This window comes from Mus musculus, chromosome 10, assembly GCF_000001635.26.
Source record: "Mus musculus strain C57BL/6J chromosome 10, GRCm38.p6 C57BL/6J".
NCBI classification, from domain to species: domain Eukaryota; kingdom Metazoa; phylum Chordata; class Mammalia; order Rodentia; family Muridae; genus Mus; species Mus musculus.
The window spans coordinates 90981694-91125141 of record NC_000076.6 but is presented as its reverse complement, the minus strand read 5'-3'; the positions used below and the strand labels follow the sequence as shown (position 1 = coordinate 91125141).

The 143448-nt window shown below is 42.4% G+C and overlaps 3 protein-coding genes, 1 non-coding gene and 1 pseudogene across 11 annotated transcripts; 3 read left to right on the top strand and 2 right to left on the bottom strand.

The window, feature by feature from the left end:
- The first annotated feature begins 1095 nt into the window (after positions 1 to 1095).
- Slc25a3 (solute carrier family 25 (mitochondrial carrier, phosphate carrier), member 3) lies at positions 1096 to 8568 on the top strand. 2 transcript variants are annotated; one of them, XM_006513371.4, is made up of 8 exons: positions 1096 to 1226; positions 1436 to 1584; positions 2811 to 2935; positions 5436 to 5615; positions 6262 to 6443; positions 6926 to 7098; positions 7819 to 7929; positions 8018 to 8351. In XM_006513371.4, exons 2-8 carry the CDS (start codon positions 1440 to 1442, stop codon positions 8176 to 8178), a joined length of 1077 nt encoding a protein of 358 aa, XP_006513434.1. In that variant the 5' UTR covers positions 1096 to 1226; positions 1436 to 1439; the 3' UTR covers positions 8179 to 8351. The 2 variants fall into 2 exon arrangements, with proteins under 2 accessions (XP_006513434.1, NP_598429.1); NM_133668.4 differs by lacking the exon at positions 2811 to 2935 and adding an exon at positions 3099 to 3220 and having other exon boundaries at positions 1175 to 1226; positions 8018 to 8568.
- On the top strand, positions 6606 to 6851 carry Gm24119. Its single transcript, XR_003949126.1, has one exon. It is a non-coding gene; the product is annotated as a small nucleolar RNA SNORA53 (small nucleolar RNA).
- Positions 8569 to 22528: 13960 nt separating the features above from the next.
- On the bottom strand, positions 22529 to 42405 carry Ikbip (IKBKB interacting protein). 5 transcript variants are annotated; one of them, XR_001779582.2, is made up of 5 exons: positions 41846 to 42405; positions 31886 to 32003; positions 27464 to 29358; positions 24800 to 24866; positions 22529 to 23387 (listed from the first exon to the last, which is right to left on the bottom strand). XR_001779582.2 is itself a non-coding variant. In NM_027078.2 (3 exons), exons 1-3 carry the CDS (start codon positions 42013 to 42015, stop codon positions 22638 to 22640), a joined length of 1038 nt encoding a protein of 345 aa, NP_081354.1. In that variant the 5' UTR covers positions 42016 to 42103; the 3' UTR covers positions 22529 to 22637. The 5 variants fall into 5 exon arrangements, 4 of the variants coding, with proteins under 4 accessions (NP_081354.1, XP_011241838.1, XP_017169557.1 ...); NM_027078.2 differs by lacking the exons at positions 24800 to 24866; positions 27464 to 29358 and having other exon boundaries at positions 41846 to 42103; XM_017314068.2 differs by lacking the exons at positions 22529 to 23387; positions 24800 to 24866 and having other exon boundaries at positions 26484 to 29289.
- On the top strand, positions 42399 to 135831 carry Apaf1 (apoptotic peptidase activating factor 1). Of its 3 annotated transcripts, none has more exons than NM_001282947.1 (27): positions 42399 to 42959; positions 45054 to 45255; positions 45506 to 45662; positions 47411 to 47608; positions 57878 to 58061; positions 62926 to 63038; positions 63313 to 63444; positions 64856 to 65094; positions 65402 to 65569; positions 66700 to 66831; positions 69114 to 69227; positions 70578 to 70762; positions 75658 to 75784; positions 76931 to 77056; positions 85226 to 85357; positions 88107 to 88232; positions 93432 to 93593; positions 101294 to 101422; positions 104361 to 104486; positions 106057 to 106176; positions 110966 to 111082; positions 115893 to 116018; positions 124013 to 124132; positions 125365 to 125490; positions 127805 to 127930; positions 129348 to 129494; positions 133546 to 135831. In NM_001282947.1, exons 2-27 carry the CDS (start codon positions 45118 to 45120, stop codon positions 133690 to 133692), a joined length of 3717 nt encoding a protein of 1238 aa, NP_001269876.1. In that variant the 5' UTR covers positions 42399 to 42959; positions 45054 to 45117; the 3' UTR covers positions 133693 to 135831. The 3 variants fall into 3 exon arrangements, with proteins under 3 accessions (NP_001269876.1, NP_033814.2, NP_001036023.1); NM_009684.2 differs by having other exon boundaries at positions 45506 to 45695; NM_001042558.1 differs by having other exon boundaries at positions 45011 to 45255; positions 45506 to 45695.
- Gm25390 lies at positions 119299 to 119399 on the bottom strand (annotated as a pseudogene).
- Positions 135832 to 143448: the final 7617 nt, after the last annotated feature.

The following is a 143448-nucleotide window of genomic DNA, read 5'->3' as shown; positions in this document are numbered from 1 at the left end:
GGTGTCAGATCCCCTGGAGCTAGAATCAAGGTGGGTACTAGGAATCAAGTACCAGACCTCTGAAAGATGTTTTGTAAACATTTTTTTTTTTTTTACATCTTCTTGATGTTTCATAAACTCTAAAAGTATTTCTTCTATCCAGGACCAATTACATAATTTGAAGGACCTAGGGCAAAATGAATGAAAATGTCTTTTGTTTGTAAATGTTAAGAATTTTTAAAGGACACAGCAGAGCACTGACTGCAGAGGTAGACTTAGTATAACTACAATAGTCAATACAGGAGCCAGCTCTAGTGGTGTCTTGGGTTAGATAAAAAGGCTTAATAAAGATGAGATAAACGTCCCAGGAAAATGTTAAACGCAAGAATTACAACAGGTTTGATTGCTTCTAAACTCTCCCTCGTGGAACTTGGCCCCCGCTTGTTGACATCAGAGTGATGATGATCTTGTAAATGTCTGAAGTACACACAGTCCTGTCTTACACGCACACAGTTCATCGGTTACTTTCATGTCAGCGCATGCCTGTGCCTCCAGGAACGAAGCCTTGACTGACTGTTCTCAGGGGCCATGGACATTCTGTGAGGCAGAAGCAGTTTTATGTATTGTATGAGTTCTTCCTGTATATCCTTTCCACCAGAACTTGGTGGAAAATTTAGACATGCCTATGTCAAAAGTCAGTGTGATGGAATTTTTTTCTGAAAAGTCCGATGATGGCAGGAATTCCGATCAAAGATCTTGTAGTGATATCCTAGCTTCCATACCTGAATAACGTATCACTTAAGCATTCATGTCTTTAAAAGTTTATGCCCGCAATCACTTAAAGACATGTAAAAATTCCTGGCGCCAAGGAGAAAACACCGGAAGGTGAAGGGACAGAGTGAGTAGGTCACCTGCCCGTCCAAGGCCAAGACTACACTTTAAAAAAAAAAGGGGAGTGGGGGAGGAGGGCGCTTTGGATCTGCGCCTGCGCAGTAGGAATCCTCCTGCGCACTAGCAGGGCCGGAAGGGCTGGGGTTGGACGTGGGCGGGGATAGGGTTGCTAGGAGGACGCGATGACGTCCAGGTTCTGCGCTCCTCTCCGCAAATGAGAGGCGCGTGGCGCAGTGACGCTCTGCGTGCGTCACGGTGACGCCGCGCGAAGGGCACGGATCTTCGGGCCGGGAGGACATTCGGCCTCTGTGAGCCGCAACCTTGCCCAGCGAGCGGTTGGGTGTTCGCCATCTTAGGCAAGTGAGCGCGACCGGGCCTCGCCGCGGCGCGGAGCCTTGAGTCCCTTGTGGCCGCCGCCTTGGCCGTGGGCCCGGCCGGGCTTGGCGTCCCTGGGGAAGAAGCTGTGACCTCCTCAAGGGCGCAGAGCCGGGCATGTCTCGCGGGGCTCCGGTGACATTGCCCGGCGCCGGGTCTCTCTCACCTCCGCCCTCTGTCTCCCCCGCAGGAGGATGTTCTCGTCCGTAGCGCACCTGGCGCGGGCGAACCCCTTCAACGCGCCACACCTGCAGCTGGTGCACGATGGCCTGTCGGGTCCCCGCAGTCCCCCAGCTCCGCCCCGGCGTTCCCGCCACCTGGCCGCCGCCGCCGTGGAAGGTGAGGTCGCACCCTGCCCTGTGGGAGCGCTGGTTACATGCTGCCCCCCTGCTCTGCCTCCCGAGTCCTGGGCAGGAACTGGAGGTCGGGGAAGGACGCTTCAGCCCTGGACCCGAGGACCGGTCTCTCGCTGACCCTGGGATGGCAACTCTGACACCCTAGGCCGCTGTCGGATCCTTGGCCCTCCCTCAAGGGCGTGGAAGGGCCCAGGCCCAGCGCCACTCAGTGACCTCCGTGTCCCGAAGGGAGTAGAGGCAGAGAGGTGGTAACCAACTTCTTTATCTTCCCCCGTGAGCCCGCTTGGTCAGCCAAGTATACTGGGTAAAATCTCTTTTTAACCACTAGCCAGACACAGTTGCAACTCCATAACGTTTATTTGACTTGCCTTTTTAAAAATTACCTGGAAAACTCTCCTTTGATCTCCTTTCCCAAGTTTTATCTTTTCATTTAATTGTATATGAGGTAATGGGGTTGGGAATCTCTTCCTTTTGTGCTACTGGTTGGTGAAGGAGGTGACTTGCAGATTATATGAGGTGTGCATTCCTTTGAGTTTATGTTTTTGGGATTTGAGCTGGGTGACTCAATAACTGTATGTTTTAAATCCTAGTGGAACATAAGTACAAGAGAAACCCGAAAGCTGAATTATAGGCCTCAAGAGAAACGTTACCTACATTGTGTGTGTAAAACAGAAGTCCCCACCCACACCCCAGTCATTCATGTGCTTCATGCGTCTTAAACGTGATTAGAAAACTCCTTTTCACTATCTCCTATCGTTTTCCTCTGATTTCAAAAGCTAAAGCAAATCTTTGTATGTTTTTGACTGCAGGAACTAGGTATGACTTACTTAGTTCATAAGTGAGTAGTTGGTTAATAGCTGGAGCAAACGTTAAAGTTAGCAAGCTTTGCACATGTTAAGTGCTCTTTTTGATTTTGGGCTGTCCTTGGAGGGTGCTCTTAGTAACTGCCTTTAGTTGAAATTACCAATGCAGGAAGTTTTAGAAAATAGTATCTCACAGATACTAATAATTTTAGTGATCTGATTTGACAGTGACTTTCATGTCATTTACATTATATGAGAACTCATCTTTCTACCTAGTTGTGGCTGGTGGCTAAAGCTGCATACTAGTGATAGTACTATACCAAAAGGAAATAGTTTTTTTTTTTCCTTCCCCTCGACTTCCTTAGTCTCTGAAGAAATAATTGATCTTTTTTCTTCAATCAAACAGAGCAGTATAGCTGTGAATATGGATCTGGCAGATTCTTTCTCCTCTGTGGCCTCGGAGGAATTATTAGCTGTGGCACAACACATACAGCATTGGTTCCTCTAGATCTCATTAAATGCAGAATGCAGGTTTGTGTTGCATGCTGGACTAAAACGTTCTGTTGAAACGTGAGTTGTAAGATATAGACTGCTACTAACAAGCTGTGTGGAAACCTAATTGCCCAGGAGGTAAGTTGATGCACACTAATACGAGTCCATATTAAAATGCACGGTGTGTCTTGTCTTATTACAGAGTACAGTTGTGAATTTGGCTCCATGAAGTATTATGCACTGTGTGGCTTTGGTGGGGTCTTAAGTTGTGGGCTGACACACACTGCTGTTGTTCCCCTGGACTTAGTAAAGTGCCGCATGCAGGTTTGTATTGTTGGCATGAGTGGTTTTATTTATATTTTATTATTTGCTATGATAACATTTTGATTATGTAAGTTATATATGTTATGTGGGTGGGTAGGTGTGGAAATAAATAGACCACTTTTGGGAGTTCTTTACTTAAACCATAGGGAACCCAAGCATAGCACTCAGGTTGACAGGTTTGACAGGCAAGTGTCTGATACTGACCCGCTGTGTCTTGTGTATGTGATTTACCTTACTAATGCAAAGTTGTTTTAAACTAAAGTACAATTATATTACTTCTTATCCCTTTGCTCCCAACAACCCCTCCCATACCTCCACCTCCCACTCTCTCAAATCGATGGTCTCATTTCTTATTATTGTTACATAGGAATTATGCTGGAATCAAGGTCTTAGTATGTGTGCTAGGAGTGCCCTCTACCACTGAGCTACATTTCTAGCTTTGTTTAGTTTTCAAAAGATTTCTACTTCATGTGTAAGGGTGCTTTGCCTGCATGTATGTTTGTGCATCACATGCCTAGTGTCCAAAGAAGAGGGCATCTGCTTCACTAGAAACCGAGTTATAGATGATTGTGAGCCATTATGTGGGTGCTGGGAATCGAACCCAGAACCTCTAGAAGAGCAGCTACTGCTTTTAACTGCTGAGCCATCCCTTCTGCTCCAATTCTGAGCTTTTTGTTTTGTTTTTTCGAGACAGGGTTTCTCTGTATAGCCCTGGCTGTCCTGGAACTCTGTAGACCAGGCCGGCCTTGAACTCAGAAATCCGCCTGCCTCTGCCTCCTGAGTGCTGGGATTAAAGGCGTTCGCCACCACGCTCAGGTTAATTGTTCTGCTCTTACTATAAGTGGATCTTAACTGCTGGCATTCAGTTCTGGCCAGAGGTCTTTTTCAAAGCCTACTAATTCAAGACCCCCAAGTAGTCACTGTATAAGTATTTTTTGTATCAAAGTGGTCAGTCAGTCTTGTGTTATCTCATGTGAACTAACTTCCTGTCCCTAAATATTGAGGCAAAGAACATGTTTATTTCTCAGAAAAGTTCTTGTTGTCTTTATAGGGAAAGTGAGCACTGCCTCTTTTGTGTTTTTATAATTTGAATATCATAATAATTGAAAAAAAGTAATGAAACATTAAAAATTTATTTGTCCCAAACAGGATTAGAAGTCTCCTTACCTAAAAGAGAAAGGAAGTTGAAATATTAGGAGGGAGAGAGGAAGGTGATGTATACCAGCCCTTCTAGTACCGGCAGAGAGTGAGATAAGCTCCCTTACCCACAGTGTTGTTAAACAAATAGATACCAAGTGTAAGTCCTGAAACATGCGTGTCTTTTGGAGTAAATTTAATTTCTGAAGTAAAAGTGATTCTGTACCTCAGAGGAGATGCTGTACCTCTTACAATTGTGTCTAGTTGGGTTATCTGATGTTCACAGTGGTTCGTAGTGCAGTATCATCTACGTAAAGGACTCCGGGATCAGGAATACATACTTATATCTTAAGAGCAATTTTCTTTTTGGAATTACATAGTTTTTTACTGTCCAAGAATTATTATAATTTAAAGGAAGTTAGACCTTGATATAGAAACAGTCCTAAATAGAGCCTGGGAGTGATGGCTCATGCCTGCAGTCTAGCCTCTGGGAGGCAGAGGCAGGAAGATCACTGTGAGTTGGAGACTAGCCTGGACTCCTCCCAGTTTGCCTGGGAAGATTGTTCAGTCTGTAGAGTGTTTGTTATGTAAGCCTGAAGAACTTAGGTGAGACCCTCAGGCACCTGTGTGAAAAGTCGGGCATGGTCATGCACCTGTAACCTGTATAATCCTAGCACTGCCAAGGCGGATAGAGAGGGTCCCCGGAGGTCGCTGGCCAGCTAGGCTGGTAGAGACAGGAACAGTGGTAGAAGAGATTCCAAAGTAAAGGGCAGTTCCCAACATTGACCTCTGGCCTCCACATACATGCTCACAGAAGCATATACACAGGAATATACCACACAAAAAATTTAAAAACATAGGTGTTTAGCTTATATTAAGCTAAGAACTTTCATATACCTTTTGTAGTTAAATTTTAAAACAAAAAAGCACAGTAGTAGAATAAAGTTTTTGTGAAAGGTGTTAGATATTCTTAAATCTTAATTTATAAAACTCATTATAAATAACTTGGCAAATAAAAAAAAACACAACTAAATTAACATAGCTAATTCTTTTATATTGACATTTTCCCATTTTAAAGGTGGACCCTCAGAAGTACAAAGGCATATTTAATGGATTCTCCATTACACTGAAAGAAGATGGCGTTCGTGGTTTGGCTAAAGGATGGGCCCCAACTTTGATTGGCTATTCCATGCAAGGGCTCTGCAAATTCGGCTTTTATGAAGTCTTCAAAGCCTTATATAGCAACATACTTGGTGAGGTATGTGATTTTACTTTGACATTTAGTGTCCCAAGTGTTTGAGAAAGATGTTATGCTTTTTGTTGGGCTTACCTTGTTTTATGGCTGAAGAAATGGCCCTAGAAAGAGTGCAGCATGTCTCAATTCATAAGGCATATTTAGCAATAGCAAAGACAGGATGAAAAGCAAAGTGTATTTCATAAGATTCTAGCTTCTCAATGTACTATGTTATTTCTAAGTAAGTATGGGTGGTGTGTGTGTTAGTGTAAGAGAAGAGTCTGGGGTTTCTCTTATGTAGTATAGGATTACTGTATGTGTCCCATCTATATTCAGAGTATATACCTTGTATTAGTTATGAGGTTGAGAGACAATATAAACTTAATTCTGACACAGTGTTATTCATGGACTGTGTAATAAGAGTAGTTCAGACAAGTCAGGCAGGGTATAATGTGCATCTGTTTCCTAGCATTTGGGTATATTGTGATTTTTGTAGCCAGATTGTCCCATATAACAAGGCTAGACTAGGATAGACTGATGAAGTTAGATCTTAAACCAGAAAGGGGGAGAGGAGTAATTTTAGAGTCTCTGAAATCACATTGTCATAGAAAGTTAGATTGAGATGGCCACGTGACAGCGGTTTATATCTGTTCTGTATATTGTCTTTTAGGAAAACACCTACCTGTGGCGCACATCACTGTATTTAGCTTCTTCTGCCAGTGCTGAATTCTTCGCTGACATTGCCCTGGCTCCTATGGAAGCTGCTAAAGTTCGAATTCAAACCCAGCCTGGTTATGCCAACACCTTGAGGGAAGCTGTTCCCAAAATGTATAAAGAGGAAGGCTTAAATGCGTAAGTGCGTATTCTCCTAAAACGAGTCACTGGGGAGAACCTAAAATCAAGTCCTGTCTGTCTGTCTGTCTGAAAATGATACTTGTCTAAGTATCTATTGACTCAGGAGGATGGGCTTGTTAGGACATTTCTGCTATACACAGTTTGCATGTTTCAGATGCCAACATGCTTCCTTAGATCCACCTTTGTGGATGGGTCTTGGACTGAGTTCTACCTGTAAACTTCTTGTTTCTTGTGGTTCCAGTCCAAGAAACGTCCAGCAACTTTGTTGGTTGTATAGTCGAAGGTGCTTGAGTCATTGGCATGTGAGACTAATATACCTGCATGCTAGTCTTCAGGTTCTGATGGAAGTGACATGCGTGATGCTGTCATGTGTTACTGTCAGGACTCGACTGGTGTGCGGACACGTCTGTGGATGGTGAAAGAAAATCTCTGCTAAATCAGTTTAGGCACCTGTTTAAGTTAGTGTGCTAATTTCCTAGGTTCTACAAGGGCGTTGCTCCTCTGTGGATGAGACAGATCCCGTACACCATGATGAAGTTCGCCTGCTTTGAACGTACTGTTGAAGCTTTGTACAAATTTGTGGTTCCTAAGCCCCGAAGTGAATGTACAAAGGCAGAGCAGCTGGTTGTGACATTTGTGGCAGGTTACATAGGTATGACCTGTCTGTCCATGTATATATCTACCTTCAGGGTCTCACTTTATAACCCTGGCTGTCTTAGAACTTACTATGTAGGCCAGGATCCACTTGCCTCTGTCTCCCAAGTTAGGGGATTGGAGGTATGTATCACTACACCCTGGCTGGTATGAATTATTATTTTTTTAATATTTTTTATTATTACGTATTTTCCTCAATTACATTTAGAATGCTATCCCAAAAGTACCCCATACCCTCCCCCCCTGGTATGAATTATTTAGAACACATCATGAAATTATATGCAAATTATATCACTTCCATTGTTGGCCCCTTTGTGAAGGAAAATTTCCAAAGATTTGGGAGCACTTTTATCTGCCTGTTTTTATGTTCTGCCAGATTCTACATACTCTTAATTATTTCCAAAAAATCTTTTTCTATAGTTACCATTATTATTATTCATGTTACTGTCATGCTTGAAAATGCATCTGTAACTCCACTTCCAGGAGATATGGCTCCCTTTTCTGATCTTTGGGCATACAAGGCATGCATGTGGTGCACATACATGCATGCAGGGAAGACACTCATGCATATAGAGTGAGTGAATCTAAATGTAAATGTTTTGGATAATAAGCTAAAGCCAGTGTGGTGGTACATGCTCGTAATCCTAGCACTGGGAGGCTGAGGAAGGAGTTCTACTTGGAGGTATCTTGATTTTTTTTTCCCTTCCCTTTCCCCCAGCTGGAGTCTTCTGTGCGATCGTCTCCCACCCTGCTGACTCTGTGGTCTCTGTGCTGAATAAAGAGAAAGGCAGCACCGCGTCTCAGGTCCTGCAGAGGCTGGGCTTCAGAGGTGAGTCAGGCTCCCCTGAGACAGCAGCTCACTGTGCGCGTGGGGAGGTAGGTGGCGCTCGGGCACTCATGTCTCCTCTCTGAACCAGGTGTGTGGAAGGGGCTCTTCGCCCGAATCATCATGATTGGCACTCTGACTGCACTACAGTGGTTCATCTACGACTCTGTGAAGGTCTACTTCAGGCTCCCTCGCCCTCCTCCCCCTGAGATGCCAGAGTCTCTGAAGAAGAAGCTTGGGTTAACTGAGTAGATACATCAAAGTAACATGGACTGAATCTGCTTGTTGATCAGTGTTGAAAGTGCAAAGGAACTTTTATATATTTGACAGTGTAGGAAATGTCTGTTCCTGATATAATTACTGTAGTACCCTTGCTTAAAGCAAGAGTTTCAAACTTAATGCTAAATAAACCCATCTATTCCTGATGTCTATGAGTTTGTTATTTTAAAAACTAGTATTGAAAAAAGATTTAGTCCTAAAACAAAAAGAATAATTAAGGTATTCACCCCAGGAAAAAAGTGTAAACTAAGTAAACCATTGGTGCTATTCCTAAATTGTCCCCTCACTTAAGAAACTCCTGTGTTTAGGAAATAGTCTTGGGTTTTCAAAAACATGGTTTATTAAATATGGATAAACACTGAATTGTAGTTTTATTTTTTTGACAAGCTAATTTTAGTATAGCAAATTTTTGTCTCATGTTCACTTTTTAATGCTAGTGGGCCTATTGGTCTGTGTTTGTAAAAGGGCACCCAGATTAGGCTCATTCTTAAAATGATAGTTAAGGACCAAAGCAGGATTGCTAAAAAGACTAAGGTGACCTACTTTTCACACAACCAGACTGGATGGAATGTCAGCAGTTTGCAGTTTTGTTTTTATTTATTTAGTTTTTTATGGGAAAGGCTGCTAGACAACTGAGCGAAGCTGGAGATGCAGCCTCAGGCATACTCCTGAGGTTTAGCCCAGCTTTTAAAGCTGCACAGATGTTCAGGTTCCTGCTTGTTTATTCAGAAATACAAAGGCCCAGTTTATGTTTCCTGATTTTTGCCTTCAAGTTCTTGCTATTTGGAGAGAGCTAACAATCTCTACATAAGATACACATATAATGTGTGTGTGTGTGTGCGCGCGCGCGCGCGTGTGTGTGTATAAGGGGAGGGTGTCGGGTAATCCAAGAATTCAGGTGATCCTCCTGCCTCAGCTTCCTGGGATTATAGATAAGAGCCACTACAGCTTGTTTCTGCAAGAATTCCAATAGAAATGCTTTCTTTCATTACCAATCTGTTTTCTAAGAACATTGAACCAAGTTTCGTGTTGTACATTTAGTTAGCTGCATGTTAAATGTACACCTGTACTGAAGTTCTAGGGAGGGTTATTAGGTTTGAAATTGTTAGGTGAAACTTTTTGAAGTATCCGTTGAGCTATCTGGGTCTTACATCTTTTCATTTGCCTGGGCTAGAAAGGTTCCCTTCCAGCATATTAAGCATATTATTCTGCATGGTGGTTCCAGGGCAGCTGGGTCTTGAGTAGCTTTTAAGGCTTCCAGTAAAAGCAAGGCTGAAGTTCATTTAGGACTTGACTTTCAGTGGTGGCGCATGCCTTTAATCCCAGCACTTGGGAGGCAGAGGCCAGCCTGGTCTACAGAGTGAGTTCCAGGACAGCCAGGACTGCACTTTGTCTTGACAAAACAAACAAAAAAAAACCAAAAAAACAAAAAAAGAGAGAAAACATCTACTACAAATACCAAATACAAGAAAAAAGAAATTAAACTTTTTGAGGAAGGTTCTCATATACTCTTGGCTGGTCTCTAACTCAGTCTCCTTCCTGAGAGTTATTGCAAGTGTGCATCACCACACCTTGCCTAAGACTGAATTTCTTGTGAGGATGGTAGTTGGACCAAAATGTAAGAACAAGCAGCAGGACTGGAAATAGATTGGTGCAGCCAACCCAAAATAGGTCAGAGACCTAAATCTATTCAGGGTACACAGTTAGCTATCTGTTGCCAAGGCATGGCTATTGCCTATGTAGGATTCAAGTTTTGTTTGTAGGTGTTGGTACAAAGTCTGTTGTTGACAATGACCCACTCCATGTTAAAAAAAAAAATCCAACATGTAGACTTAAATACTTATTAGTGCATTTCGTTATTTAGTTATGGGTACATCTGAAACCAGAAGTTCTCAAACTAGCAGTCCTCCTACCCCTATCTCTTAAGTGCTGGGGTTACAGGCATATACCCACTGAATTTTGGGGGGTGGGTTTTCGCAGAGGCAGGGGTTCAATTTGTCACTTTGGCTTCCCTGGAACTTGCTCTGCAGACCAGGGTGGCCTCAGACTCAGACCCACCTGCCTCTACCTCCTGAGTGCTGGGATTGAAGGTGTACAAAGCCATTTCTAACTGCTGCATAAACGTTTGTTCCTCAATCCAAGCAGAATGTCCACTTCAAATGTATGACTGCAGCTGTGCAATGGTGGCGCAGCACTTAAGACATAGGGGTAGGAGGACTGCTAGTTTGAGAACTGGTTTCAGATGTACCCATAACTAAATAACTAAATGTACTAATAAGTATTCACGTCAACATGTTGGATTTTTTTTTTTAACATTTTCTTTACTAACATGTCTAATGTAGACGTGAATAGGACATCCATGAGAGGAGTGCATGAGATTGGCAGTTGAGTTGGGTTCTGTTGGAATTGAAAGACAAATGACTATTTTCCAGACACTTCACATATAGTCATGTCTAAGAGTGATTAAATGTCAAAGGCAGATTTCTATAGGTTGTCTGCTCTGTGACTGGTGCACCCGAATCAAACATAAATAAGTGGCTTTGTGAGTAAATTAAAATTTCAAGAAATGTTTTGGTCATTTTTAATTTTTTTGGTTTTTCAAGACAGGGTTTCTCTGGCTGTCCTGAACTCACTCTGTAGACCAGGCTGTCCTTGAACTCAGAAATCTGCCTGCCTCTGCCTCCCATGTGCTGGGATTAAAGGCGTGCGCCGCCACCGCCACCCAGCTTTGGTCATATTTTAACTGGGCTTATTAACATTTCTGTGGTACTACAGGAGGGTCCAAAATGTGCTGATTTAAGTCAAAGTCTTGCTGTTAACTTGGGAGTTACACAATACTTCCTTACCGTATCACTATGGGTACAAATACCATATCAAGATGTATCACAGTAATGTTTTCTCTGTGACACAGAATCAGTAATTCAAAAATCAAGACAGTCAGACTAAACTTTTTCAGAAAGTTTGTGTTGCTGATAGCATTTAGGTATCAGTCTGTAGAGAAAAAGGAAAGGCTGGAGTGATGGCTCAGAGGTTAAGAGCACTGGGGAACCTGGGTTCAGTTCCCAGCTCTCTTATGTTCAGGCAGAACACCTATATACATAAAATTAAAAATAACGCCTTGGTGGTTAAGAGCACTTGTCTTTGCAGAGGCCTCTGATTTGATTCCTAGCACCCACACGGCAGCTCAAAACCATTCATAATTTTAGTTTCAGGAAATTCAGCTCCCTTTTTTGACTGCTGGGGACACCACACATGCATAAAATCAAAACACTCATACATATAAAATCTTTTTAACCCATTTTTTCTTTTTATTGAAAATAGATTCCTTGTTTTTTGTTTTGTTTTGGTTTTTTGAGACAGAGTTTCTCTGTAGCCCTGGCTGTCCTGGAACTCTGTAGACCAGGCTGGCCTCGAACTCAGAAATCCGCCTGCCTCTGCCTCCCAAGTGCTGGGATTAAAGGTGTGTGCCACCACTGCCCGGCAAAAATAGATTGTTATGCAGTATATCCTGATTACAGTTTCCCCCTCCCTACCCCCAGTTCACTGGACTTCCCCTCCAATCCTGATCCACTTCCGTCCTGTCTTTCATTAGAAAAGAACAGTCTAAGAGATTACAACTATCTTAGTGTTCTGTTGCTGTGAAGAGACACCATGACCACAGGAACTCTTATAAAGAAAAACATTTGGGGCTGCTTAGATGACTCAGTGGGTAAGAGCTTTTCCGAAGGTCCTGAGTTCAAATCTCAGCAACCACATGGCGACTCACAACCAACTGTAATGATTTCTGATGCCCTCTTCTGGTGTGCTTATGTATAATAAATCTTTGGACGGGAGCGAGCAGGGACTGAATGAGCGGAGTTGACTGGAGCAAGCAGGGTCGACCAGAGTGAGCTGAGGTCCTAAAATTCCCAACTACATGAAGGCTCACAACCATCTGTACAGCTACAGTGTACTCACATTAAGTAAATAAATCTTTTTTTATTAGATGTTTTCTTCATTTTCATTTCAAATGCTATCCCCTTTCCTAGTTTCCTCTCTGAAAACCCCCTATACCCTCCTTCCTCCTGCTCCCCAACCCACCCATTCCCACTTCCTGGGCCTGGCATTCCCCTGTACTGGGGCATAGAATTTTCGCAAGACCAAGGGCCTCTCCTGTTGATGGCCAACTAGGCCATCCTCTGCTACATATGCAGCTAGAGACATGAGATCTGGGGGTACTGGTTAGTTCATATTGTTGTACCTCCTATAGAACTGCAGTCCCCTTCAGCTCCTTGGGTACTTTCTCTAGCTCCTTCACGGGGGACCCTGTATTCTATCCAATAGATGACTGTGAGCATCCACTAGCCTCACAGGAGACTGCTATATCAGGGTCCTGTCAGCAAAATCATAGTACTACTGAACCCAGCAATATCCTGGGCATATACCCAGAAGATGTTCCAACTTGTAATAAAGACACATGCTCCACTATGTTCATAGTGTAATATCCAAAATAAGTTCAAGACCACCTAGCCCCTTCCCCTCTGAAGGGACTTTCAGAAACAATGACTGAGTCTACAGCTGCCAAAACAAGATGAGCTGTTCTCAGAAAAATAACCATAACAACAAGATAGCAGTTCCCAGAGAAATCCCCCTATCCCACCCCACACTGAATTCTGAAAAACAAAACAAAACAAAAAAACCCACAAACTGCCCTGACCTCGTTGATAGCTGTGGTGTGACGTTAATAGATGACCCATAAGTTCAAATGTACTATTACTTTGCTGACCAAATCATAATAACCCACCACAAGGGCAGGCAAAGTGAGTCACTAGGCCAAAGGTAGTCTCTATGCAAACCAACCAATGCCTGAAAAGGTTACTTGCTACACCAATGAGAATAAGCCAGCTACCCTATTGCCATATCTGCCCCTTACAAAGATAAAATGTGTGTTCTTTCTTTGTTCTGGGTCTCTCCTCTGGCCTGCATGCTGAGAGGAGGGTCCCCAACATGTTGAATCAATAAAAACCCTCATGCGTTTGCAGTGATGGCGGTCTCTGTGGTCTTTGTGAGTGAGGGTCTTTTGACGAACTCCAACAACAGCAGACTTATTTATAATAGCCAGAAGCTGGAAAGAACCCAGATGTCCCTCAACAGAGGAATGCATACAGAAAATGTCGTATATTTATACAATGGAGTACTACTCCGCTATTAAAAACAATGAATTTATGAAATTTTTAAGCAAATGGATGGATCTGGAGGGCATCATCCTGAGTGAGGTAACCCAATCACAAAAGAACACACATGATATGCACTCACTGATAAGTGGCTATTAGCCCAGAAACTTAGAATACCCAAGATACAATTTACAAAATTCATGAAACTCAAGAAGAAGGAAGACCAAAGTGTGGATACTTAGTTCCTTCTTAGAAGGAGGAACAAAATACCCATGGAAGGAGTTACAGAGACAAAGTTCGGAGCTGAGACTGAAGGAAGGACCATCCAGAGACTGCCCCACCTGGGGATACATTCCATAAACAACCACCAAACCCAGACACTATTGCATATACCAATAAATAAATCTTAAAAAAAAAACAACATTTAATTGGGGCTGGTTTACAGTTCAGAGGCTTAGTGCATTATTGTCATGTTGGGAATCATGGTATTGTGCAGGCAGACATGGTGCTGGAGAAGGAGCTGAGAGTTCTACATCAGGATCTGCAGGCAACAGGAAGACAGGCACTGGACCAACTTGAGCATCTGAGACCTCAAAGTCCACTCCCAGTGACACACTTCCTCCAAGGCCACACCTACTCCAACAAGGCCACACCTCTTAATAGTGCCACTCCCTATGGACCTATTTGGGCCATTTCACTTACCATGACCACCAAACATGTTAAAGTAAAATATAAGATAATGCAAAACCCATCATATGGAAGTAAGACAAGGCAAACCAAAAGAAGGAAAAGAGCCCAAGAGCATGCACAAGAATCAAAGACCCACTTGTTCTCATACTCAGGAGTCCTATAGAAAAACTGAGAGCTATAATAGATATGTAGAGGACCATGCAGGCTCTGCTTGTTGCTTCAGTCTTTGAGTTCATAGAACCTTGCTTAGTTGATTGAGAGGGCCTTGTTCTCCAGTTGTCTTTCATCCCCTCTTGCTCTTTCTGCCTCCTCTTCTGAGGGGTTCCCTGAGCTCCGAGAGAAGGGATTTGATGGAGACATTCCATGTAGACTCGCCAAGTAATGTCTGGCTATGCATCTCTGTATTTGTTCCCATCTGCTGAAGCTTCTATGGTGATGACTAAATAAAAGACACTGGTGTATAAATATAGCAGAGTATCAGTATTATCCTAGGTCTCTGGGCTCTCTAGTCTCTGGGTCTTGGTCACCCAAGCAGTGTGAGTATGGGTTTTGTCTCATAGTGTGAACCTTAAATCATCAATTGGACATTGGTTGGCCACTCGCTCAAGTTCTGTGCCACCATTGCCCTAGCATATTTTGCAATCAGGACAGACTATATGTCAGAGGTTATGTGGCTGGGTTGATGTTTATGTTTCTTTTTTGGTAGCCTGTAGAGTCACCTTCAATGACCAAAGACATTAGAATGTAGGTAGGGGTGAAGGCTCCATGGAGGTACTAGATGGAGTTCTCCATGTTCAGTGAATGGTGTGGGTGTTGTCCTCGACAGTGATGCACCCACCTTTCATTTTGCAGAGAGCAACCCGTTGTCATAGCAACAGCCTGGGTTGTTTGGAGGTTGAGATTCCATATCCCCCATTATCAGGAGATCTCATTAGGATCACCTTCATATATTTTAGGAAGTTTCCATTGCACTAGGTCTCGACCTCCTCTCCCCCCACTCCCCCCAAATGCCTCTCGATTCCAGCTGTCTCTCTCCACATTCTTTCCCTCTACTGTATCGTCTTTCCCTCCTAGCCCTGGTATGACAGCTGGGCTGTAGTGGAGACATAGTGCCCAGGCTGTTGAGTGTTTTTACCCCAACATATTTTTACTAATTATTTGGGAGTTTCATACAAGGCACCCTGATCACTCACACTTCCTGTTCTTCCCAGGGTCACCCTCCCACCTTTGCACACCACCCTCAAAAAAAAAAAAAAAAAAAAAAAAAGCAAAGCAAAAAAAACAAAAAAACAAAACAAAACCTCCACAAGTCCAGTTCGTATTACCCATATACTAGTTGGCGCATGGTCAAACTCCCAGTGGCCAGCCCCTTTAAGAAAACTTAAGTTGTTCCCTGCCACCCCCCCCAGAAGCCATCAACTGTGAAGAGCTACACTCTAGAATCTCTATCATTATTTTTAAGGATTCTTTTCAATAGCTTCCTGCCTGGACTTTTCTTCCTTCCTTCCTTTCTTCCTTCCTTCCTTCCTTCCTTCCTTCCTTCCTTCCTTCCTTCCTTCCTTCCTTCCTTCCCTCCCTCCCTCTTTTTTATAGGGGGGCATCACAGAAGCTTTTGATATCTCTCACTCTCAGTTATGTGTCTGCAGTCATTGATACCACTGCAAAAGAAGCTTCCTTGCCCATAGTAGCTGTCTATAGCACAGATCACTGGACATCAGTTCCACCATTGTGCTGGCTGGTTTTGTGTGTTCACACAAGCTGGAGTTATCACAAGTTGGAGCCTCTCTTGAGGAAATGCCTCCATGAGATCCAGCATTTTCTCAATTAGTGATCAAGGGTGGGAGGGCCCATTGTGGATGATGTCCCTGGGCTGGTAGTCCTGGGATCTATAAGAAAGCAAGCTAGGCAAGAAAGAGGAAGCAAGCCGGTAAGTAAAATCCCTCTATGGCCTCTGCATCAGCTCCTGCTTCCTGCCCTGTGTAAGTTCTTGTCCTGACTTCCTTTGGTGATGAAGAGCAATATGGAGATGTAAGTTGAATAAATCCTTTCCTTCCCAACTTGCTTCTTGGTCATGATGTTTGTGCAAGACTAAGACACCCATGGATATCATCTTGGCCTGTGGCCGCAGCATGACCACAAAAGTCTTTGGAGGGGATATAATCCAGAAAGTAATGGTTCTTCATCTCCTGTATCTTGTTGCTCAGAACTAGGGTGATCAGTGTGTCCTGGGGCAGAACCTGTGTGAGCTCCATCCTGCCCACTGCCCTGCTGGCATCCTGGGATGACATCATGATTGCAGCCTGCAGGCATGGTGAGAACCTCGGGTCCTCTTCTCTCCTAAGCAGGATGAGCAGCGTGAGTGACGGCTGCATTCCCTGGGCCAGCTGCAGGCTAAGCAGTGGCCTGGCCTAGTTGGCGGTGACAGGGCAAGGTGGGGCTAGTTGAGGCCCAAGCCTTTGTCCTCCCATGCTCCATACCTGTCACCTCAGTGGTGTCTCCAGTTCCATTTCCCTCCACCGTGTGCCATCTTTTTTTCCAATTCCATGAAACCATTCTTTAAAGCACCTTCCAATGAGACCTGCCTTTTTCAGTTGTTTGGGAGATCTCCACGAGTCTCACCATGAAGCCTCCGTGGGTCTCTCAGGCTCCTCTGAGTGAACCTCTGGTACTGGTTCTGGAAGCTACCACCATGTTGAATTTATTAATTATAATTTTAAGCTGGTGTTTAGGCACCTGGGTTTGGCATGATTTTTGTCTGGGTTCTGATTTCTGGATTTGTCTTTGTTGGATGGGTGTTTTGTTCCTTGTTTTCTGTTTTCCTTTTTGAATTTTGGAGGATGTGATGGCTTTGTGCTGCCTGTTTTCCTGCCCTGCTGAGTTGGTGTGTCCTAGGGGAGTGCCTGCTGCTGTTGAAGGTTGTGGTACTGGGATGAGTTTGGGAAAAGAAGGATGGAGTTCTGGAGAAGGTCTTTGTGATCCTGGCAGGCCACAGCAGATTTTCTGTTACAGAGCTAGAGATGAGACTGGGGGGATTGGAACTGGGGGAGCAAAAAGGAGAGGTGGTGGATCTATCTTTTGCCCTGGGAGGGGTGGCCCCTGAGCGAGCAGCGGGGTGCCTGCTGGGGTTGGGGGCTGGGACAGGACTGAGTGTGGGGAAGACCTGCAGGATTCCCAGGATATGGGAGCAGGGGGTGGGAAAGGCTGCTACAGGTGTTCTAGCGCAAGTCTGGGATGAGACTGGGGGATTGGATCTGGGGGAACCAAGGGAGAAGAGACGTTGTTGTTGTTGTTATTGTTGTTGTTATTATTATTATTATTATTATTATTATTATTATTATTATTATTATTATTAGAGACAGAGTTTCTCTGTGTAGCCCTGACTGTCCTGGAACTCAATCTGTAGACCAGACTGTCCTTGAACTCAGAAATTCACCTGCCTCTGCCTCCCAAGTGTTGGGATTAAAGGTGTGCGCCACCATGCCCAGAGCTCTAACAACTCTTAACCTTTTTTTAAAAAAAAATTTGTTCCCTTTTGACAACTTCATATATGAATACATTTTTATCCTATTCATCTCCCTCTCTTATCCTTTTTCCCACACCAACCCTTCTTTTCCTACCAAGTGCTGGGATTAAAGGCGTGCGCCACCACACCTGGCCCCAATACTCATTTTCATTTCATCCTTTTTTACCTTAACTTTTGGAATGTTTTTCATATTTACTTCACAAAAATAATGTTAAGAATTTTAACAAAAGGCAGGTTTAGTGGCACATGGCCATTAATAAAATAAATAATTTACATTAATTAATTAATTAATTAATTATATGTAAGTACACTGTAGCTGTCTTCAGATGCACCAGAAGAGGGCATCCGGTCTCATTACAGTTGGTTGTGAGCCACCATGGGGTTGCTGGGATTTGAACTCAGGACTTTCAGAAGAGCAGTCGGTGCTCTTAACCACTGAGCCATCTCACCAGCCCTTACTTTTATTTTTTGTTCATTGATGGTTGCCTGTATATTCTCTTTAATTAATTAAAAAAAAATTTTTACATCCCATTTGCTGGCCTCTCTCCTGGTTCCCCCTCACAGAGTCCCTCCCCACCCCCATGTCCCCTTCTCCTCTGAGAGGGTGGGCCTCCCCTGGGTATCTCCTCCCCTTTCCCCCCCACCCCCCAGTCATAGTTAGGGTTTACTGCTGTGAGCAGATACCATGACCAAGGCAACTTTTTTTTGAAGATTTATTTATTTATTTTATGCATATGAGTACACCACCATTACTTTCTTTAGACACACTAGAAGAAGGCATCAGACCACATTACAGATGGTTGCGAGCCACCATGCGGATTCTGGGAATTGAACTCAGGACCTCTGGAAGAACAGTCGGTGCTCTTAACTGCTGAGCCATCTCTCCATCCCCAAGGAAAGTCGTTTTTTGTTTGTTTGGGTTATTGTGTTTGTTTGTTTTTTGTTTTGTTTTGTTTTTGAGACAGGGTTTCTCTGTATAGCCCTGGCTGTCCTGGAACTCACTTTGTAGACCAGGCTGGCCTCGAACTCAGAAATCTGCCTGCCTCTGCCTCCCAAGTGCTGGGATTAAAGGCTTGCGCCACCACCTCCTGGCCCCAAGGCAACTCTTATAAGGACATTTAATTGGGGCTGGCTTACAGGTTCAGAGGTTCAGTCCATAAGCATCAAGGAACATGACAGCATCCAGGCAGTCATAGTCCAGGAGGAGCTGAGAGTTCTACATCTTCATCTGAAGGCTGCTAGCAGAATACTGGTTTCTAAGCAGCTAGGATTGAGGTTCTTAAAGCTCACGCCCACAGTGATGCACCTACTCCAACAGGCCCACACCTTCTAATAGTGCCACTCCTTGGGCTGAGCATATGCAAACCATCATACCCTCACCCTGGTACATCAAGTCTCTGCAGGGCTAGGCACACCCTCTCCCACTGAAGCCAGACAAGGCAGCCATGTTGGGGAACAGATCCCACAGACATTGCTTGCATATTTTGATATGTGTCTGTGTGAACGTGTCAGATCTCCTGGAACTGGAGTTACAGATGGTTGTGAGCTGCAACGTGGGTGCTGGGAATTGAACCCAGGTCTTTCAGATCTACTAGTTCTCTTAATCACTGAGCTATCTCTCCACATCCCTGGCACAAGCCTTTTAGCCTGGCACGCAGGAGGCAGAGACAGGTGGATCTCTGACTTCAAGGCCATCCTAGTCTACAGAGTACTTCTAGGACAGCCAGAGCTGTCAAGGAGAAGCCCTGTCTCACAGCCCCCCAAAAGCCAAAACCTAAAGGAATCAAACAAACAAACAGAAACAATAGTTACAGCAAAAGAAGATAGCTTTGGTTTGGGTTTGTCTTTTTATTTATAATTTTAATTTAATTTTTAAATTATATTTTTGTCTTTGTCTTTTTGAGACATGATTTCTCCCATATAGCCCTTGCTGTCCTGGAATTCACTCTAGACCAGGCTGGCCTTGAACTCACAGAGATCTGCCTGCATCTGTCTCTGCCTCCTAAGTACTGGAATTAAAGGTTTGTGCCATAACTACCTGGCATTTTTTTTAAATGAATCTCAAATGTCTATTTGTTATTAGTTTTTGTTTTCTTTTTTTGCTGGGAATTGAACCTAGGGCCTTATGCATACTGTGTTGTGTTCTCAGATCTTTAAATAGCTGACTTATTTACTAACTCATTAAAAATTGTTACATTTTATTAATTTACATTTTATGTATATGAGCATGTGTCTGAATGCATGTGGACTTGTGTCTGCCTCAGTACATGTGTGGAGGTCAGAGGAAAATTTGTGAGAGTGGGCTCTTCTCCCAGGTGAATACTGGGGATTGAACTCGGGTCACTGGCAGGTAGGGACCTTTACCTACTAAGCCACTGGACCTGATTATCTTTTTATGAGACAGGTCTTCTATAATTCTGACTACCCTGATACCATGTCTGGTGGGTTTGTTTCTGTTGTTTTTTGCTTTGCTTTGAGACAGGCTCTCATTATGTATCCCAGGCTGGCCTTGAACTTGAAAGGATTCTCCAACCTCAGCCTACCACAGGCTGGGACTACAAGTATGGTCCACCATGTTTGAATTCATAAACGTTTTTGAACAAATGAAGGAAGCAGGTAGGGATACGGGTAAAATTACAGGAATGGGAAGTTGTTACAACCAGTCGAGTCAGAGAAAGGCAGACTACTGTTCAGCTGCTCACACTGTAGCTGAAACCTAACACTCGGCTGAGGAAAGACAGAGACAGGTTAAACACTAATTAACTGCTATCTGATGGACTCTATTCCTTAGCCTTTTAAAAGTCAGATGGGGGGCTGGAGAGATGGCTCAGCGGTTAAGAGCACTGACAGCTCTTCCAAAGGTCCTGAGTTCAAATCCCAGCAACCACATGGTGGCTTACAACCATCCTTAATAACATCTGACACCCTCTCTTGGTGTGTCTGAAGACAGCTACAAGAGTGCTTACATATAAAAATAAATAATAAATCTAAAAAAAATAAAAGCCAGGTAGGTTAGGCTGAGAGATGCTAAGCAGATAAGAACACTAATGCATTGATGTCCTTTTTACCACTATAGACTTACTTCAAAGTTTCTGTAACTAGAATTGCTAAGTTGCTAATGTGTGTGTGTGTGTGTGTGTGTGTGTGTGTGTGTGTGTGTGTGTGTGTTGGCATGTATGTAGATGTCAGAGGACGACTTGTGGGAGTCACTTCTCCCATGTGGATTCCAGGATTGAATTCAGGTTTCCAGGTTTTGATGGCAAATGCCTGTGAGCCATTCACCACCAGCTAAGGCCATTTTCAATGCAGTCTCTCCTTTTCAAGTTGTTCTGGCTGTGTCTGTTCGCATCACTGAGAGAGTCACTGTAGCTTGGCAAGGCCCCTGCACCACATTGGTCTATACATTTCTCTCTGTGCCCAACACTGGTCTAGATGCTCCTTTCTTACTCCAGTTTAGGTGACCACTTTGTTGTGACTATTTATCTCTCCAAAATCCTTATCTAGCAACCATTGTGAGGCCTTTGGGAGAAGACTGGTTCGTCAAGGAGTAGGCCTCAGGATTACAATTGACGCCTTCAGGAAAGAAGCCCAAAGAGGTGTGTCATGTGAGGACATAGTGAGAAGACACTCTACAGACCAGAAAGCCCTCACCTAACATGCGCCTGCCCATGCCTTGATCCTGGACTCCTCAGCCTCTAGAACAGTGAGGAACAGATTGCTGTTATTTGTAAGTGATTTTAAAAAAAAAAGATTTTGTTTTTTTTATGGGTATGGTTGGTTTTGCCTGCCTCTATGTCTGTGTACTATGTGCATACCTGGTAGCTGCAGAAGCTGGAAGAGAAATTCAGAGGCCCTGGAACTGGACTTACAGACAGCTGTGAGCTGCCATGTACAAACTGGGAATCAAACGTGGAGTCCTCTGGAAGGGCAGCCAGTGCTCTTAACCACTGAACTATCTATCCAGCCCCTTGGTATTTCTTATCTAGCAGCTCACAGTAAGACACTATTGCTCCTTTTCCCATTCCCTAAAACCAGGAAGGACCCACTAGTACTAGAATGTTTTCCCTGGCAGTAATCTTTCTACTGTCTTTCCCTCTGATTGGGTAATATAATACATGCCACAGCTGTGACTCCCCAAGGGGCCATTCTTCAGCAAGGGTACAGCCACACAAATGCTTCTTGGCTGCTGGATGGGCAAGCAGAGAGACAGAGCTTGCCCTGTGTAGGCTCGCCTTGCTGGCTGGCAGTGAGTGTTGCTTTTTTTTTTTTTTTTTTTTCGAGACAGGGTGTCTCTGTGTAGCCCTGGCTGTCCTGGAACTCACTCTGTAGCCCAGGCTGGCCTCGAACTCAGAAATCTGCCTGCCTCTGCCTCCCAAGTGCTGGGATTAAAGGCATGCGCCACCACTGCCAGGCTGAGTTACTTTTGGATTGCTGTGACAGAATACCTGAGGAGAATGGAGGACAGGTTTACATTTGGTTCACTCGTGGAGGGTGCAGTCTGTCCTGGTAGGAAAGGCGTAGCTGGCGAAGTGTGAGGTCCAGAGCAGAGAGCTGAGTGCCGCTGCTCCACCCACTTCTGTCCTGCCTTTCTCCTCAGTGCCGGATCCCAGCCCACGGGGTGGCTCGTCTTCACGGTGGACATTCCCACCTCATTTATGGATCTCTGGAAATGCCCTCATAGAAATCTGCCAGGGGGACGTGACAACTTTTTCCGTAAATACTTGGTAAATTCAAATGTTCAGTCTGCTTCAATTTATTACTGGAGGCTGGAGAGATTGCTCAACAATTAAGAGTGCTTGCTACTCGGCCAGAGGACCCAAGTTCGATTCCCAGCACCCACGTTAGACAGCTTACAACTGTAACTCCAGCTCCAGGGGATCCAATACACACTCTGGCCTGCACAGGCACCCACCTACATGTACATATGAATAAGTTAAAAAAATATTATGGAGCAAAATAGTATCAAACACAAAATAGCATTTATTCCAAAATATCAGTATTTCCTATCAGTCTATTCACAACAGCAATCTTATTTTTAAATTACCTCTAATTTACATAATATCAAACTAATCTGAAATATGCGTTATTTCATCTTTAATGTCCTTAATCGCAGCTTGGACTACTGTTAAATTAGATATCTTTTCCTTTAAGAAAGCAATTTCTTTCTCTCTTTGCATTAAGTCAGAACCTAGTCTCCCAATGCGAAGTGTTAGGTCATCTACCAGTGGTTCCAAACGCGAGAAGTCCTTCTTCAGATTAGAGACCTTTGGCTTCAGATCGTTTGCAAAGCTCACTGCCTTCAGAACTTTCGCCCTGTCACTTTCCAAGCTTAAAAACCTATCTGTGTGCTCATCGAAATCGCCCTGGAGCTCAGCCAGCCTCTGTGCGACCGAGTCAATTCTTTTCGCATTTTCGCTTGCCGTCTTTCGGAGTGCCGATGTTCGGTCGATGCTGCTCGAGAGGAGATCACCTATATTTTCCACCGTAGCCGTCTCTACTTTTTTGACTTTATTCCCCAGGGCTTGCACGGCATCTGTTAGTGATTCGACTTCAGTTACTAAACCGGAAATCCGCCGTACGTCTGTTTTCACGCTTGTAATCTTGAGGCCCATGTCTTTGGCCATGGATGCTGTACCTTGGTCTACTTTTATAATGTCCTCAGAAAGTCTTGTTAGTGTGTTATTCAGTGTGCCCTGTCTCTCAGTTATCCTGTTAGACCATGTTTTCATCTCATGAATTTCTTCCTGCAGGAGCTTTAGATGAGCCGCTATTTGGAAAGCCTTCAGTTGTTCCACGAGAGCTTCACATTCCTGGTACTATAAGGAAATACAATACCACAGTGATTAAACTGGTCAAAACTTAACATTTAGAATTCAGATTGCATGTGTTTTCCTCCCTTATGAGTTTACAGCTCTTTATGGGAAGCATAAGGTAATGTATAGTGTTGAAAGAGCAAACCTTGGGCTGGGGAGCTCTGGGATTTGAATCCCAGGACCGAAGGGGGGGGGGGGGGAACACACAGAATGAATTAGAAAAGAAGATTAAAATCATTTAAGTATATTGCTAATGAATAAGAAACCTGCTCAGGACATTTCATAAAACATTACTGGAAATGACTTTTCTTGATGGTTCTTACGTCATTGGTCCCTTATATAGCAACAGAATGAGCTAAAGAAGACCGTGTTTTCTTCATAGTCAGAGAAAAGAAATCTCCAGATGCTTTTTGGCATTTTTTTTGTTTTTTGGTTTTTGTTTTTTTTTGAATTCTTGAGTTTTGTTACACAGTCCAGACTTGTGTGAAACACCTGATTCCTCAGTTAAAAAAAAAAAAAAAAGTTTTATTAAGATAGCATAGGCTTTTAAGTTAAAAAAAAAAAAAAAAAGCTTTCTTAAGATATTAACTGTGACGCTGGAGAGAGGCCTCACCAGTTAAGAGTGCTTGCTGCTCTTCCAGAGGTCCTGAGTTCAGTACCCAGCACCCATGTTAGGCAGCTCATAACCCTTGTTCCAGCTTCCGAGGATCCTATACCATCTCCCAGCCTCCGTGGGTACCAGCACGGACATAGCAGACAGGTAAACACATATACACATACATTTAAGACAATCTTCGTAAAAGGTAAAGTTCCTCTAAGGAAAAATAGTCTTCTGTGTGTGGGGTATGTGTGTGAGTGGTTCAACTGTCTGTGTGGACATCAATGTGTGTCTCACGTGTCTTCTTCTTTTTATTTTAACAATGTGAATACACTGTAGCTCACCCTGTGGTTGCTGGGAATTGAACTCAGGACTTCTAGAAGAGCAGTCAGTGCTCTTAACCATCTCTCTAACACTTGTCTACTACTATTGTTCACTTCCTCCCCCCCCCCCCTCCACCACCTCCCTCCCTCCTTTCCTCCCTCCCTCCCTCCTTCCCTCCTTCTTTTAGAAACAGGGTCTCACCATCTACTCCTGACCTGAAAGGTCTTATATAGACCAGACTGGCCATGAACTTGCAGAGATCCATCTGCCTTTGTCTCTTGAGAGTTGGGAATCAAAGGCTTGGGCCACCACACATGGTACCACCTTATTCTCTGAGTCAAAGTCTCTCTATAAACATGGGACTCACCAACTGGCTGATTAGCTGGCCAGTGGGCTGGGGGTTCATCCTGTCTCCATCAAGAGCTGGAATTACAGGTATGCACTCTATATCAAGTTTTGAAAAACATTAAAAAATGTTAACACATGTATATACCTGTGTGAGTCTGTGTGTAGTATACAGATCAGGAGCCCATGTGGACTGGGGGAGGGCCTCAGATACCCTGGAAGTAGAATTACAGGCAGTCATGAGCCTCCATGTGGGTGCTGGGAACCAAACCTGAGTCTTTTGCAAGAACAATAAGGACTCTTAAGCACTGAGCCATCTCCACCCCTTTACCCTCCACCCCGACTCTCTTTTCTTCCTTGCTTTTCAGTGCTGGAGGTCAAGTTCAGGACCTTGCACATGACAGGCAGGCACTCTCCCGAGCTACATCCCTAGCTATTCCTTTAATTATTGAATTAATTGTATGTATGTATGTATGTATGTATGTATGTATGTATGCATGCATGTATGTATATGTAGAGACAGTCTCATGTAGCCTGTATGTATGTATGTATGTCTATATGTATAGACAGTCTCATGCAGCCTATATGTATATGTATGTGAATGTTGAGACAGTTTTTGCAGCCTGTATGTATGCATGCATGCATATGTATGTGTATATGTATATGTAGAGACAGAGTTTCATGCAGCCCAGGCTGACCTTGAGCGCTCTATGTAGTTGATGATGACCCTGAATTTATGATCTTCTAGCTTTTATTTCCTGCGTGTTAGATTACAGGCTTGTGCCAAAAGGCCTGGTTTTATGCGGTACTGGAGATAGAACCCAGTGCTTCAGAAATGCTGGGCAGACACTCTACTGCCAAGTATCTAAGCTGTATCTCCAGCCCCTCCTGTAATTTTTAAAAAACTTCTTTTAGGGCTGGAGGGATGGCTCAGTGGTTAAGAGCACTGACTGCTCTTCCAAAGGTCCTGAGTTCAAATCCCAGCAACCACATGGAGGTTCACAACCATCTGTAATGGGATCTGATGCCCTCTTCTGGTGTGTCTGAAGTCAGCTACAGTGTACTTACATATAATAATAAATAAATCTAAAAACAAACACACACACAAACAAACAAACAAACGTATTTTAGTATTTTATGTGTATGGGTGCTTTGCCCACATGTATGTAAGTGTAGCATGTGTGTGCCTAGATGCCTGTGGAGGAAACTGCGGTTATGGATGATTGTGAGCCACCACATGGGTGCTGGGGACCAAGCTCAGGTTCTCTTCAAAAACAGTAAGTGCTCGTAACTGCAGGGCGACTCTCCAGCTCCTGATGTAACTATTGCTATAAATACATTTCAAAACTTCACACCCAAAAGATTACAAATAATTAGGTGCTTATTTTGTGAAACTTACTTTATTGAATGTGTAGATACACACACACACACACATAATATATATAATAATATTATATATATATATAAAACGGGTATGCATCTGTATCTGTGTGGGGGTTTGTGCATGTGAGTCCGGTTGCATGTGGAGACCAAGAGGCCACTGAATCCCCGAGAGCTGGGGTTCCAGGTGATTGTGAGCAGCCTTGAGTGGATGCTGAGAACTGAGCCTGGATCTCTGCAGCAGCTGCATGCACTCTTAGCCTGAGCTATCTCTTCAGCCCCTCACTTAGCAAAATTTTTGTTGTTAGTGTCCTGCCAGGTGGCCCAGCTTGACCATCAACTTGGACTCTTCCTGCTACAACCAGGAGTTATAGACACCTACCACCATGCCTGGGTATAAACTGTTTTGTGTGTGCTGAAATTTTTTAAATAAATGGACAGTACTCTCTATATGCTAACTGCTATATAAAATTTATTATCAATTACAGAGATACGAAAGTGTGGATTATAATACTGGGAATTTGCCATAAAGCACAACAATATGAAGTCCTGTGCCATGATTTAGACCTATGGTCCCTGTTACTTGAAACGCAGGAGCAGGAAGATGGTGACTTAAGACTAACCTGGGCTACATCTTGAGATTCTGTCTCAAAATCAAAACAAAACAAAACAAAAAAACCCTTCGAAACAAAGAAAGAAAGAAACAAAGGAAAATTCGTTAAACGTTAATCTACAATGACGATTTTGTTAAACAGGAAGTTAAAATACATTTATTTTATGCATATGAGTGGCCTGCCTGTATGTGTCTGTGCACCGCGTGCACGCCATGCATGGTACTTGCAGGAGTCATAAGGCTGTGCTGGGTCTCCTGGGAGCTGAGTTACAGATGGTTGTGAGCCATCACGTGGGCACTGGGAATCAAACCCAAGTCCTCTGCAAGAACAACCAGTGCTCTTAACCCCTGAGACATCAAATTTCTTAGCAAAGGAATACACAGACACACATGTTCAATAGTTTTCTCATGTCTCTGTTTTCCAGGGCTGGTATTATAGGCAGGGGATGCTAGACCCAGCTTTTTTTTTTTATTATTTTTTATTTTTTATTTTTTGAGACAGGGTTTCTCTGTGTAGCCCTGGCTGTCCTGGAACTCACTTTGTAGACCAGGCTGGCCCCGAACTCAGAAATACGCCTGCCTCTGCCTCCCAAGTGCTGGGATTAAAGGCGTGCACCACCACGCCCGGCAAGACACAGCTTTTTATGTCAGTGTCGGGTATTAAACCCTGATCCTGGTCCTTGTGCTTACACAGCAAGCCTCTCATTTATTGAACTATCTCCTTGTCCTAATTTTTGTTTTTCTTTTGTTTTGTTTTGAGACACAGTCTTACTATGTAGACCAGGGTGATCTTGAACTTAGAGAGCCGACTGCCTTTACCTCTGGAGTGCTGGTATCAAAGCTGTGCGCCACCGTACTTAGCTCCAGCCCTACTTTTTAAAAAATTAATATGTGAAACAAATTTAGTTTCATACATTGGAGAATCTTTAAAATAATGATGTAAATATGTCATTATCACAATTTATTGCTATGTTATTTTATCTTTAAAATAGGCACAGGCCCAACATGTTCTTATTTTAAGCATCTATTAATTGTATTCAGTAAACTCTAGTGTCACACAGTTCAAACTTTAGAAATAAAAGTCCAGGTTCACAAAGAGACTTCATAAACTCATACTTCAAAACATCACCAGTTCATAGAAAAGGCTATAAATGAGAACACAATAGGGACACGTTCACTCACATCTTAAACCTCTTGTAAGTATCTGTAACACAGCTTAGAACCTTTGCAAAAGGGAGGATACTTTTCAGTTTTCATAGTTTTCATAACGTGGCACTACCTCACAGGAGAGCCCCTTGGTTCTCCTGCAGGAAGGTTACCTTCTATTTTACATACACTTCCAATGAACTTGGTTGTCTGAATTTAAAAAAAAAAAAAAAAAGAGCCCCAAAAACCTGGGAGAGGAAGGTATGTTACCAACTGGCTGCAAGAGCAGGAGACAGAAAAGTTGTGAGAAACAGACATAGCTTAGAAAACAGATAATGAGGGTCACAGTGAAATGGTAAGAGGTTTTAATATTTGCTACAGATTATCTGTCTGTCTATCTCCAGAATAGATAGATAGATAGATAGATAGATAGATAGATAGATAGAATAATGCAACTCATAATGTCTATTAATCATTGGAAAGACATGTAAATATTAAATATACTGCCTAAAAAAGTGGAGCAATATATATTTTAGAAGAATTGCTATGAACATAGTTAAAGTAAGTTTTAAGATTAAAAAGACAAAAAAGTTTGATTAGATGCATACTCCATATGGCGCACACTCCACTTATTCTCGAGTAACATGAGGCAGATCAAAAAAAAAAACCTAAAAAATGTAGGAGTGAATGATTCCCACTTGGTAGTGCAGCCCATCAGAAGGTGTGCAGTATATTTAATACTCATCAGTTCCCTTATTTCCTAGGCTATACTCTCCCAAAGTCCCCTTTTCCCGTGCACTTGAATATGCTATGAAGTCATGAACTTTTCCTTTTAGAACGACCAGCTCGTTCTGCATCTTTAGTAAGCTGTTGTCATACTGGATCCCCTCCAGGGTTTTCTGCATCTCCATGATCTCAGACACAGCCCTCAGCATGTCGTCCTCCATGTTGAACATCTGCATCGTCAGCTCCTCCATCTTCCTTTCTGTCCCTATCAGATCCTGAGAGACTCTGAGAACCGAGTGGACAGCATTTTCTATGGTTGGCAAGTGTGCCTTGCACTCTTCTACTTTGGGTTCGTAGCTGGAGAGTTTGTTGGTCAGATCTTCGTCTCTGGCTAGGAGCGTGTGCTGTTCTTCTTCTAGCTTCTTAACTGCTTTGGTATCAGAGCTAAGCTGGGCCTCGACTCGTAGAAGATCTTCCTCTTCTTGCCTGCTCACTGTTCTGATGTTTCGCAGTGTGCTGTCTTCTAAATCTTTTAGACGTTCAGTGAGCGATTTTATTTCTTGATCCGCGGAGTTAATCTTCAGGGTAACTTCAGAATGTGTATCCTTCACTTCTGATTTGAAGACGGCTGTGTCATCGATCATTTCTGCCAGTGTTCTCTTCCAGAAGTCTGTAATGTTCTGGAATTTCTCATTAAGGTTTTGCATCTTTTGTGTGAGCATCTCTTCGCTAGTCTCAATATCACGTATGGATCTTTGGAGGCCAGATACTTCCTGTTCAAATTGGGTCATCAAAGATATGGATGATGTAGCTTCCTGCAGGGTATTTTCAGTAGACTCAAGCTGTATTTATAACACAAAACAATCCCTGAGCTACTGAATCATTTTTATATTAGAGAAACATACTTTAGCAATCAGGAGCATAACATATACAAGGTTCAAATTCTGAAGATGCCTAAACTATCTAAGCATATCTGAATCACATTGACAGAAATATTTATTATTAATAGTTTAGACAAATTTAGTAGAGTAGCCTTATGTTAGAAGAATGTATACCTGAACTCATAATCCTAGTTATTTAACATAACTTTTTTTATGAGGGCATAGTCAAAAGAAATGATGTTAATTTTTTGAAGTATATTGTAGTTCTGTTTTTTTCAAACATTGGAAGTAACTAGATGTCATTTTTATGGCCATTTGGCTTTTAGGAAACTATAACAATGTAGAGTTTGCTACCTCCCCTAAATCCTATGACTTTGGAGTTTCTGGCTGAATTGTTGTCATTTCTTGTGCTAACCTCTTAGAGAGAAAGAACTAGAAATGGATCATAAAAAGGCAAAATGAATTTTATAAAATAGTTGAAACATGTGACATCAAGTGGCAAAATGTTTATCTGTAAATCAGGATAAGCCTCTGGAACCTCTCTAAATAGGCCTGAGGTATTTGGAAGGCCATGCCATGCCACAGGCTTAGCTGCTTTCTCTCCTCACAGGCATGAAAGCTTTAGAGAAAACCTAGAAATGATCGATAAGCTATGACGTGTTTGCAGCACTGTCCTGTGACAGGACGCTGAACATGACACAGTTCTGCTCTTCAGTGGTTTATGTAGTGAGCAAAACAATTTTCAGGCAACAAGACGTGTGCCTAACAGGGGAGACACATGGGAGGAGCACTTAGTGGACTCCTGACCCAGACTTCAGTGACTAAACGCCTCCAGAAGCACTACCTGATAATCTTGTCCTCTCTAAATCACCTTACCCACTACCTTGCAGATTAACGCTTTGAAAACTGCTAAGCATGTCATGCGACACCATTAAAAAACCTCAGATGTTTTCTGACACTTGTGAGACAAGTCCACGGCCTTAGCCTCAACTGTCAGGACATCCTGCAGTACCTGTTATATTGTTAGTTGCCACATGTAGTTCCTTTTTTTTTTTTTTTTTTTGAGACAGGGTTTCTCTGTGTAGCCCTGGCTGTCCTGGAACTCACTTTGTAGACCAGGCTGGTCTTCAACTCAGAAATCTGCCTGCCTCTGCCTCCCAACTGTTGGGATTAAAGGCGTGCACCACCACCACCCGGCTCCACATGTAGTTCTTTGAATGTTCGTTTTTTTTTTTTTTTTTGCCAGACCTTGTGCATGACGCTGGTTATAAAATATCAATTTGGGGCTGGAGAGATGAGTCAGCGGTTAGGAGCACTGACTCAACACAGGGCACAAAGAGTTCAGAGGAGAGAAAAGACAGGAGATTAAAGTGGGAAAGCCTAAGGTGACTGAAATCTGCCTCAACAGATGGATTAACTGGCCCGGTGAAGAGCTGAAGGGTTCAAATTCCTAAATTCCTTCTCATTTTGTCGTGGTGGGTTTTGTCCTAAAATATCAAGAGCTTCAGGAACTCCTTCCTTCCTTCCTTCCTCCCTCAAGCATTTTAAACTTTAAAATGTTCTGTGTATGAGTGTATGCGTACAACAAGTCTATAGTGCTACAGACATCAGAACGAGGCTTGGGGTCCCCCAGAACTGGAGTGACAGAGGGTAGTGAACCACCACGTGGGTCCTAGGAACTGAACCTGCATCTTCTGATAGGCAGCCAGTGCTCCTAAACTGAGCCACCTTTCCAGCTCCCGGAACACACTTCTTGATGAACTTGGACAGTATCTGACATAAGGGAGATTCAGAAAACCACGGAGGGAATTCAGCATGACAACAGCTTTCTGGGACTATCTGAACGAAGGATCTATGTAATAGGTGAAACAGTGTGCTATCGAGGCGTTAGATGACATGTGTATAACAGAACTAGTTAATAAAAGCAGAGCACTTGAAAATGTCTAAAAGCCAATTTAATACACACATGTAGCCACACCACAGCTAGAAGTTCATTTAAACACAAGTTCTGAGAAACACTTGTAACTAGTCACAGTGTCAGGCTTCGTTGACTGGATGGAGCTGAGCACTGGATGGAGTCTTGCAACAAGGGCTTTTACCCACTAAGCATCTGGCTGGTCCCACTGGTTTTAACTTTATGTCTAAAGATCAAACGTACCTTTGTTTGTTTGTTTTGCTTAGCCCTGGCTGGTCTGGAACTTGCTGTGTAGACTAGGCCAGTGTTGAACTCACAGAGATTTGCCTGCCTCAGTCTACAGAGTGCTGGGATTAAAGGTGTGTACTATCATGACCAGCTGGAGCAACAACCACACTTTCAACACTTCCTAGGAACTAACTTGGATCACAGGGAGACTGCCAAGAAGGAGAAAGTCTGCTCAGGAGTTAAACTAGTGATAGTTTGAAGGCAGAAGAAGAACACTTTGAGCTGACATAGGAGGATGGTAGTAGCGGAGAGGGGAGAATCTCCCCTAGATAAGTTATACATTACCTTGCTGGAAATTAAACTGATTTTACTCTGGAGGCCCTGAAACTCGCTGCTCTCTGTTTGCAGTAACCGGTATTGTTTTTCTACCTTCGCAAACTTTTCTGATTGTTGAAATACAAGCCTGAAAAAGAAAAAAACAAAAAACAAAAACTAATGACCATCACTCACTCCTGGTGAGAACAATGTGTGTCCTCAGATAGCTGCTGCAGTATTAGTCAGATGGCTCCATCACCAAGGCGGCCTGCTGTGTGGAAGGTGACTGCATTAGCTCAGTGCAGAGATGAGTCAACACTGCCTCTCTTCAGACCTCACGGCTCAGGGAGTGAGGCAGAGGAGCATCTTTAACAGATGCAAGAAAAAGAAATGTTTTGAAAGAATCCAGGGTTGAACTCTTTGGAATAAAAACTTTGATCTCTTCTGAGGATAGAGGCCAGTAGTTCAATACCCAGCACTACCAAGCTATCATCCCCCAAACTATCATCCAGACTATGGTATGAATGCCTGTAATTGTATTATTCAGGGAGGCAGAGGCAGGAGGACCATAGGTTCTAGATCACGCCACCCTCCATTATTACACAGTGAGTCGAAGGCTTAAAGGCCAACTTCATGAGACTTTGTCTCAAAAAGAAGTTAGGAAGAGAGTAGAGATACAGAAGAGAGCCATCGTCGAAGTAATAGAATACATATGCAAAGCAGGGTGTGACAAATCCATTTGACTATACTCAACAGTACACTCGTAGGTACAGTGTAGATGCCATTCTGAAATGAGGGCTTGGGGCGAAGGGGGATGACTCAGTGGATAACGTCATGCTCACAAGGACCTGAGCATGCTCCCCAGCACCCACATAAAAAGCTAGGCTGGGTGCTGCACGTGTAATCCCAGAGCTGGGGAAGCAGAGACACGAGGATTCCTAGGCTAGTTGGTCAGCCAGCCTGATCTAATGAGACCAACCCAGGTCTTAGTGGGAGACCCTGTCTCAAAACACAAGGCCGCTGGCTCCTGAGGAGTGATGACAGAGGTTGACCTCTGGCTTCTATACACACGCACCCACATGCACACTCACACAGCCACACAAGAAAGGAAGATTAGTGCTGACAGTACAGCTCAGTGGTAGGAAGGGCGCTTACCTGGCATGTCAATGACCCCAGGTTTGATCTAGCATAAAAGCAAACAAAATTGGAGTGCTTTCTTCATCTGGTAAATAGTAAAAGGTAGAAGAAAAAGAAGGGAAAAAACCCCACCAAAAACCAATTTTCCTTGGGCTGGAGAGATGATGGCTTAGTGGTTAGGAGCACAAGGCTGCTCTTTATTATTATTATTAAGTATTTTTTTTTAAAGATTTATTTATTATTATACGTAAGTACACTGTAGCTGACTTCAGATGCACCAGAAGAGGGCAACAACTCTCATTACGGGTGGTTGTGAGCCACCATGTGGTTGCTGGGATTTGAACTCAGGACCTTTGGTAGAACAGTTAGTGTTCTTACCCATTGAGCCATCTCACCAGCCCCAAGTATTTTTTTAGTTAGGTATTTTCTTCATTTACATTTCAAATGCTATCCCAAAAGTCCCCCAGACCCTCCCCCCATCTCCCCTATCCACCCACTTCCATTTCTTGGCCCTGGCGTTCCCCGTACTGAGGCATATAAAGTTTGCAAGACCAAGGGGCTTCTCTTCCCAATGATGGCCGATTAGGCCATCTTCTGATACGTATGCAGCTAGAGACACGAGCTCCGGGGGTACTGGTTAGTTCATATTGTAGTTAACAGTCAGCTATTGGATGGAACACAGGGCCCCAGTGGAGGAGCTAGAGAAAGTACCCAAGGAGCTAAAGGCTGCTCTGCTAAAGACACAAGTTTTATCCCAAGCATCCAGCTGGCAGCTCACAACGGTCTGTAACTACAGTTCCAGGGAAGCCAATGCCCTCTTCTCACCTTCACTGGTACCATGCACATGTGATGCTTAGATATGCAAGGTAAGACACTCATACACATTATGGAAAAAAAAAGGTTATCCCAATCTTTAAGAATCTGATGCTTTATTGAACGAGTTAGCTAGACCCCTTATCCTAATCTTTGAAACAATAAATGAACATGTTTTTGGAGATTTGAAATGAGTAGGCACAAAAGAAATGACTTAGGCTTGATATCATATTGGTTATCTACTGTAAATCAGTTTTCCAAGCTCCATATGTTTTGTGCACTGAGTGATCAAAAATGCAACTGAGCAGATCATGAGAAGTGCCTAAATCACAGGATCTAGATTAGTGACTGCAAATCTTCCCTACATATTGGAATCAATCAGCAGACAGCTTTAACACATCTATGCCTGGGATCCCATTTACAGAGATTCTTATTTAATTAGTCATGGATATGCTTGGATAGTGGATATTTTAACAGCTTTCCAGGTAATCTGACTATGCAGCCGAGCTGAGGTTCATTTGTTTTCTTTTTTTTTTCTTTTTCTTTCTTTCTTTCTTTTTTCTTTTCTTTTCTTTTTTTTTTTTTTTTTCCAGACAGGGTTTCTCTGTATAGTCCTGGCTGTCCTGGAACTCACTTTGTAGACCTGGCTGGCCTCGAACTCAGAAATCTGCCTGTCTCTGCCTCCCAAGTACTGGGATTAAAGGCGTGTGCCACCACTGCCTGGTTGAGGTTCCTTTGTTGATCATTTCTGGATGCAATACATTTCCTTTGATGATGCATACTAACATCTATCATATGAAACACTTATAGTCACATCTTTTTTTTTTTAATATTTATTTATTTACTATATATAATTACACTGTAGCTGTCTTCAGACACTCCAGAAGAGGGCATCAGATTTCGTTACGGATGGTTATGAGCCACCATGTGGTTGCTGGGATTTGAACTCAGGACCTTTGGAAGAGCAGTCGGCGCTCTTAACCGCTGAGCCATCTCACCAGCCCTTATAGTCACATCTTATAAAATTAGTTGAGATAAACTTGTTCTGTGTATTAATATGAACATTTAAACAAAACCCAGTTTAAAAATCATTATTTTCTTAACTCTAAAAGATGGATGATGGTTAAACATCTTGTCTTCCCCTCCACCTTCTTAAAACCCTTGTCTTGCTGCTGGGAACAAACCTAGAACTTGGGTCATTCTGGGGGGAGGGGTATTCCACTGTTGGGCTACATCCCCACAATTTGTAGTATTATGAATTTTAAGCTTTTTCCCTCTTTCATAGTATAGGCTTACTACTCATAAAAATGAGTTAATTTCAATGAATAGTTTTATCATCTGTTGATGCATGTGTTACTTCATGAATTTATTCTCATAAACTTATCCCACAGAGGGGTGAAGTTACTCAGAGTGAAAACATTACTATAGGAGACTTTGAGTAAAAGTTGATCCATTATAAAAATGCCTTACTGAGCCTGGAGAGGTGGCACAAAGATTAAAAGTCCTTGCTGCTCTTCCAGAAGACCCAAGTTCAGTTCCCAGCAATGTTGTCCAGAGGCAGATGTGCATGTGCATGGGCACGGGTGCACACACACACACACACACACACACACACACACACACACACACACACGGAGACATACAGACACAGACAGACACACAGCAGACACACAGAAACAGACAGACAGACAGAAATACAGCAGAACAGACACACAGAAACAGACAGACAGACACACACACGGATACACACACAGATGCAGACAGACAGACACAAACACATGCAGGCACACAGACACACACAGATGCATGTCAGGGCACTCTGGTGGAGTCAGCTTGTGAGGCAGAAATGCCAAAAAGCTGCTCATGAGAAATGAATTTCTAGGACTCTCCTCCTGGATATTCTGGCGAAAGCCAACGCTCCAGTTTGGATCGGTTTGTCAGGCGAAAAGCCTGGAAGCTGTTTCACGAGGATAAGAGTTCCATGGAAATTTTCCTCCCAGAGTTATGGCATCTCTTTCCCTAACCCATTATATTCAAATTTCCACCACATTAATCTAGTGTATAGATTCACGTGCACTCTATTAAGCATTACCTTATAGTAAATGCCTTTTAAGATTGTATTCTAACATAGCTAAAGCCTTTTTCCAGTGTTCTTAGATTCCAGATAGCAGCAAGGAGCTTAACCTATTCAGTAACTTATTAAGCTCTATCATAAAACAATAAAGCACCTGCCATTTACTCAGCTGTCTGTAGATAGAGACTAAAAGTCTCACTGAGATAGAAATCTTTTACTACAGGCTACATTCCATGTCAAGTATAAGTTGATATACTACCCTGATAAGCGGGAACTCTCCAGACAGGATAAGTTTTACTAGACCTAAGAATTTAGAGCTCCTGATGACACACTACTCTTAAGGCCTATCAAGAGTTAACAACCCCCTGATGCTTTTAGGCTGATCCTAGGCAGGGCTTGTTATCCCTAATGTAAACATTTAATTAGTCCCTGCAAATTCCTTTCTGCTGTAACTGGTGAATTTCAGTGTATCTTGTCTTTTTGTGATTTGTATCCTCTGATAATTCGTTGTAATATAAGTCTGAAGCTCAACCAGAACATTACATTCAGATCCAACACCATTCTCGCGTGTTTGGCTGTCTGTCACATCCGACTCTTTTGCCCATCTGCCTAAGAAATCCTGTTCCTCGCAGACCAGGGACCCAGAGGGTCTGCGGCAGATGCACACACAGAGATGCACACAGACACAGACAGACAGACACATACATACACACAGACACAGACAGACACACATTTCTGGTACAGGAGATGCAGACAGTTGTGAGCTGCCATATGGGTGCTAGAAATTGAACCGAGGTCCTCTGTAGGAGTAGCTAGTGCTCTTAACCACTGAGCCATCTCTCCAGCTCCCTTATTTATTTTTTTAATGTTTGAGTTTTTATCTATATGTATGTATGTATATGTACCACACATGTGCCTGGTGCATGAGGAAGCCAGAACTGGGGATCAGAAGTTATAGATGCTGTGAGCCATTAAGTGGGCCCTTGGAACAGAACCTGTGTCCTCTGTCAGAGTAGCAAGTAGTCATAACCACTGAGCATCTATCTCCAACTCTCTATTCCCAGGTTTTTGTTTGTTTGTTTGTTCTTTCAAGATACGGTCTCATATGTAGCCCTGGCTGTTCTACAACTCACTATGTAGTCTAGATTGGCCTTGAACTCCCAGAGATCTGCCAGCCTCTGTTTCCTCAGTGCTGGGATGAAAGGCATGGGCCACTACCTTGTGCTTCAGAAACTTGATCTTAATTTGGATTAACACTGAGGGGAGGCAACATATTACACAGGTTAAACATCTAGACTCCTTTGGCTCTGCATTTACTATAACCAACCACTTTTGACAAATTAAGTTTATCTTTACTCCTGTTTCCTATCTAGAAAGTAGGAATGATAATATCTCCTGGGGTTTTGAGAAATAAAATAGTCTCATGTTTATAAAAGCACATAGAATAATGACTTTTTTCCCTTTTCTGTCCTTGCTTCCTTCCTCTGTGGTCCTGAAGGTACTCAGGGTCTTGTGAATGTTAGGCAAGTTAGTACTCCTTAGCCCTCTCTTTTGGACCCCTTTGTGCACTTTCCCATCTCTCTTACATGCCTGCAGTTGTCTGTTCAAAGGAGTATGACTCCCTTCTGCTTGCACTTGGTCATAGTCGTAGTCCTACCACTAAACACTAAGCTGAACTAGGGAGCCCATTTGGTAACAAACCAAGTAGGGGATAGATGTATCGATCACTTGTAAGTCTCTATGGGAGCAGGACTTTGTTTGGGCCTTCTTCACTATCACACAGGTGAAGTCTTAAACGTGTTAGATGCAGGAAAAAGGGACCCAGGAGGGGTCAGCTTTCAGTGTGGACCTTCCAAAAGCATCTTCCCTCCCTCACAGCTGCTGCCGTCTATCTAGGCCTCAAGCAAGTTTAGGATTCTGTGTTAGTGAATGGCGCATAGCACCACCTCTGAGGGAGTCTAACATGGTGGCAGGCAGATGACTGAGGACTTAGATTTCTCTGCCTCTCTTTCAACTTGGTACTGAGAAAGAGCAAATAATAACAGGAAGCAGTTATGGTCCATTACAGGGTTACTATTAGGGTCAATGCCCATTTAACATCAGTTCATACCATCTACAGCTACCTAATGTTGAAGGGAACACTGACTGTATTCTATTATTTAAAACCAGGGCAAGGTTGGGTATGGTGCCCATGTCTGCAATCCCAGTACTTGGAAGAAGTACAGGAATTGCCATAAGTTTGAGACTAAACCCCAGTCTCAAAAAACCAAAACAAAACCAAAAAGGCCAGCCATGGTACACACCTTTAGTCCCAGCACTTGGGAGGCATACATGTGAGTTCCAGGCCAGCCAGGGCTATCTAGTGAATCCCCATCTCTACAAAACCCAAAACTCAAATCACCCAACAAAAACCAGTAAGTGTTTAAAGTATAATGCCATATTTTATATGAAACTCTTCTAACACTAGTAACAACAACAACAAAACCCCTAGAAATAGAGTTAGCTAAGATATTAAAAGATTTATAGAGGGGGCTGGAGAGATGGATCAGTGGGTAAGAGCGAGTTAGAGAGAAAGTTATACTGGATGAGAGAGAAAGCTCTGAATCCTATTCCTTGTTAAAAGAGCTTTTGAGGAGCTGGGAGGATGGCCCAATGGGAAAGTGCTTGCCCTCTGTATCTGTGACCCTAGCACATGAGGAGAGAGGGTGAGAGGAAACAGGACCACTAAAATTCTCTGGCCAGCCAGTCTAGCCAACTGGTGAGTCCTAGGTTCAGTGAGACTCTCTCTCAAAGACATTAGGTGGAGAGTGAGAGGCACAGATGTTGCTGTGAGGCTTCCACCATACACCTGCACATATCACACCCTTACCACTGAGCTACACTCTTGCTTTTTTTTTTTGATTTAAGTTTTATTGCATTATGATGAGAAAAGATACATAATTTCAATTTATCTGAATTTGTTAACATTTAAAAACATATTTTGAAGCCGGGCGTGGTGACGCACACCTTTAATCCCAGCACTGGGGAGGCAGAGGCAGGAGGATTTCTGAGTTCGAGGCCAGCCTGGTCTACAAAGTGAGTTCCAGGAAAGCCAGGACTACACAGAGAAACCCTGTCTCAAAAAAAAAAAAAAACAAACATATTTTGAGTAAATAAGACTTACATCACATTCTTCTTTCCCTTTGTACCCCAACTCCTCCCAAAGAGCCTCCCTTCTAAACCTGCAATACTTTTCGATTTTTATCATATTCTTTAAAATTCATAAAATATTGTAACAATAAAAATGATTATTATAAAAGTTGTTTGATTATAAGACAACAATGGAACAGTCTTATGTAGATGTTTGTCTACAGCAATACTGAAAATACATACATTTCTCAATATAAATTTTAAATAACTCCAAATATATTAACTGTATGTTATTTTAAAATAATATATCACTATTAGGTTTTGTTTCTGTTTTTTTGTTTGTTTGCTTTTTTCGAGACAGGGTTTCTCTGTATAGCCTTGGCTGTCCTGGAACTCACTCTGTAGAACAGGCTGGCCTCGAACTCAGAAATCTGCCTGCCTCTGCCTCCCGAGTGCTGGGATTAAAAGCGTTCGCCGCTGCCGCCACCACCCGGCACTATTAGTTTTTCTTAATGAACGTAAATAGATAAAGTTTTGGATACAGATTTACACTCTTGCTTTATAATTTTGATTTGACATTTAAAAAATCACTTTGGAGAGACAAAGCTCAGCTTATAAATAACCTTTCTAATCAGTGTAACTAACATGTTTTGTCTTTAATTTAACCCTTAATGTTAAATCCCTAAGATGAAGCACAACTTTTTAAGGTGTGTGTATGTGTTGTGGTGTGTGTGTTGTGGTGTGTGTGTGTGTGTGTGTGTAAGTCAGAGACTGAAGCTGGTTGTCTTTCTCAATTGCCCTCCACCTCATTACTATTTTTATTTGTCTCTCTGTGTGTGGTCACAGGTGTTCCACTGTGCATGTATGGAGGTCAGAGGACAACTCTGGGGATTCAGTTCTCTTTTTCCATTGTGTGAATGCTGGGGATAGAATTCAGGCTGTCCTTTGGCTTTGCAGAGCAAATGCTTTTATCAAATGTACCATCTTGCTGACTCAACGGAATCATTTTTTGAACTTGAATTATCAAAAAAGCTGAACATTCTATGACATAGTTTCTTAGTGGATTATGAGGCTTTGTCTAATTAACGGGAACTAGAGGAATAAATTTAGCAACTAAAACCACTTGTATTAAGCCCTGGTGCAGTGGTTCTCAGCCTTCCTAAAGTTGTGGCCCTTTAATACAGTTCCTCATGTTGTGGTGAGCCTCAACCATAAAATTATTTTCATTGCTATTTCAAAGCTGTAATTTTGCTACCATTATGCATCACAATATAAATATCTGATATGTTACCCCTGTGGGGGTCTCAACCCACAGGGTGAGAAACACTGCCCTACAGAGAACTAACAATAACTCAGTAATATTCTTTCCCAATACAAAATGTACCATGTCCCCATTTACCTAAAAAGGCATGCATTTTAAGGTATGCATAGTTTATTTAAAACAGCAAATCCAACACATTTAGATCAGAATTAATATATTCTTCAAATACTAACACTATCATTAAATAAAGTTCTTTTTAAAGAGGACAATGATCTGTATTTCAGTTGAACACGTTTTTATTAACTTATAACAAAACCCAGTACTCAAGCATTACCCAGTACAAATGCCTAGTATAATCCTAGCACTTGGGAGGTGAAGGCAGGAAGATCAGGGGTTCAATGTCACCTTCGGCTATATAGTGAGTTCTAATCTAACCTAGGCTACCTAAGAGCCTTTCTCAAAAAACCAAACCAACCACTCAACCATAGACCCCCCCCCCCAAAAAAAAAAAAAAACAAAAAACTCAAGGACTCAGGGTGTCACCAATAAACTAAGCTGGAAATAAACCTGCATCAAAACTACTCTACCCTGGAGGATATCCAGAGTCTTTTCTGAATTCTATTAGCTCTCTTATTCCACATTTACACTAATATATCACTAATATATGCTTGGTTTCAAAGCTACAAATGTTGAGCGGGATGGCGGTGCCCCCACTACTGCAAATAAAGTGTAAAAATACATGTATATAGCTGGGTTGTATGTGTCATACAGCCAGGTTGTGGTAGTACATGCCTTTAACACCAGTACTAGGGAGGTGGAGGCAGGCAGATCTCTGAGTTCCAGGCCAGCCTGGCCTACAAAGTGAGTTCAAGGACAGCCAGGGCTACACAGAGAAACCCTGTATCAAAAAACTAAAACAACAACAATAAGAAAACACGAATGTTTAGTCTTAAGGGAAAACATATTCTTTACAATGTTACATACAGTTCAACTTGTAATTTAGGAGTAAGACTATATAGTCTTTTATAGCTGTTAAGAACATGCATGTCTGGTGTCTTACAACCATTGGTAACTCCAGCTTCTTGGATTTGACACTCTCTTGCGGGATCCTCGCGCACCTGCACACACGTGCACAAATACACTGACACTCATACACATAAACAAGAATAAATCTTTAAAAAAGGACTATAGTTTTAATGTAGGCACACAGCTCTAAATAGGAGAAAGTCTCATTAGCATTTATCGCTCAGCAACAACGAACTTTTTTTTATTAGGCTGCAGACATTTTAAGAGTGCGATTTTTGGTGGAGGGTGGAGCAAACTCATCCGCAAAGCTACAGAGTGGACGGGAAGTAGTGGTTTTTAGGTATGTGCAAACTTGTGACGTGCAGTAGTAGATGCTTAATAAAGTGTGGGCCGAGTCCTGGGTGACATGTTCCCAGACTTTAGAGGGCAGCGACAGGAGCATGCTACCAGAACATTGTTAAAAGAGCGTATTCAAGCGAGAGTGGGTTGGCTCGAGGTGCTAGGCGCCCACGCGAGGCCCGACCCACGGCCTGCAGCATCGCACACTTACCAGGCCAGGCCCAGGGTCATCGCCAGAGACAGCAGGCTGAGCCCAGTGCGGGGGTCCGCCCAGCCCGCGTCCCCCCGCGCCTCGGGGTTTTTCCTGCCATCACTCCGCTTCTCGGGCTCAGGAGCAGCCACTTTGGGCCCCGGCTTCTTTCGGCTCTTCACTTCGGACATGTCTGGATCCCTGAAGATCTTGAAGCCAGGATGGCTTTGGAGGGGGGCCGTGGGACGTGGCTGCAGAGCAGCTTCGGAAGGCCACGCCCACCAAGGCTGTGCCCCGCCCTCAAGCGGCTGGCCCCGCCTCTGGATTCCGCTACCCGACTGAGTCTGCGGGAGACCCAAGCTCGCGGGTGCGCGCAGGTTGCGGAGAGGCGCGTAGAGGGGGCGGGGCCGAGAGTGCCACGTCTAGCTGGGCGCGAGCCCGCGGCTTAGCCCCACCCCACCGCGCATGCGAGAACGCTCAACCAGGGCTTGCGGTCACGCGCCGGGCGGGGCGCGCGCGCGCGGCCGCGGCGGCGGGCCCTGGGCGAGTGAATTTGCGTGCCCGGGCGCGCGCTGTGTGGACTGGGCGGGCCCAGCGGTGTTTGAGTGCTCCGCGGTCCTGAGGCAGAGACCAGGAGGCAGCTAGAGGAGCAGACGTCTCACTCCGCTCGCGGAAGGGTGTGAGAGGGGTGTGTGGGGGTCGGCAGCGAGGGGTGTGTGCCATCAGCCACCGGCGACGATCTGAGACAGTCGCAGCGGCTTTCCGAGCGGCGTCCGCTTCCCGCCCGGGCAGCTCCCGCCAGAGGGGTGAAGCGGCGACTGGAGTGGCCGTGCTTTTGTGCCCTGGGTCCCGGTACCCTCCCCTGGTGCGGCCCGAGGCAAGCCCACCGAGGTGACCACCCCTCGACGCCGCTTGGAGATCCCGGGCATCCACCCTGCGCCCCGAGCAGCTGATACCCAGGGAGGTGTCAGGACCTGCCCGGGGCGCGGGGTCGCCGGAAGCCAGGCGGGAGCCCCGGCTGCTTTCTGGCAATCTAGTCTCATAAGTGACCCTCCCTGGGCTGCTTTCTTTCGATTATCATCAGTGACCCTCCCCCGGCTGCTCTTCCCAGCACAACTCCGGTGCAAAGGCTTGGGTAAGTTTACTGCCTCGGTCTCACCTCCCCAAGCTCCTCTGGGCAGGCTCTTTGCAAGTTCTGTTGTAGCTCCCAGGGACTGAAAGATCAGGGGACGCGGGATGTTTGGTAATCATCCTCCTGCTCTTGTACCAGGAAGAGAAATTATCTAAGGAGGAAGTAGACCACTATTACTGTTTTCCTGGATAGACTTAGCCTTTATATTGTGGTCTGTATCTCGGACCAGTTTTGGCTTTCTGTTTTGTTGTGGCCACAAAGAGGTTGTGGCCCTGGGAATTTGCCCATAGTATTCCAGTTTGTGTAAAGTTTGAAAAAAGTTGTTTAAAATTTATATAATTTATGGCTGGGCATGGTGGTGCACGCCTTTAATCCTAGCACTCGGGAGGCAGAGGCAGGTGGATTTCTGAGTTCGAGGCCAGTCTGGTCTACAAAGTGAGTTCCAGGACAGCCAGGGCTATACAGAGAAACCCTGTCTCGAAAAACCAAAAAAAAAAAAAAAAAAAAAAAAAAAAAAAAACCAAAACAAAAAAAATATTATATATATATATATAATTTATGTATATGAGTTCAGTAAGGCTAGAGAAAATTGGAACTTAGTTGTCAAAGTGTTTTTTGTTTTTGTTTTTTTTTTTTTTTTTGGAGACAGGGTTTCTCTGTGTAGCCCTGGCTGTTCTGGAACTCACTCTGTAGACCAGGCTGGCCTTGAACTCAGAAATCCACCTGCCTCTGACTCCCAAGTGCTGGGATTAAAGGTGTGCTCCACCACTGCCCGGTAGAGTATTTGGTTTTTGCTTAATTATTGGACATAACCAAAAATCTTTTCATAACGGGGTTTCTCTGCATAGCCCTGGCTGTCCTGGAACTCACTTTGTAGACCAGGCTGGCCTCGAACTCAGAGATCCACCTGTCTCTGCCTCCGGAGTGCTGGGATTAAAGGCGTGGGCCACGATGCCCGGCTGAGAAACTTTTAGGAAACTAAAAATGTTAGTCTTGTTTCTGGTCATTTCTTTTTCTTTGATTTTCCTTTTTTCTTCAGTTAGTTTCATTCCAGTTGTGGGCGCACAAACGAATGACTTCTTTATTTTTGCAAGTGCAACATTTGATGTCTTAAAAAAATTTTTTTTTGAAGTTGAATGATTCTTGCCCTTCTTCGGCGCTCTGTATATTACTCTGTGCCTATTTCAGTTTTTGCACGTAGGACAGTCATCTTCTGATTATCTCTTTTTGTTGTGTATACACACACACACACACACACACACTCCTAATGAAGGAATGATTATGCATATTTAAGACATTCACACTTTACTACATTGGAGGGAGTTTTTGTCAGTGCTTTTACAACTTGCAAACATTCAAAACTGAACTTTATACCCGTGGAATAATTTTTGTTGTAATGTAGGGAAGTTGTTAGGAAATGAAAGTCACTTTCTGTAAAGCATGATACTCTTTGTTCGTTACCTTGGTCCAAGAAGTGACATCAGAGGGAATTTCCTGTGGTTCTGTGAATATGTGCTTACTAGTGAAGATCTGCGGCTGATGTCCATGTTGAGAAGCTGGTATCAGCAACGCTACTTGGTTTATAGGTTGGATAAAGGAAACACGCTTTAAAGCACCAGGACTTGAGTATTACAGTAAAACTTTTACAGAACCTCAACCTAAGAGAAGGGAGAATTTTTACTGTAAAAAATTTTACTATAAAAAAACCCAAAGTGTTTATTGGAAAAGTGGCAACACTTTATAAAATTATGAAGGAAGAAAGCCAGAATCTTGCTATCAGTCTCCCAAACACTTTGATGAACGACTCTTGAGCATCTTCTTAATACAGTTATGTGACACAACACATTTTGTGTTATTTGAGGCTTTATTTCTAATTTTCTAAATTAGCAGTGACTTAGACCTATCTTTCCTTGTCAGCATATATTCTGCATTGAGATATATACCATAGGATTTAAAATGGCTGTGTGTAATGTTCCATTTTATCTATAAATCCTAATTAACGAATAATAATAAAAAAATCCTGTTTTCCTTACATTTCTCGATTACCGTTGAAGTTACACATCCGGCGCTCACACATCCTGTTGCTCGTCATGACAGGCATCCTGGTGCTTTGCCTCTAGCCCATGCTCCACAGCGAGGAGAGAGAAAACCCTGAGGCACAATGGATGCAAAGGCCCGCAATTGTTTGCTTCAACATAGAGAAGCTTTGGAAAAGGACATCAAAACATCCTACATCATGGATCACATGATCAGTAATGGCGTCTTGTCAGTGATAGAGGAGGAGAAGGTCAAAAGTCAGGTAAAAGCCCCGAGGTAGTCTACGCTTCAACATTAAAAAATATTTATTTATTCATTTACTTACTTATTTTATGTATACGAGCACACTGTAGCTGTGTTCAACCACACCAGAAGAGGGCATCAGATCCCATTACAGATGGTTGTGAGCCACCATGTGGTTGCTGGGAATTGAATTGACATCATTCTCAGCTAATTTGTGCTGCAGACATATTCGCCTGTTCGTTCTTACATTATTCAAATTTTTTTTTCAGGCCACTCAATATCAACGAGCAGCCGCTTTAATTAAAATGATACTTAATAAAGACAACTGTGCCTACATTTCATTCTACAACGCTCTGCTACACGAGGGCTATAAGGACCTTGCTGCGCTTCTGCAGAGTGGCCTTCCTCTTGTGTCGTCTTCCAGTGGCAAGGACACAGATGGTGGAATAACTTCATTTGGTTTGTATCCCTGAAACACTTGTGTCATATTGCCACGCTATTGACTACCGTGCTTGTAGCTCTGACTGTAGTTAAATTGCTGGAGAGTGTATTTCACTTCTGGACCAATGTATGTGCCAAAATATTTTAAGTTCAAATGTAAATATTTATTTGTGTTCATCTTAATCCATTTTTTTTTCTTGCCCAGTGAACTACTTACTGCCAAGGTAGTAGCATGTGTACCCTAAATTTTAGAGCTATTAGGAGCTTTTATAGAGCCTTAATTATTATTGTTATTATTATTATTATTATTATTATTATTATTATTTGTTTTTTTTCAAGATAGGGTTTCTCTGTGTACAAACTCACTCTGTAGATCAGGCTGGCCTCAAACTCAGAAATCTGCCTGCCACTGCCTCCCCAAGTGCTGGGATTAAAGGCGTGCACCACCACTGCCTGGCGGCCTTAATTATTTTTATTTGTGTTTATATAGCATTTATAGAACAGGTAAATAATTTTTAGAAATTTGTATTCTTTAAAAAAGAAAACTTTCATTTTATGTGTCTGCACGTTTTACCTGCATGTATGCCTGTGCACATATATATGCATAGTGTCCTCAGAGGCCAGAAGAGGGCATTGGATCTTTTTTGTAAAAAAATTTTTTTAAATATTCTTTTTTTTTTCAATTTTTTATTAGACATTTTCTTTATTTACATTTCAAATGCTATCCCGAAAGTCCCCTATACCCCCTCCCCTCCCCCCCGCCGTAAAAATGTTTTTATTTAATGTATGAGTACTCTGCTTCATATACATCCACAGTACAGCAAAAGGGATCAGATCTTCTTATCGATGGTTGTGAGCGACCATGTGGGTGGTGGAAATGGAACTCAGGACCTCTAGAAGAGCAGTTAGTGCTCTTAACCACTGAGCCATCTCTCCATCCCAGAAGTTTATATTTTTAAAAGGAATTTCATAAACATTATTCCCTTTACATCCTTCCCAGTCTTATAAAGTCTCTTTCTTTCTTTCTTTTTTTTTTTTTTTTAAGATTTTATATATTTTATGTACACATTATGTAGCTGTCCTCAGACACACCAGAAGAGGGCATTGGATTTCATTACAGATGGTTGTGAGCCACCTTGTGGGTGCTGGGAATTGAACTTAGGACGCCTGGAAGAGCAGTCAGTGCTCTTAACCGCTGAGCCATCTCTCCAGCCCGAAGTTTCTTTTTTAAAACACATTTATTTATAGTGTGTGCTCTGGTGCACATGTGGGGAGTCAAAGGACAGCTGGATTAGAACTTGGCTCCTCACACTTACAGCAAGTGCCTTTACCTGCTGAGACGCTTTATTGTCCTTTCCCTTCCCTCGTTTCTTGTTGTGGTTCTTGGGATCAAACCTATGACCTTGCACATGTTAAGCAAACTCAGGCACTGAACTGTATACCCTTAGTCCTTCCCAGTATTCAACAAAGACAAGAGAGGCCAGAGGGCCAGGCACTGATAGTGTATGTAAGGCAGGGATAGATGGAGACTTCTGTTGTGTGTGGTAATCTTGAAGAATATGTGCTTCTTGTTCTTTGTGTTCTGAGACGGTGGAAGGGTAACGTTCATATTCTAGTCGTACTTTGAGTTTTGTCTTAGAAAAATTTGAGGCTAAGCCTGGGATTCATGGGAAGATTACTCGAAAAGTAGTCACTGTCAAGTTTTGTTCACTCCTGCTTGGTTTGGGTTTCAGTAAGGACAGTGCTGTGTGAAGGTGGAGTACCCCAGAGGCCGGTTATTTTCGTTACTAGAAAGAAGCTGGTTCATGCGATTCAGCAGAAGCTCTGGAAACTGAATGGAGAACCAGGGTGGGTCACCATCTATGGGATGGCAGGCTGCGGCAAGTCTGTGTTAGCTGCGGAAGCCGTTCGAGATCACTCCCTCTTAGAAGGTAAGCGCCATCACTGTGCTTGGACTCTGCTTTTCAAGATGTTGTTGTTATTTGAACACTGTAGTTTTTTTTAGTTATTGTTGCTTTTAGAGGTTTACTGTTGCTGCTGGTAATAAAGTACTACAAATTTAGTGACTTTGAACAATGCACAGCTCTTGTCTTGTTTTTCTTTTAAGATTTAGTTATTTATTATGTATACAATTCTGCCTGCGTGTATGCCTGCACACCATGAGAAGGCACCAGATCCGTCGGGCTGGCGAGACGGCTTAGTGGGTGAGATCACTGACTGCTCTGAGCCACCACATGGTTGCTGGGAATTGAACTCAGGACCTCTGGAAGAGCAGCCAGTGCTCTTAACCTCTGAGCCATCTCAAGAAGCCCAGGTTTTGTTTTTGTTTTTATGACTAGGATGGACTCAAAGCATTAGAACTGAATTCCTTTGGAGGTTCTTGAGGGGAATCTCTGTCCTTGAATTTTCTACCTCAGGAGGAGCCTACATTTCCTTACCTCACAGTTCCTTCTTCAAAACTAGCAGTGCAGAGCATCTCATTTTGCCTGTTTCTCAGTGGTACTGTTTTGCTTCTGTCCTCTGCTTCTTTGTCTGTGGTTTTTGAGGGTGAGTCATAGGTGCTAGGGATCAAACCCAGGGCCTCTTGCCTGCGAACAGATGCTCCACCACTGAGTTGCATTTTTACATCTTGTTCCTGTTGCACACAGTTCCCCTGAGACAAGGTTTCCCTGTGTAGCCCTGGCTGTCCTGGGTTCCACTCCATAGACTAGGCTGGCCTTGAACTCAGAGATCCACCTGTCTCTGCTTCCCAAGTGCTGGGATTAAAGGCGTGTGCAACCACCATCCAACCTTTTGTTTGTTTGTTTGTTTTTGACACAGGGTCTCTCTACAGAGGCCCAGCAATCCTAGAATTTGCTATGTAGTTCAGGCTGGCCTTGAACTCACAGAGATCTGTGTACATCTGCTTCCTGAATGCTGTAATTAAAGGCATTCACCACCGCCCTGGGCCACATTTTGTTTTCTGACTTGGACTTGTTTTCCTCTTTATAAGGGCCCTGTGATTACATCGGGCTTATTTTATAATCCAGGATAATATCATTCCCAAATCCTTAATTACCAAGCCTATAAAGTCCCCTTTACCATGTACAGTAAATTATTTACTCAAATGTGGATGGGGTGTGGACAGTTTTTGGAGACTATGATTTTGCCCAACATGGGCATATGAAATTAGGACTTGTCTTCTGCCTTACCTGTCACAGTGTAGCGTGCGTGTCTCCCGGCAGTGTCCGGTGGCGCCGTGTCACTGGAGAGAGGCGAGTTCTCCAGCACTGTAACAGTTTGGAGGTGGTAGGATTGAAAAAGGCAGGACTATTCTTACACCTTTTATTCTGGCAGACGATGCTGCAGGGAAAGAGTGTCTCAGAAACTCATTTCTATCAGTGGCTCTCCTGGGGAATGGTTTTTACATGTATTTGGTAGCTGATATTAATTTAAACAATTCCACTTTATTTTTTAAAAAATTAAAAATTGTATTACTTATTTGTGTGTGTGCGCAAACATATAGGTGTGCTACAGGACTTGTGGGCCACAGCGTGCGTATGGAGGCCTGAGGGCGCGTTGTGGGAATTGGTCCTCTCCTTGCACAGTATGGGTTCGCAGGATAAATCTCAAGTACTTAGGTTTGGCAGCAAGCACCTTACCCTCTGATCTCAGTTCTTCCATTTCTATAAATATTTCTTTTTTTTTTTTTCTTTTTCTTTTCATACTTCGCCTTGGTTAGGGTTGCTGTTGCTGTGATGAAATACTACGACCAAAAGCCACTTGGGGAAGAAAGGGTTTATTTGGCTTATATTTAGTGTTCATCACTGAAGGAAGCCAGGACAGGAATGCAAACGGGAGGAACCTGGAGGCCGGGGAGCTCATGTAGAAGCCGTGGACAAATGCTACTTAGTGGCTTGCTCATCATGGCTTGCTCAGCCTGCTTTCTTATAGAACCCAGGATCAGCAGCCTAAGGGCGGCATGAACTATGCTACCCAGGCTGGCCCTCCCCCATCAATCCTTAAAAAAATGCCCTATAGGCTTATGTCTTATGAAGTCATGTTTTAAATTGAGGTTCCCTCTTCTCAAATGACTTTAGCTTGTGTCAAGTTGACATAAAACTATCTAGCATATGCATATATTTGTGTGACATGCATATGTATGTGTGTATAAATATATGTGTATATATATATATACACACACACATATATTATATATATATATATATATATATATATGTTTGCATGTGTGTGGATACACATATGTGAGTGTGTATGTGTGTGTGAAAGCTAGAGGCCGACATTGGTTCTCTTTAGTCCTTATCCACTTCATATGCTGAGGCAGGGTTGCTCACTTGAATCCAGAGCTCACTGGGTGAGTATCTCTGCCTCTTGGGTACTGGGATTATAAATGAGCCACTTGAGCCACTTGGTATGTACACGAGTGCCGGGGATCTGAGTCAGGCCCTCATGCTTGTAGCAAGTGCTTTTACCTGCTGGGCCTTCTCCTCAGCTCCCTTTTTCCATTGGTCATCTGGGAACTGACTATCTTAGCTAGGGTTTTCATTCCTGTGAAGAGGTACCATGTGAAGACAACTCTTATAAAGGATAATAAATTAGGACTGGCTTAGGTTCAGTTTATTGTCATGGCGGGAAGCATGTCAAAGTCCAGGCAGGCATGGTGCTGGAGGAGCTGAGAATGCTACATTGAAAGCAAACAGAAGACTGGCTTCTAGGCAGGTAGGATGAGTGTCTCAAAGCCCACCCCAAGAGTTTCACACTTCCTCCAACAAGGCCACACCTCCTAATCATGCTATTCCCTGGGCCAAGCATATTCAAACCACCACAATGACTTTCCTTTCTTCGAATACTCATGTATGCAGTCAATATTTGAGAGCCTTGTGTAAGTGACAGTTTTGGGCATGGGAGATCAAAAAAGAAGTCTGTGCATTTGAGGGATTCATTCCTAGTCTAGTAGAGGAACAGATATGTGATGAAATTACTGTATATATGAAAAACTGAAAGGTAGAAAATATACGGTATCTTTTAAAAAGATTTACTTATTTAATATGTACGAGAGCTCTGTCTTCAGACACACCAGAAGAGGGAATCAGATTCTATTACAGATGGTTGAGAGCTACCATGTGGTTGCTGGGAATTGAACTCAGGACCTCTGGAAGAGCAGCCAGTGGTACAAAGTTAGAAGGAAGGAATTTTACTTTCTAGAGGAAGAGGTGGGTTTCCCGAATGAAATGGCATTTAGCTAGATTTTAGAGAAAGAATCAAAGTTTGCTAGGCAGACTAGGAATGGAGGAGCTGGGAAGTAGGAAGGGTGGGGTGAGGTCGGTGGAGAGGTATAAGACATGGTGGGCAGAAGAAGGGTCGGATTGGCTTGGCAGGGTTCTGATGATATTCACCAGCAATAAATGTACAACCACCCCAATGTTTACCTTCCTTCATTCTTTTATGGTTTCTAACAATATTCATCTTTATGTGTGTGTAGCTGCGTATGTGTGTAGTCACACGTGAGTGTGCATGTGTGGAGGCCGGAGGACGGTTGGTGAGATTTGTCTCTCTCTTTCCACTGTGTAGGTTCTGGGGATCCAAACTCAGGCTATCAGGTTTGCTGTTAATGTCTGTATGTCTCACCAGCTCCTTCATTTTTTAGTGAGTCTTATTTAACACTTGCAGGGAATTCAAAGACAGTTTCTGACTTGTGGTGATCATTTTAAAAGTACAAGTCTTAACCAGTGATCATGGTGGCTTACATGACACGTTAAATGGATGAAGTAATACGCCTGTAAGAGATTAGCAAGATAGAGTCTAGGGAACATCTTTGTGCACACATGGGTTTAGTTTACAACTTGTTAGGCTTTCTTGGCAGTGTTGATGGCAATTTTGACAGGATGCCCAGACCTTAGCTCTTAGCTTTTCTTTTCTTTATAAGAGACTTTTCTTGGGACTTATCAGCTCCTTGAAAGTCTTCAGAGTCTTGGAATGTTTTTTAAAACCTCTTCGGCTGCCTGGACATGGTGGCTCATGCCATTAATTCCAGCACATGAGAGGCAATGGTAGAGCTGGACAGTGGTGGCATATGTCTGTAATCACAGTACTTGGGAGGCAGAGGCAGGTGGATTTGTGAGTTTGAGGCCAGCCTGGTCTACAGAGTGAGTTTCAGGACTGCCAGGGCAACACAGAGAAACCCTGTCTCAAAAAACCAAAAAACCCAAAAAACCAAAAAACAATCAATCAAGCAAGCAAACAAACAAACAATAAAGGCAATGGTAGGTAGATCTCTGAGTTCAAGGCCAGCCTCATCTAATATCGAGTTCTTGGATAGCCAAGGCTATACAGTGAGATCCTGTCTAAAACAGAACAAAACCCTAATAAACTACTGCAGAATTGAATACTAAAGATATTTTAGGATAAAATGGTCTTAAGTTCCTTTATTGTAAGGAATTATGTTTTCATTTCAATTTTGTGATGAACTTGTAAAAAGTATATATTTAAAGAATACCTCATTTAAGTTGCTCTATCTGATGATGAGCTTTCAATTTTAGAGGTTAAAAGTGAGTAACTTATAGGATTAGTAGCTTAGGAAATATCATATAATAAACCAGTGTGTGTGTGTACATGTGTGTGTGTATGTGCAAACATGTGTAAACACGTGTATCTGTGTGTTTGTGGACAAGTGTGTGTGTGAGTGTTTGAGCATGTGTGTACACATGTACTTGTGGAGGCCAGAGGTCAACATTAGGTATCATCTTCAATGCTCTCCACTTTATATTTTGAGACTGGGTATCTCACTGAACCCAGAGCTCAATGATTGAGCTAGGCTAGCTAGTTAGCCATTCAGAGAGCTATGCCTTTCTCCTCAGATTTCAGGCATGCCCTTCCACCCTGTCATTCCTGGCTTTTTGCATTGGTGTTAGGAATTAAATTTAGGTGCTCTTGCTTGATGTTTGTGCAAGCACTTTACCAATAGGGCCATCTCTCCTGTCTCTAGCACTTTGCTTTGGGAAAATCCCAGATACACTATAACTCTTTGGTACATCTGAGCTTATATCCTTCATATACTTTTGTGAGATCCAAGTGCTGGGATTCATTTTTAAGTAGACTAATTTTCTTTTGAAAGTTTAACAATTTGTTTCATATGTGTGTACATGGATATATATAATCAGCATATGTTTAAACTAATTACAGTAGTGTGTGTATGCCATGATGCCTCTCCTGCCGTGTGGATTTCAGGGCTTGAACTGAGGTTGTCAGCTTGGGCCTTACTCACTGAGCTTTATTGCCTTTTGTTTTGATAACTTGAAAGCCTTTTCTATAGGCTGCTTATTTATTTAATTCTGTCTTTTCCAAGATTTCCTTGATGCTGTTAGATTATTAATTGCTAGCAGAAAAACATCATGTCAAAATAGAACGAGACCTCTTCCCCCCCCCCCCTCTGGGCAGTATTTCTTTGAATAAATTTCTCTGAATGCATATATATATGTGCAAGCCTCATTCAAGGCTAAATTGCTCCCTCTTGTGCCCATAGTTAAGATGTTTAGATTCTTCCTAAAATGTAGAAATAACAATTCACTGTTTAACTAAATGCTGTGCTGTCATGGTAGATTTGTAGATCAGTAGAGCATTTATGGCATTTGGGTTTTTTCCCCATATGCTTATAATGCCCTAGTAGTCTTCAATTTAGGATAGGAAGGGCTTTCACCTAAGAAAATGATCCTAAACTGAGGAAGAGTTTACTGAGTAGCTCCATTAAGATACTTTGAGTTTTTTAAAATTCTGGGACAATTTAAAAATAATAATAAAGTAGAAAACCCATTTTTTTTTAGAATTACAAATTGAAGTATTATAAAGGTAGAAATTTTTATTTAAAAAGAAGTAAAAGTAAGCCAAGTGTGCAGGTTTATTCAGGAGTCTGAGGCAAGAGAATTGGGAGGTTGAGGCTAGCATAGGCTGCAGGGTGAGATGCTGTCTCAGAAACACCCAGCAAGACAGCTGGGCCAGCTGGGTGGGTAGAGGGCTTGGCTGGCATACCTGATGTCTCCTGGGTTCAGTCACCAAACAGAGAGGCAGCAAAAGAAGTAACGGCTGTCTTCATTCGCCAGTCTCCTGATTCTAAATCTCACCTCGAAGGTTATCGTGGTGAACAGCTTGGAGTGGATTGTTAGAAATACTTTGAGTGTGTTTCAAATGTACACATACAGACCACAGCTATAGGACCCACTGCTTCATCCTAGGGAAGAACTTCTGGAAGTTTCTGCAAGTAAAATGGTAGCATTTCTTCTCTGCCTTCTTCTAAAAGACATTAACCAAACCAGCCTTGTCCTTTTTTTTTGTTTTTTCGAGACAGGGTTTCTCTGTGTAGCCCAGGCTGTCCTGGAACTCACTTTGTAGACCAGGCTGGCCTCGAACTTAGAAATCCGCCTGCCTCTGCCTCCGGAGTGCTGGGATTTTAGTTAGCATACAAAATAGTGAACTTCTTTTAAAAAATATTTTTAGTGAATTATTTATTTTGAGGTGGAGACTCACTGTATAGAGCAGGCTAACCTGAACTCATAGAGATCTGCCCACCTCTTCCTCCTGAGTGCTGGGATTAAGGGTACATTCCATCATGCCTAGAAGGTTTTTTTAAAAAATCAAATTATTTATTAGTGTGTGTGTCATGCGTGCGCGCCTGTGGGTGTGCATAGTGCGCATGTGCAGATCTGAAGACAACTTAGTGAAGTCCATCCTCTCCTTCCACCCTTCTGTGGATTTCAGGGATCACACTCAGGTTGTTAGGCTTGTGTGCCAGTCATTTGGACCTGCTGCACAGTCTCGCCAGCTCACATAATGAGCTGCATTGGGTGTTGTTCTATGTACACATCCTCATATTCCATTTTGTTCTTAACACCCTTTGCTCTTGCCCTCCCTCGCCCTTTGCTTGGCCTCTGTTCTACTCAATAGTCCCCTTCTCTTCTCTCACTTCAGATGTATTCCATTCCTCTTGTTCTCCCTTCCCTCCTCTAGAGCTCTTCCCCTCTCCTTTCTATTCTCTTTCCTTTCCTTTCCTTTCCTTTCCTTTCCTTTCCTTTCCTTTCCTTTCCTTTCCTTTCCTTTCCTTTCCTTTCCTTTCCTTTCCTTTCCTTTCCTTTCCTTTCCTTTCCTTTCCCTTCTTCCCCTTCCATTTCTTCCCCTTTTTCCCCTCCCCTCCCTTTCTTTTCCTTTTGCCTTTCCTTTTTTTTTTCCCTCTTGGCTTTTCAAGACAGGGTTTCTCTTTGTAGCCTTGGCTGACTTGTAACTCACTCTGTAGACCAGGCTGGTCTTGAACTGGGAGATCCACTTGCCTCTGCCTCCCAAGTGCTGGGATTAAAGCTTGTGCCGCCCAGCTGCCCTTCACACACACACACACAAACACACACACACACACACACACACACACACACACACACACACACACACAGAGATACATACACACAGATACACACACACAGATACACACACACACACAAATTGAAGAAATTGAGAAAATTATTTCATTTATGATATGTGTGTGTGTGTGTGTGTGTGCGCGTATGTGAGAGAGAGAGAGGGAGAGGGAGAGAGAGAGAGAGAGCATGCATGTGGAGATCAGAGGACAACTTCCTTGTGGTGCCTGGGAATTAAACTCAGGTCATCAGATTTGTGGTATGTGCCTTTACCCACTGAGGCATCTCATCATCTATAAATTTAAATCTGCTTTTTGTAAGTGAGAGAGAAATATAGTATTTGTCTTTCTCAGTTGAGTTCATTTTGCTTTAAATCTTGATCTCCAGTTTTATATATTTTCTTGTAATAATGTAATAATCCCATTGGCATATATACCACATTTTATTTACCAGTTTGCGTGTTAATGGATCTCTGGGCTGGTTGCATATCTTGATTGTTGTGAAAGATGCAACAGCAAACATGGATGTACAAGTGTCTGAGGTATGGTGACTTAGAATCCTTTAGGTATTTATCCAGATGTGTTACAGCTGCACCAAGTGGTATAGAACTCCATAGTGATTTCCACACGGGCAGCACCGGTTTGCCTTCCTGACTCTCCTACATCTTCCTCTGCGTGTGCTGTTTCCTAAGGAACTGGAATCATGTAATAGCTGGGAGCCATCACTTCAACTAGGTTTTTAAAATTCCTTTATTTATTTATTTGGGATGGAATCTTGCAATGTAGTCTGTGCTGGCCTTGAGCTTGTAATTCTCCTGCCTCTTTTATTTAAGTTTTTAAAAATGTATGTAGTCTGGGGCTGGAGAGATGGCTCAGCAGTTTAGAGCACTGACTGCTCTTGCAGAGGTCCTGAGTTCAATTCCCAGCAACCACATGGTGGCTCACAACCATCTGTAATGGGATCCGATGCCCTCTTCTGGTGTGCATGAAGACAGCTACAGTGTACTTATATACATAAAATAAACAAATCCTTAAAAGAAATTAGTCATTTAAGTATACTCTATAAAGATTTAAGATGTTTTTGTTCTGGATATATAGAAATAAAATACATATATTAAGATATGTTGTTTAATTAGCAATAATTCTAACAGTAATAATAATAATAGACATTTTTGTAAATGCTTACTAATTTAGAGCTTGATATTTATAAGGAACTTTTAGAAGTGTAAAACTAATAATTCTTCCTGCTATCCAGTTTGTTTGTTTGTTTTGTTTTGTTTTTTTTTTTTTTGGTTTTTCGAGACAGGGTTTCTCTGTATAGCCCTGGCTGTCCTGGAACTCACTTTGTAGACCAGGCTGGCCTTGAACTCAGAAATCCACCTGCCTCTGCCTCCTGAGTGCTGGGATTAAAGGCATGCGCCACCATGCCTGGCTGCTATTCAGTTATTTATGTGTTTATTTATATAGGGTTTTTTGTTTGTTTGTTTTTTGAGATCAGCTCTCTCTCTGTAGCCCTGGCTGTCCTGGAACTTCCTTTGTAGATAAGGCTGGCATCAAACTCACAGACATTTGCCTGGCTTTGCCTTCTGAGTGCTGGATTAAAGGTGTGTGCCACCATGCCTATCACATTTTATATCACATTTCATATTTTATTTATACTACTGCAAGGCAACTCTGCAGTAAGTAGAGTAGTGTCATTGCAGTGTAACAGATTTGAGGACTGGGGAGTGGTGTGTTAGAAGTGTGTAGCTGGTGAGTACTGGGGTCAAACAGAGCTCTCAGAGAACCATAGTGATGTGTGATCTGTTTGTGGATGTTGTTTGTTCTCTTTGTTCTTACTTTATGTGTGTGTGTGTGTTTATGTGTGTGTGTGTGTGTGTGTGTGTGTGTGTGTGTGTGTGTGTGTATCACATGTCTACCCCTCAGATGCCAGAGAGGGAGTCAGGTCCCCTGGAAGTGAAGTTAAGGAAGGGAATGAGCTGCCACTTGGGTCTGGAAACCATCCCTGGTCCTCTGTAAGAACAGCTAGCCAGCTCTTCAGCCTTGGTGTTATTTGTTTTTTGTTGTTGTTGTTTTTTTTTTAAAGATTTATATATATATATATATATATATATATATATTTATTATATGTAAGTACACTGTAGCTATCTTCAGGTGCACCAAAAGAGGGTATCAGATCTCATTACGGGTGGTTGTGAGCCACCATGTGGTTGCTGGGATTTGAACTTGGGACCTTCGGAAGCTCAGTCGGGTGCTCTTACCCACTGAGCCATCTCACCAGCCCCAGTGTTATTTGTTCTTAACTGGATGATTCTTTTTCTCTCTACAGGGGTATTACATAGTGTTTGAGGATACTTTTGGTTGTCAGTACTGATAAGGAGAATCCTACTAGCACCATGGTAGTCACCGTGCCTACCATGGTGACCATAGGGACCAGGAGCCTGTTAATCATCCTAGTTTACATGGGAAAATCCCTCTCAACAAATACAGAAAGAAGCCTCATATGTCAAGGGCACTGACTCTGAGAATGGTCACTGGGAACAAAGACTAGGAGAATTTGCTTGGTAAAGAGAAAAGTACTTCCCTGAAAGCCTCAGATGCAGTCCTAACTTAAAATCATTAGTTTTAGTTTTAGATTTGTTTTTTTTTTTTTAGATATTTTAGATTTAGGTTTGTAGCTCAGTAATAAACTCTTACCAGAATTCAAGAGAAGGTAAAGCTAAGATAGGAGACAGAAGACTGGCGTTTATTCAGGGGGGCTCTTGTTCGGAGGCCTTACATTTCTTTGTCTTTCCCTCCTTAGGTTGCTTTTCAGGGGGTGTACACTGGGTTTCCATTGGAAAACAAGACAAATCTGGGCTTCTCATGAAACTGCAGAATCTGTGCATGCGCTTGGACCAAGAAGAGAGTTTCTCTCAGAGGCTTCCACTTAATATTGAGGAGGCCAAAGACCGCCTCCGTGTTCTGATGCTGCGCAAACACCCAAGGTACAGATGGTCAGGTGGAGTTAGTGTACAAGACTTTACTGACATCCCGAGAACACCGTGTTCCTAGAGCCACTTCTTTCCAGTTGTTCTCTCTAAAGTGGCTACCACCTGGTCTAAATTGTGCATTTTTGCATCTTATTGATAACATTGTTTCTTATGTGTCATTATACGGTTTTGAGAATTTCAATTTATAGTTGGTGAGTGGTCTCTGCTAGAAAATACAAACTACCTGCTTTGAATATATTGTTTCTATTGGACAAATATAGAACAAGGGGAAAAAAATCTAAGCAACTAGATAAAGACTGAGAAAGGAAAGAAGGAAGGATTTCTTATTTTTGTGGGGCTGGGAATTAAACATAAGACTTCATATGTGTTAGGTACATGTTCTACCACTGGGGCCATATCCCTTGCAAAAGATTTATTTTATTTTAAAATCCATCATTATTATCTGTATTTGTGTGTGTGTTTAGGCTTGCGTATAGGTTAGAAGACAACTTTCAGGAGTTGATTCTTTCTCCTATGGATTCTGGGATTTGAACTCAGGTCTGAGTCATCCCATCGGCCTGAGAACTGTGTGGTATATGCATTTGTGTGCGTATGTACCCATGTGTGCCCCTGAGGAGGTCAAAGGCACGTGTTGGGTGTCTTCCTCTCTAGCTCTCCGGCTTAGTACCATGATGCAGGGTCTCTTACAGAACCTACAGCTTGTGGTTTGTTTGACCAAACTAGTGTCTAGCAGATCCCAGTGATTGTATCCCTTCTGTGGCATCTCGACTGCTGGAACAATCCTACAACCCCCCTGGTCTAGTTAATTTTCTGTTGCTGTGATAAGACTCCATGAGCAAGGAGATTTGTAGAAGAGAATTTCTTTATGGGCTGAGAGTTTACCAAAAACAGGAGACACAGGCACACTGGGATTTACAATCTGATACCTCACAGGTGGCCTCAAACACCTCCTCCACAAGGCCACACCTCCTAATCCTTCACAAGTAGTTCCACTAACTAGGGGCTAAATATTCAAATTCATGAGCCTGTGGGGACCATTCTCATTTGAACCACCGTACCCTATAACTTTTGTTATGGAGATCCCCACAAGTTTCCAGAGTTTGATTATAGCTGAAGAAATTTATACACACACTGTATTTTTTTTTTTTTTTTTGGTTTTTCGAGACAGTTTCTCTGTGTAGCTCTGACTATCCTGGAACTCACTCTGTAGACCAGGCTGGCCTCGAACTCAGAAATTTGCCTGCCTCTGCCTCCCAAGTGCTGGGATTAAAGGCGTGCACCACCACCACCCGGCTCACACAATGTATTATTAATGCACGTGGAACAGAGTCAAGGTAGCCTACCTGGCTAGCCCTGGAAGTCACAGGAGGAAATCTTTTATTGTAAAAGTTGCTAGAGGCAGCTGGTCTACCAGAGGCAGAAATACCAATTTAGGGATGCAAAAGCCATGAAAGAAACATGGTAACATGATGCCTCCTAAGGTATAAAACAGCCTTTTAGCAACAGACATAGGAGAAAATGAAACTGATAAATTCCTGGAAATGAATTAAAGATAATGATTTTAAGGAAACTCAATGAGATAGGAGAGAATATAGAGTAAAGTTAAGAATTTAAATAAGTACATGATCTGAATAAGAAACTTAGCAGATAGAAGATGATAGTGTTGAATTCACTGAAGTCAGCAAAAATGATTAAAAATAAAATTGATGGAGAGATGGCTTAGTTAAAGAGCACTCGCTGCCCTTCCAGATGACCTGGGTTCAATTCCCAGCACCCACGAGGCAGCTCACACCTGTCTGTAACTCCAGTTCCAGAGGATCCAACACTCTCACACAGACATACATGCAGGCAAAACACCAACACGCATGAAATAAAATAAATTTTAAAAAATCTTTAAGAAAATACAATTGAGAATCTGAGACTATGTCAGAAAGAAGGATTTCTGAGCTTCAAGTTCAGTGTTTTGGAATAAGTCAGCCAGGTCTGTGTATATGATGCACAAATGGAATCCCGGGGGCAGAGGATGCGGGAATGGGAGTTTGAGGATAGCCTGGACCATAGAGTGAGACTCTCTTAATGACAAAGACAAATATAAGACAGTCATGGCAGTTGGCCCAGTGGGTAAGGGAGCTTGGTGCCCAGTTGACAACTTGAATTGGATCCCTCAGTCTCACATGGTGGAAGGAGAGAACTGACCCCTGTAAATGTCCTTTTACTTTTATGTGCATAATCTGGCACAAATACCAACTTAGGCACACACAAACCACGAAAATACTTGGTATAGCATCATGTTACCGTGTCTTTTAGCAACAGACATAGAAGAAAACAAAACTGACAAATTTCTGAAGATGAATTAAAGATAATGATTTTAAGGAAACATACACATAAGTAAGTAGATAAATAAAAAGTGTTCTAAGTGAGACTAAATAAATAAATAAATAAATAAATAAAAAAAGACAAAACTGATCTCAAAAAGCAACAAGAAGCCGGGCACGGTGGTGCACGCCTTTAATCCCAGGACTTGGGAAGCAGAGTGCAGGTGGATCTCAATGAGTTGGAGGCCAGCCTGGTGTACAGAGCAAGTTCCAGGACAGCCAAGGGTACATAGAGAGACCCTGTCTTAAAAACAAAAAGAAAAAAAAAAGAACGTTCCTGGAACCGCTGTTCTTCAGAAATGAAAGGCAAGTAAATTCTTTCCAAGCGAACTGACTTAATTAGCACTACCAGGCTGGATTCTTAAGGCAGTCCTGCACAGATGGGAAAGGATAACTGTCTCAGGGAAGCACTCGAAAGCACACCGCTCACTGGCAGAGCATCCATGGAAAGAAAATCAGCACACCACAAAGGAGAGCAACCCAGCTACAAACCCTTTGGTCTACAGTGGTGACCTGCTTGCAGGATACTGGTGGCACGAAGCCTGTGGTAGCAATCACTGTCTCACCCCCAAGGTTTCAAAAGCCTATGCCAGGGCAAGTGTATGGTTCTCTGCCAGCGGCCTGTGGACCAGGATGTAAAGCTCCCAGCTACTCTCCCAATGCCACGCCTGCTTGCTTCCTGCCATGATGACAATGACAAGCTGTCTGAAACTGTAACCAAGTTTCTATTAGGAGCTCTTTTAGGCAACTTTTATAAAAGAAAGCATGGGACCCATTCCTGACATTGTTTAGGTGGCCAAGAACCCGAGATAGGGACCTAGGGGAAAATCAAATACCATTGTTCTGCCAAAAGAGCATAGCAGAAAAGTGACTCCTAATGACCTTCTGTGACACTCACAGATCAGTGTCTTGCTCAGCCATGATCAGAGAAACTTCCTCCTGTAGGTGCTGGGAACAAAATCAGAGACTCATAGTGCAGAGACACCGTGCAGAGAGAGACCTTGGACCACTCAGTCCTAAATGGGATGTGTCCATCAAATCTTTCCCCTCAGGATTCGGGGACCTCTGTGGAAGAGGAAGCAGAGAGATTGTAAGAGCCAGAGGACTAATGAAGGACACCACAAACACAGGCCTTCTGGGTACAGCAGGGTCGCTGCACATAAGCACACACGTTACTGGGAGCGAGAGGATGAGTTTCTTCAGTGCTAGGCTGCCTCGGAGTGTCGCTGCTACACCAAGTCCCCGTGCCCGTGTTCAGGCTGCCCTTGAGGCTTGAGATTGCCAGTCTTGTCCAGAGGCTTACTGTCTGGCTTACTGTGTGACTTATTTCCTCTCCTGCCCAGGAAGCTGTGTTGGATGGGGACTGTTTCCTATTATTTCCCTCTGTGTTAGCCTTCTGTGTTTTTTTTATTTTTCATTTATTTATTTATTTTTGGCTTTTTTTGAAAAATTATTTGTTTTGTGTGTATTAGTATTTTGCCTGTATATGCAATATGTGTGTGCTTAATGCCCATGGAAGCTAGAAGAGGGCCTTGATTTTCCTGGAACTAGAATTACAGTTAGCTATTGTTAGCTTCCCTATGAGTTCCGGGGCCAAACTTGATCCTCTGTGAGAGTGGCCAGTTCTTTTAATTGCTGAGCCATCTTTCCAGTCCTGTTTTATTTATTTATTTATTTATTTATTTATTTATTTATTTATTTATTGAGACAGGGTTTCTCTGTATAGCCCTGGCTGTCCTGGAACTCACTTTGAAGATCAGGCTGGCCTCGAACTCAGAAATCTTCCTGCCTCTGCCTCCCGAGAGCTGGGATTAAAGGCATGTGCCACCACTGCCTGGATTATTTTTATTTTTTAAGTTAAATTTATTTTGTGTATGTATGTGCATACATACCTTTATTTATTTTTTGTATAGTTGCCAACCTTGACTTCTGTCTTCGTTACTCTTCTACTGCTGTGAAGAGACACCGTGGCTAAGCAGCTCTTATAGAAGGAAGCATCTCATTGGATTCTTGGTTACAGTTTCAGTTTGTCCATTATCATCCTGGCAGAAAGCAAGCAGGCGTGGCACTGAGAGAATAGCTGAGAGCTTTACATCCTGACCCACAGGCAGCTGGCAGGGAACCATACACTTGCCCTGGCACGGGCTTTTGAAACTTCAAAGTCCACTCGTGACACACCTTCTCCAACAAGGCCATACTTCCTGGTTCTTTCCGGACAGTTCATCAACTGGGGACAAAGCATGTAAATGCATGAACCTATGGGAGCCATTGTTATTCAAACCACCACAGTTCTTCATTTTTTCCTTTGTTTTTCTCTTGAAACTATAATCTCGCCTTTGCTACCCTGACTCTTGTTCATGGCCATACATGGAAGGAACTTCTGGTCTGCCAGTTTACTCTTGTCTCAGGATGGTTTTTAAAGGAAGTGCAAAATAAGTGTCATTAGTCCTATTTATTTATTTATTTATTTATTTTTACCTTAGGTCTCTGTTGATCTTGGATGATGTTTGGGATCCTTGGGTGTTAAAAGCTTTTGACAATCAGTGTCAGATTCTTCTTACAACCAGAGATAAGAGTGTTACAGATTCAGTAATGGGTAAGGAGTTTCTGTCTTTTTTTTTTAACTTGGTTTTTCGAGACAGGGTTTCTCTGTGTATCCCAGGCTGGCCTCGAACTCAGAAATCTGCCTGCCTCTGCCTCCCAAGTGCTGGGATTAAAGTCATGCGCCACCACTGCCTGGCGGGTAAAGAGTTTCAATTTACTTTTTAACACTATGGGGAAGTTATTAAACTAGAAGGCGTTGTTTCATCCAGTACATGTACATACGTGACGTGACAAATTGCTTACTTTGTGCCACGATTTTGCTTCAGGTCCTAAGCATGTTGTCCCTGTGGAGAGTGGTCTAGGGAGAGAGAAAGGACTTGAGATCTTGTCACTTTTTGTTAACATGAAGAAAGAAGATCTGCCAGCGGAGGCTCACAGTATTATAAAGGAATGCAAAGGTAGTGCTGCCTGGGTCTGGGGTGTTGTGGGAATGCTGACGCTCTGGTGTAAAGCAGGCTGATGACTACGATAACTTAGCACATCAACACTGGAACCTGCTTTGTGGTATTTAATGGTTAGGTACTTTTGATACCTTAAGTGACTACACTTGGTATTTATTAATTCTTCAAACACCGTTGCATGTACCCACCATATGTTAAAGACTATGTTAATGAGAAAGGTGAAATAAGGTTAAGACCTGTGCTGCCAAACAGTGGAAAATATCCTGAACATCATATAAAATTACTTGGTTTGGACTCTTATACAATTAAAATTTCAGTGTGGTAAGTAGATACTGTTACCCTCTAACACTTTGATGTGAAATCAAAGTTTTACTTGTTCTGAGGATGAGGGAAACAAGAAAACACAATCTCAGCCTTAGTGTCTCTTACTAGACTTTGACAGCACAGATCGCTCGGACACCACCTGTGTAGATATATTTACCAGACAGCATGTGAGTAATCAACTCTGCATGTTTACCAACTGCACGTCCCCTTAATTCTTAAATGGTTTACATGGAAAACGTGACCATCCTACAGGTTGAAAGATCAGCTCCCATGACGACCTCTCTCTGCTTCCAACTTGTCAGTTAACAGGTTGTTTATAACCCATGCTTCTGACTCAGCTTGTTTAATTTGTTTGAGCAGTTTACAGGAATCAGGGAAACACATTTACTGCCCTCTAGAGGATAATACAGACATACAGACAGGAGGTATAGCGATGAGCTCAGGACAGAGGGGAGAGCTTCTGTGCTGCCTTCTGTGTGCCAGCCTGCAGAAGCTCTCCCGTGTGTTCAGCCTCTGCAGTTCCCTCTGGACGCCACTGCATAGGCAGGACTGGCAGCCATGTAGCAAGGGTATTGGACAAGAAGAATAATGCAAAAAAACTGAGCCAATGGTATTGTAATGAGTATCTGCGAGTGAAAGCTGCCTTATTTCTCACGATATTCTTAAAAGACAGACCTTGAAATCTTGAAGTAAGGTAAATCAGGGGCTATAAATACCCATAGGTCTTGGGTAACTTGCATTGAAAATCGTTTCCTGTGCTGGTGAGATGGCTTAGTTGGGTAAAGATGCTTGCTGCCAAGCCTGACAGCCTGAGTTTCATCCAGGCTTGCATGAAATGACAGAGCTGACAAATTGTCCTCTGACCTTCATACACTCATACCCCCATACCCCACCCACCCACACCTCCATCCACCTCCCCACACACTCATGTCCTCCACATACCCACATTAACCGCCCTCCATACACACACACTTGGAGCACGTAGGGAGAGAGAGAGATTTAAAACGATGAAATAAAATTGTTTAGTGGTGATTTTTAACTAAGATGGTATTAATGTAATCACCTCCCCACCTCCCCCCCCCAGGTTCTCCTCTTGTAGTGTCTTTAATTGGTGCGCTTTTACGTGATTTTCCCAATCGCTGGGCATACTACCTCAGACAGCTTCAGAATAAGCAGTTTAAGAGAATAAGGAAGTCTTCATCTTATGATTATGAGGCTCTAGATGAAGCCATGTCGATAAGTGTTGAAATGCTCAGAGAAGACATCAAAGACTATTACACAGACCTTTCCATCCTTCAGAAGGACGTCAAGGTACCTACAAAGGTAATGGACAACCCGCCCTCCTTATCACTGGGTCCTTATGGCATGTGCACTTTGGTAGTTGGACTGACATGAGAGGTGAGGGTACCAAAGTCCCTGCTGTTAGTCTCCATCAAAGGCTCTGTGCTGAGCCTGTTTCTTACTTCTCAGTGGTTCTAGGGAAGGTAGAGAAGCACCCGGTTTTTCATTTTATCTTGGAAACTAATTGAGTCTCTTAAGCCAGAGATATCAAGGAAATAGTGTATTGATCAAAATACTCTGTTTCCCATACTTACTGCTCATTGTCCTTTTATGGTCTGCTAAATGCTAGGTGTTGTGCGTTCTCTGGGACTTGGAAACGGAAGAAGTTGAAGACATCCTGCAGGAGTTCGTTAATAAGTCTCTCTTATTCTGTAATCGGAATGGAAAGTCATTTTGTTATTATTTACATGATCTTCAAGTAGATTTTCTTACAGAGAAGAATCGCAGTCAGCTTCAGGTACTGAAATGCCACTTGTGCTTGAACTTTTGGTTTTGAAACAGTTTTAGACTTGCTATATAAAGACATTCCGGCTGGGCGTGGTGGTGCACGCCTTTAATCCTAGCACTTGGGAGGCAGAGGCAGGCGGATTTCTGAGTTCGAGGCCAGCCTGCCTGGTCTACAGAGTGAGTTCCAGGACAACCAGGGCCACACAGAGAAACCCTGTCTCAAAAAAACCAAAAAAAAAAAAAAAAAAAAAAAAACCCAAAAAACAAACCAAACCAAAAAAAGACATACAAACGATATTGCAGATTGTGTAAACTGTTCCCTTGTTTCCCTTATTGCTAACATCTTACATAACTATAATACAGTTGTCAAAATTAGAAAATTACCATTGATGTACTATTATTAGCTAATAATTCACAAGTTTATTTGGATTTTACCAACGTCTCTACCAATGTTCCTTCAACGGTCCAGATCCAATTCAGGATCCCATCTGATAATGGCAGCATCTGATGTCCCTAATTGTCATCTCCCTAATCAGTGCTTGTCTTTAATGCGAATGAAACCTAAGGCCTGGTGCATAGCAGGCAAGTGCTTTACTCTGGGCTCCGTCTCCAGCCCAGCTGCGGTGGTTTGGAAGAGCGCTAACCAGTTAGTTTAAACTCAGTTCCCTAACTTGACTTTGTCTGCTGTCTTCTGAGTGGCCTGAGGTTGTGCCTCTTTGGCAGGGGCTGGAGAGATGGCACTGAGAGCACCCATGTTAGGTAGCTCACAACTGCCTGTATTTCCAGTTTCAGAGGATCTGACAGTCTCTTCTGGCCCCTTTGGATACTACATTCTATGTACACTAACACACACACACACACACACACACACACACACACACACACACACACACACACGTTTTAAAGAACTATTCAGAAGTGATGCTGTGCCTTTATGCCCTCCTCATCAGGGAGTGAGGTTGGGTAATGTAGATGTTGATTATTTGATTAAAGGGGTGCTTACATGATTCTCCACTCTCTCTCCCTTTTGTAAGCAGCTTGTGGGCGAGATTTTCGTCATAGCTGTGGAAGTGGGAGATCCTCTACTGCTCAGGTTATCGTATTGTTTGCGTCCTCTGATGTGCTTGATGTGGGTTTCAGGATCTGCACAGGAAGATGGTCACTCAGTTTCAGAGGTATTACCAGCCCCACACGCTGTCTCCAGACCAGGAGGACTGCATGTATTGGTACAACTTCCTAGCCTATCACATGGCTAGTGCCAATATGCACAAAGTAAGATGGCACGTTTGAAAATTCTTTTATTTCAATTTCCTGTTTCTATCTATTGTAAATATTTACCCCCTTTGGGTTTATTTATTTATTTTTCTTACAGATTTTATTTATTTCTTTTTTATGTGTATGAATGTTGTGGCTGCGTGTATTTGTATGCTGTACCCAGGGAGGCCAGAAGAGGCTCCAGGCCCCTGGAACTGGGCTTACAAATGGTTGTAAGCTGCCTGATGTGGATACTGGGAAGAGAACCTGGGTCCTGTGCAAGAACAGCAAGTGCTACCAACCATTAAGCTATCAATAAAATTCTTAAATTTTATTTTCTACTTTACTAGATATTTAAATTTTCACATCGTTAAATGCTATGTAAAATTTTTCTTTGGTGTCATGCTTTATCCTATTAGAATCTGAAGATTTTCATGTATGACGTGTGCTTATTTATTTGGTGTGTTTATGTGTGGGTGTATGCGTGTGGAAGTCGGAGGGTAACTTGCTCCCTCCTTCCACTGTATGTGTTCTAAGGACTGAATCTAGGATGACAGGCTTGGTGGCAGCACCTTTACCCTCTGTCTCTCACCAGCCATTGAAATCTTTCTTTTATTTCTTTGTTTAGTTTTTTGAGTCAGGGTTTCTCTGTGTAGCCCTACCTGTCCTGGAACTTGTTCTGTAGACCAGGCTGGTCTTAAGCTCAGAGATCCACTGGTCTCTTTCTCCCAAGTGTTGGGATCGAAGGTGTGTGCCACCACTACCTAGCTAGACTTTTATTGAAAATATATCTTCTGTAAGATTTTTTTATCCCATTTTTACATTTTTTCTTGTGATTAAAAAAAAGAGGTGGGGGTGGGGGGGAATCTTAGTGACCATAGAAAATGAATCCTTTTTTCCTCTTAGCTGTAACCCTCTTTTATCTGCAGTGTGGATTTGTTTCTAAGTTTTATGTGGCAATGGAAGGTGGGAAAGGATATTCACTAATTCATTTACTGAGTACTTGTTAGGGCAAAGTTTCTCAACCTTCCTAATGCTATGGCACTTCAGTACATTTCCTCGTGTTGTGGCTACCCTCAACTGTACAATTATTTCATTGCTACTTTATAACTGTAATTTTGCTACTGTTATGATTTATAATGTAAATATCTGATACACAGGATATATATATATATATATATATATATATATATATATATATATATATATGACTATATATATATGGTCACTACCACTAGTGGATGAGGGTGTTTGTTCTTTGTTGTTGTTTGTTTTTTGAGCAGGGTTTCTCTGTATAGTCCTGGCTGTCCTAGAACTCACTCTATAGACCAAGCTGACCTTGAACTCAGCATCTCTAGAGTGCCGGGATTAAAGGCACGTGCTTCTGCTGCCCAGCTATAGCTAGTATTCTTATCATTCCTTTATTCTTAGCAAGCCAACAGAAGAGTGGTAAACCTTGCACTTTGATTACCTGTAAGATTTTGATTATTGGCTGTATATACATTTGTTTTGTGAATTGCTCCTATTCTTTTCTTGCTTTGAGTTTGTGGTCCTTCTGCCTCAGCCTCTGAGTGCTAAGGATTCAGGTGAATGCCACACAGCTGAGGCCTCTCGGCTCTTAGCTTATCTTTTTCCTTGATGACATTTCTCTTCTTTATTGCTTCAGTCCTGTTATGATTTCCTATAAAGGATCACATTAAACCCTACTCTATTATGTGTTTCAGTAATGTTAATTCATGTCTTTTAAAAAGTTTTGGATATGTTGCTTTGTAATGTATAGAATATATGGATTTTTATCTAGTTAAATGTGTATGTGTTTGTATGTTTGTGTATGTGTGTGTGATTGCACATGTGAGCACATGTACATGTGCTTGTTTTGTGCACATGTGTGAATACACATGTAAGCACATGCACATGTATTTGTATGTTTATGTATGTTTGCACATGTGAGCACATGCACATGTATTTGTATGTTTGTGTATGTTTGCACATGTGGGCACAAGCACATATGCTTGTTTTGTGTCATGGTTGCAAAGATTTCCTTTCCTAATCTTTTATATTTCTAAAAAAATTTCTGTTTCATATTTAAATTCTTTATATAACTGTGAGTTAAGCTGTTGTGGCCCCATTTACATTTATTTTGAGTTAGGTGTTTATTTTGCTACCTTTCCTCTGGTCTTACATTTTAGATCCACAAAGTGATTCCCAGTAGGGCTAGGAAAATGGCATTCTAGTTGTAATTTTTGATTTTTGTTTTTTTACACAGTACTCCTATCTTACAATTTTTCTGTATTTTTAAGGAACTTTGTGCTTTAATGTTTTCCCTGGACTGGATTAAAGCAAAAACAGAACTTGTCGGCCCTGCCCATCTGATTCACGAGTTCGTGGCATATAGGCATATATTGGATGAAAAGGTATCTATCAGTGTGAAAGTTTAGTAGCTAAGGCATGTCTCATTTTGACATTGACTTCTAAGTTTAGTGGTGGGAGTGAGCAGAATAGAGATCATCTTCTTGCTGTGCCCTTTGATTTTGGTTAATTGCTTCCTGGCCCACTGAGAACACACATAAGATTGAAGTTTGAAAACTGGGGAAGAGTGGGTCTCAGTGTTTTTTTTTTTTTCTGTAAGTGCTGAGAAATGCGGTTGATAATGGGATATTTTTCTTTATTTGTATTTTGGTTTTTGAGACAGGGCCTAACTATGTATCTCTTGCTGTCCTGGAACTTAACTATGTAGACCAGGCTGGCCTCAGGCTCACAGAGATCTGCCTGCCTCTGCCTTGCAAGTGCTGGGATTAAAGGTTTAAGCCACCATGCCTGGTGATAATGAGATGAGTCTAAGGGGATTACTGTCTCTTCCCCATCTGTCTGTCTGTCTATCTATCATCTATCTATGGACCCAGTATTTCTTTTTATTCTGCTTTCTCTTGAAGTCTCCTCTGTTAATGAAATCAATCTAAACTCTTCAATTTAGCCTTAGGCAGTTTCATAGGACATGGCCACAGAAACAGCTACATTCTTTGCCAAAATAACCCAGTTGCTTATATTGTTCTACTCTGGAACCTCTTGAGTTGGGCCTCTGTAGTCCTCGCTGCTCTCTGCACTGGGTCTTCCAAGGTCCTTCTAGGATGGCCTGTTAAGACCGACTTACACACTGAAATGCTTTCCTAGTCTGAAGTCCCAGTGTCTTTCATATTTCTCCAAAACAACAACAAAACAAACAACACCCCTCCCCCAACACACACACACACACACACACACACACACACACACACACACACAGAGTATGGGCAGGTATATTCAGCAGTACCTCAGTCCTGGTACCAATTTCTGTCTTAGGTACTTTTCTGTTGTTGAGACACCAAGGCAACTTGTAAAATAAAGCATTTAACTGGGGGCTTGCCAGTTAAACATGCAAGCAGGCTTGGCACTGAAGCAGTAGCTATGAACTTGCATTTTGAGACAACAGCCAGGGGGCAGAGAGAGAAGGAGAGGGAGAGGGAGAGGGAGAGGGAGAGGGAGAGGGAGAGGGAGAGGGAGAGGGAGAGGGAGAGGGAGAGGGAGAGGGAGAGGGAGAGGGAGAGGGAGAGGGAGAGGGAGAGGGAGAGGGAGAACACTGTATTTATTGCCTAGTGGCTGCTGTTATATTTTAGTTCATGTAGGCAATGTTCCATTTAAGTTTTAAAATGTTAAGATCACAGAAACAAAGAGATGTCAGGTTTTTGCTCTGGCTCTGTGTCTAACAGATTTCAGTTTATTCTTAGGATTGTGCAGTCTGTGAGAATTTTCAAGAGTTTTTATCTTTAAATGGACACCTCCTTGGACGACAGCCATTTCCTAATATTGTACAGCTGGGCCTCTGTGAACCAGAAACTTCCGAAGTTTATCGACAAGCAAAGCTGCAGGCCAAGCAGGAGGGGGATACTGGGCGCCTTTACCTGGAATGGATGTGAGTTGCCACAGAGACCAGAAGGACTCCGTTATTAACTGTTCTTTTCCAGGTGGTCAATAAACTCACTTTGTGAGATTTAACTACTTTAGAAACTTAGTAAGTGTTCCTACTGTCTTAGTCAGGGTTTTACTGCTGTGAACAGATACCATGACCAAGGCAACTTTTATAAAGGAAAACATTTAGTTGGGGCTGACTTACAGGTTCTGAGGTTTGGTTCATTATCATCAAAGTGAGAAGCATGACAGTGTTAATGCAGGCAGGCAGGGCGCTGGAGGAGCTGAGAGTTCTATATCTTCATCTGAAGGCCAACAGGAGAAGACTGGTTTCCAGGCAGCTAGGAGGAGGGTCTCTCAAAGCCCACCCCTACAGTGCCACGCTTCCTCCAACAGGGCCACACCTCCTAAGAGTGCCACTCCTTGGGTCAAACCACCACAACTACTCAGTAGAAAGTTCCAGAGAAGTAAGCACAGGAGAAAATAATTATATCATCCATAGAAACAAACAGGTCATCCTTGACATTAATGTAAAACGCTGCTATAATCTAGTGTGGTCGTGATGACCATAGACTTTGGAGTCCTAGACCTAGGTTTGAGTCTCCATACTTAAACTTAGACCTTGTGTGATTTTTTTTTAACATCCTGTACTTTACTTTCTTATGTGTTAAATGGAAATAATAATTTTTTAAATACTACTTTTGTGAAAATTTAAATGAGATAATATCTATAAAGTCACTTTTACTTTGCCATAGAGATTTTGTTTAATGCCACTGAGTTTTAATTCTTCTATGTCTTTTTTTTTTAAAGCATTTTTACAGTCTTTTTCTCCTTTTCATATTTGTATGTGTATGGTGTGCACTTCTGTATGTATGCATGTTTGTAAGTGTGTGTACAGTAGACATGTTTGTGTGGGGGTGTGGATGTAGAAACCCTATTAATATCAGGAACCTTCTATGACAGCCCTTCTTTCTTATTCTTTGAGGCAGGATCTCAGTCAAATCCAGGGCTCCCTAATATGGCTGATCTTGCTAACCAGCTTGCTCTGGAGAGTCTCCCGGGTGTCTCTGCATTCTGAGACTAGAATTGTAGGTGTGCGGTGTGCGTGCATGTGTGGGCATGAGGATGTGGAAGCCCTAGGAGGCCAGGCCCACCTACAATTTAGACGGGCTCTGGGGAATCAGGCTCCTGCCATCCGGCTGTGGAGGTGGTTCCTCAGCATGATCTTCATAATTTTTAAAAGGTGTGTTATATATTTTTGTTTATGTGTAGTGTGCATCTGGTTAAGTTTATGTGTATCCATGCATGTAAGTACCTGGAGAGGTCAGAGAGCATTGGATCCTCTGGACTAATTGGACTAATAGGTGGCTGTAAGCCATCTGATTTGAGTGCTGAGAACCAAATCCAAGTCCTCTGTAAGAGCAGTAAGTGCTCTTAACTGCTGACTCAGCTCTTCAGCCCCAGTTCTTCCACATCTTAAAGAAAGGCTGCTTACAGGGCAGGAGAGATAGCTCATGTTTGAAAATTGCCTTTGTTCATTTACTTGGTGTATGTGTGTTTATGTGTGTTTATGTGTGTTTATGTGTGTGTAATGTATGTATGTTGTTGGGTGTGGGTGGCTATGCAGCAACACACCTGTGGCATCAGAGAACAGCTTGCAGAAGTCGGTTCCCTCTTCCTCTGTGAGGGTCCCAGGGATTGAATTCAGGTTGTCCTCAGGTGTGCAGGTGAGCTATCATGCCAGCTCATTAAACAACAACACATTGAAGACTTAGAGAGATGACTCTTCCTGGTTTTACAGAGGACCAGGTTTAATTTCTAGTGGGCGGCTTACATTCCTCCTATGACTCTAGCATCAGGGGGGTTTTGATGTCTTTGGCCTTCATGGCCGATGCACTCATATGCACATACTCACCTACAGACTCACACATAATTACATTTTTTTAGTTAAAAGATTGAGAGATGTAAAATGATAATTCATACTTCCTATTCCCCCTTTCCCAGACTCAACCATCTTTTAACGTTTTCTTCCGAAGTGAAGTTTTACTTCCATTAGGGCAGCGTGGGAGGCTGCTTCCACCGAGGGTAGCAGCCTTTCTAACTTGCGGACGCTCCATTAGATCTGTTGGTGTTCTAGACTACTACTGTTTTTTTCTCTTATCACCTCTCAGCCTTTCTTGTGTCCATCTTTTTGCCAGTTCTCTTCTGTATTGGGTCAACTGTTCTGCAGTGCACAACAGTTTGGGGATTAGAATAGGATTCTTGCCCTTGGTTGCCTGGGCTTGAACCTCAGCTCTCAGATACAGTTGTGTATCACTAGGGGGGATTTACCGAACTTCTCTTGCCTAATTATACTAATTCATAGCGTGCTTGTAACATAACAGGACACTTGAATACATTCCTATTTAGCTAGTGACTAAATGCAATCCTTTTCAAACATGTATTGGTATTGTCTGTGGATGCATGTTTGAAGGTGTGTATTGTTTGCATTTGTGTGGGTGCCTGTGTGCATGGAGACCTGAGGTTGACATTTGAAGTCTTCCTTTATCTCTCCACCGTACCCATTACTCTTAGTTAAAGTTCGAGCTGGTCAGTAGTGTTAGTCTGGCTAGCCATCTAGCTCTAAGGAAACCCTACCTCCACTTGCCTCTCGGGTACAGGAATTACAGGCAGGCTGCCACTCAAAGCTGGCAATTTATTTGTGTTCTGGGGACCTCAACTATGGTCCTCAGGCTTGTGTGGTAACAGCAGGGCCCTGCCTCAGGCTCTTAAATGGATCCTTAACACTTGATCCGATCAAATGGACAGATTCAGTTCTTTCTCCCTCAGGAGTTACTGAGGTGTTAAATCTTTGCTATATTTTGCTGCCTTTTCTCCCATTGTGTCAGCTACATTCCAGCCTGTGACACTTGGTCACAGAATGGTTAGTCAGGTGTTGCTCTGTTTTTCCTTACCTAGCTTGGACCAGACCATTACAGAATGATTTATTTCAGTGCTAGACACCTTCCCTTTTAGATGTACAAAGGTCCATTGGCATCAGCTTAAATTTGAGTTTAAAATTTCAGAGCAGTAGTTTGTTCACACGTCCACTTGTTACCTTTGTACTCCGTCTCTGTGAAGGTCGCTGTCTGAGCTTTGAGGAATAGAATAGATGATCAAAGGAAAGATGGGTTTTATTTGTCTTGTTTTAAAGACAGAGCCTCTCTAGATGTCCAGGCTTAAACACTGGGTCCTTCTACTTTAGGCTCCCAACTATCTGGGATCATAGGTGTGTGCCACTGCATTTAGGTGGAAAGATTATAGTCTTAATGAAGTCGCCTTAACTTTGCTAGCAAAACATATGTCCTTACAGGTTGTCATAATTTTAATTCTTGTGTGATGCCTACTTACCACTGCTGATGAAGTGTAGTTGTTTCTACACAGGCTCCTAGTCAGACTTTTCTCCAGTACTTGGTCCTGTTTTTATTGCACATACACTCTTTACCCCTGAGCCCGTGGACAATTATTGTAGGGATTTATAATTCTAACAAGCCCATATAAAACACACACCATCTAGGTATTTTATTTACAAGCCATAAGCCTAGATTGGGTAGAGTTAGGGCTATCCCAGCTTATTCCCCAGCTATAAGGTCTCTTGTTATTTGCTGTTTCTCCTGGCCATGCAGTGCTGGTCCATGGTGGCTTCTTCCTTCTCCATCTTCCTCTTCTCCCTCTCTCTCTCCATCTGCAACCCCCTCACCTGAACCTCCAGCCCCACTGTCTCTCTCCCCATGCCCAGTCACAGGCTCTAGCAGTTAAACTGGGGAGGAAGTTCACATGGTACCACTTGAATAAGTACACGAGGATCTGCTTCTTGGGCGCAACCACGTCTCGAGGAGCCAGTATTTAGCATTAGAATTCAAGCAGCATCAGATCGACCCACTACAGGCAAAAAATAGTCACATAGTTGTCATTCTGTAGAATTAATATAGGAAGAAAATGACATTGCTTTATCTGTCCCCATCTCCTAGCCCCCACCCCCATTCTGAGTAGAGTTAGAGGAGAACTTTTTAAAGTATATCATATAGTGGTAGGGGCAGTGTCATATGTAGTGTGAGCTGTATTTTGCAGTGGCTTCTTTAATTTTACAATTGTGTTTTTTATTTTTATTTTTATTTACTTTTTAAAAAAGATTTATTTATTTTTATTTGTACAAGTATACTGTGGGTATCTTCAGACACACCAGAAGAGGGCATTGGATCCCATTACAGATGGTTGTGAGCCATGTGATTGCTGGGAATTGAACTCAGGACCTCTGGAAGAGCAATCAGGGCTCTTAACCGCTGAGCCATCTCTCCAGCCCTAAAATTGTGTTTTTTAAAAATATATGCTTACATATATTATATTAATGTGTATAAAGAATAGAGGGGCTAGAGAGATGGCTCAGTGTCTGAGAGCATTGGCTGCAGAGGACCTGGCTTAGTGCCTAGTACCCACACGGTGACTCACAACCATCTGTAGCCCCAGTTCCAGGGGATATCGTGGCGTTTTCTGACCTTTGTGGCCACTGCATGACATGGTGCTCATGTGTAAGTGCAGACAAAACACATAAAAATACAATGTTTTTTTAAAAGGAAAAAATAGAAAGTGACATATGTTTGATTAAGTAGATTTCTCTTAACTCAGTGACATTTGTATCACATGCCAGGTGGCTTGATATAAGATACTGTTTGTCTCAAATGTCACTTTTGTTAGATTCCTTTTTTGAGGTGTTCTGTACTGTCATTTGCATGCCAGTAGTTCAATAGTTTTGTATTTGGGAGAGATACAAGCATGTTAAAAGACACTTATTACTTGAAAGAAAAATGTTGCTTCAATCCTCAATCATTGAATTTCTCTTCATCTTTCCCTTGTATTTAGAAACAAAAAAACTATCAAGAATCTGTCCCGCTTAGTCGTCCGCCCCCACACAGATGCTGTTTACCACGCGTGTTTTTCTCAGGATGGTCAGAGAATAGCTTCTTGTGGGGCTGATAAAACCTTACAGGTAAGGTGTAGCTCGTGGAAAACACTGGAAGAGGCACGTGGCCTATTTGTGCAAATTAGGATATGTTTAAATACTAAGATTTAGGAAGATGATAGTTTAGAAGTGAAGAAATGTCAACTCTTGCACATTCGTAGACGTTCCTTTAGACTATTAAAGACGTAGCTGTTTTCAGTAGTTCCAAACTCGCCAGGGTCATTGAGGCGCTCTTTGCCTTGGCGGTTACTGTCCATCCATTTCCCATTTATGGGTAAGGAGAAAATGGCAGTAATGAACAGACATGCAGACTCCATCAGCAAATAGGAAAAGCATTGCTGCTGCTGAAAAACCATTGGTTAAACAAATTGTCAGAGGCCGAGAGATTTGTGACTGTATGGGAGTTGGATAGACGGCTTCCAAAGGCTACTTCTGTTCTCACTGTGATTTTGGGAAGTGCGGGAAGTGCTTTTTCCACATACTTTTATATTTAGAGTATTTGAATCTTTCCAAGATCAAAATTGTATACTCATTTCTGTAGAACTTGATTATGTTAATCTTGGCCTTAATCCCCCAGGAGTGCTGGGGAGTGAACTCAGGATCTGTGCATGTTGGGTAAGCACGCAACCCCTGAACTACATCTGCAGCCTTAATTTGGGGTTTTTGAGCTCCCAAAGAAAGTATATTTGGTTGTTTAGGATTTGTCAATATAGGGTCTGGAGAGATGGCTCAGGGGTTAAGAGCACTGACTGTTCTTCCAGAGGTTCAGAGTTCATTTCCCAGCAACCACACAGTGGCTCACAACCATCTGTAACGATGCACTCTTCTGGTGTGTGTCTGAAGGCAGCTGCTGTGTACTCATATAAATAAAAATAAATAAATCTTTAAAAAAAAACTTTGTCAATATAATAACACGAGATGAAGCTGTGTTTTATCACTTCTGTGTAGTGAGGCTTTGCAAGCCTTAACAATGGATACTTCTCTGTTTATGCTTGCATAAATAAACACTTAGGGATCCAGACAAATTCTGATTTTTGAGTCAGTTTGCTACATTCCGTTTTTGTTTTGAAAATAACAGTGACTAAGTAAGAACTTGCTGAGATGTATTTCCATTAAACGATGTCCTGTATTTAAGCGGTTGACAGTAAGAAAGACTGTGCTGTTGTTACGCAGGTGTTCAAAGCCGAGACAGGAGAGAAACTTCTTGACATCAAAGCTCACGAAGATGAGGTGCTTTGCTGCGCGTTCTCCTCAGACGACAGTTACATAGCGACCTGCTCAGCGGATAAGAAGGTTAAGGTAAGGCGCTGGAGCAGCGGCTCAGTGCTTAAGAGCACTTTCCACTCTTGCAGAGCACCCGTATGGCTGCTCACAACCCCCATACTCCAATTCCAGGGGACCTGACACACATGCCTGACCCCTGTCAACACCGAATGTTCCTGGCGCACACATACATTCAGGCAAAATACTCACTGAGAAAATACATTGAGGAGAAATTAAGGTAGGGAAGCATTTTCTTTCTGAGTTGAAGTCACACCTGTTCTTTTCTGTAACAGGCAGGAGTGGGCGGGGTTAAAGGACCCTTGTCTGCTGCTCGACTAACTTGGTCCATTATTGCGGGGGACATGACGGAGACTGCCCTTTATTTGTGCATGGCTGCTTTTCAGTTGGCCTTGGTGTGCATAGTTATTCCATGCTATCTGACTTTCCTACTCCCTTCTCCTCCTGCTCTGGTGAACTATGTGAAGCTAGATGGTCCTTGATGTAATGATTCCTAATCAATTAAGAATTGAGGCACAGGGGCACAGCACAGCACAGTCCTAATGGCCCAGGTGCATGCTGTGTGCTCTCATCTTGGAAACAATGCAATAATGGCACAATGGTAGTTCCAGATTAATGCTTGACGTGCAAAGAAAGTTTAGAAATAAATTAAGAAAATGAAGCAGAGCTAACTTTGGGACCCCAAGAAAGTAAAAAGCTATTGAAGTTATGAAATGAGTTTTGCCCAATATCTGAGAGTAGTTCCTGGTCTCTTTTGGATATGTATAGATAAGAAAGTGTAGAATGCATAAAATTATATATTAGTAAAACTAAGTCAAAACACTGGGACTCTTAGGAGAGTCATTGTGTGCAACGTGCAGAAGCAGAAAGCTAGCGGAACTACTGAGTTAAGGGTTAACCTGACTCTTCTGGCCACTGCCTGGCAGCTTTGCCCATGTCATTTATCATTAGAGCGTCACAGGAAAATGCGAGTAGCTGATCTTGGAGCTCTGAGCTCTGAAGTATAATAAGTCAAAAGTTAAAGTTTAAATGATGATAAGTTTGCAATTATTATTATTATTTTGGCCACAGGCCTAGGAATAGTGAAAGCTTGAGACTTTGGGGAACAACTGTAATTCCTGGTTCTCTGTGGGATGTGGTTATTCTTTTGAATTTGATTGGGCAATGATTATACAGTGTCTTTTCTTTTTCTACCTGCGTTTGGAGTAACAATAAAAGACTGGGGCAAGTTAAAGGCTGGGGAAGTGTGAAGGGAGTGTGTGTGTGTGAGTGAAAGAAGAGAGAATGTTAGGAGAGAGTGTGTGTGCATGTGGTGTGTTAAGTGTTTGTGAAGAGCGTGTGTGTGTGAGTGAAAGAGGAATGCACAGAGGTGTGTAGAAGTGTGGGAGTTCGAGAAAAGAAAAGCGCACAGGAGAAAATCAGAGGGCAGAGGAGAATGCAGACAGAGTGTGTGCAGCCTCAAGCTGCGAGCGAGCAGAGAGAGAGAGAGAAAGAGAGAGAGAGAGAGAGGTAGATCGATTCCCAGTGTTCTGAAAAAGTGCCACACTGATTTTCACAATGGTTGTCCTAGTTTGCATTCCTACCAGCAGTGAATTATTGTTCATTTTTCTTACTCCACATCCTCGCCAGTGTGAGCTGTCACCTGTGTTATTGATCTTGGCCTTTCCGACAGGTGTCAAATGGAATCTAGAAGTAGTTTTGATTTACATTTCCCTGATCACTTAGAATGCTGAACACTTTTTAAAGTGTTTCTCAGCCATTGAGTTTTTTCTTTTGAGAGTTCTCTATTTAGATCTGTACCTCATGTTTTCAATTGGATTATTTGGTTTTTTGATCTCTAGTTTCTTGAGTTCTTTATGTATTTTGAATATTTGTCCTCTATTGGGTGTGAAGTTGGTAAAAATCTTTTCCTGTACTGTACTGTACTGTACTGTACTGTAAAGCTGCTGCTTTGTCTGAATGACAGTGTCCTTTGCTTTACAGAGGCTTTCAGTTTCACAGGGGCCTATCATTGACTGGTGACCTTAGTGCCTGAGCCCTTGGTGTTCTGTTAGTCTTCTTCCGTGTCAGTGCGTTCAGGATATCCTCACTTCTGGTTTTATGTTGAGGTCTTTGATTCACTTGGAGCTGTGCAGAGCAATAGATAAGGATTTATTTGCATTTCTTTTACAGTTAGGCATCCAGTTTAATCAACACTATTTGTTGAAGATGCTATTTTTTCCCCCTAGTGTATCATTTTGGCTTCTTTATCTAAGACCAGGTATCCATATGTAGGTGGATTTGTGTCTGGATCTTCAATTCAATTCTATTGATCAATGTGTGTTTTTTATGCCCGTACCATGCTGTTTTTATTATTATAGGTTTTTATTACAACTGGAAATCAGGGAGGGTGATACCTCCAGTAGTTCTTTTATTATTCAGGATTGTTTAGCTATCCTAGGTTTTTTGTTTTTTCATATGACGTTTCCCTTTCAAAGTTTATAAAGAATTATGTTGAAATTTTGATGGGAATTGCATTGAATCTGTAGATTGCTTTTGGCAGGATGGCCATTTTTTACTGTTAATCCTACCGATCCATGAGCATGGGAGATCTTGTCTCCTGATATCTTTTCTACTTCTTCCTTCAAGTTTTTAATCATACATGTTTTTCACTTTGTTGGTTAGTGTTACTCCAAGATATTCTATATTACTTGAAGCTATTGTGAATGGTGTTGTTTTCCTGATTTCTTTCTCAATTTGTTTGTCATTTGTATATGGGAGGACTACTGATTTTTGTAAGTTAATCTTGTATCCTACTTTATTGAAAGTGTTTATCAGCTGTAGTAGTTCCCTGTAGAATTCTTAGGGCCACTTATGTATACTATCATATCATCTGCAAACAATAATACTTTGACTTCTTGTCTATTTGAATACCTTTAATCTTCTTCAGTTGTCTTATTGCTATAGCTAAGACTTAAGTACAATTTTGGATATATTTGGAGAGTTTTCCTGATGGATTGCTTTGAGTTTTTCTCCATTCTCCATTTAAGTTGATGTTGGGTATGGATTGCGATAAATTGTCTTTATTACGTTTAGGAATGTCCCTTGATTTCCTGATCTCTCCAGGACTTTTGTCATGAAGAGGTGTTGGATTTTGTCGAAGGTCTTTTCTGCATCTAGTGAGATGATCATGTGGGTTTTGTTGTTCTTTCAGTTTGTTTATATGGTGGGTTACACTTACTGATTTCGTATATTGAATCATCCCTGCATCTCTGGGATGATGCCTTTTTGATCTTGGTGGATGCTCTTTTTGATGTATTCTCAGATTAGGTTTGCAAATATTTTATTATTTTATTGAGTATTCTTGCATCTGTGTTCAAAAGAGAAATTGACCTGTAATTTTTTTGGTGGGGTCATTCTGTGGTTTGGGTGTCTGAGTAACTGTGGCCTCATGACATGAATTGGGCAGTGTCCCTCTGTTTCTATTTTGTGAATAAGTTTGAGGAGCATCTGCATTTATTGTTCTGTGAAAGTTGGGTAGAATCCCATGCTAAAACCATCTGGCCCTGGGCTGTTTTTGGTTGGCAGACTTTAATGACTGCTTCTATTTAACTAGGGGTTACAGGTCTGTTTAAATTCCTTATGTGTTCCTGATTTAATTTTGGTAAGCTGCACCTATCAAAACTATTCATTTCTTGTAGGTTTCCCAATGTGGTGGAGTACAGGTTTTTAAAATATGTCCTTATAATCCTGTGGGTTTCTTGGTGTCTATTGTCTGTCTGTCCATTTCTGATTTTGTTAGTTTGGATATTCTCTCTCCACACTTAGTTAATTTGAATTAGTGTTTGCTGATCTTATTTATTTTCTCGAGGAACCAACTCTTTGTTTCATTGATTGTTTGCACCGTTGTTGTTTCTATTTATTTACTGCAGCCCTGAGTTTGACTGTTTTTCTTTGTCTACTCCTCTTGGGTGTGACTGTTAAATGCTAGTATGAAATCTCTCCAGTTTTTCTATCTAGGCATGTAGTGTCATGAGCTTGCCTCCCAGAACTGCTTTCATTGTGTCCCATGAGCTTGGGTATGCTGTGTATTCATTTTCATTTAGATCTAAAAAGTCTTTAATTTTTTTCTTAATTTCTGTCTGGACCCATTTTTCATTCAGTAGAGTTTTATTCAGTTTCCATGAGTGCAAGCTTTCTATTGTTATTAATATTCAGCTTTAATTCATAATGGTCTAATAGTGTAGGGAGTCATTTCTCTCTCTCTCTCTAGCACGTGGTCAGTTTTGGAGAATGTTCCCTGAGGTGCAGAGGAGAAGGTATATTCTTTTGTGTTTGGGTGAAGTGTTCTGTGAATATCTTTTAGATCCATTTGGTTTATAATGTCTGATAGCTCTTGCATTTGATGGGTCAATATGTGATTTAAGCCATAGTAGTATTTTTTTTATGAACTTAGATACCCTTGTGTTTGGGGCATAGATGTTAAGAGTTGAAGTTTTTTTGTGTGCATTTTTCCCTTGATGAGTATATAGTGTCCTCTCCTATTTCTTCTGATTAGTCTTGATTTGAAGTCTTTTTTGTTAGGTATTAAGATGACTACCCCAGTGTGCTTCATAGGGCCATTTACTTGGAATATCATTTTCCCTTTTATCCCTTTACCCTGAAGTAATGTTTATCCTTGATGTTGAAGTGTGTTTCTTGGATGCAGCAGAAGATGAATCCTGTTTTTACATGCATTCTTTTAGCTTGTGTCTTTTTATTGGGGAAATTGGGACCGCTGATACTGAGATCTGTCCGGGGCCAGCCCCCACAGGGGTCTTCTTTCTTGTTGGTTTTTCTTGAGGCATCGGAGGGGGAAGAGTGTTGACAGAGTTGTCTTACGAGATATTTAGAGTTGCTGTATAATAATAAAAAGATTACTTATCTAAGTCTAAGTTACCTTGCTACTGTAGCTGACCTGCCTTCTGTGATCCTCTGAGGCCAGAAACTGCAGTGTCTGGCACTTAGCACCTCTTCCTAAAAACAGCGTGGTTAAGTAAATAGCCTCTGTACTGTCTCAGCAAGAACTTCACGGCCCTAACTTTAGGCCTGATTTAGGCCTAACTTTAGGAAGTTGCAGGAAGAAAAAAGGGACACTTTGAAAAGTGATTATAGAGTTTATTGCTAAGTTGTCAAAAGTTTCCTATGAAAGCTATCTAAGGGAAATGGGGAGAGGTCGTAAGTGGGGAAAGGCAAAAAATTCTTCTCTAAGCAGGGAAAGGCAAAAAATTCTAGTAAGGGAAAAATTCTTCTCTATCTTCTTCTCATCTCTTTGTCCTCAATACTTATACATCTTTCAGAATACATGATCACATGTTAAAAAAGTTCATCACAGGTTCACACACAAAATCCAATCATAAATTGAAATAGAAGTTTACAACAGAGAATGTCTACATGCATATCCATTAGGAGTGATTATCTGGCTAAACATCCATCACCTGTCTGAGCTTCACTGGCTCACTGAAGGGTTAAAGCCATAACTAAGTTACTAGTGAAGTTTTACGTAGATAAACTCAGTCAATATTTTATCTTCTGTCCTAGCACCTATAATAAACCGTTAGTTCCCTTTTTATGATCATTGGTTAATAGTTTTACAACCTCTTGGAATGTGCTCTGAATAGGAGAAAGTCTGGTTACTATCTAAGAGCAATTAACTGGTGATTCATGGGAGACTGGCAGCGTTCTTATTGAAGCTTTGACTATCAGAAAAGGACCTAATAGCAGTCCCACAATAGAAGGTGTAATGATCACTGATATAATTTTAGGAATTCTTATAGGATCATCATTAAGACTTGAGAAATCATCTATTTGTCTGTGTAGCATCACTACAAGACAGTGCATCTTCATGGATCTGCAGAGATCTGCTCCAAAGGGGTGTGCTATTACTTAGTGATTGTTATATATGTATGTTTGTTTATTTATTTATTTATTTTTGTTTTTTTGAGACAGGGTTTCTCTGTATAACCCTGGATGTCCTGGAACTCACTTTGTAGACCAGGCTGGCCTCAAACTCAGAAATCCACCTGCCTCTGCCTCCCGAGTGCTGGGATTAAAGGCTTGCACCACCACACCCAGCTTGTTATATATGTTTAATAATAACAGGAAAAGCATATTAATAGCAGGAATCTTTCCTAAAATTAATTCCCTTACGGCCTTGCCTAATAAGGGCGACCCTGTCGCAGATTATATAATAGTCTGAAGCAGGCCACCTCAGGAAGATTACCTGCTAGTTATTAGCTTGTCCCATTGTGGCTCCTAACAGAGATCAATGATGGAAGGTTGGAGGAGAACATCTTTGTTATCTGTTGTGGGTAATGCCAGAGATGGAAGGGAGACCACAGCAGGTGTTCCACTACAGAGCTGGATGTGAAACTGGGGGGTTGGATCTTGGGGACAGACAGGGAGGTGAAGATCTGCAATCAGCCTACCTGGTTCTCTGGCCAGAGTCCCAAATCCATATTTTTTTATAATTCTTTTATACCAAAAAAGAAAAAAAAATGCTTAGGTTGATTAGCTTGAATTATTTAGCCAACAATAAGGGAAAATCAGATAAATTAGTGAATTGGCCTGACATCAATAGATAGACCTATGAACCTGGATTTATAGGTCCATAATATTTATGTTAGTTGATATCTTTGATTATAAGTAATATTTTAAAAATGATATAATTCTAATTGTAAAGCATATAATTTATCAAATATAGCCTGATTCTATTTTAGTTTTATAGACTGATTTATATAATCAGTACAAACTAGACATGAACACTCTAACAGGTTACTGGTATAAAAAAGTAAGCAAGGAAAAGAAAAGAGGATAATTTTATCTTGTTAGTTAATATTTCTTGGGTCTTCCCTCTAAACTTTAGTTTTTATTTGGAGCATGTATACTAATAAGGAATTTAGATAGATAGATAGATAGATTTTGTATGTGTGTGTGTTTCATTTTCAACGGGCGAGACAGGCTCTGAGTAACCCAGGCATCCCAAGTGCTGGGATTAGTCGTGTGCTAACATGACTCACTTCACTGTAAGCTTTCTCATCAGAGGTGTAGAGCAGGGAATCTGGGTAAATGGAGTGGGCAAGCAAGGTTGGCTTGGGTTTCTTTCAGGAGATTTTAGCCCTGAAGAGGTCTGTGGGATGTCTAGACTAAGATTGAGATGCTGGTAAACCCTTATTATTTATCTATTTAAAAAATCATTAGTGTATATTAATTACATAGTCATTTCCATTATAAAATTTTCATAATGTACACAGTTTAGTTCAACATCTGCCTCCCACTCTCCAGATTATGTTTTTGTTATAATTCCATTCCTTTCCCCCTGATCCCGTCTCCCCACCCCACTCTTCCCATCGGCTCAGTGGTGTTCCAGGCAGCACTTACTTACTCTGTAGTTTCCACTTGGAGTTGGCTTTGAGATTGGCCTTGCTGGGCAGTTCCAGGTTCTAAAGTCAGAATGATACAGAGTGAAAGAGCGTTACACCAAGTCTCAGGACTGAAAATGCTCACTAAAGAGCTTACAGTGGCAAACTCTTGGAATCTCTTGGGGATTCTCTCACTTCTCATAAGTGCTCCGACAAAGGCAGAAGTGGCATAAGAGAAAAACAGGGACATAATCCTTGGGAGCTTCAAGTGTGGGTTACTGACAGCATGCAGAGGTCTGGTCTAGCCTCTGCTACTGACACCATGCAGAGGTCTGATCTAGTCTCTGCTACCGAGACATCGTGCAGAGGTCTGGTCTAGTCTCTGGACACCACTTCTCTGCTGCTATCATTTATATAAACATGGGAAATCTTGTGGTTAACTTTTGTTGTTTGTTCTTTTGAGAAGGGGGTCCTAGTGTGTAGCCCTGGCTGCTCTGGGACTCACTGTGTAGATCAGGTTGGCCTGGAACTCACAGAGATCTGTCTGCCTCTGCTTCCAGAGTGCTGGGATTAAAGGTGTGTGCGCACTATAATACCTGACTCTGCTTAACTTTCTGAAGCTAGGCAGACTTGTGCTGTATTTAGAGACTAGGAAGTGGGTTCACGTTAGTGTCATGCTCAGAGGGAAGGTCTGTCATCTCACAGGAGATAGATAGCGTCTGCCCAGTGAGGTACATTTGCTCTTCCTATTCTCCCTGTGGACGTAGTGGACAGCCGTTTATGTATTTTATTTTCTTGCTCTCGTCAGATTTGGGATTCTGCGACTGGGAAGCTTGTGCACACCTACGACGAGCACTCGGAGCAAGTCAATTGCTGCCATTTCACCAACAAGAGTAACCACCTTCTCTTGGCCACTGGGTCAAATGATTTCTTCCTCAAGGTGAGTGGGTATTGGAGACTACGAAGATGAATTCGTGATATAGCAGAATATCTTCGTTGATTTTCTTCTGTGTATTGTATTAGGTTTTGTTTTGTTTTGTTTTGTTTTGGTGGGGGGAACAAGGTCTCATTATATAGCTCTGGCTGTCCCGGAACTCACTCTGTAGACCAGGCCAGCTTCAAACACAGAGATCCACCTACCTCTTCCTCCCAAGTGCTGGGGTTAAAGTCAGGTGCACCTGGGTGTCTATTTTGCTTATTTATTTTAACCTCACTGTTAGGGATTAACCCATGTGCTAAGTAAATGCTCTGTCCCTGAGCTGCATCTCCAGCTCCTTCCCGGTTTACTGTCGCAGTGTTTGAGATGTCCCCGTTTTAAATTCCATATCCATAAGCAGAAAGTCGGGGAAAAAAGAGGCATTACAGCTTACATTACTGCAAACTGCACAGGGAGCGTGGATCCCGCTGGTGGCATTCCTGATCCGTCAGCTGTATTCTCAGGCCGCCCGCCCTCTCTCCTTCTCTCCCTCCCTCCCTGCCACTGGTCTCTGCCGACTTTGATGATCCAGTCACGCTGTCTTTATGTGACAGGAAATACCTCAGCTCCAGGTTAGTCCCAAAGTCCCTAATCACAGAGGAAGAGCAACTCGTCCTGTCCCAGAGCCTACAGGTCAGAGTTTAGAGAAGTCCCTCATTACCCCGTTTAGTTCAGACTCATTGTTCCGTAAGTGCAGTGCCAACAGGCTTGTGCACAGGTCACAGGCGTGGCCCTGTAAAAGGGAGAGAAGGAGGAGGCCTGATGTGTGAGAATTGTAACAGTTCAGAAGAAGGAGCTGCTGTGAGACGCAGAAGGAAGGAGGAAAAGGTGTGGTAGGAATATAAGCAAAACCCACGTGTCCGCCTCATGAATATCTGATGATATTGTGATTAGGAATTATAGGAGATTGCATCTTTTAGTCTCTTTAAGTAGATAACTGTAGGTAGATTAAATTCTCTGGTGTTCTAGAAGTTATCTTCTTTTGGATTTTTTTTTTTTTAATTAATTTTGTTTCAGATCGTTGGTCCACAATGTGACACCATTTTTACAGCGGCATCTCAGATTTTTAGGAGGTGCATGTGAAACATTTTAGAGAACCGCAGGCTGCACTCCTGCAATCCCAGCTCTCCGGAGGCCGAGGCAGGAGGAGCTTGAGCTATATAGCAAGGGCTACAGAGTAAAACTGTGGCTCAAACAGATGCGGTTTTACAACTTTCCACAAGGATACGGTGGGCGAAGCTTCACTAGAGAGTGCTGCCCTGGCACGCAAATGCTCCAGCTTCAAACCTCAGCACTGCGAAAAATCAAAGTGAGATCTTTCCAGCCCTATTTTATAAAAGCTTTACATCCAAAACTAGACCTTTTGTTTAGAGCAAACCGTGTGTGTGTTTGTCATTTCACCTGAAACATTTCAGCTTCACCCTCAGATGACAGTACCATGCTGTGTTCACACCTAAGAGTAGTGGGCTGTGGTTCTGCTACATAGCTGGCTTGTGTTAATTTCCCCATATGTGGTCTCAGACCCATAGCTTTATTAGATTCAGAATCCAGACAAACTTGGCTCTTGGTGGTTGTCTCTTTTATTCTGTTAAAAAGTCTCTTTTTCTCCTTTTTCCTTTCCCTGGTGTTGGGTTACTAGACAGGTAGAGTTACTTGCTCGAGGACTGTCACTCTGACTTGTTGGGTGGCTCACTGGACTGCTGTTTGACCTGAGCGGTAGTTCCTGTATTCTGGTATCAGGGAAGGTTTTGGGTTTTTTTTAGGCCATTAATAGCTTTTACCCAATTAGTTATCTCAAGGTTTGGGATGTCTCAGAAAAATGAAAAAAAAAAAAAAAAAAAAAAAAAAAGCTTGCTTGGACCATTTTTGTAACCTAGTACTTAAAAAATATGGAGGCAATTTATACATTACTTACTGATTTTTGTAGCTAATTAAATACTGCAATTCTAAACCACTCAGTTAAAAATAAGCAACAGTCGTTCAGTTAGTTTAGTGTCCAGAATAAAAGTGTAGTGAGGCCTTCAAGTTCCTTGGTGGACTGAGATGTTGATCTAAAGGTGCCCAGTTATTAATCACAAGCTTATCTTTGTATTTGACAACTTCATGTTACTCTGAATTAATTATCGTTCTGTAACCAGCAGTTCAAATGAAAAGGAAGAACTTAGTGTGAGTTTTACTTTTTCCATTTAACTTAGATTAATTTTCTTTTTAAAAATTAATTTATTTATATATTGCTTATGTATGTGCATGTATGTATGCCATTGTGTGTGGGTTGCCATGGAAGCCACAGCAGAAGGCATTGAGTTCTCTGGAGCTCAGGTTACAGGCAGTTGTGAGCTACCTGATGTGGGTGCTAGGAAGTTCATCAACTTGGGTCTCTGGGAGAGCTCAGATGCTCACGAGCCCCCTTTAGTATAGACCTTAAAATAGACCCGTCGGCAGTTTGATTTACATATATAGTGTATCCTGATCATATCCAACCCAACTCTCCCTCTCCCTTTCCCTGGGCCCACCATTCCCAGTCTGCACTTCCTCTTTCCACCTTGATTGCAGTTTCAAAGGGGCCAGATGCCAGGACTGGTCTAGAACCCTTGAGCTTCAGTGGTCCTTCGGTTTTAGCCTCCGAGTAGTTGGAACTGCAGGTGCCCGACACACCAGTCTCAAGCACTGCCTTTTTATGGTTTTAACTTATCCTTTTTCCCTTTCCAAATAGCTCTGGGATTTGAATCAAAAAGAATGTCGAAATACCATGTTTGGTCACACGAACTCAGTCAACCACTGCAGGTTCTCACCAGACGATGAGCTCTTGGCTAGCTGCTCAGCTGACGGGACTTTAAGGGTGAGCTTTGAACATCACGAGAGGGCTCTAACTTTAGAGAAGCCCTTATGGTCTGTGGTGAATGGGAGTTTCTGTTGGTGTTAGTGTTCCAAAGCTGGGATACAAGCCTGAGATAAACAACCTGTAAAGAGGGAAGACATATTTGTTTACAGTCTCGGAGGTTTTAATCTGACCCTGTCTCTGTCTGTGCCAAGGCAAGTGCCTTGTGGCAGGGAGCGTGTGGTGAAAGAAACTGCTTACCTATTAGGGTCTTGGAAGCAAAGCAGGAAATAGGAAGGCCTGGGGCTCCACTGTTCCCTTCAAGGGTACATGTTAAGGGCCTAACTTGGCTTCTCTAGGCCCTCATCCTTAAGGCTCTAAAACAGTGGTTCCCAACTTGTGGGTCATGGCTCTGTTGGCAAACCTGTCTCCAAAAACATTTACATTGTGATTCACAAGAGTGGCACAATTAGTTGTGAAGTGGTAATGAAATGATGTTACGGTTGGGATCCATAAGGAACTGTATTAAAGGGTCACAGCATTAGGAAGGGTGAGAACCACTGCCCTAAAACCTCGTGTGCCTGTGCCGCAGCCTGGGATCCACCCTGTCAGCTCATAAGCCTTTGGCGGAGTTCCTAGATCTAAGCCGGAGCAGCGTTTTTATGTTTGTAGAAGGAAGGCTTTCCTTTCAGCTGCTAAGAACCTTTGTCATACTGTTATTTTTGAATGCTTTATAACCCAGAGTTTAAATTCTTCACTTTAAGCATATCTTCCTCTTAAACATGTATTCATCATGTATTTTTAGATCGGTAGCATCAGGAGGCAGGTTAGCCTGCTTCTGTCTTCCCTGAAGAATCCAGTCTTATTTTTACTGTAGTCTTGTTGAAGAGTCTAGGGAGCTCTATCTACAATGCTGTGAAAGGGGACATGGTTGGTGTTTTATCTGTCACTTTTGGAGTCTTCTCCAATTGTTTGATTTCTCCTCTACTTTTTTTTTTCTGGAATATTTGTTTTTGGATTTTTATTTTTTTTCCTTGCCTTTTCTCCTTTCTCCTTTCTGGAAGATTCTTTCACTTCGTTTCCTAATATTTTAAATACAACAGTATTTTAAAACTTATTCACAGATTTTTCAGTACTTGTTCTTAGAATTATATTTCCTAAAAAACATTACACCGCAATTTCATGACTGTATTTTTTCTTCTTGCCAGTATGAATCGTTTTTTTTTTTTTTTTGGTTTACGTATGCCTTTTCCAGAGCTGTCTTCAGTACCTGCTCCTGTGTAGCAGTGACTTCAGGAAGGTGTCTGGGAATTGTGTTTCCTTCTAGGGTTCTTAGGGTTTTATATTTAAAAAAAAATTTTTTTTGTGCACGAGTATGAGAGTGGAGGTGCCGTGGTGTGTGTGTGGAGGCAGGAGGGCAGTGCTCAGGAGTCAGGTCTGTCCCTGAGCCGTCTGCAGGCTCAGCTTTCACGGTTTGATGATGAGCTCTCATTGGTAATCTTTCGTCTTGATCAGGGTGAGTGTTCTGAGAGAAATGCCTCGCTTTCTGGTTGTAGTGAGAAGAGTCATTGGAACATACCGTGGTATCTAGGCAGAGGTGGCAAAGGGAATGTATGCTTTATCTTAATGTCCTTATTTCCAGTATACTGACCCTGCCCTTAACTGGGTTAAGTATAAAACAACCCAGCCCACTCTTAGGGTTACAGCCTACCTGGACCGTAGAGTGGCAGGACGATCTCAGTGGATCTCTAAAGAGCCCTCCTGAGTTAGCCCCTCTCTCTAGAAGGAACCAGCCTGCACTTTCTGAGCCACTTAGATTTGAGTTCGTTCAGCTGGTTCCCCACTGCAGGCTCAGGATTCAGGTTTTAGGAGCCCACCTACCTTTCTTCTTCCTGGCCTTTCCTGTTACCCCGTCACAATTTCCTTTATCTTGTGGGTTGTAGCTAGAGAGAAAAAAAAATCCCTTTACTGTTGTTTTACATGGGGTTTGGGAGGGCATTCAGGTGAGTGTGGGTTTTTTTTACTTATAAAGAAAGCTAAGCTGTATTTCCTTTAGTAACTTTCTATTCATCTGTGCGTGAAACTGGTATATAATCTGTCTTTTCAGCTATAAGTTTTTAAAAACTGTGTATTTAGTATTCACTGGATGCTAGATACTATACTAGGCCTTTGGGGTTTAAACGCTAGAAGAAAAAAGTATGCCCCACAGTCTGGTTATTCAGAATAAAGTTAGGGAGATGGCAAGTGGATAAACAGTGACAAAATTATGTTCCAGACTGATTTCTTTTTAATTTAAAGATTTTTATATTATTTTTAAAGTTATGTGTATATGTAGATTTCTGTGCATGACTGACTGACTGTGCCTGTGGATTGCCAGTTGTTACAAACCCAAGGCAATGTTTCCTCCTTCTGACTCCGTCAGTATCAAACAGTTCAGCAGTGAGGGGTGCACCCCTTGAGTTTCTTAACCATCTATGGCAGGCTGATGCCAGGTTCCCTTTTTTAAGTTACACTACCTATCTTTCTGTCTGTCTGCCTATTTTTGCGTACGAGTGTGTACATCTCACAGCACGAGTGTGGAGGCCAGAGGACAGCTTGCAGGAGTTGGTTCTCTGCTTCTACCATGGTGCGTTCCAGAGACTGAGCTCCAGCCAGCGGGCTCGAGGTCTTACCTGCTCAGCTGTTCCTTTTGTTAGCCTGCAGGTCCTTTCAGGTTTCAGTACAGCAGGTGGGAGTTTGTGATTGATCGCTGCCCTAGCTTGCCCAGCAGATGGCGCTCTGCTATCTTTCTTCCTGTCTCCTGGCCTGTGCATTCTTTCCACACCTTCAGCTGCTGTGTTGCCTGGGCCTTAGAGGCCTTAGACGAATGGTAGGAGTGACTTGTTTAGGACATCACTGTTGCCAGCGTGTTGTCAGTCATGGGTCTCTGCATTCATTGTCATTTCATTGTGAATATGTGTATACTTTATTACCGGTCTTCAGCTGATGGACACACCGATTCTATTTACTAGCCAGTGGTGTGGCCAGTTAGTCCTGAGCTCAGAAATGTTTATGTCATGTTGGTCAGCGACAGGTGTTTGATTTCTGTATTCGTGTGTGAGTGTCACTAGCAGTGGGGGACAGGCATCACTCCACTCAGGGAGACCTGCCTGTGTTGATGACGGCTTTCCCACAGAGCTATTAAGCCAGTGTCACTGGCTCTTTGCACAGGCAGAGGTCCAGCAAAATGATGTTAGATAGCAGCTTGTCAAGGTCAGAGCCTTGTAAAGCCTTTACTGTCTGAGAGAATAGGAGCTGTAAAATTATCGATGCCCCAAAGGCTCTGGGATTCTCTAAGCTTGTTGTAGGGTATCATGTAGATAACCATGTGGTTTTCTGGGCCTCAAAGAGAAATGGTCTTAAAGCGTTTTCTTTAAAGATTGTTAGTTAAAGCACACAAGAGCTTAGGGTGCACAGGCACCCTGGGAACGGTGCAGTGGCCTCCTCAGAATACAGTGGTGTGGCTGTGTCATCTCCTGATGTGTGAAACTTTATCATTGTCTTCTAGGGGCTGAGCTGGCTGCAGAAGCTCACACAGTGTTGGTAGGTGTAGTGAAATTAAATTGTGTCAGCCTGCTTTTAGTTCCCAAACCTAAGTTTGTCCTACTAACTGTATGATTTCTCATAGATTCTGAATGTTAGGACCAAAGCTCTGCCATTTGGTTTGTTTCTTTTTAAAACTTAGAAATTACTTTATTTAACGTGTGTGTGTGTTGACATGCTTGGAGGTCAGAGGACAAGTTGGCCAGTCAGCTCTAGCCATCCCTCATGTGGGTCCTAGAGACTGAACGCAGGCCACCAGGCTTGGTGGGAGGTGCTTTCCCTACCCCTGACCCATCCTGCCTGCCTGCCTTCTTTCTGTACTAGATAAAGAAGGCTAACCATGCTAGTGCCTGTCGTCTCTTTTGTTTTATTTTACACAGAGTAGACACAGTTGTCCCAAGGGGAAAGTGTTAGGGTTTGGCAGCCTTTTTTGGGGGAGGGGATTTGGTCCAGGACATGGTAACCCTTTTGAAGCCAGAGCACACCGCTCACGCTCAGGTCTGAGAGTGAAGGTGCATCCTTTCAGGGGCCGTTGCTTGTGTGGCTGTTCCAGAATAGGGCTTAGAGTGTTTCATAGTCCATTTCTCAGAGCTGGTTAGTTCTGTGGCACTCCATAGCCCTACCCAGCACAGCGGAAGCCATGCTTCCTCTCACTATAGCTTTCAGTATAGTTCCTCCTTTAGGGGTCTCATTCTCACTGGATGCCCAGCAGGCACCGGGGCCCAGTACAGTTTGCTTCTGCGCTTGTGGTAGATGTGACTTGCATCTCCTGCTTGTCCCAGTAGAGGGCAGCAGCAGACAGCTGTGAGTCCCTTTTACACTCCTTCTCACTGTCAACACCAATCTTTAGCCACTTTCCACCCTGTGCAAGGCCCAGTTAACTTTTTTCCTTTTGAGATGAGCTCTCATGTAGCCCAAACTGGCTTCAAACACACGATCCTCCTGCCTCAACTGCAAAGCACTAGCATTATAGATGTGTCAAACTGTATGCAGCTCAATTAACTTTTTATCTAATTTTAGTGACTTTGGGGTTTTGTTTGTTTGTTTCTGCAAAATGGAAGCTGGATTTCTTGCTCTCTTTTTCTTTCTTTCCTCCCTCCCTCCCTTTCTTCCTTTCTCCTTCCTTTCTTTTTCTCTTATTGACTTTACATCCAGATCATAGCTCCCCCCTCCCACTTTACAAGTTTCTCCCTCCATTGCTTCTTCCCATTCTCCTCAGAGAAGGGGAGCCCCTCTTGGGTACCACCCTAACCTGGGACATGGGCGGGGGGGGGGGGGAACCTAGTTCCAGCAGGACCAGGCACATCCTCTCCCACTGAGGCCCAACCCTAGGCAGTTCAGGTAGGGGAAGGGGATCCAATGGCAGGGAACAGAGACTGAGGCCCTGATCTGCTGGTTAGGGGACCCACATGAAGACCAAGCTGTACATTTGCAGCAAATGTGGCGGCGGCGGGTGGGGAGGGGGCTAGGTCTAGTTCTTGCAGGAAGCTGGATTTCTTAATTTAAAAAACTAATAAAAAAATAGGCTTGTGTAAGACCATCCATTGGGCAGAGCATGTTTGTATGACATTTAATCTAGTTGGAATTCTAGAGGAGTGTGTTGGGAGTAAAGCAATTTTGTTTTTTGTTTTTAAACAGCTTTGGGATGTGAGATCAGCAAACGAGAGGAAAAGCATTAATGTGAAGCGCTTCTTCCTGAGTTCAGAAGACCCTCCAGAGGATGTGGAGGTGATCGTGAAGTGTTGTTCCTGGTCTGCAGATGGTGACAAAATAATAGTGGCAGCAAAAAACAAAGTCCTCGTAAGTCCTGCCAAGTCCTGCCATCTCAACCCACTCCACTCGGACACAAAGTTTCAACCTCTGTTATGTGTGTGTTGTCCTGTCCCCCCCCCTCCCGTCCAGCTTAGCTCTGTTATTTGGCGCAGGCTTCCTAACTGCTCACAATTCTTAGAAGCCCTGCTCTCTGGGGATATGGGCGGCCTCGTAAGAAAAGGTCATAGTCATGCAAGTCAGAAATAGTTTCTACTCTCCCAGGACACGCAGTAGGAAACAGCATAGGAAAGCCGACACCACAGGAGCAGACTGTAGCAGTCCAGTGTTCCTCCAATTTATTATTTTCAACGTTTTATTTCATGTGCATGGGTGCTTTGGCTGCATGTATGTCTTTTTACCATGTATGTAATGCCGTGGAAGCCAGAAGAAGGCGTTGGATCCCCTGGAACTCTACATACAGATGCTTGTGAGGTGTCACGAGGGTGCTTGGAATTGAACCCAGGTCCTCTAGAAGAGCAGCCGTTGCTTCTCACTGCCGGGCCATGTTTCTGCCCCACGTCCCCTGAAGTTTATTTAAAAGAGAATACTTTCTTCATCACTTAAAAAAGTTTTTAAAATAGGTTGATTTTGGTGATTTTCAAAATACCTTTAAAAATTGGTTTGAATTATGTGCATGTATTGTGTCTGTGTGTGGAGGTGTGCATTCGAGTGAGCAGAGGAACCTGCTAAAGCCAGAGGCATTGGCTGCCCTGCAGCTGGCGTGACAGTGACCGGGATCCTCCTGATCGGGGTGTTGGGAAATGAACTTCTGCCCTTCTGAAGGGCGTGCATGCTCTGAACTGCTGAGCCGTCTCTTGAGCCTCTCAGAGTGTCTTTAATTCTTTTACAATTTGATGGCTCTTTAAGAACTGAATGAAACTGTGAGATTTTTCCTAAAGTAAATAAAAACAGACAAAAAAGAAAATGGTAGGTCTCATGCTGACATCATGGTCTGAGTACACATCAACATGTGTAATTTAAAATGTAAACCCCCAAGAGATGTGGATTGCTATGGTGAGAGGTCTAATGGGTGAGATGGGCTCTCAGTAGACACAATGGTTTGTCCAAAGTTGGACTGTGAGAGCCAAATCCTGTGGTTCATGGACATTCTGTGCTAATACTCATTTTAAAAAGCATGGCACAGAGGTATTAGAAGTCAATGGTACCATCATATATTTATATATAAGCTCATTGAGGGACTGGGTGTGTGCTTACTGATCTAGTAATTGTGAATCTGGTCTTTGGTTACTTGTAGACTTATGTCCCTCTAGCAGGAAACTAAGATGAAAAATATGTCCGTTTGTCTTAAGTGTGTTAAAGTCTGTAAAGATAGAATACATACAATTAATTTGTAAAATTTGAAGACTCAAAATTCGATTTTTGTTAGGATAAAAATATATACTGTAAAATTTGCCATTTTAAACTGTTTCTTGCTTTTTCTGATGACTAAGGTGTGGATTTAGGGTCTTGCAAATATAGGTACGTGCTTTATCATTGAACTACGACGACCTCAGCTCTTTTTCATTTTTACTTTGAAATAGCATCTTGCTAAATTGCTTGAACTCACTAGTATAGCCTAGGCTTGCCTCAAACTTGCAGTCTCTTACTTCAGAAGCCTCCTTAGAAACTGGAATTAAAGATGTTCCTAGATAATTCTTTTTCTTTCTTTCTTTCTTTCTTTCTTTCTTTCTTTCTTTCTTTCTTTCTTTCTTTCTTTCTTTCTTTCTTCTCTCTCTCTCTCTCTCTCTCTCTCTCTCTCTCTCTCTCTTTCTTTCTTTTTCTTTCTTTCTTTCTTTCTTTTTTGAGACAGGGTTTCTCTGTGTAGCCCTGGCTGTCCTGGAGCTCACTCTGTAGACCAGGCTGGCTTTGAACTCAGAAATTTGCCTGCCTCTGCCTCCCAAGTGCTGGGACTAAAGGCATGCGCTACTACTGCCGGGCCCAAACAATTCTTAAATGTACACAATTGGCATTGTAATCATATTCATAAAGTTGTGCAGCCATTACCACTGCATGCATCTTCCCTCCCTCCTTCCTTCCATCCATCTATCCATCCATCCATCCATCCATCCATCCTTCCATCCATCTTTGCCTTGTCTTGCCTTTCTTTAATTGATAAGGACTCTGTGTAGCCCTGTCTGTCCTGGAGCTCATTCTGTAGATCAGGCTGGCCTCAAACTAGAGATCCACCTGTCTGTGCCTCCTGAGTGCCAGGATTAAAGGCATATGCCACCACAACACAGCCACCACTGTATGTTTTAAAAGTTTTCATCACTCAAACAGAAACTCTGTTACCAGTAATAATTCTCAGTTCTCTATCCCCACTCCCTGGTGACTAATAACATGATGCATGAATTTGCCTGTTCTGGAAATTGTACAAGTGGTATTATATAATACTGGTTTATTTATGCTTGACTCATTTCATTGAGCCCAGTGTTTTAAAGGCTTATTTGAGTCAGAGAATGTATCAGAACTAGACAGTCTCTCACTCTCTGTTTCTCTGTCTCTGTCTCTCCTCTCCCTCCCTCTCTCCTTCCCCCCCATATGTGTATATGAATAGTCGCCACATTTTTAAATCACATTCCTCTGTACAGGCCCCTGACTTTCCCCACTTCTTGGCTATTGTCAACGATGCTGCAGTGAATGGTAGTGAACATGTATCTGCTGGAGGCCCAACTTTTAATAGCCATGTTATATACTCCTCATGCTGGAATTGCCAGAGCATAATGATAATCTTGTGGTATGGTTTTGAGGAGCGGCAACTTTCCCACAGTGGCTGCACCATTTTACATTCCTGCTAGCAGGGTATAAGGCTGTCAACGTCTCCACATCCTCGGTAGCATTGACCGCGATTTTTCTATTTAAATTTTTATTTATTTTTCATTGAAAGTGTATAGCCATTGTAGTAGGTGTGAGGTGGTGGCTTCATTTACATTTTCCAGATAGCTGTGATGTTTAAGAAAAAAGCTTCTCCCCTCCTTCCTCCTGGCGCTGGGAGTTGAACCCTGTGCTAGGCCCAGGCTCTGGGGTAAATCCCCAACCCCAGGGAAGGATCATTTAAAAAGCATTCAGAAGGTGTGTCCTAGTGGAAAAGGAAAAACAAACAAACAAACCATATTGTATAAAACACCTTGTTTTAGAACCCTATGTAGCATGCTGAATTAGTGACCTTGGGATTCCCTCACCCATGTGTAGGCCCCAAGGCTTCACCCATGTTTGCTCCTTTTTCTGCTTCTTCCTGGCCTTACATTGTTAGCCTCTCCTGTCATCAACCCTTTTCTCTGTTGTTGTTCCCCAGCTGGGGCAATTTTCTGTTTCACATTTGCCAGTTCTTTTACCCTGTCACTCTTAGCCACTAGTTTTTAAGAACAACCTGCCCCAGGAAACATTTACATATGCCTTCCTGCGCTTTGTTGCTTTGTTTCTGGCCGTCTCTGCTCTGTTGCTCGCATCTGGGTGTGTCCCTGTGCTGTGCACTCACTGAGCTTCCTCATAGCTTCCACTGGAAGCCTTGTTCCCTTCTAGGCCACCGTCTTAAATAACTAGACTGTATCAACTTACCGTGTGTGTGTATGAAGCATATATATACTCTTACCATTTGACAAAGCCTCTGAAAGAACATATTCGGTATTTGAAAATCTTTGAAGAATCGAAGTGAAGGCCGTATTACTAGAAAATTGCCGTTTTGGTTCAAATATGAGAAAATGATTAATTCTAATGGAGTAATATGGTAGCCCTGGAGAGAACTAGAATTGACTGGGCTTATTTCATTTTTGCAGGGCTTTGCAATATGTTATTTTGAGCATCTCTGCTCATGACTATGCATTTTCTTTCTTGAATCAGTAGCATCAGGGAGAGCTGCTCTGCGTGTTAGCTTGACTGGCCTGTTCATGCATGCACAAAGGTTTTGCTTCCCTAGGCCAGCTTGAGAGAATATCTGTGATGAGTTTCCCTCCGCAGAAGAGAGCTTTCAAGATGAGCTATATTTTAAAACGATACATACAGTGTTCTACATCTTATTGATGGCTATCAGCATTTATGCCAGCCATCAGTAACTGTAGGATTTCAGGACTTATAGTTTACATTTGAGGTAGGAAGAACATCTTTTAAAATTAGATTTAGGGCAGGAAATAATCAAACTCAGGGGTGAAATCAACCAAGTGGAAACAAGAAGAACTATTCAAAGAATTAACCAAACGAGGAGTTGGTTCTTTGAGAAAATCAACAAGATAGATAAACCCTTAGCTAGACTCACTAAAGGGCACAGGGACAAAATCCTAATTAACAAAATCAGAAATGAAAAGGGAGACATGACAACAGATCCTGAAGAGATCCAAAACACCATCAGATCCTTCTACAAAAGGCTATACTCAACAAAACTGGAAAACCTGGACGAAATGGACAAATTTCTGGACAGATACCAGGTACCAAAGTTGAATCAGGATCAAGTTGATCATCTAAGCAGTCCCATATCACCTAAAGAAATAGAAGCAGTTATTAATAGTCTCCCAACCAAAAAAAGCCCAGGACCAGATGGGTTTAGTGCAGAGTTCTATCAGACCTTCAAAGAAGATCTAATTCCAGTTCTGCACAAACTATTTCACAAAATAGAAGTAGAAGGTACTCTACCCAACTCATTTTATGAAGCCACTATTACTCTGATACCTAAACCACAGAAAGACCCAACAAAGATAGAGAACTTCAGACCAATTTCTCTTATGAATATCGATGCAAAAATCCTCAATAAAATTCTCGCTAACCGAATCCAAGAACACATTAAAGCAATCATCCATCCTGACCAAGTAGGGTTTATTCCAGGGATGCAGGGATGGTTTAATATACGAAAATCCATCAATGTAATCCATTATATAAACAAACTCAAAGACAAAAACCACATGATCATCTCGTTAGATGCAGAAAAAGCATTTGACAAGATCCAACACCCATTCATGATAAAAGTGTTGGAAAGATCAGGAATTCAAGGCCCATACCTAAACATGATAAAAGCAATCTACAGCAAACCAGTAGCCAACATCAAAGTAAATGGAGAGAAGCTGGAAGCAATCCCACTAAAATCAGGGACTAGACAAGGCTGCCCACTTTCTCCCTACCTTTTCAACATAGTACTTGAAGTATTAGCCAGAGCAATTCGACAACAAAAGGAGATCAAGGGGATACAAATTGGAAAAGAGGAAGTCAAAATATCACTTTTTGCAGATGATATGATAGTATATATAAGTGACCCTAAAAATTCTACCAGAGAACTCCTAAACCTGATAAACAGCTTCGGTGAAGTAGCTGGATATAAAATAAACTCAAACAAGTCAATGGCCTTTCTCTATACAAAGAATAAACAGGCTGAGAAAGAAATTAGGGAAACAACACCCTTCTCAATAGTCACAAATAATATAAAATATCTTGGCGTGACTCTAACTAAGGAAGTGAAAGATCTGTATGATAAAAACTTCAAATCTCTGAAGAAAGAAATTAAGGAAGATCTCAGAAGATGGAAAGATCTCCCATGCTCATGGATTGGCAGGATCAACATTGTAAAAATGGCTATCTTGCCAAAAGCAATCTACAGATTCAATGCAATCCCCATCAAAATTCCAATTCAATTCTTCAACGAATTGGAAGGAGCAATTTGCAAATTTGTCTGGAATAACAAAAAACCTAGGATAGCAAAAAGTCTTCTCAAGGATAGAAGAACTTCTGGCAGAATCACCATGCCAGACCTAAAGCTTTACTACAGAGCAATTGTGATAAAAACTGCATGGTACTGGTATAGAGACAGACAAGTAGACCAATGGAATAGAATTGAAGACCCAGAAATGAACCCACACACCTATGGTCACTTGATCTTCGACAAGGGAGCTAAAACCATCCAGTGGAAGAAAGACAGCATTTTCAACAATTGGTGCTGGCACAACTGGTTGTTATCGTGTAGAAGAATGCGAATCGATCCATACTTATCTCCTTGTACTAAGGTCAAATCTAAGTGGATCGAGGAACTTCACATAAAACCAGAGACACTGAAACTTATAGAGGAGAAAGTGGGGAAAAGCCTTGAAGATATGGGCACAGGGGAAAAATTCCTGAACAGAACAGCAATGGCTTGTGCTGTAAGATCGAGAATTGACAAATGGGACCTAATGAAACTCCAAAGTTTCTGCAAGGCAAAAGACACCGTCAATAAGACAAAAAGACCACCAACAGATTGGGAAAGGATCTTTACCTATCCTAAATCAGATAGGGGACTAATATCCAACATATATAAAGAACTCAAGAAGGTGGACTTCAGAAAATCAAATAACCCCATTAAAAAATGGGGCTCAGAACTGAACAAAGAATTCTCACCTGAGGAATACCGAATGGCAGAGAAGCACCTGAAAAAATGTTCAACATCCTTAATCATCAGGGAAATGCAAATCAAAACAACCCTGAGATTCCACCTCACACCAGTCAGAATGGCTAAGATCAAAAATTCAGGTGACAGCAGATGCTGGCGAGGATGTGGAGAAAGAGGAACACTCCTCCATTGTTGGTGGGAGTGCAGGCTTGTACAACCACTCTGGAAATCAGTCTGGCGGTTCCTCAGAAAACTGGACATAGTACTACCAGAGGATCCAGCAATACCTCTCCTGGGCATATATCCAGAAGATGCCCCAACTGGTAAGAAGGACACATGCTCCACTATGTTCATAGCAGCCTTATTTATAATAGCCAGAAGCTGGAAAGAACCTAGATGCCCCTCATCAGAGGAATGGATACAGAAAATGTGGTACATCTACACAATGGAGTACTACTCAGCTATTAAAAAGAATGAATTTATGAAATTCCTAGCCAAATGGATGGACCTGGAGGGCATCATCCTGAGTGAGGTAACACATTCACAAAGAAACTCACACAATATGTATTCACTGATAAGTGGATATTAGCCCCAAACCTAGGATACCCAAGATATAAGATATAATTTGCTAAACACATGAAACTCAAGAAGAATGAAGACTGAAGTGTGGGCACTATGCCCCTCCTTAGATTTGGGAACAAAACACCCATGGAAGGAGTTACAGAGACAAAGTTTGGAGCTGAGATGAAAGGATGGTCCATGTAGAGACTGCCATATCCAGGGATCCACCCCATAATCAGCATCCAAACGCTGACACCATTGCATACACTAGCAAGATTTCATCGAAAGGACCCAGATGTAGCTGTCTCTTGTGAGACTATGCCGGGGCCTAGCAAACACAGAAGTGGATGCTCACAGTCAGCTAATGGATGGATCATAGGGCTCCCAACGGAGGAGCTAGAGAAAGTAGCCAAGGAGCTAAAGGGATCTGCAACCCTATAGGTGGAACAACATTATGAACTAACCAGTACCCCGGAGCTCTTGACTCTAGCTGCATATATATCAAAAGATGGCCTAGTCGGCCATCACTGGAAAGAGAGGCCCATTGGACTTGCAAACTTTATATGCCCCAGTACAGGGGAACACCAGGGCCAAAAAGGGGGAGTGGGTGGGCAGGGGAGTGGGGGTGGGTGGATATGGGGGACTTTTGGTATAGCATTGGAAATGTAAATGAGCTAAATACCTAATAAAAAATGGAAAAAAAAATAAAATTAGATTTAGATTCAGCATAGGTATAATTTAAGATGTTTTGTTTTTCATAGATATATCTTTATTTTAACAGCTTTTTGATATTCATACTAGTGGCCTATTGGCAGAGATCCACACAGGCCATCACAGCACCATCCAGTACTGTGACTTCTCCCCCTATGACCATTTGGCTGTGATTGCCCTGTCTCAGTACTGTGTGGAGGTGAGTAGTTGAATTTATTCAATGGAATCTGGGTCTCCGGAGGTCCAAGGATGGCAGGGGTGGATGCCTTAACTGCTGAGAAGCTTTCTTGGAAAATTGTGTTTTCTTCATAGCCTAATAACATATCGCTTTGGGGTATCCAATTATATGGCTAGCTTTGTTATTTTAATGTGATTGAAGACATGATCTTACAGTGATGGAATGACAAGACCACTTACCCAGCATTTATTGAATCTAGTGTGTGCTTGGGACTGAGGAAACCATGGGATGATCATTGGTTTCTGAGGCACTTCTTTTTGCTTTAACCCCCTCCGTGTGTGTGTGTGTGTGCGTGCGTGTGTGTGTGTGTGTGTGTGTGTGTTGTATATGCATATGAATGTGCACATCCATGCAAGTACATGCCGATGCCTTATTTCCTCTTCACTTTATTTCTTTAAGAAAGGGTCTCTCACTGGCTGGTGGCTGGCCATGGAGCTTTGGAATTAGCCTGTCACCCTTAAATGCTGGAATAATAGGCACACAAAGCCATGCTCGGCTGTTTATAGGGGTGTTGAGCATTTGAACCCGGGTCCTTATGCTTATGAGAAATGCTCTTATCCATTGAGCCCTTTCTCTTGTCCCCCTCACCCAGTGTTTTCAAATTAGCGTATTAAATAAAAAATATATACTGTATGGAATAATACAATTTGTTAATTTTCATGCAGGCATATGATGTAATTTGATCACTCTTAAACAGTATAGACATGTGCTATCTCGAAAGTGGTCTAGACACAGACTCTCTTCTTGCATGTGTGTGTGTTTGGTATATATGTGTATGTGGTATATAGATCTGACAGAGTGCACATGCAGAGACCTGAGGGATCTTTCTCCACCTCCTGCTTCTTTATTGCCCTGAGACAGTCTCTCACTGAAGAAAAGCTCACTGTTTTGACTATGCTGGCTGGTCAGGGATCTCTGGATCTGCCTGTGTCTCCCCCTCAGTGCTGGGGTTACACACATTTGGCGTTTTACATGGATGCTGAGAATTCAAACTCAGGTTCTCAGGCTTGCAGAGCAAGCATCTTAGCACCAAGCCACCTCCCAGCCCCAGCTGCTAATCTTTATAAGACAGATGCGAGTTCAGACCCATGGATAATTTGAACAGGGTAAGATGGGAGTCATGTGTCTGATTCGGTGCCAAGCACAAATAAAACAATGTTTGCAATTTTGTACTTCCTATCATTTCTAAGATCCTTACCCTCTATCATCCTTAGAAAGCTCCAGGAAACAATGAATGTCTTCCTTCTTGAAATGTAAGGGCTTTGCCGTGAAAGTTCAAAGTGACAACTGAGAGAGAACCAAGTTAAAGGCAGAAAGGAACAGGGATGCTTGAGATTTTTCAGTTGTGGGATTACTTTAATTTCTGTCCTTTACTGCAGTGTTTCCTACTTTGGACTCTAGAGATAAAACAGGCTTTTCTTTTTCTTTTTCCCCCTTCCCTTCTCCCTCTTGCTCTGACCCAAAGGTTTTTTTTTATTTGTTTCTCATTACCAATGGTTGTGAGCCACGATGTGGTTGCTGGGATTTGAACTCATGACCTACGGAAGAGCATCCAGTGCTCTTAACCGCTGAGCCATCTCACCAGCCCCCAAGGCAGGCTTTTCATGTAACTATTTTGTAACTGGCTGCAGCAAGTGAAAACCACTGGTCATGTGATGAAGTGCTTGTTCTGTCCATGCTAATTCTGAAATCATAGAGTAGGTCTGTAATTCAAAGTGTAATGAGAGGAGCTCAGGCACATATGGTACTTCATTAGGCTGGAGTATATTTGAGGGATGTACAGCAGAACCCAGGACCAATGCTGCCGGGACGGTGGCCGGCTCCGACAGGTTGTCGTAAGCGTGGGTGGGAAGAGCACGGTGTACATGCTACAGTTAGTGTGCTCATTTATCGTAGGGCTTTGCAGCAGCTCAGAGGAAGGTTGGGTGACAGTATTAGAGAGATAATCCTTACATGGAAGCTGATTATGCGCATCCTGTTATTTTTAGATTGATTTTAAGAAAAAGATAAAACACATACATGACTCTAGCTTCAGAGCTTTATAATAAGTTGTTCTCAGAGGGATTTCAGTATCATTACCCCTTTATTCCTCTCATTGCTTTGTCTCGGAGCAGCATCTTGTTGCGTATGTAAGCGGATTTCTATCTGCATGTACATGCATATGTCTACAGCCATCTATATGCTCACATATTCATTTTCCTTGTCTCTCTCTTTTTTCTTTTTCCTTTGAGACAGGCTCTTATGTAGCCCAGGCTAGGTTCACATTCACTCTGTATCCAAGGATGACTCAGTGCTTCTGATCCTTCTGCCACCATGCTGGGTTTTACCAATCAAACCATACCCCCAGACTTTGTAATTAAAAAAAAAAAAAAGCTTTTATTTATTGTTTGAGCATTTCAAACATCTAATTCTTAAGTGAAAAATAGTGTATGCTCTTCTTTTTTTTTTTTTTTTCTTTAAATAGATATCATAGAGCTTAGTTATTTTGGGGGATATTTTTCTCATCCCATTTTGCATAATATTCCATTATATGATTAATTATAATATATTCTGTTAGTTTCCCTCTGCTTTCAAGGTATTTTCCTTATGTACACTAGATTCATGACTGTTTTTGAGTGTGTGTGTGTGTGTGTGTGTTGTGGAGGGAACCCAGGGCTTTGTGTTCACTAAATGTGAGATACATCAGCTGACCTGTACTAACATGGCAAGCTTTGTTATTTCTGTTTATTTACTATTAAAAGTATGATTGTAAAATAAATCATTTATGTGCAATCCAGTTTTAAATTTTGATAATTTATCTAGAAATATTGCCACTGGGTCCTTACTGCTCTTTCTAGAATCTCTGGCATGTTAAACTGGCTATGAATGTGATTTCCTGTGTTCTTTGCTTACTCTGTAGTTGTGGAACATAGACTCCCGCCTAAAGGTGGCCGACTGCAGAGGACATTTGAGTTGGGTTCACGGTGTGATGTTTTCTCCCGATGGCTCCTCATTTTTGACAGCTTCTGATGACCAAACAATAAGGGTGAGAAATACTGAGATTTTTTCATTTCAAACATTTTAAACTAAATTTATAGAGAAAGAAATTTTGGGGGAAGTACTAAGGGAAGTAAGAAACAAAGCTCCTAGGTACATATCTATCCTGGAAAAGTGCTATTCTGTGAGCCATGTGTCCTTCCCCTGGACGTTTCATTGACTGTCCCTGAGCCAGGTGCTGAGCAAAGTCCGGTGAGTAAGCTGCTTGCACAGCACCTCTGAGTCCTGGGAAGGCTTCATTTCTTCCTCTTGAATTCTCATATTTAATTACATGATCGTTCTCAGAGCTCCTGTATTTTACCTTTCTATTATTCTCCCTCCTTTTCCATTCCTACTGTTCATTGATTGCCTTTCTGCCATGAAAGGTTTTAGACTGGGACACATCTCCTTTCTTTACTTCATGATGTGGCTAAGATACATGTATATGTTTGTATATATATGTGTGTGTGTGTGTGTGTGTGTGTGTGTGTGTGTGTGTGTGTACTCATCAGAGTAAATAGACCCTTCTAAGTCTACTGTCCCGCTTCTCCACCGTATGATCTTGTTTGGTCCCAGACTGTCCTTTGGTTTATTCCTGTAGGTAACTTCCAGATAGCCTGCTTGTTCTGTTCCTTAAGTAGCTCCTTGGGTTTGGTAAATCTCACTTTCGGCTTTCCACTTACTGGAATCTTTACCATCTTAAGGTCTACTCAAGCCTTCTCTGTTTAGGAGAATATATGTCTCCTTTAATATTACATAATTTTGTGTCACTTTTGGTTGATGCCTATCAAATTCTGATGTAAAATACAAATTTGATTTACTCCATACTTCTAATGTTCCACTGCCCCTTGACTTATTTATATATTCTAGAGTTACATGCAGCTGTGTGAGTCCAGGAATCCTAGTTGGTGCTTGTAACATCCAGTACAGTGTTTTATACAAATCATAGCTAAAATTAATTTAATGTTACTAGATGTCGCCCATTGTGCAAAGTACTGTACATGTACTGACTTACCAATTCTCACATTAGGAAAAGCCCAGAAAGGCCAGTGCTGCTCTATGTGCCGACTTCCTAGACTTGACCTAGAGTATAAAGTAACTCACCAACTCACCAACTCACCGCTTCTGTCATCTAGAAGGTCTTGATTATGAAAGAGAGAGAGAGAGAGAGAGAGAGAGAGAGAGAGAGAGAGAGAGCTGTGCCAGAGCACAGGTTGTTTAGTGACCCGTGATTTATGTTCTGCTGTGAGCTCTGTATCTTACTGTAGATGGGTGCCAGCCTGGGCTAACCTCCCTAATGGCACAGCCTTTTTGCTTTTGTTTGTTTCTTTGTTTATGTTGATATTAAAGTAGAATTCACAGAGACATTTGGACTGCAGAGCCCACAACTCATGTAATAGCAACCGTTTCGTACTATAGGACATGTTAATACATACTTATTGTTGTTTTATATCCTATGCGTTTTAACTGTGAATCACAATGTGTTACCTTGCTTGAAGACTGAGTTGTCTGTACAGTGTCTCAGAGGGAGGACTGGCTGACAGCACACAGTGATCTTAATGCCTTTATCTCTTACTCAGGTCTGGGAGACAAAAAAGGTATGCAAGAACTCTGCCATCGTGCTAAAGCAGGAAATAGACGTCGTGTTTCAAGAGAACGAAACGATGGTCCTTGCAGTTGACAACATAAGAGGCCTGCAAGTGAGTCTTTTAAAAATACCGGAAACGTCGTTTGGTGGAACTCAGGCTTTTTTCTATTTGTTTTTGGGTTCAGAATGGGGCATAGTTGGGTGGTCCTACCAGGTGCCTACAAGGCGTTAGTTGAACAAGGCATTATGTGGGCTCTTGGGTTTGGAGTGTTGAGTATGCCAGGAGTTAGAATGAAATAAGATGCTACCTCCCCATCTTCAACCTTGTTTCTCCCTCGAGGCTGTGCGTAATTACATCCTTTGATTTGCACAAGGCCTTGAGACCCCCACAAAGACAAGCTTGAACTTGCTCACTGAAGTGACTTGGATATGTCGCTGCGTGGGCAAGGGGTGAACATACGAACTGAAGCTATTTTTTGTTTTTGTTTTTTCAGGGAAAGGAAAATAGGGTCTTTAGAAACACAGATCATCTTAAGTGGAGGAGTCTCGGTCATCCGAGCTGAGGCGGAGGGAGCCGGACTGTGCGTGCTGAATCATTCCTGCTCATTAGCTCACTTAGTCATGCCCTTGTTCAGGAGCTTTGAACACTTCCTAGTCCCAGAGAAGGGACGGCTTGTTGATAATATTAGAATAACTATGTTGCTTAGGGATCCAAACAGCTTACCTTAGGCTGATCTCCCTGTGGCTAGACAGTAGTCCCAGAGGTTCTCTGATGGGAATGGTGGTTTTGAGCCTCTGTGTGGTTGTAATAGCAGATAACCTGAGGGATGTTGCCATCTAGCAGGTCCACACCACTAAGTTGGGGGCCCAAGTAAAGTGGCCTCTGAGTAGACGTCCTGGGAGGAGGGGTAGCATTGGAGGGGCCGACAGCAGGGAGAACGCTCACTTGACACAAGTGGCTGTCTTCATGTTAGACCTTCGTAGGAGATATCGGAGGTGAGGAGCCAAGTGACTGGGTTGTGATTTTGAGGGGTAAGGGCAGCAGCCAGAGACAATATGTCAACGCAATCAGTGTGGCTCTTCCATAAACTAGCAAATGATTACATCTGCTCCTGAGATTCTCTTGAGAGAGGCCTGGGGAGGACAGAAACCCGATCATAGCAGTCCTCCAGATGATTTCTTATGTTACCTTTGAGCCTTCCATTAATACTTAGATCAAAAACATAATCTGGATTAACCTCATTTTTCCCCCCTGCATTGGTGGTAATGGGGATGAGACCTTGTGCATGTGAGGCAAACACTCTAACACTGAACTAAACGCCCAGCCTTTGAAATACCTTACTAGTTTCTAGGCTTTAGCACTGATAATCTGATCTGTTGGATTCATCTTTTCTTTTTTAAATTTTTGTTTATTTTTAAAATGTACGTGTGTGTTTACCTAAATACCTCAGTGTGCAGTATCCACAGAGACCAGCACCGCATTTCCTGGAGCTGGGGTTACAGACCATTTTGAGTCACCGACCATGTTGGTGCTGGAAACTGACCCCTGACCCTCTCTCTGCAGAGCAGTCAGTGCTCTTAACCACTGAACCATCGCTCCAGCTCCAGACTTTATTTTTCTTGATTATTTATTTGTACTTAATCTAGGGAGCAAGAGCACTCGTGAAAGGGTGGGAGGAGAAGGTGAGGTAGGCGCAGGAGAGGACACACATGGAGAGTTGGGGAGGACCAACAGACAGACGGCAGGCAGAGCTGGGGTACCAAAGCTTCAATGCTCAGGCTGGTGTAGCACAGGGAGCCCAGGCTCTTCAGACTAGTACCAACTGGCTCTGGGAGGAGAACTGAACCCTGGCACTTCTCTGAAGCTCATTTGTGACTGTCAGTAGTCTATGACTTCGGTCCAGGTTAAGGCAAAAATCTGTGTTGAAGACATTTCTACCTGGGGATCCATTGATACTGTTCGGGGTTTAGAGTCTTGCACTGTTCCGGGTTTAGGGTCAAGTTGTAAAACATCTCTAAGTTTGTCTTGCTTTGTGTTTTATAAGTTCACACACCACCTTCTTAATATGTTGATCAATGCTCTGTATTTATGGTATGAACTTGGATGGGAAATTGAATGTGAATTTGTTACTTACTTTTTTTTTTTTTTAAATAGATTGAGTCTTTTGCTTGGGATATTTCTATTACAGTTCTTTCCAAGTCCATTGTCCCCTAGCTTCTATTGTTTACAATCAAGCCCATGCAACCTTTCTGTGACATTTGTCATAACCAAAGCGACAAAGGCTGTCTGATTATAAAAACGTTATTTTACTGACTGTCCTAGTCTTCAAGAGTTTAGAGGAGAGTTTCACTGACAAATAGTTCCAATAGAGTACGTGCAGAAATTTTAATTTATTAATTAAAAAAAGGGTTGAATTAGATTTTTATGGAGGAAGATCATCATTTTTCAGTAGCTCAGTCTTTTAAGAAAATACTGCTTGACATATATATAATATTATGTGTGTGTGTGAGTGTGTGAGTGTTTGTGTGTATGGTGCATTTTGATTGTATACACCCCATTACCTTCTCACATCTCTTTTCCACTTCCATTGAGCCCCCCCTTTTCCAATAAATAGCCCACCTACCTTCCTGTGTACGTGATGTATATGCCCTACCGAGGCTAGTAGGGGTAGAGGGTTAGTTACTGGGGTATGGCAGTCAGTCAGTGGTGACCCAGCTGAAGAAGATGACTTTCTCTCCCCGAATAACTCTTAACTGGCTAACAGGTCCTCATGGAGGGGTGGTACCTCCTAAGCCCCTCACTCATTAATAATGGGTTTGTTAAGGAGCCTAATCTCATGCAGAGAGCGCATGGAGGTAACCATAGTTACTGTAATTTCATGCATATAACAATCCTGTCATGTCCAGGAGACAGTGTTTTATAACACTCTTCTCCATTATCTCAGTTTTTACACTTTTGTAGTGCCCTCTCCATGATGTTCTTTGAGCCTTGGAGGAGGAGATACAGGTGGTCTATGCAGGGCTAAACACTCGATAGTGACAAAATTCTCAGTACTGTCACTAGCTGTGTGTCTCCGTATTAACTGCTGCCCATGGCAAACGAAGCCTCTTTGGTCAAGGCTGAGAGCAGCATGAATTGGTCTGTGGATATAAAGATACACATTTAGACTGTCGAGAAGGCAGTTTGATGACACTTCTGTTTAGCAAAGTAACAGTAGTAGGTTCCCTGCATGGAGCCCGTGACCCCCGAAGCCATGGGTTTGACCACTACGTATGAGTTCCCTTTATGGACCTACCCGTGAATCCAATCAAAAGAGCTTGGTTATCTGTTGTAGTAAATATTTAAAATCCCAACCCAGGGCTTCTACTCCACCTTGGTTATTGAGTTCCTGGATGAGAGATACACTCACAGCCATTATATTTACAACAAGCCTTAATCAGCATAGTAGCTGGGCAGCTACCTACCCTCCAAGCTGGTAGAATCTACTTTCCTATCGATCACTCACTGTTTACTGTGTTCCATTTGGGCTGCTCTTAACTCAATTAGGCAGCCCTCAGGGACACGTTTTTATGGCTCAGCTAACCCACGGTGGCTTCTCCTTTCTCCTCTCTTGCAAGTTCTTCTTTTACCCCATGGTGGCTTCTTCTTCCTCCTTCCCTGGCTGCCCTGGAACTCACTCTGTAGACCAGGCTGGCCTCAAACTCAGAGATCCACCTGCCTCTTCCTCCCAAGTGTTGGGATTAAAGGCGTGCGCCACCAAGCCCGGCAGTGTTGGCATCTTTATTTACCAATCACAATTAACTGGGAGCAGGTCCACTTAGCTAGCGTGTGCTGACTCTCTGGTCTCTGGGGTACCAATCTTTGGGGCCCCAAATTAGCATTATAATACAAGCACCATCAGGTCACCCCATAGAAGTCATTCTACTATTGCATAATTTACTAAACAGATGTATTGTAGCATGAAGTGGCCACAGTTAGGTAAGAGCATTGGTGACTCTTCTTCCCAGCAGCCTGAAGCTATTTAGTCTTGATTTTAAATATCTAATAGATCAGAGAAGTTTGGGCAAACTGTTAGAAAGGGAAAGCTACATATTATTAATTAACCTTATAATCAGTGTAGCAGAAATAATTTCATTGTATGTGACATGCTGAGAAATAATTCAGATTTTTAGATCAGAAGTTAGAAAGGAATCTGATAACTGGTTTAAGCTTGGGAAGTATTTCCTGAGGTCATATCTTTTAATTGAGGTGCTCTTTCTTTTTATTTTATTTTAAAAAGCTAATCGTTAGCATTAGGTAGTAGTTATGAAGTTGGATAATCTTAGTATAAGTATTACAAGTTCAGTGACACAAATTATGCTTTCAAGTTTCTTCCGTAAGATCTATTTCCCTCAAAGAAGGAAAGAATCTTAGTTGACTTGCTTTGTGAGTGATTCAGAGTATATACATTTCAATTTTGAGTTATCATTGTGTATAATGTCTGTCTCAGGCCTGTTTCACGGCCCCTTTGAAGATTTCAGGAAAGTGTATTATAACAAGTGATAACCCTATTAAAACAGGCTTTGAGAAGAAATAAAAGGCAGGATGTGCGGCTAGCTGTGAGACTGCATACCAGACAGATGTGTCTCAGGTGGTGGGCACAGCAGCTGCTTTCCAAACCTTTTTAAAGCTTCTTTTATTTTATGAAAATGTATCCGAGCCACATAAGTGAAATAAAACGAAAGCGTAAAAGTGCTAAATACAGCTGCCGAGATTAGGGTTCGGCTTTGTTGTCTCCCTGAGAACTCTTGGTCATTTTCTGTGCTGTCTTTTGCTTTGCAGTTGAAGTCTCTCTTCCGAAGAATGACAACAGAACAATGCATACACAACCTAATAACTGACTTGCCTTCTTTCTTATTAGCTCATTGCTGGAAAAACAGGCCAGATTGATTACCTGCCTGAAGCCCAAGTGAGTTGCTGCTGCCTCAGTCCACACCTTGAGTACGTGGCATTCGGAGATGAAGATGGAGCCATTAAGGTATTCAGTCTCCAGGGCTGTGACTAGAGCCGTTTCCTCAGAGCTAGCCATGCGCTTGGCAGTGCACAGCTGTAGACTAGACAGAGTTCTCTGGGGTCTAGTAGTCATGACTGTACCACAGACTGTACCTCATACTCCATTAGAGTCTTCTCACAGTGCTCCTGCTTCTCGGGCTGTCTGTATTCCTTATTGTCTAGCTGTCTGGCTGTTTTATACATAGTAAAAAGCTAAACACTCTTAGCTAACTGTACAAAAGCATTCCCCTCTCTTAGAAATAGCCATGTGATGTCATTTCTAGACTTTTGAGAATGTTACTACAGGGCCCCCGTGTCCACTGCTTTTCTACACTTGATGTTAGGCATATTCTTGTTCACTACCCGAAATTTTGAACTTATCTAGCACAACCAATACATAGCAAGAATCAGACACTGATGCAGAAAAGCTATTGCAATGGAAATCGTTTTGTATGTAGATATCCTGACCTTTATCACACGCCGAGTTCATCACAAGAGCACCTGTTCTCTGGTTATGGAACTTAGGGAGCACTCGTCCTTCTCACCTTTCCTCTCCTAGGCTCTTGGGGACCATGACATTAGCCACGTTTACCATGGGGTCCTTTTCATAAGGGATTACACACATAGTCTCCAGGCCACAGTAGTCCACAAGAGGAGAGGAAAGGCTTGCACACACAGTAGAGGGAGTGACGTCAGTGCTTCTAGGTCGCCCTTAGCAGCTAAGAGCTCTGTGGAGCCAGTCAAGAGCGGTCAGATGTTTGTAACATGGGTAGTGCTGTGAGCAAGTGTCTGACAGTTGTTTGTTAAGCACAGGATTATTGCATAGCTACGGCTTTCCTCAGTGTTCTCTCAGCCCCATTTTTTGTTCTGCTGTGTAGTATATATTTGGAATGGGTCCGTGGTTTCTGTTGGTAGGTTGGTTCTCAGAACTCACACTGTGACATTCAGCCCCCTGTAACTCCATTCCCAAGGATCTAAGGCTGTATTCTGACCTCCACGCACACAAGGCACACATGTGGTGCATTTAACACGCACGCAGGCTAACACTTCAACATGTAAAGTAAAAGCAAACCTTTAAAATGTTAAAAAAAACACTCCAGTCAGAATGGCTAAGATCAAAAACTCAGGTGACAGCAGATGCTGGCGAGGATGTGGAGAAAGAGGAACACTCCTCCATTGTTTGTGGGATTGCAAGCTTGTACACCACTCTGGAAATCAGTCTGGCGGTTCCTCAGAAAATTGGACATAGTACTACCGGAGGATCCAGCAATACCTCTCCTGGGCATATATCCAGAAGATGTCCCAACCGGTAAGAAGGACACATGCTCCACTATGTTCATAGCAGCCTTGTTTATAATAGCCAGAAGCTGGAAAGAACCCAGATGCCTCTCAACAGAGGAATGGATACAGAAAATGTGGTACATTTACACAATGGAATACTACTCAGCTATTAAAAAAAATGAATTTATGAAATTCCTAGGCAAATGGATGGACCTGGAGGGTATCATCCTGAGTGAAGTAACCCAATCACAAAGGAACTCGCACAATATGTACTCACTGATAAGTGGATACTAGCCCAGAAACTTAGGATACCCAAGATATAAGATACAACTTGCCAAACGCATGAAATTCAAGAAGAACGAAGACCAAAGTGTGGACACTTTACCCTTTCTTAGAAATAGGAACAAAACACCCATGGAAGGAGTTACAGAGACAAAATTTGGAGCTGTGACGAAAGGATGGACCATCTAGTGATTGCCATATGCAGGGATCCATCCCATAATCAGCTTCCAAATGCTGACACCATTGCATACACTAGCAAGATTTTGCTGAAAGGACCCAGATATAGCTCTCTCTTGTGAGACTATGCCGGAGCCTAGCAAACACAGAAGTGGATGATCACAGTCAGCTATTGGATGGGTCACACGGCCCCCAATGGAGGAGCTAGAGAAATTACCCAAGGAGCTAAAGGGAACTGTAACCCTATAGGTGGAACAACAATATGAACCAACCAGTACCCGGGAGCTCTTGTCTTTAGCTGCATATGTATCAAAAGATGGCCTAGTCGGCCATCACTGCAAAGAGAGGCCCATTGGACTTGCAAACTTTATATGCCCCAGTACAGGGGAACGCCAGGGCCAAAAAAGGGGGAGTGGGTGGGTAGGGGATTGGGGGGGTGGGTATGGGGGACCTTTGGGATAGCATTGAAAATGTAAACGAGGAAAATACCTAATTAAAAAAAAAACCCTCTTTTTTTACACACTTCACTTCCTCACAGTTCTCCTATACTATAAAGATGCATTGAACTCTGGGAAAATGCCAACATTTACATATTTTAAATGATTTTTTAGTGTTTAAAAATGACAATTTCAAATGGTCCAACCTCAGCAGCTACTGTTTTTTGTTCTGGATCCTCTCAGACATACAAGATGGGTACTGGATGCTGTGATTCTTGTCTTACAGATGTCTACTCTCCTAATTCCCACAGTTTTCCTAAGTGGCAGAGCCTAGTGTGCCCGTGTAAACCTCTGAATGAATTGGTCCACATCATTGCCACCCTGTCTCTCCTCTAGTGATGGTGACTCTTCCACTCTTCTGAGAAGGTCCCAGGCACACAATTTCTTTTTGCTTTTTGAGGGCCCATTTTTCCCCCCAACATACAGGTTAGGTTTCTAGAATCTTCAGTTACAGCACCATCTTCTCTATTATTTCAATTGGGCAAATAAACACCCCTCCTCCGCGCAGGTGAGAGGGCGGACTACAGAAGCGACACAGCTTTTGGGACAGGCAGAAGCGACACAGCTTCTGGGGCAGACCCTGTTTCGGGCTCCAGACATCCGGCACCTTCCCTGCCAGAGGAGAGGTGTCCGCCCGGGAGGGCTCTGCCGGAGCACCTGTGGGAGCCATCTTGGGTCCCAGATCCCTCACAGACTAGTCTGCCCAGCACAAAAGCCAATCAAGAGTCAGACATAGTGCCAATCAAGGTGATACACAATTGCAGTCTCAGCATTTGAAGCACTAAAGAGGAAGGACTTGGAGTATGTGGATAGCCTAGCTACATAGGATTAACATAGCAAAAATGGCCATTTTATGAAAAGTAATCTAAAGATTCAATGTAATCCCCACCAAAATTTCAACTCAATTCTTCACAAAGATAGAAACATCAATTCTCAAATACATCTGGAATAACAAATATCCCAGGATAACAAAAACTGCTCTCAACAATAAAAGAGCCTCTGGGGAATCACCATGCCTGCCCTCGAGCTGTACTACAGAGCAATAGTGGTAAAAACCGCATGGTATTGGTACAGCGACAGGCAGGTAAATCAATGCAATTGAATTGAAGACCCAGAAATAAACCCACACACCTATGTTCACTTGATCTTTGACAAAGAAGCCAAAACCATACTGTGGAAAAAAGAGAATTTTCAACAAATGGTGCTTGTTCAACTGGCATCGGTCAGCATGCAGATGAATGCAAATCAATCCATTCTTATCTCCCTGTACAAAGCTCAAGTCTAAGTGAACCAAAGAACTCCACATAAAACCAGATACACCGAAACCAGTAGAAGAGAAAGTGGTGAAGAGCCTCGAAGATTTGGGCACAGGGGAAAATCTCCTAAACAGAACACCAATGGCTTATGCTCTAAGATCAAGAATTGACAAATGGGACTGCATAAAATTGCAAAGCTTCTGTAAGGCAAAGGACACTGTCAACAGGACGAAATGGCAACCAACAGATTGGGAAAAGATCTTTACCAATCCTACATCTGATAGAGGGCTAATATCCAAAATATACAAAGAACTTGAGAAGTTAGACTCCAGAAAACCAAATAACCCTATTAAAAATGGTGTACAGAGCTAAACAGAGAGTTCTCAACTGAAGAGTCTGGAATGGCTGAGAGGAACTTAAAGAAATGTTCAACATACTTATCAAGGAAATGCAAGTCAAAATGACCCTGAGATTCCACTTGACACCAATCAATGATCAAAAACTCAGATGACAGAAGATGCTGGCCAGGATGTGGAAAAAGAGGAACACTCCTCCATCTCTATGCAGTAAAAAGTCTCTTACACTCTCAAAAACAAAACAAAACCAAACCAAACCAACCACCCCTCCCCCCTACACCCCCCCCTCATCCCCACACCCATATGAGTTCGTTTGAGAGCATTTTTGGTATAGTCACCCAAAAATGTTTGGAGTTTGTGTTACAGCACTGTTTTCTATGTGTGTGTTTACAAGACACTGTACTGGTGTGAGCTCTAAGGCTAGGTTTTGGAGGGAGGGGTCAGTTCTTTCCTTACCATGTAATCCTAGGGGTCAGACTCAGGTTACCTGCTAATGTAGCAAGCACTTACCCACTGACGCATCTCACCAGGCCCGTGACTACCTTCAGAATCGCTGTGTTTGGTCTTTCTAAGGCTTGTCCTCCCACAGTTCTCCAGCCTTCTGTATCCCTGTGCCCACTGATGCCCTTTCTCTCTCCTCATTCCTGTTTTCCCTGAAGCTGCCATGCATTATTCAGGGTTCTTATCCTTTCTTCTTTCCCATTGACATTTTGATTATGGAGCCTGAGCCTGGACTGTCACTTGCTTTGATGACTTGAGTCCTTGAGTACTGAGAAGACCCATTCCTCCTGCCATTGGCCTTTCTAGTGAATACTTGATTGGGGCTGGGGGCGGGGCCAGGTGTATGTGAGGCATCTACATGTATATACGTTGTTGGGGGTGCAGTACCTCAGTGTTGCTTAATTTCTTTGTATTAATTTCTTGTGGTTTTTTTTTTTTTTTTGAAGATTATAGAACTTCCAAACAACAGAGTCTTCAGTTCTGGGGTTGGGCACAAGAAAGCTGTGCGGCACATCCAGTTCACAGCTGATGGGAAGACACTGATTTCAAGTTCTGAAGATTCTGTGATTCAGGTGAGCGGATGAACGAACTAGCGTTTGTACTATTAGAGAGAGGAACAACGGAACACTTCTGTATCAACGCTGTGCTAAAGCTTGTCACTTAAAGATTCTGTTTTGGGTCTACATTCTAACTGTACACATGGGCTTTATAGAGTCCAGTCATGTTTCATAATTTTCTATGGGTGTGGCACACAGTAGGCAGCCCACTGAAGTTTCCTGAGTTAAGTATTTATCCTGTCTTGGTGTTGATATTTATTTGTATAAGTATATTTTTGCCATTTTTATGTAATTTATTTTCATAACTAAATGCTGTCTTAGATTTTTGTTTTGTTTTGTTTTGCTTTTTGTGTCTTCATTCTTCTTTTGTGAGACAAGGCCTTGCTGTGTAGACCTCTATGGCCTAGAACTTGCTTTGTACAGACCAGGCTTTCTTTGGACTTTCGGCCATCTTCCTGTCTCAGCCATGTGAGTGCTGGGATTGCAGACATGAACCACCATGCCTAGCTCTAGTTTACATCACTCATCCTGTCCTATTAAGAATAATGTTTGTTGTGGTGATAAAAAATGAGTAGTTTGCCATAATTATATATATCGAGGCTCTGAGCTTACTCTATTGTTTTAAAATCCATTTAATTTTTATTCAAGTCCTAGTCCACATACGTAAATTAATATGCTATTTATTATAAGGCTTGCTGTGAGGAACAGACCCTCCCCATTGCTTATTCTTCAAACCACCACGGGTAGGTTTTAGATATTTAGGTATTTTTAGATCTTTGCGATCGTGTCTTCTGATGTTTACCTTCATGCCGCCATATGGCAGGCTTGTCGCACTATTTTTAATTTTTCACTTGGAGAACTGCTGAATTCCCAATGGTGAGGATTGAACATTTGTGCTCTTCCCACCTCGCCTGTCTTTAGCACGTGTCATGCATACACGCACCCAGAGCCATTCATCAGACCCGCCATCACAGTGGTGTGACAGAACCGGTGTGAGGTTTAGATCCTCAATATCACCATGACCAAACAGACTGTAAAGGATATCATGAATGCACTTCCTGTCTTTTCTTTCTTTATTTTCATTTATTTTAAGATAGGCTCTTCCTATGTAGCCAGACTGTCCCGAACCTTGCTATATGGCGTATGCTTACTGGTCTTGAACTGTATCCTCTTGCCTCAACTTCTTGAATGCTGGGATTACAGGCATGTATCCCACACCTATCTATCTATGGAAATTCTATTGTAATATAGTTTAGAAAAATTCATTCTTTGAAATGAGTGGCTGGAAATTATTTTATCTTAAAACTTTAAAGGTATTGCTTCATTTTTTGTTCCATGTTCCAAAATTTATAATGAGAAGTCTAAAGTCATTCTGTTTTTGTTTGTTTTGCTATTGGGACAGGATCTCACCGTGTAGCTCTGCCTGGCCTAGAACTCACTCTGTAGACCAGGCTAGCCTTGAACTCACAGCACCCCTCTTCCCTCTGTCTCCTGATGCCGGAGCTAAGGGCTTGCTCCACCGTTCAAGTTTTTAGATCTTTGTGGAAGATTTTGAAATGTTCCCTGTGCCCTCAGAGTTGTGAAATATCATGGTGACATGCTTGCTACCTTCTATTTTGTTCATTTGGGGAGTTTCTTTTAAGGAAACTTATTCTTAAATTCAGGATTCACTTAAATTATTTCTTATTTTATTTTATTTTTATTTTTTCCTTTTCTAGTCCACTCTTATCCTCTTTTTGTAAAACTCATTTATATATTGGTTCCCAGGCCAGTCTTCTAGTCCTTGGTTTTGGTTTCTTGTTTGAGGCAGGGTCCTTTATAGCCCAGGCTGGATTTGAACTTAACACGTAGCTGAGGATAACCTCTGTCTCCAGTTCCTGGGTCTAGGAATGTACCATAAGGAATCTCAACTTTCTACACTCTGCTTTATATTCTGGAATTTTCTTCAGCTTTTATATTTCCAACACTCTTATTGATTTTTTCTATCTCTATCATAACAGTCTTAATGTCTAACAACTTCCTCCCTTCCCTTCCCTTCCCTTCCCTTCCCTTCCCTTCCCTTCCCTTCCCTTCCCTTCCCTTCCCTTCCCTTCCCTTCCCTTCCCTTCCCTTCCCTTCCCTTCCCTTCCCTTTTTTTCTTCCCTTCCCTTTTTCTTCTTCCCTTCCCTTTTTCTTCTTCCCTTCCCTTTTTCTTCTTCCCTTCCCTTTTTCTTCTTCCCTTCCCTTTTTCTTCTTCCCTTCCCTTTTTCTTCTTCCCTTCCCTTTTTCTTCTTCCCTTCCCTTTTTCTTCTTCCCTTCCCTTTTTCTTCTTCCCTTCCCTTTTTCTTCTTCCCTTCCCTTTTTTTTTCTTCCCTTCCCTTTTTTTTTTCCTTTCCTTTCCTAGATAGGGCTCTCATTATGTGGCTCAGGCTTTACTTCAAACTTGTTATGTAGCCCAGGATAGCCTTGAACTCAGAAAGACCCACCTGCCCCTGCCTCTTGAGCAGCAGGACTAAAGGCCTGTGTCACTGCTCCCTGCCCTAGCCAGTGTTCTCCTGCTGGGTTACACTCCTGGTTTTATTCAGTTAATATTTCCTATGATGGCAGCTTTTAACTATCCCATTAAAAACTATCTTGGAAAACCAATGTTGCTGTGCTGAGTCTTTGAGAAGGTGCAGGGTCGGGATGAAGTTTGGCTTTAATACAGAAACTTTATTGTAAGCTCCCACGATGCTTCTTTATTAACTGTGAAATTCATATCATAGTCACATTTCCTCCTCTCCAGATGTCTTTGAAACGGAGGAAACTTAACTACATCAGATAAATCCTGTTGGGACATTGTATACGGCGCGAACTTAAATTCATAGGGTTTTATGACCTCTTTGGAGATATTCTCAGCCAGAGGGAGAAATAAGTTTTAGAAATATTTTTAGAATAGAAGTTATTTTTAAAAATACAAGTTATACTTTATCTTCTTTTTTGTGGACTGCTTAGGATGATTTTCATCTGTACAGGGCTTTGAAAACGTGCTTGCTTTATGCGGATGCTCACGCACATGTGCATCCTGGAGTCGTGTGAAGGTCAGAGTACAGCATGCAGGAAATGGGTCTCTTCTGCTGTGTGGAGTCCAGGGATCCAGCTTAGACTGGAAGGCTTAAAGTATGGGCTGCTGCTGGGTGTGGTGGTGCACACTTTTAACCCAAGCACTCGGGAAGCAGAGGAAGGCAGGTATGAGGCCAGCCCTGCTGATGCGCTGAGTTCCAAGACAACCAGGACTACATAAGGGAACTTAATCTTTAAAAAAAAAAAAACCAAAAAACAAAAAGACTACTTCATGATTTGCCTGTTATTTTTGCACAGGGTCCATGCTAATCTCTGTGTGGTTCCAATTTTTTTATGTGTGTTGCCAAAGCAAGCGCTATTTAAAGAGCTTTAGTGTGTCATGTAAAGAAACACTGTTTTTGTTTTTTTTTCTAAGAAATGATGGATTGAGATATTTGGCTTATTTTTCTTTGTTTTGTGTTTATTTATTTATTTATTTGTTTATTTTTTTAAAGTCTGGGTCTCATGTAGCTTAGGTTGGTCTTGAACTCACTGTGAAACCAAGGCTGGCTTTGAACTCCTGGGCTTTGAACTGCCTCTTTTTTTGCCCCCGTGCTGGGTAGAATTGTAGGTGTGTGCTGTCATACTTGGCTTAATTTTAGTAAATGACTGAATGAAGGCTTGTTTAAATCCTTTTGTATCACCAGCCTGAGACATAGGTTTAGTGAATCTCTCTGTCAAGTTAAAGTTATTGCTAGAATAAGAAGAATATACCCACCTGATGATAGCATTGAACCTTGTGGAAACTGGTCTGTTTGGTAGCTTTTGTCACTCTCCCTTGAGGTAAATGAAGTACTTGTATTAGCTATGTTTACTTGATGCATGAAAATATATTGGTTCTTGTAGGTGTGAGACATTAAGTATTTATTCCTGCTTTTGTGTTTTTCTGTTGGCGTCTCGCTTGAAACTTGTGATCCTTTCTCCTCACCTCTCCCACTGCTAGGACTATAGACATTGCCCTGCCAGCTTTTTTCTTCTTTCTTTTTTCATTTTTTAATAGATATTTTCTTTATTTGCATTTTGAATTTTATCCCCTTACCTCATTTCCCCTCCGGAAATCCCCCTTTCCCGTCCCCCTTCCCCCTGTTCACTAACCCACCCACTCCCGCTGCCCTGTCCAGGCATTCCCCTACACTGGGGCGTGGAGCCTTCACAGGCCAGCTTTTTAAAAACATGAATTGTATTTATGCAGCTGAAAAGATTCTGTAGTATGTTTACTCCCCAAAGTGATTGCTAATGGAAGGCATCTCCAAGTTCAACTTCAATGCATTTGATTACTGCTATGAGAACTTGAACTATTATACTACCGTGATTCAGTTAACACAGCATGTTTGAGTCCAGCTAAAAGCACCGTTGTCATCACCTTTCATAGCAAACATTCAGGAAGGATCTCTGACTTCCTGTGGTAGAGGGCAGCAAGAACCTCAGTCAGGACGATCTTTGAGTTAGGCACAGCCCAGGCTGTTAAGACTAGAAGAGTCGTACAGATCTTTCACTTGCTTGGTTAGAGTCACACCAAGATATTTTATATTATTTGTGACTATTGTGAAGGGTGTCGTTTCCCTAATTTCTTTCACAGCCCATTTATCCTTTGAGAGTAGGAAGGCTACTGATTTGTTTGAGTTAATTTTATATCTGGCCACTTTGCTGAAGTTGTTTATCAGGTTTAGGAGTTCTCTAGTGGAGTTTTTGGGGTCACTTATATATACTATCATATCATCTGCAAATAGTGATATTTTGACTTCTTTCTTTCCAATTTGTATCCCTTAGACCTCCTTTTGTTGTCTAATTGCTCCGGCTAGGACTTCAAGTACTATATTGAATAGATAGGGAGAAAGAGTGGGGAGCCTTCATCTAGTCCCCGATTTTAGTGGGATTGCTTCAAGTTTCTCTCCATTTACTTTGATTTTGGCTACTGGTTTGCTGTAATTGCTTTTACTATGTTTAGGTATGGGCCTTGAATTCTTGAATTCCTGATCTTTCCAAGACTTTTAACATGAAGGGATATTGAATTTTTGTCAAATGCTTTTTCAGCGTCTAATGAAATGATCATGTGTTTTTTTTAATTTGAGTTTGTTTATGTCATGGATTACACCGATAGATTTCTATATATTGAACCATCCCTGCATCCCTGGGATGAAGCCTACTTGATCGTGGCGAACAATCATTTTGATGTGTTCTTGGATTTGGTTTGCAAGAATTTTATTGGGTATTTTTACAGTGATATTCATAAGGGAAATTGATCTGAAGTTATCTTTCTTTGTTGTGTCTTTGTATGGTTTTGGTATCAGCGTAACTGTGGCTTCATAGAATGAATTTGGTAGTGTTCCTTCTGTTTCTATTTTGTGGAATATTCTGAAGAGTATTGGTATTAGTCCTTCTTTGAAGGTCTGATAGGATTCTGCACTAAACCCATCTGGTCCTGGGCTTTTCTTGGTTGGGAGACTATCAATGACTGCTTCTATTTCTTTAGGGGTTATGGGACTGTTTAGATGGTTTATCTGAACCCGATTTAGCTTTGGTGCCTGGTATCTGTCTAGAAAATTGTCCATTTCATCCAGACTTTCCAGTTTTGTTGAGTATAGGCTTTTGTAGTAGGATCTGGTGAATTTTTGAATTTCCTCAGTTTCTGATGTTATGTCTCCCTTTTCATTTCTGATTTCCTTAATTTGGATACTGTCTGTGTGCCCTCTGGTTAGTCTGGCTAAGGGCTTATCTATCTTGTTGATTTTCTCAAAGAAACAGCTCCTGGTTTTGTTGATTCTTTGTGTAGTTCTTTTTGTTTCTATTTGGTTAATTTCAGCCCTGAGTTTGATTATTTCCTGCCATCTACTCCTCTTGGGTGTATTTGCATATACCCAGAAGATGCTCCAACATATAATAAGGACACATGCTCCACTATGTTCTTAGCAGTCATATTTATAATAGTCAGAAGCTGGAAACAACCCAGATGTCTTTCAACAGAGGAATGGATACAGAAAATGTGGTACATTTACATAATCAAATACTACTCAGCTATTAAAAACAATGACTTCATGAAATTCACAGGCAAATGGATGGAACATGAAAATATCCTGAGTGAGTTAACTCAGTCACAAAAGAACACACAGTATGTACTCTCTGATATGTGGATATTAGCCCAAAAGTTCGGAATACCCAAGATTCATTTCACAGACCATATGAATGAAGCCCAAGAAGAAGGAAGACCAAAGTATGGATGCTTTAGTGCTTCTTAGAAGGGGGAACAAAATACTCATGGGAGGAAATATGGAGACAAAGTGAGGAGCAGAGACTGAAGGAAAGGCCATCCAGAGACTGCCCCACCTGGGGATCCATCCCATATACAGTCACCAAACCCAGACACTATTATGGATGCCAACAGATGCTCACAGCCAACTGTTGGACCGAGGGGGGGGGGTCCCCGATGGAGGAGTTGGAGAAGGGACTGAAGGGGCTGAGGGGGTTTCCAGCTCCATATGGGGAGCAACAGTGTCAACTGGCCGGACTCCCCAGAGCTCCCAGGGACTGGACTACTAACCAAAGAATACACATGGAGTGACCCATGGCACTGGCCACATATGTGGCAGAGGATGGCAGTGGGAGGAGCAGCCTTTGGGCCTGAGGGTGTTTGATGCCCCAGTGTAGAGGAATGCCAGGGCGGGAAGATGGGAGTGGGTGGGTGTGTGGGTGGGTGGGGGAGCACCCTCAGAGAGGCAGGGGGAGGAGGGATGGAATAGGAGGTTTGGTGAAGTATAGACCTGGGAAGCAGAAAACATCTGAAATGTAAATAAAGAAAATATCCAATAAAAAAAATAATAAAGAGAGCACCAATCACATGAATGAAGGTAGGGCCTTCATATCCCGATCAACTCCCTTGTTACCTTGGGGATTTAGTTAGAACCTAAGAGTCTTGAGTGGATGATAGGTGCCTTTCTTGAACTGTCTGCCTGACCCTTTCTATCCCGTCCTCTGCAAAAGCAGCCAGTCTCTTACCTGCTGAGCTCTCTTCCCCACCCCAACGCCCCTGAGCCCTGGCCTCTACCAAGCAGTGTTGAAGCCATCACTATTTTGAATTTCACAATACTCTTTCTTCAGTCGTTTGTATCTTGGTGACAGATTTTTTTTTTAAATGTCTCATTTCTCAGGTCTGTTCACGGTAGGCCCTTGTTTGATTCACATTTGCCTGACTTGGAAACATGTTTATTAAATTAATCGAAGTTAAGGGTTTAAAAGCCGGCAAACACTGTTGCTTTGATTTAGTAATGGACGTTCCGCATATTGACACGACATAGAAATTTCTGTTCACTGCTGTGTCTCAGCTGTTGGTGTTTGTTATTTTGTCCCGGTTGTTGGCACTGCTTCAACTCTTCCCTCTCTCTCGTGGCTCAGAGCGTCTCCCCCGAGCCACATGTGACTTACAGTGCCTACTGCTTCTTCTTGGACACTGAGAACTACGTTAAGGGCTATCTCCGACTTGGGCAGCTCAGAAGCTCCGTGATCCATTGTCACATGTCTCCGGCTCACTGACCTTTCTGGGCGGTTTTCCTGGCAACAGTCTGCAGTATTACCCGGTTTGTAGGCTTGCAAATCTGCAGATATATAATTGGGACAGTTTTCTCTGGAAAATTTAATCAGATGGTGAGCTCACTGGCATATTGTAGTTTTTTTTTTTTTTTTTCTATCTTGTGGTTTAATTAACTACTCTCTAAGCAACTGAAGAAAACAAATTTTATTTAGGAGGAAAGTGTTTTATTTTGTCCCCCGTATCAAGCTAATTAACTTCAACTTTTTCTCTTTGTGGAACACGGAGACAGTATTCTTTGTTCCTTCTCTGTTTGAAACACTGTGACAAGAATTAAGACTACATACTCTTTCCAGTGGGATGTTACTGGGGAAGGTTGTAACAGACTTATTTCTTTGCTATGAAGGTATGGAATTGGCAGACAGGGGACTATGTATTTTTGCAAGCCCACCAGGAAACGGTAAAGGACTTCAGGCTCCTCCAAGATTCAAGATTGCTTTCTTGGTCATTTGATGGAACGGTGAAGGTAATTCACATACTAGATTTTTAAAAAAATGGTTTGTTGTCTTTTAAACTATTTTGAAAATATTCTTTAAGTTTATTTATTTATTTATTTTTACTATGAGTGTGAGTGTGTGACTTGTATGAATCTGTCTGTGGACCCTGTGTGTGTGTGGTTGGTGTCCTCAGAGGTCAGAAGAGAGCGAGGACCATCGGATCCTCTAGAACTGGAAATACAGATACTTGTGAGCGGGGTGCTGAGAACTGAACCTAGGTTTTCTTGAAGAGCAGTTAGTGATCTTAGTTCCTAGGCTGCCCTTCCAGACCCAAATACCAGATTTGAATGTATGTATGTATGTGTGTGTATATGTATGTATGTATGTATGTGTATGTTATTTTGAAGCAGGGTCTCACTATATAGCCCTGGTTGGTCTGGAACTTGATATGTAGATCAGGCTGGTCTTGAACTCACAGAGATCCACCTGCCTCCTGAGTTTCTGGGACTTAAGGCATGTGCATCACCATACCCAGCCCCAGGTTGTTCTTTTAAAGAAAACATTCGGATCGTGCAGTAATTATAAGTGTGACAGCTTTAAAGCACATGAATGATAAGTAATTAAATGAAAAAAAAATCAGTATTGTGCCTGTTTTCTATTCAGTGTGGTCACCTTCATCTGTTATATGTTTGTAAGCATTTACGATAAAGGAAGCTTAAGCGATCAGAACAGCTACTATTCTAAAACTTGGTTTTTTTGGGGGGGGGGCTATGTTTTGAAGCTGATTTTGTTCTTTTGAAAATTTTTACTTGTATGGGTGTTTTGCTTGCATGTATGTGTGTAGCACCCTTGGAAGCCAAAAGCACTGAATCTGCTAGAACTGGAGAGAGATGGCTGTGAGCCACCTTGTGTAGGTGCTGCAAACCACACCCCGCTCCTCTGGGAAAGCCGCCAGTGCTCTCGACCGCTGAGCTGCTTTAGTTCCCTCTCACTGAGTCTTCTCTGTCCTTCCTTCCCTTCTCCTCCCCTCTCCTTGGTTTATGATTCTAGGAATCAAACCTAGGGCTTTGCACTCACTAAACAAGAATTCTACCAGTAAGTGACATCCTTTGTTTTCTTGAAGTTCTACGTAGCCCAAGTTATCTTGAACTTCTTGTCCTCCTGTTTCTGGTCCCCCTTATCTTGGGGGCTACAGTTGTGTTCCATCATGCATGACAAAAAATGTCATTAAAAGTGTCACCTAACCTTTTTTCCCCCTAAGGTGTGGAATGTCATTACCGGAAGAATAGAAAGAGACTTTACTTGTCATCAGGGCACAGTGCTTTCCTGTGCTATCTCTTCTGATGCGACCAAGTTTTCATCTACCTCTGCTGATAAGACTGCCAAGGTCAGTTAGTCACGTGAAGTGTCTATGTGTGAAACCTACAGTACTGGTTATTATTATGAGTCCAAACAATGTATAAGGCAAGATAGTCACAGATTTGGTTTACATGTCTGTATCGTGTGTTTTTAAGAATTTGTTTATTATCTCTGTGTGTATGTAACGGGGGAGGGGGGACCTGCATGAGTCACTGTGCATGGGTACAGGTCAGAGGACAACTGCTGGGAGTGGGTTTTACACCCACCTTGCTGAGGCAGGGCTTCTCATTTTTTCTGCTGCCTTTGCCTGCTGTGTGCTCCAGACCAGAGCTTCCATCTAGTTTTCCTGTCTCCACCTCCCCCGGCCTTAGGAATGGTGTAGCTGCAGATGCAGGCCACCACATGAACCTTTTACAGGCTGGGAGTTGTCTGGCTGGTGAGGCTAGTGCTCCGACTGAGCCATCCCTCTCTGATCCACTCCTACCTGTATCATATTTTAGGACGTGCAGCACTAAGAATTTTACTCTGTCAAATCTTACTTGATCACATCATAGCTGTCATTGTCCCTGCAGTATATAGGAGTATATAGGTGTCATTGTTCCTGCAGTATATAGGAGTATATAGGTGTCATTGTCCCTGCAGTATAGAAGAGTATGTAGGTGTCATTGTCCCTGCAGTATAGAAGAGTATGTAGGTGTCATTGTCTCTGCAGTATAGAGGAGTATGTAGGTGTCATTGTCCCTATTCCACATATACAGAAACTGAAGCTAGAGGATCGTGAGCTGTCCTAGGTCACATGCTGTTGGAGGATGCTGGTTAGCACTCACTTGCTATTTAAATGAATAATACTTAGTAATTCTGATTCTTCTTTATGGCAGAATTAAGAAATAATTCTTAATTTCTCAAATTCTTAATTCCTTCTTAAAGTATTTTAAAAAGGAAAAGATTACTTTTTATTTATAACTAATCAGATTGAATTTCTGATGTACATTATATGCAATAAAAGCAATCAACAGGGATGCGAACAGACAGTCTTTACTCACTCGGTATAAGTGGACACCTTTGAAGTGCTTCTGGCTTGGGGACTCTCAGCACTGCATTGCCTTCTCTGTCCCTCCATCCTTGTTAATGGCATCATCACCTAGCTGTCTTTGGAGCTTTTGTTCATGGCTCAGTGCTTTAGTTCCATCTGCTCATCCTTGTTCCCAAAGGCCACACCCACTGACTGGTGGGCACCTCCTTCACTTTATTCTCCCTGCTACCACTTAGGGCTGCTTGAAACACCCAGCCCATGATGCTGTGTGGACGAGCGAGCTCTGTGACCCATCACTGCCTTTCTTTTCAGCCATTCCCTGTTTCTGCCTATCTTGTTCCACCGCTACCTTGGTGTGCAAGGTGCAGCGCATCATTTTAGACCTCTGTTTCTTGTTGGCTCTTCAGCCTTTCCTGACTCAGGCAGCGTTAGCTGCTCTGCCTTCAGAGTTTTCATGAAGTTTTATTTGTGCTCTTTGGAGCATGCTCACAAAGTATGCCTGAGCCTGCTTTCTAGATTAACTATTAACTAGGTCTAAATGTCAAGGAAAGGGTCTATGTCTACTTCATCTCATACTGTAAGTTCTTCCTTGGGAGTGCCTGGAACATGGTCATTTTCAGTGGGGCCTGGCTAGATGGTAATAGAACCACAGAGAGAATATTGGGGCGGGGGAGGGGGGATGAGGAGAGAAGAAAGACAGAAGCCAGGTCTAGTAGTTCATTGCTTTAGAGACAGGAAGATCTCTGTGAGCTCAAAGCCAGCCTGGGCCCCTGTCTCCCCTATCCCCCCTCCCCCCAAAAGATAGCATTTGTCCAGCAATAATATTGTAGGGCAGTGTGGTGACTAGCCTTTAAACAGCTTTCCTGTGTGTTATGTCCTGTGCCAGCATTTGGTCCTTTGCAATCCCATTTAATCATCACACCATGGGAATCATTGTCCATTTTACAAGTGCAGAAACTGAAGCTAGAGAGACCGAGCTGTTGGAGGTCACAAGGATTCAGTAGGGTGGACCGTCTCCCTCACCCCTAAGCTGTTTTTAACTGATTATCTGTTCCTCCTTTTAAACATTAATACGAAGGAAAGAAAGCTAACTCTGGTCCTTGAGCTATTTTTTACTTGAGTAATTAATTAAAGGGAAATCCCAAAGTTGACAAGGTTGCAGGTTAGAGATTGGGCATCTTGTGAAAGCTTACACCACCAAACGTTTTCACTTGCAAGTGATTGACTTTTTGGCTGTGTAGCACCAGGGCAGGCCTTAGAGATGTTTAGAGTGTATTGACATTCCTAAACAAACCTAATTGCCTTCCAGATCTGGAGTTTTGACCTCCTTTCCCCTCTTCATGAGCTGAAGGGCCATAATGGCTGTGTCCGCTGCTCTGCCTTCTCGCTGGATGGCATCCTGTTGGCAACTGGAGATGACAATGGAGAAATCCGGGTAAGGCATGTGCTGACTGAGGTAGCATTTCCTCTTTAGCTTGGGGGGGACATTCTTCCCCACACTCAGGTTGGTCATTTGATGGTTTTTGAAGGAGAGTCTTGCAGTATAGCTTAGACCGGCCTTAACTCACATTCAACCTTGCCTGGCCTGACTCCAGATCTTCCTGTTTTAGCCTTCCTGTTTTAGCTGGGATTACAGCAGCTTAACACTGGAGATCTCTTCTAATGGGAGGAATGTACAGGCCCTGGGGTTTTGGTTGGATGGAGCATTCTTTGCTCTGTTTCTTGTGCACACTGTATTCATAGCTACCTCATTCACCCCAGTTAGACAGGTATGTCAGGTGCTGAGTTGGGGCACACCTTTAGTCCTAACTCTGAAGGCAGAGGCAGGTGCATCTCTGAATTCAAAGCCAGCCTCGTCCACATAAAGTGAGTTCCAGGCCAGCCAGGGCTAGTAAGATCCTGTCTCCAAAAAAAAAAAAAAAAAAAAAAAAATGTTAGGTAGATATTTTATACTTATGTGAGTAGATATTTACATTTGGTTCTCTGCTGTTAGTTTGTGAGTGATTTGTCTTAATTATTTTGTAAGTTATTGGGTCATAAATGAATTGCAAATTCTGCTTTTTTCTCATTGTTTAAAGTAGAGATCTTTTTAGTACTCTACTCATTAGTCAGCATCTCTTGTTGGGTTTGTTACAGTCCTCTTTGGACTGTCTGTCCATGTTAACAAAGGTATACTGAGGCTCACATTATACCTGGATATTTGAGGGGTGTCTGATCTCCTGGCACTGGAGTTGTAGATGGTTGTGAGCCACTATGTGGGTGCTGGGAATTGAACCTGGGTTTTCTGGAAGAGCATCTGGTACTTTAAATTGCTGAGCCATCTCTGCAGCCTTGGTAACCAGTATTTTTGAGGAGAATATTTTTATTTCTGGTGGTGGGTTTCTTGTTTTTGTTTGCTTTTAAGTGGAGGCATTAAAGCTGGCAGAAGAGTAGGTATAATGGAGAGAAATACGAGAGTTTGGACTTGCAGGAGTAGAGATTCTGTCGGGCTTTACAGGAATAGTATTATAATTTTTGATCTGTCTTATTCACATATTGCATAGAATTTCAGTGATAAACCCCTCCTTTATGTCTTTAGTTTTTGGATATAGGGCCTCATCATATTGTTTGTCATTTGAACTCAAAATCTTCCTGCCTCTGCCTCCTGAGCAGCAGAAATCAGGTGTGCGCCACCACGCCTGCGCTTCTCTCTTAATTCTTTGGAAACTGATAACATTCTGATCCAGCACACTCTTCTTTTTGTTTTTAAGGAAAGATTTCCAGATATATCACAGATGATGTGCATTTCTACTTTGAGACTGGTAAACTTCAAGGGTTACCTCGTTAATGAATTATGTACTATGTTTATGCAGATATGGAATGTCTCAGATGGCCAGCTTCTTCATTCGTGTGCTCCGATCTCGGTAGAGGAAGGAACTGCTACCCACGGCGGCTGGGTAACTGATGTGTGCTTCTCTCCCGACAGTAAAACGCTTGTCTCTGCTGGAGGATATCTCAAGGTAAGCGTTACTCGAGGGTGTGAAAGAAAGAGCAGTCGGTGTCATAGCTAAGTGGTTTTCACTTACTGTTCTTCAGTTGGGTTTCCTATAACCCGGCAGAGTAGAAGAGGCGGTGTTGTTACCCCCACTTGGCAGTGGTGAGGCTGACGTCTGCGAGGCCACTTTCTCTAGGTCTCAGAGTCTTTGGTAATGGCGGTAGCCATGTGAGAGCTCTCTTCTCCCAGCTGAACCTACACGACCCAATTTCATCTACTGTGGCACTCACTACTAAATATTTTGGTTGGAATTACTTGGAAAATGTATTTGTGGATTTTTCTTTCTTGATAGTAATAGTACCAGCAAATTAATTTATAATCTGCAGAGTTTTATTCCTGTCAGCCCACTAATCAGCTTTATGATGCTAAAGTTTTACTACCTTTGGGTTATAGATGAGCAAAAGTGATTTTCAGGACAGCTATAACTTTCCTGAATCGTTGTAATTAGTAACTATGAGAGCCAAGTCTCATAGCAGGTCTTGTGCTTCTTCAGTTGTCTCTAACAAGTTGGCTTCTGCATACTCAGTAGTGACTTCGGGGCCAAGGCTTACACATGTTATAGGACGCCAAGGTCACTTATTGGCCCATTTATCCATTCGGCAAGGTGGTATTTAGTGCCTGTTGTGTGCCGTGGCACATATTTAAAGCTTGTCCCTTCCCAGTGGTGGCTAATGTTCCATACAGGAAGCAAGTAGGAAACAGAGTCCCTAAAGGGTGGGAGGAGCCTGAGAGAAGTTTGCAAGAGCAAAGTGGAGGCACAGCAGAGAGCAAGGGCCAGGTCGCTTGTGAAAGGGGTGAGAAGGGTGCCATCCGTTATGCTGGCCACTTGGGCCCCCTGTAAGCTTTATCATTTACAAAGGATCCCATAAGATTCTGTGAGTTGGCTGATGTTTACTGAAAGCAGTCTGGTGAAGATGATTCTCGTTATCTCACAATGTGGGTGCTCAGCTGTGTTTGAGTGGCGTCTTTGGTTATGAGGGTCCCACATTATTGCCGTTTTACTCAACATAAATATCTAGCTTATAAAAGATAATCGAGGGAGTGTTTTCAATGTGTGAAATGATATCTCTACAGCCTGCATTGGAAATAAAAGTCTCTTAATGTTGTATTAATGTATACCGTTTGGGGCACACTTTTGTTTAGTCATCAAGAGTTCCTGGACTATCAATGCCTCTTGTCCCCCATTAGTGTAAAGATAAAAACTTTGAGCTCTGAGGATGGTGCATAGAGGAGAGATGCTGTTGTCTTTGTGTTGGACGCTGAAAGTCCTTTGCTGCTAACAGCTTAACTGCCCAGCTACAACACCGAGCTTCTATATTCTCTGGGCTCTATAGAATGTCCCACATAACTCTCTGGCTTTTAGGATATTGTGAAGATAAGAGCAGCTTTTCAGAGTTCTTGGCAAACCTTGAAATAACGTAGCAGGATGGATCTGCTGCAGCACTGTAGAGGCTGTGTCTTGAGGCTGGAAGAAGCTATAAACTGTATGTGTAGTCTGTGTATGAAGTGACAATCAGTGCTATGCCTTCTGCTTTGATTACTAGCATGGTTAAACTAATTATGTTAGAACCCAGCCGGCATCTACCCAGCACGCTAATGAGACCATCCAAAGGCTCAGAACAAATTAGGAGTAAGAAAAAACAGCAGCTGGAGTGGCCAAGAAATGGGGCCTTTCGGGTCTGTTTAAAGTCCGAGCAGTTTAAGTTGAGTGCCTCCAAGATGACATAGGTGTTTGCTAGCTAAAATGTTCTTACCTTTCAAAATTACTATAAATGAAAACACGTTATCACTTAGCCTGCTGGAATGACAAGATTATAATAACTTATACACCTGAAGGCAAAGGCGGATTTAGCTGTGGAACACATGGTTGTAATGAAGGCATTTTATACTCAGAGGCAGAAGAGCACTGTCATGATGGAGGAGTGGGTCTGGGGACAGACTGCCTGAGTTCAGATCCCAGCTCTGCCACTCACTAGGTTTACCTCTGTTTGCCTCAGTGATTTCATCTATAAGATGGGTGTAATGGTAATAGTATCACAGTACAGATAGTATTTATATACCTTTTGCTACTAGGCATACTTGGGCTTCTTCCGCTATCAGCATCAGATATTCTTGTTTGCTACAGCTGATAGACTTGCTCTGCTGTATCATCATTGCATTAAGTGCACAGTTTATGTAAGGATCAGGCTTGGAGTTTCATATTTCGTGATTTTGGATAAGTCTTTGATAACATGTATCTACAGCTGTAGAATGATATTGAGTAATCCATTACCCTGAAAACCCTGTGTTAGCTGCTGCTATGAAACCGTGTATTTCCAGTCCCTACTGATCCAGTGGCTACTGCAGTGTTTCCAGGTAAAGCAGTCCCAGCACGCTAATGGTGTGTGAGTGTGTGTGTGTGCTGGGGAAACTGCATCTGAGAGTGGAAACTGTACCGCTTTGCTCTCCACTTCCACTGTCCCCTGAGTCTTGATTCTCTCGGGAGCCCAGGTTCCCTAAAGTGAGGCAGTTGGGTGTAGGAGATGAACTCCCCAAGTCTTAGTCTCTGAAAGTGAGCGAGTCTCCTCGGGCTGGCCGTGGTCTTCGTGCTTTCGGTTATGGTGCAGTTTCAGGAGGTGCATGCTGCTTTAGTGAGCTTTACCAAACTCGGTGTTATATGTGTCTTATCCGGTTCTACTGCAAAGGGCACAGACAAATATGAAACCTAGTCTCGTGGGCAAGGCTCTGTGCCATGCCAGGCTCTGTCCCGAGCACATCGGTGAGCACACTGTTCTGGCTGTGTCGCTCAGGCTCTTGGTGAACTGCACACCTTTCTAAACCACGTTTGCGTGCACTGTCTCTTGCCCTCAGTTTAGCTCTGAGGCAGGATAGTCAGTTTTGTGGACACCGTTTGGTAAAAGTAGTGTTACATACACTCTTGATGAGTCCAGTGATGGAAAGGGAAGGATGGGGTCGGAGCGCCTGCTTCATTTGATGTGTTCAGCATTCAGCCTAGATTGTCACATAAATAGCCTACCTCACTCCTGGTGAAAGAGCTTCCCTGGGAAGACCGTTGTCTTTGTACTTTGAAGAGTCTGGGCATCTGCTGGAGGACGGTCCCTGGCTACAGAAGGGTATCTTTAGTGAAGAGAAGCAGTCATGTGCCCACTCCATGGAGCAGACCCTCCACAATGCACTCTGTGTAACCAGCTCTCTAGTGTCTGTTGTTTCTCCGGAATGCCATGCAGTGGCCCTGGGTGCAGACTTGGCTGTGAGGTCATCACCAGGGCTAATCAACAAGGCTGAACCGCTGGTATGGTCGTCAGCGGGAATCCTGCTCAACTGTCATTCTTGCTTACTGCTTGGTTTAAGAACCATTACATACACTAGCAAGATTTTGCTGAAAGGACCCAGATATAGCTGTCTCTTGTGAGGCTATGCCGGGGCCTAGCAAAACACAGAAGTGGATGCTCACAGTCAGCTATTGGATGGATCACAGGGCCCCCAATGGAGGAGCTAGAGAAAGTACCCAAGGAGCTGAAGGGGTCTGCAACCCTATAGGTGGAACAACAATATGAACTAACCAGTCCCCGCCCCCCCCCCCCCGCCCCCGGAGCTCATGTCTCTAGCTGCATATGTATCAGAAGATGGCCTAATGGGCCATCATTGGAAAGAGAGGCCCATCAGTCTTGCAAACTTTATATGCCTCAGTACAGGGGAACGCCAGGGCCAAGAAGTGGGAGTGGGGGGAGGAAAGTGGGGGGGGGGAGGGCATAGGGGGACTTTTGGGATAGCATTGGAAATGTAAATGAAGAAAATACCTAATTAAAAAAATTTTTAAAAAAAGAACTTCTGGGGTGGGGAAGGATTTAATTCCATAGACTCACACACATTGCAGGAATATTAATAAATAAAATCTGCATGTCCATTAAAAAAAAAAAGAATCAGGAATAGTCGCTAAAGGATGAAGCTGGCTTTACAAATTACCATGTGGTGGGATTACCAGTCTAACAAAAGTTGTCTTTTTCTCTCAACAGTGGTGGAATGTTGCCACTGGGGACTCCTCACAGACCTTCTACACAAATGGAACAAACCTCAAGAAAATCCACGTGTCCCCTGACTTCAGAACCTATGTGACTGTCGATAATCTCGGTATTTTATATATTTTACAGGTTTTAGAGTGAAATGGCTAAGCGTTAATGTAGTTCAGCTCCTTAAGTTTGAATTGGAAAAAAAATCTAAACCCTCTATATCAACTTTTTATAAAGCTGTGAATTGTACTGCAGTATTGCAAACATTACAAAAGTGTTTACAGCTGGGCCAGTGCTCTGTATAGTTGGGTGAATCATAGTATATCTCCACAAAGGAACATACTTTTACTCTATTTTTTTAAATATAGTCATCATTGTTATTAACAGTTTGTCCTTAACATGCAAATGAAATGTAAATATGTACCTTGTTATGCTATTGGTAAATTCTTTGATGCATTCAAATTGGTTGGCAAAATTAGTGAGAATCATTTGAAGGCCTTCTATAGGTTGATGCTGTCATTATGTAGGCTATGTCCCAAGGTAATGGTGGTCAGTTTTCTGAACCACACTTACTCCCAGGGGGTATGGTTTTCCAAATAAATCATGCTTATTTGCACTCTTTAAATTTGCTTTAAGATATTGTGTCATGGTGCAAGCACAGTCTGCAACATTTCTCTTGTTAACTCAGTGAGTATTGGTTTTCAACAGTTCTTCCTATGAGCTAGTCATGTGTTAGAGAGATTTCTCTCTGTAGCTCTGTGTTTAGCTGGACTCTGGCTGTCAGTGTCTGTGAATTGGGCACCAACCACCTTGCACTCTTTTAGTTGTTTCGTTTATAAAGACAGGGTTTATGTAGTCCTGGCTCTCTTGGCACTCAGCATGTACACCAGGTTAGCCTTGAACTCAGAGCTCAGCCTGCCTCTCTGCCTCCTGAGTTCTGGAATTGAAGGCGTGTGCCAATAGCACCTCTCTCTCTCAGTTATACTCGACTGAGCTTGACCTCTTCTAACTTCTTCTCCATGCTTAGGTGTTAGTCAGCCAGTGACGTGTGAAGCGGTAACACATACTTCCCCTTTTACCTGTACATCACCCATGCTGTTCTCTCCACGACTTTCAAGAGTCGCAGAAACCCTTCCCCAAAACCCCCTGGGAAATGAGACATTTGCCCATGTCTTCCTGGGAAATGTGACCTCATTGTATTATGCAGTGATTGTGATCCTCCTGCATCAGACTCCTAAGTAGCTAGGAGAGGTGTCTTTTGATGCAGAAAAAGCTTTGCAACATCAGTATCTAGTTTTGTTTTCAATCTTCTTTTAGGATCTATAATTGAAGCTTAAGTTTAATCACTGTTCCCTGAAATATTATTAAGGACAATAGAGATAAATTAGTAGTAGATGTAGTTTTCATATAAAATAAAAAATGAAATATCTTCATTTTGCAATAGGAGTTAATGGGTCTCAGCATTAACAGTTGACAGCCAGTGAAGCTGTTTCCATTGTTGATGCATATTACCAGCTCTGGTGTGGGCAGAGGGAACGAGGCACTCCTGTGTTTTAGATTTACTTCTTTATGGTGCTGAAGATTGAAGCCAGGGCCTTGCGCACACTAGACAGGCACTCCACCGCTGGGCTACACGACCAGCCCTTCCTTAGGTGGATTTTAGATTAGATATCCTCACAGGGCATTTTTAGGAGCTGTAAATAGAGTGAACAAAATCTTGTATAGGGTTAAGGAAGGTTTTGTTTGTCAGGTTGAGGAACCACTTTACATACTTACTGTGATTTAAGCCAATGTGATGGGTGAAACATCTCAATTGTATAAAACAAATATTTGAAGAAGTATGTCTTGCTTAGAACTTGCTGAGAATGAACCAAACTTTGATTTTCAGATAACATTAGCGGCTCATCTGTTCTGTAGCTGGCTAGTGAAGTGAACAGCAACCGTCAGTTTTTAAAAAGTCTTGGTCTTTTGTCTTCAAGTGGAGAGAAAGACACAGTAACTCGAAGATGGCTGTGGCTCACACGCAGCAGCTCTGGAGGCTGACCTTGAAGGCCTGGCCTGTGCTCTGGCGGCCTGCATGACCACTTGTGGCCCTTTCCTTGCTGAACTTTTTATGTGAGAAATTACATTGGACTTTGTATATATGAAGGTGGTTTTATATCATGTTTTATGTACTTTGAAGACTTTTTTGTATTTATAATTTCCATGACTTATTATTATTTTTGCCTTGAAATACTGTTTAAACATGAATTTTAAAACAAAAATAAAATTACTGAAATTTTTGGAAAAACATTTTGGTTTCGGGATCCTTTCTTGACTTTTTTCCCCTGCTGTTAGGAGACTGCTAATAGCCTTCAGGAGTGGGCTGGGGAGATGGGATCAGTCTTTATAAACTTGAGGGGTAGCCAGGTGGTGATGGCTCATGCCTTTAATCCCAGCACTCAGGGCAGAGGCAGGCAGATCTCTGACTTAAGAGGCCAGCCTGCTCTACAGAGTGAGTTCAGGACAGCCAGGGCTACATGGAGAAACCCTGTCTCAAAAAAACCAAAAATAAAAACCAAACAATAAAAAAAACCACGAGGAATTTTGTTGGATTCTCAGAACCCACGCAAAACAGCCTCTAATTTCAGCACTGGGAAGGCAGAGACAGGGGGATCGCTAGGATTTGCTGACCAGCCAGTGTAGCTGACTTGATGAACTCCAGGTTTACAGAGAAATACTGTCTCCAGAAATAAGGTAAGTGCAATCAAGAACGACACCTGATTCTGTTCTCAGGCCTCCTCATGCGGCTTTAGTTTGTGTCTTTCTGGAGATGTGTCTATTTCTCTACCAATTTTAAAACAACTCTGCTGGATAAAGCAGTGTTGGTTGGAAGGATTTTTGCCTTTTTTGTTGTTGTTATTTTTGAGAGTAGATCAGTTCTTTCAACACCTTTAACATGTGGAAGAGAGGTTCTTCTGTGGTCATGTCTATTTAGAGTTCTGAGTGGCTTTTGTGCTCCAACGTCATTTCTTTCCTTAGGTTTGGAGAATTTTATATATTCATTCTTAGGTCGGTCTCTTCATATTCTAGAGTTCTTGGAAATTGTGGTCATGTTTGCTTATTATGCTATAATGTTATTGTGTGTATTCGCTGTTCATGGTGCTGTGTTATATGAGGACGTTTTAATTCAAGGATTCAATGTGTGCTGAGCATTCACTGCAGACCCCTGGCCTTCCCTTCACCACCTCTGTTCTCTCATGTTGGTCCCCTTCATTCTCTTATGAGATTTTCCTTCTAGAACTTCCATGCCATTTATGGATTTGCTATATAAACGATTTTAGATCCATCTGTCTTTTTATATATATGTGTGTATCTACATATATGTGTAAATATATAGCACGTTAAGTATATTTACTATCTATATACCTACATATATAATATCTTTCTATATAAAATATAGGTACCACAATGAGAGATAACATAATTGTCCCAAGACTGACTTAATTCACTTAGTGTGATTATTTCCAGGTGCATTGATTTTTCTATAAACATAGTTTCCTTCTTTGGCACAGTGAAGAATTCCATTGTGTTTATACATAGCCACATTTTCTTTATCTACTTCGTTTTTGGACATCTAGGTTTGATCCATAAGCTACCTACTATTTTAGTTTTTTGAGAATTTTCCATATTGGTTGGTTTAGTTTAGATCCCCTCCAGCTGTGTATAAAGTTCCCTTTTGCTCACATTCTCAGCAGAATTTGTTGTTTTGTTTTGTTTTATTTGAGACTAAAGGCTCTCGCTATGTTGCCCTGGAACTCCCTGTGTGGTCTAAGCTGATCTTGAACTCACAAAGATTTACCTGCCTCATTACCAAATGCTGGAATTAAAAGCATGCACCATCACACCTGGTGTGTTGTTTAGATTTTCTTAATAATCCTTATTCTGACTGGGACGAGACAGAATGTCATTGTAACTTAAAAATGTTCTTTCTCTGATGGCTAGTGAGGCTGTGTCACTGATCTAAAGGTGGTACCTGGGAGAGTGGAGCCAGTAAATGAGGCAGGCTGAAGTCTCATGTACTAGATAACTTTATTCAGAGCATCTGACAGTTTATACTATGGGGGGTAAGAAAGGTCACATGGATAAGCCACATGTCGCAAGAACAGGAGGCACGTGAACAGATGCCAATAGCTAGTTGTAGTGACTAATCTGTAGTAAACTCGGTCCTATCCGATACACCTGGGAGGGGCACGAGAGCACATTTAAAGAACAATTTTGGAGTTTGAGGGAACCGAGGTCACAGGATCCTTTCTTGTTGTCTTGGAGTTTCCTCACAAGCACCAAGAATTCTCACACGACTCCTTTCTCGGACGGTGTTTTGACAAGGTGGACCATTTTTATATGCATATTGGTTACTTATATTTCATTCTTTGAAAACTGCTCATTTCATTAGCCTGTTTACTTCTCTCTTTTTATTTTAAGGCAATTGCTAATGGGAATTATTCCATGGTCTCTTTCATGTCTCATGAATGATCGTTATTGGTAGAGAGGAAGGCTACTAATCTTTGTGTTGATCTTGTATTATTTCACTTCACTGAAGGTGTTTTTATTAGATGTAAGAGTTTTCTGGTGAAATTATATCATCGCCAAATAAGAATGCATTGACATAGTTTCTCATTTATATCCCTTTTCTTTTCTTTTTTTGTCTTATTGCTTTGAGACTTCAAGCACCACAGTGAATTAGAGAAAGTGGCCAACCTTGTTCAGTTCCTGATTGTGTTAGATATATTTTGAATTTTCTCCCATACAGTATATGTCATTGACATGTTTTATTGTGTTGAGGCCTGGCTCCTCTACTCCTACTCTGTCATTTATTCTTATTATGAAGAAAGATCTGGGCTTTCATCAAATGCCTTTTCTGGGTGTATTGAGATAATTGTATGATTTTTGCCCTTCTTACCCCCACTTTGTATCTCTTTTAAAAATACCTTCACTATTATTTGACTTTTTTTTTAATTAGGTAAGTTTGTTCTTTGACAATTTCAAACGTATGTGTATATGCATTCTGATCTCACTTTTTTCTTTTCTTCCTTTCTTTTTTTCTCTTCTTTCCTTTTTCTTTTCTTTTGGGTGTTTGTTTGTTTGTTTGTTTGTTTTTCCAGGCAGGGTTTCTCTGTGTAGCCCTGGCTGTTCTGGAACTCACTCTGTAGACCAGGCTGGCCTGCAACTTAGAGATCCGCCTGCCTCTGCTTTCCAAGTGCTGGGATCCACCATCACCTAGCTTTACCTTTTTAAAAAATCTCCCATCCTCCTCTCTCACCCGAATCCTTACAAACACCTTTCTCAGATTCATGTCTTTTTATACAATTTTGTGACCAGGGCCATCTGTTGACATGTTCCTTATTGTGTGTCCTGTTTTTTCTCTCTAGAGTCTCTCTCTTTTTGACATTATTTTTCCTTAGCCTCTCTTTTTTCAGTGGTCTTTGACCCTGTTAGCCTTCTTTGACTCTCTTACATTATTCTCTGTCCCTGGTGGATACTTCTTATTCCGTTTCCCCCAAAACAATGGTGGTATTAAGGACTTTGCTATTGTGTGAGCTTTCCTTTGGTATCTTCATTTTATTTCTGAGATTTCAAAAGCATATCACAAAATTACCAGAAATAATGGAATTGCTATCAATGATCTTAATATGTTTAAAGACCAAACACTGATCATTAGGACAATGACATGTATTTCCTTGGCATTCTTATTGCTGAGCCCTAAATGGCAGCCAGAAACTGATTTCCAGATAATTTATACAGTTAATAGTCTACACTCCCAAGAAAACGTTTTAAATCATATCTTTAAAAAAAAAAAAATCTTGCCTGGCAGTGGTGGCACATGCCTATAATTCCAGCACTTGGGAGGCAGAGGCAGGCAGATTTTTGAGTTTGAGGCCAGCCTGGTTTATAGAGTGAGTTCCAGGACAGCCAGCGCTACACAGAGAAACCCTGTCTCGAAAAACCAAAATAAATAAATAAATAAATATCTTTTTTTTCTTTCTTCTTTCTTCTATATCCCTTTATTATATAACCGATTTGTGTAAACTTCCTTCTATTCAAATATTTATTAGGTATTTTCCTCATTTACATTTCCAATGCTATCCCAAAAGTCCCCCATACCCCCCCATAAATAAATATCTTAAGAAGAATCATTGTCTTTGCTTGGTCATATTAGTGAATTATGAAACCCTTTTCTGTATTAATACTTCATGCACTATAAACCAATAATACTTTAGTCAAAATAGAATACAGCCTTGGGAATAATTATAACTTACTTACACTTAGCTAAGTTTGCTTTACAAAAGTTGTGGTAGGATATCTCCTTATTCCAACCAGAAAGTCAAAACCCTAAATATCCTAATCTGTGAGCCCACTCAAAGCACCTTACACTTGTTTTTAAAAAGTCTTTGAGTATTTCATACACACAATGTGTTACTCAAATCTGCTACCACTCTCTCCCATCCAGCTCTTATCAGAGCCCCCGTACCATGTCCCTCCCCTAACTTAATCTACATTTTTTTTTTCTTTTTTTGCAACAGGGTCTCGCTGTGTCATCCTGACTATTTTGGATCTTGCTCTGTAGACCAGGGTAGCCTTGAATTCACAGACATCTGCCTGTCTCTGCCTCCCAAGTTCTAAGGTTTAAGGCATGTGCCACTATGATCAGCTCTATGCACTTGTTTTAAAAAGCCCACCTAGGCTAGCTAGGTGCATGGGTCCAAGCCATGCTCGAGAACATAGGCAACTTACTGGGGGCCACGTTCCAGAGAAAACTTGACCCTCCCTCACCCAGCAGCGGCCAACTACCAACAGCACTTCAGCAAGGGGTGGGTTGCTGTGAGCCCCGCTTCCAGCCATGCTAGGGTCTCGACTGTCTTGATTTTGTGAAGGTCTTGTGCACGCAACCACAGCTGTTGGTAATTCATGTGTGCAAATGCACGGTCACGACCAGCGATTCTCTTCAACCTCTGGCTCTTAAAATCTTTTCATCACTTTCCCATGATCTCTGAGTCTTGTGGGTATTGAGCATGATGTATATGTCCCACTTGCGGCCCAACACTCGATAGTCTTTATATTAACCACCAACCCCTGCCAAAAGGAGCTTGGCTGATGGGGGATGAGAGCTGCACACATTTATGACTATAAAGATAAGTTGTTAGAAGATGGTTTGATTTACTTAGCAAAATAATAGTAGGTTTGATCTACTTAGTCAAGGGTTCTTCGCTCAGTTAACAGTACCAAACATGAATTCTTGTCCTGTGGACTAGCTCTTAGACCCAATTAGAAAGCAGCTGGTTACTCCTACAGCATTTCATGTCACTATGGTACCAATGGCTGCCATGTCAGACCAGTATGTCATCATTACTATAGCTTGTAGTCCACAACTTGGTGAGACTGTTTGATCTTCCCCTCCCTCCCTCCCTCCCTCCCTCCCTCCCTCCCTCCCTCCCTCCCTCCCTCCCTCCCTCCTTCCTCCATCCCTGCCCAGCCCAGCAACCTACATAGCACCTCCCAGTACTGTAAACGCTTACCAGTAGGGAGGAAAACTTCCAGGTCACTGCCAGCTTGATTTTTTTTATTTTTCATGACTCAAGTATGTGGTCTTACCGTAAAGTCCTGGTAAGTTTCCAAGAACAATGTTAACAGCCATACTGTATGGGGAATCTATGGGGTTCTCTTAACCAACAACTCCAGGGGAAGTCACATACCCTGGTGCTGGACATTTTGATTGATAACCTGTGACATCTGAAAGAGGCATTATCCCCCCCATCTATCTCTCACTGTCTCCCCTCTGACCTTTCAAAGCTAGGATCTACATAGGAGAGAGAACATATGGTGTTTGTCTTTCTGGGTCTGGGTTGCCAGTCTCAGAATGATTATTTTCAGCTCTATGTACCTGTGAGCTTAGTAATTTCATTTTTCTTTATATTGAATAAAATTTTAGTCTGCAGATGAAAAGATGGCTCAGTGGTTATAAGCTTCTATTGCTCTTGCAGAAGACCTATGTTTGATTCCCAGCACTTAGAGTTCAGGGGACCTGGTGCTCTCTTCTGACTTTCACGGGCACCAGGCATACATGCGACACACAGACTGACACGCAGGTACAACACTCATATGCATAAAATGAACATTTAAGATATGAAAATGAAAAAACTAAAATTCCACCGCGTGCTTGTACGAACTACATTTCCATGATCCGTCTATCAGTTGCTGTATACCCGGGCTGCTCTCATTTCCTGGTTATTGTGAATAAAGCAGAAATGAACATGGCTTAGCCAGTAGCTCTGTTGTAGGATATAGAACCCGTTGGATGTTGGATATATGCCCAGAAGTGGTAAATCTGGGTCATGTGGAAGTTCTATTTATAGTTTTTTGAGAAGCCCCACATTGATTTCCTTAGCGACTGTCTCAGTTTGCACCCTCACCAACAGTGGACGAGAGCCTTCCTTCCCCCAATCCTCACTAGCATCTGTTCCTATTTGTTTTCTTGAACTTAGCTCTTCTGGCTGAGGTGAGAGGAACTCTCCATGTAGTTTAGATTTGCATTTCCCCGATGTCTGAGGATGCTGAACATTTAAAAAACGACTTCTTAGCCATTTTCCTGTTCTGTAGGTTGTTGAGGTTGTTGAGATACTTTTGAGGACCAGAGGCTCTCACATCACCCTTAGCAGAGAAATAAAGGTAAAATTCCTTACAGAGGCAAATAAAAGACCAAACTTATGTCTAAAAGAGCTGGGCCTAAGAATTTGAAATCTGAGGCATTTCTGCTGTCTGAGTCTTCAGTCAAAGGAAGTTCTGAAACAGTTTAGCAATTGTAGGAGCCTAGAGGGTTTGCACATTTGTGCAAGGGTTATACTGCATTCGTAGAAGTCCATTTTAGGAACTCAACCTGTTGTTATCCATAGTTTAGAGGTACGGGCTCTTGGGCTGTTAAAACACTGTGACATAAAACAAAACGTTGTGACTTTGCAAAAGTTATACCTAGTGTGTGTGTGTGTGTGTGTGTTTATCCTCCATCTTCCATTTTTTCTTAGTTTTCTATGTGCATATTGTGCATTGAACTCTGATTGTTTATCTGCTTTCTCTGTCCTCCCTCAGTGCTTTCATATGCATAAGGCAGTCCCTTAGCTTGTTCACCCTAAGAACTCTCTCTTGGAGTCTTTTGCCCAGTATGCACTGCTGTCTTAGGTTTTTACTGCCGTGAACAGATACCATGACCAAGACAACTCTTATAAGGACAACATTTCATTGGGGGCTGGCTTACAGGTTCAGGTTATCATCATAGTGGAAGCATGGTAGTATCTAGGCAGGGAGCTGAGAGTTCTACATCTTCTTCTGCAGGCTGCTTGCAGAATACTGGCTTCCAGGCAGCTAGGCTGACTGTAAAGCTCATACCCACTCCAACAAGGCCACACCGCCTAACAATGCCATTCCCTGGACCAAGCATATACAAACCATCACATTCCACTCCCTGGAGCCCATGGACTTTTCAAACACATGAGTCTATGGGAGCCATACCTAGCCACAGCATAATAAAAAAACTACATTTAGTCTAACTTCCAAAGTCTCCATAGTCTATAGCAGTCTCAACATTGTTAAAAGTCCAAAGTTCAAAGTCTCTTCTGAGATCTCGTCTAGTCACTTAACTGTAAGCAAGACAGGAAATGAGCAGTGCAAACTCTGCATCTCCATATCTGTTGTCAAAGCGGTCTTCAGCTCGTCACTCCTTTTTCATCTTTGTTGAATGAAACAAAGTTCTTTTTCCTGGGCTGGTTCCACTCCCTGTTAGCAGCTTTCCTCAGCAGATATTCTACAGCTCTGACACCTCAAACATCTTGCGGTCTCCAAGGCAACTTCAACATTAAACCTTCTTGTTCCATTGTC

Bases quoted from the DNA above. Each gene is read 5' to 3' on its own strand.
- Slc25a3 (XM_006513371.4), top strand. From the start codon at position 1,440: ATGTTCTCGTCCGTAGCGCACCTGGCGCGGGCGAACCCCTTCAACGCG. The intron at 2,936-5,435 runs GTTTGTGTTGCA...CCCATTTTAAAG, and splicing joins TCATTAAATGCAGAATGCAG to GTGGACCCTCAGAAGTACAA. The intron at 6,444-6,925 runs GTAAGTGCGTAT...CTAATTTCCTAG, and splicing joins AAAGAGGAAGGCTTAAATGC to GTTCTACAAGGGCGTTGCTC.
- Ikbip (NM_026166.2), bottom strand. From the start codon at position 42,015: ATGTCCGAAGTGAAGAGCCGAAAGAAGCCGGGGCCCAAAGTGGCTGCT. The intron at 32,004-41,845 runs GTAAGTGTGCGA...TTTCTTTTTCAG, and splicing joins ATGACCCTGGGCCTGGCCTG to GCTTGTATTTCAACAATCAG. The intron at 29,359-31,885 runs GTAATGTATAAC...TTATAAATACAG, and splicing joins TCAGTTTAATTTCCAGCAAG to CTTGAGTCTACTGAAAATAC.
- Apaf1 (NM_009684.2), top strand. From the start codon at position 45,118: ATGGATGCAAAGGCCCGCAATTGTTTGCTTCAACATAGAGAAGCTTTG. The intron at 45,256-45,505 runs GTAAAAGCCCCG...TTTTTTTTTCAG, and splicing joins AGGAGAAGGTCAAAAGTCAG to GCCACTCAATATCAACGAGC. The intron at 75,785-76,930 runs GTAAGGTGTAGC...GTTGTTACGCAG, and splicing joins GGGCTGATAAAACCTTACAG to GTGTTCAAAGCCGAGACAGG.